The sequence below is a fragment of the Drosophila pseudoobscura genome, chromosome X (genome assembly GCF_009870125.1).
Source record: "Drosophila pseudoobscura strain MV-25-SWS-2005 chromosome X, UCI_Dpse_MV25, whole genome shotgun sequence".
NCBI lineage: Eukaryota > Metazoa > Arthropoda > Insecta > Diptera > Drosophilidae > Drosophila > Drosophila pseudoobscura.
This window is the reverse complement of record NC_046683.1, coordinates 53,104,345-53,226,240: the sequence shown is the minus strand read 5'-3', so window position 1 is coordinate 53,226,240 and position 121,896 is coordinate 53,104,345. Positions and strand designations below refer to the sequence as shown.

Sequence of the window (121,896 nt, the reverse complement as noted above, 5' to 3'; positions counted from 1 at the left end):
ACATCCATTTCCTCACGATTTTCGCAAAAAATCATGATGGTTACATCATTAAATTTGCAAAAAATCGGCCTCATTTTCGTAGCCGAGATTTTGATGCCGTTCGACAGGCTGGATCCCCACGGTCCTGGCAAAGTAGGTCCTGCACCGATCTGGCGCCATATATCTGAGATATAGCCTTCCGAAGATGTGGATGTGGATGTGCAAATCATTCGAATATTTGTTTTTTCTGTACGCTATATCTCAGCCATACGGCAGCCGATCGGAGCGTGGCATGGCTCTGCGTGATCGGGAGAGTCCTGCCAATCGATTGGCACCAGAAAAAAGGACATCCATTTCCTCACGATTTTCGCAAAAAATCATGATGGTTACATCATTAAATTTGCAAAAAATCGGCCTCATTTTCGTAGTCGAGATTTTGGTGCCGAACGACAGTCTGGATCCCCACGATCCTGGGAAAGTGGGTCCTGCTCCGATCTGGCGCCATATATCTGAGATATAGCCTTCCGAAGATGTGGATGTGGATGTGCAAATCATTCGAATATTTGTTTTTTCTGTACGCTATATCTCAGCTATATGGCAGCCGATCGGAGCGTGGCATGGCTCTGCGTGATCGGGAGAGTCCTGCCAATCGACTGCTATCGGGAAAAAGGACATACATTTCCTCACGATTTTAGCAAAAAATCATGATGGTTACATCATTAAATTTGCAAAAAATCGGCCTCAGTTTCGTAGCCGAGATTTTGATGCCGTTCGACAGGCTGGATCCCCACGATCCTGGGAAAGTGGGTCCTGCTCCGATCTGGCGCCATATATCTGAGATATAGCCTTCCGAAGATGTGGATGTGGATGTGCAAATCATTCGAATATTTGTTTTTTCTGTACGCTATATCTCAGCTATATGGCAGCCGATCAGAGCGTGGCATGGCTCTGCGTGATCGGGAGAGTCCTGCCAATCGATTGGCACCAGAAAAAAGGACATCCATTTCCTCACGATTTTCGCAAAAAAATCATGATGGTTACATCATTAAATTTGCAAAAAATCGGCCTCATTTTCGTAGCCGAGATTTTGATGCCGTTCGACAGGCTGGATCCCCACGGTCCTGGCAAAGTAGGTCCTGCACCGATCTGGCGCCATATATCTGAGATATAGCCTTCCGAAGATGTGGATGTGGATGTGCAAATCATTCGAATATTTGTTTTTTCTGTACGCTATATCTCAGCTATATGGCAGCCGATCGGAGCGTGGCATGGCTCTGCGTGATCGGGAGAGTCCTGCCAATCGACTGCTATCGGAAAAAAGGACATCCATTTCCTCACGATTTTCGCAAAAAATCATGATGGTTACATCATTAAATTTGCAAAAAATCGGCCTCATTTTCGTAGCCGAGATTTTGATGCCGTTCGACAGGCTGGATCCCCACGGTCCTGGCAAAGTAGGTCCTGCACCGATCTGGCGCCATATATCTGAGATATAGCCTTCCGAAGATGTGGATGTGCAAATCATTCGAATATTTGTTTTTTCTGTACGCTATATCTCAGCTATATGGCAGCCGATCGGAGCGTGGCATGGCTCTGCGTGATCGGGAGAGTCCTGCCAATCGACTGCTATCGGAAAAAAGGACATCCATTTCCTCACGATTTTCGCAAAAAATCATGATGGTTACATCATTAAATTTGCAAAAAATCGGCCTCATTTTCGTAGTCGAGATTTTGGTGCCGAACGACAGTCTGGATCCCCACGATCCTGGGAAAGTTGGTCCTGCTCCGATCTGGCGCCATATATCTGAGATATAGCCTTCCGAAGATGTGGATGTGCAAATCATTCGAATATTTGTTTTTTCTGTACGCTATATCTCAGCTATATGGCAGCCGATCGGAGCGTGGCATGGCTCTGCGTGATCGGGAGAGTCCTGCCAATCGACTGCTATCGGAAAAAAGGACATCCATTTCCTCACGATTTTCGCAAAAAATCATGATGGTTACATCATTAAATTTGCAAAAAATCGGCCTCATTTTCGTAGCCGAGATTTTGATGCCGTTCGACAGGCTGGATCCCCACGGTCCTGGCAAAGTAGGTCCTGCACCGATCTGGCGCCATATATCTGAGATATAGCCTTCCGAAGATGTGGATGTGCAAATCATTCGAATATTTGTTTTTTCTGTACGCTATATCTCAGCTATATGGCAGCCGATCGGAGCGTGGCATGGCTCTGCGTGATCGGGAGAGTCCTGCCAATCGACTGCTATCGGAAAAAAGGACATCCATTTCCTCACGATTTTCGCAAAAAATCATGATGGTTACATCATTAAATTTGCAAAAAATCGGCCTCATTTTCGTAGTCGAGATTTTGGTGCCGAACGACAGTCTGGATCCCCACGATCCTGGGAAAGTTGGTCCTGCTCCGATCTGGCGCCATATATCTGAGATATAGCCTTCCGAAGATGTGGATGTGCAAATCATTCGAATATTTGTTTTTTCTGTACGCTATATCTCAGCCATACGGCAGCCGATCGGAGCGTGGCATGGCTCTGCGTGATCGGGAGAGTCCTGCCAATCGATTGGCACCAGAAAAAAGGACATCCATTTCCTCACGATTTTCGCAAAAAATCATGATGGTTACATCATTAAATTTGCAAAAAATCGGCCTCATTTTCGTAGCCGAGATTTTGATGCCGTTCGACAGGCTGGATCCCCACGGTCCTGGCAAAGTAGGTCCTGCACCGATCTGGCGCCATATATCTGAGATATAGCCTTCCGAAGATGTGGATGTGCAAATCATTCGAATATTTGTTTTTTCTGTACGCTATATCTCAGCTATATGGCAGCCGATCGGAGCGTGGCATGGCTCTGCGTGATCGGGAGAGTCCTGCCAATCGACTGCTATCGGAAAAAAGGACATCCATTTCCTCACGATTTTCGCAAAAAATCATGATGGTTACATCATTAAATTTGCAAAAAATCGGCCTCATTTTCGTAGCCGAGATTTTGATGCCGTTCGACAGGCTGGATCCCCACGGTCCTGGCAAAGTAGGTCCTGCACCGATCTGGCGCCATATATCTGAGATATAGCCTTCCGAAGATGTGGATATGGATGTGCAAATCATTCGAATATTTGTTTTTTTTTGTACGCTATATCTCAGCTATATGGCAGCCGATCAGAGCGTGGCATGGCTCTGCGTGATCGGGAGAGTCCTGCCAATCGATTGGCACCAGAAAAAAGGACATCCATTTCCTCACGATTTTCGCAAAAAATCATGATGGTTACATCATTAAATTTGCAAAAAATCGGCCTCATTTTCGTAGTCGAGATTTTGGTGCCGAACGACAGTCTGGATCCCCACGATCCTGGGAAAGTTGGTCCTGCTCCGATCTGGCGCCATATATCTGAGATATAGCCTTCCGAAGATGTGGATGTGCAAATCATTCGAATATTTGTTTTTTCTGTACGCTATATCTCAGCCATACGGCAGCCGATCGGAGCGTGGCATGGCTCTGCGTGATCGGGAGAGTCCTGCCAATCGATTGGCACCAGAAAAAAGGACATCCATTTCCTCACGATTTTCGCAAAAAATCATGATGGTTACATCATTAAATTTGCAAAAAATCGGCCTCATTTTCGTAGCCGAGATTTTGATGCCGTTCGACAGGCTGGATCCCCACGGTCCTGGCAAAGTAGGTCCTGCACCGATCTGGCGCCATATATCTGAGATATAGCCTTCCGAAGATGTGGATGTGCAAATCATTCGAATATTTGTTTTTTCTGTACGCTATATCTCAGCTATATGGCAGCCGATCGGAGCGTGGCATGGCTCTGCGTGATCGGGAGAGTCCTGCCAATCGACTGCTATCGGAAAAAAGGACATCCATTTCCTCACGATTTTCGCAAAAAATCATGATGGTTACATCATTAAATTTGCAAAAAATCGGCCTCATTTTCGTAGCCGAGATTTTGATGCCGTTCGACAGGCTGGATCCCCACGGTCCTGGCAAAGTAGGTCCTGCACCGATCTGGCGCCATATATCTGAGATATAGCCTTCCGAAGATGTGGATATGGATGTGCAAATCATTCGAATATTTGTTTTTTTTTGTACGCTATATCTCAGCTATATGGCAGCCGATCAGAGCGTGGCATGGCTCTGCGTGATCGGGAGAGTCCTGCCAATCGATTGGCACCAGAAAAAAGGACATCCATTTCCTCACGATTTTCGCAAAAAATCATGATGGTTACATCATTAAATTTGCAAAAAATCGGCCTCATTTTCGTAGTCGAGATTTTGGTGCCGAACGACAGTCTGGATCCCCACGATCCTGGGAAAGTTGGTCCTGCTCCGATCTGGCGCCATATATCTGAGATATAGCCTTCCGAAGATGTGGATGTGCAAATCATTCGAATATTTGTTTTTTCTGTACGCTATATCTCAGCCATACGGCAGCCGATCGGAGCGTGGCATGGCTCTGCGTGATCGGGAGAGTCCTGCCAATCGATTGGCACCAGAAAAAAGGACATCCATTTCCTCACGATTTTCGCAAAAAATCATGATGGTTACATCATTAAATTTGCAAAAAATCGGCCTCATTTTCGTAGCCGAGATTTTGATGCCGTTCGACAGGCTGGATCCCCACGGTCCTGGCAAAGTAGGTCCTGCACCGATCTGGCGCCATATATCTGAGATATAGCCTTCCGAAGATGTGGATGTGGATGTGCAAATCATTCGAATATTTGTTTTTTCTGTACGCTATATCTCAGCTATATGGCAGCCGATCAGAGCGTGGCATGGCTCTGCGTGATCGGGAGAGTCCTGCCAATCGATTGGCACCAGAAAAAAGGACATCCATTTCCTCACGATTTTCGCAAAAAAATCATGATGGTTACATCATTAAATTTGCAAAAAATCGGCCTCATTTTCGTAGCCGAGATTTTGATGCCGTTCGACAGGCTGGATCCCCACGGTCCTGGCAAAGTAGGTCCTGCACCGATCTGGCGCCATATATCTGAGATATAGCCTTCCGAAGATGTGGATGTGGATGTGCAAATCATTCGAATATTTGTTTTTTCTGTACGCTATATCTCAGCTATATGGCAGCCGATCGGAGCGTGGCATGGCTCTGCGTGATCGGGAGAGTCCTGCCAATCGACTGCTATCGGAAAAAAGGACATCCATTTCCTCACGATTTTCGCAAAAAATCATGATGGTTACATCATTAAATTTGCAAAAAATCGGCCTCATTTTCGTAGCCGAGATTTTGATGCCGTTCGACAGGCTGGATCCCCACGGTCCTGGCAAAGTAGGTCCTGCACCGATCTGGCGCCATATATCTGAGATATAGCCTTCCGAAGATGTGGATGTGGATGTGCAAATCATTCGAATATTTGTTTTTTCTGTACGCTATATCTCAGCTATATGGCAGCCGATCGGAGCGTGGCATGGCTCTGCGTGATCGGGAGAGTCCTGCCAATCGACTGCTATCGGAAAAAAGGACATCCATTTCCTCACGATTTTCGCAAAAAATCATGATGGTTACATCATTAAATTTGCAAAAAATCGGCCTCATTTTCGTAGCCGAGATTTTGATGCCGTTCGACAGGCTGGATCCCCACGGTCCTGGCAAAGTAGGTCCTGCACCGATCTGGCGCCATATATCTGAGATATAGCCTTCCGAAGATGTGGATGTGGATGTGCAAATCATTCGAATATTTGTTTTTTCTGTACGCTATATCTCAGCTATATGGCAGCCGATCGGAGCGTGGCATGGCTCTGCGTGATCGGGAGAGTCCTGCCAATCGACTGCTATCGGAAAAAAGGACATCCATTTCCTCACGATTTTCGCAAAAAATCATGATGGTTACATCATTAAATTTGCAAAAAATCGGCCTCATTTTCGTAGCCGAGATTTTGATGCCGTTCGACAGGCTGGATCCCCACGGTCCTGGCAAAGTAGGTCCTGCACCGATCTGGCGCCATATATCTGAGATATAGCCTTCCGAAGATGTGGATGTGCAAATCATTCGAATATTTGTTTTTTCTGTACGCTATATCTCAGCTATATGGCAGCCGATCGGAGCATGGCATGGCTCTGCGTGATCGGGAGAGTCCTGCCAATCGACTGCTATCGGAAAAAAGGACATCCATTTCCTCACGATTTTCGCAAAAAATCATGATGGTTACATCATTAAATTTGCAAAAAATCGGCCTCATTTTCGTAGCCGAGATTTTGATGCCGTTCGACAGGCTGGATCCCCACGGTCCTGGCAAAGTAGGTCCTGCACCGATCTGGCGCCATATATCTGAGATATAGCCTTCCGAAGATGTGGATGTGCAAATCATTCGAATATTTGTTTTTTCTGTACGCTATATCTCAGCTATATGGCAGCCGATCGGAGCGTGGCATGGCTCTGCGTGATCGGGAGAGTCCTGCCAATCGACTGCTATCGGAAAAAAGGACATCCATTTCCTCACGATTTTCGCAAAAAATCATGATGGTTACATCATTAAATTTGCAAAAAATCGGCCTCATTTTCGTAGCCGAGATTTTGATGCCGTTCGACAGGCTGGATCCCCACGGTCCTGGCAAAGTAGGTCCTGCACCGATCTGGCGCCATATATCTGAGATATAGCCTTCCGAAGATGTGGATGTGGATGTGCAAATCATTCGAATATTTGTTTTTTCTGTACGCTATATCTCAGCTATATGGCAGCCGATCGGAGCGTGGCATGGCTCTGCGTGATCGGGAGAGTCCTGCCAATCGACTGCTATCGGAAAAAAGGACATCCATTTCCTCACGATTTTCGCAAAAAATCATGATGGTTACATCATTAAATTTGCAAAAAATCGGCCTCATTTTCGTAGCCGAGATTTTGATGCCGTTCGACAGGCTGGATCCCCACGGTCCTGGCAAAGTAGGTCCTGCACCGATCTGGCGCCATATATCTGAGATATAGCCTTCCGAAGATGTGGATGTGGATGTGCAAATCATTCGAATATTTGTTTTTTCTGTACGCTATATCTCAGCTATATGGCAGCCGATCAGAGCGTGGCATGGCTCTGCGTGATCGGGAGAGTCCTGCCAATCGATTGGCACCAGAAAAAAGGACATCCATTTCCTCACGATTTTCGCAAAAAAATCATGATGGTTACATCATTAAATTTGCAAAAAATCGGCCTCATTTTCGTAGCCGAGATTTTGATGCCGTTCGACAGGCTGGATCCCCACGGTCCTGGCAAAGTAGGTCCTGCACCGATCTGGCGCCATATATCTGAGATATAGCCTTCCGAAGATGTGGATGTGGATGTGCAAATCATTCGAATATTTGTTTTTTCTGTACGCTATATCTCAGCTATATGGCAGCCGATCGGAGCGTGGCATGGCTCTGCGTGATCGGGAGAGTCCTGCCAATCGACTGCTATCGGAAAAAAGGACATCCATTTCCTCACGATTTTCGCAAAAAATCATGATGGTTACATCATTAAATTTGCAAAAAATCGGCCTCATTTTCGTAGCCGAGATTTTGATGCCGTTCGACAGGCTGGATCCCCACGGTCCTGGCAAAGTAGGTCCTGCACCGATCTGGCGCCATATATCTGAGATATAGCCTTCCGAAGATGTGGATGTGGATGTGCAAATCATTCGAATATTTGTTTTTTCTGTACGCTATATCTCAGCTATATGGCAGCCGATCGGAGCGTGGCATGGCTCTGCGTGATCGGGAGAGTCCTGCCAATCGACTGCTATCGGAAAAAAGGACATCCATTTCCTCACGATTTTCGCAAAAAATCATGATGGTTACATCATTAAATTTGCAAAAAATCGGCCTCATTTTCGTAGCCGAGATTTTGATGCCGTTCGACAGGCTGGATCCCCACGGTCCTGGCAAAGTAGGTCCTGCACCGATCTGGCGCCATATATCTGAGATATAGCCTTCCGAAGATGTGGATGTGGATGTGCAAATCATTCGAATATTTGTTTTTTCTGTACGCTATATCTCAGCTATATGGCAGCCGATCGGAGCGTGGCATGGCTCTGCGTGATCGGGAGAGTCCTGCCAATCGACTGCTATCGGAAAAAAGGACATCCATTTCCTCACGATTTTCGCAAAAAATCATGATGGTTACATCATTAAATTTGCAAAAAATCGGCCTCATTTTCGTAGCCGAGATTTTGATGCCGTTCGACAGGCTGGATCCCCACGGTCCTGGCAAAGTAGGTCCTGCACCGATCTGGCGCCATATATCTGAGATATAGCCTTCCGAAGATGTGGATGTGGATGTGCAAATCATTCGAATATTTGTTTTTTCTGTACGCTATATCTCAGCTATATGGCAGCCGATCGGAGCGTGGCATGGCTCTGCGTGATCGGGAGAGTCCTGCCAATCGACTGCTATCGGAAAAAAGGACATCCATTTCCTCACGATTTTCGCAAAAAATCATGATGGTTACATCATTAAATTTGCAAAAAATCGGCCTCATTTTCGTAGCCGAGATTTTGATGCCGTTCGACAGGCTGGATCCCCACGGTCCTGGCAAAGTAGGTCCTGCACCGATCTGGCGCCATATATCTGAGATATAGCCTTCCGAAGATGTGGATGTGGATGTGCAAATCATTCGAATATTTGTTTTTTCTGTACGCTATATCTCAGCCATACGGCAGCCGATCGGAGCGTGGCATGGCTCTGCGTGATCGGGAGAGTCCTGCCAATCGACTGCTATCGGAAAAAAGGACATCCATTTCCTCACGATTTTCGCAAAAAATCATGATGGTTACATCATTAAATTTGCAAAAAATCGGCCTCATTTTCGTAGCCGAGATTTTGATGCCGTTCGACAGGCTGGATCCCCACGGTCCTGGCAAAGTAGGTCCTGCACCGATCTGGCGCCATATATCTGAGATATAGCCTTCCGAAGATGTGGATGTGGATGTGCAAATCATTCGAATATTTGTTTTTTCTGTACGCTATATCTCAGCTATATGGCAGCCGATCGGAGCGTGGCATGGCTCTGCGTGATCGGGAGAGTCCTGCCAATCGACTGCTATCGGAAAAAAGGACATCCATTTCCTCACGATTTTCGCAAAAAATCATGATGGTTACATCATTAAATTTGCAAAAAATCGGCCTCATTTTCGTAGCCGAGATTTTGATGCCGTTCGACAGGCTGGATCCCCACGGTCCTGGCAAAGTAGGTCCTGCACCGATCTGGCGCCATATATCTGAGATATAGCCTTCCGAAGATGTGGATGTGGATGTGCAAATCATTCGAATATTTGTTTTTTCTGTACGCTATATCTCAGCTATATGGCAGCCGATCGGAGCGTGGCATGGCTCTGCGTGATCGGGAGAGTCCTGCCAATCGACTGCTATCGGAAAAAAGGACATCCATTTCCTCACGATTTTCGCAAAAAATCATGATGGTTACATCATTAAATTTGCAAAAAATCGGCCTCATTTTCGTAGCCGAGATTTTGATGCCGTTCGACAGGCTGGATCCCCACGGTCCTGGCAAAGTAGGTCCTGCACCGATCTGGCGCCATATATCTGAGATATAGCCTTCCGAAGATGTGGATGTGGATGTGCAAATCATTCGAATATTTGTTTTTTCTGTACGCTATATCTCAGCTATATGGCAGCCGATCGGAGCGTGGCATGGCTCTGCGTGATCGGGAGAGTCCTGCCAATCGACTGCTATCGGAAAAAAGGACATCCATTTCCTCACGATTTTCGCAAAAAATCATGATGGTTACATCATTAAATTTGCAAAAAATCGGCCTCATTTTCGTAGCCGAGATTTTGATGCCGTTCGACAGGCTGGATCCCCACGGTCCTGGCAAAGTAGGTCCTGCACCGATCTGGCGCCATATATCTGAGATATAGCCTTCCGAAGATGTGGATGTGGATGTGCAAATCATTCGAATATTTGTTTTTTCTGTACGCTATATCTCAGCTATATGGCAGCCGATCGGAGCGTGGCTTGGCTCTGCGTGATCGGGAGAGTCCTGCCAATCGACTGCTATCGGAAAAAAGGACATCCATTTCCTCACGATTTTCGCAAAAAATCATGATGGTTACATCATTAAATTTGCAAAAAATCGGCCTCATTTTCGTAGCCGAGATTTTGATGCCGTTCGACAGGCTGGATCCCCACGGTCCTGGCAAAGTAGGTCCTGCACCGATCTGGCGCCATATATCTGAGATATAGCCTTCCGAAGATGTGGATGTGGATGTGCAAATCATTCGAATATTTGTTTTTTCTGTACGCTATATCTCAGCCATACGGCAGCCGATCGGAGCGTGGCATGGCTCTGCGTGATCGGGAGAGTCCTGCCAATCGATTGGCACCAGAAAAAAGGACATCCATTTCCTCACGATTTTCGCAAAAAATCATGATGGTTACATCATTAAATTTGCAAAAAATCGGCCTCATTTTCGTAGCCGAGATTTTGATGCCGTTCGACAGGCTGGATCCCCACGGTCCTGGCAAAGTAGGTCCTGCACCGATCTGGCGCCATATATCTGAGATATAGCCTTCCGAAGATGTGGATGTGGATGTGCAAATCATTCGAATATTTGTTTTTTCTGTACGCTATATCTCAGCTATATGGCAGCCGATCGGAGCGTGGCATGGCTCTGCGTGATCGGGAGAGTCCTGCCAATCGACTGCTATCGGAAAAAAGGACATCCATTTCCTCACGATTTTCGCAAAAAATCATGATGGTTACATCATTAAATTTGCAAAAAATCGGCCTCATTTTCGTAGCCGAGATTTTGATGCCGTTCGACAGGCTGGATCCCCACGGTCCTGGCAAAGTAGGTCCTGCACCGATCTGGCGCCATATATCTGAGATATAGCCTTCCGAAGATGTGGATGTGGATGTGCAAATCATTCGAATATTTGTTTTTTCTGTACGCTATATCTCAGCTATATGGCAGCCGATCGGAGCGTGGCATGGCTCTGCGTGATCGGGAGAGTCCTGCCAATCGACTGCTATCGGAAAAAAGGACATCCATTTCCTCACGATTTTCGCAAAAAATCATGATGGTTACATCATTAAATTTGCAAAAAATCGGCCTCATTTTCGTAGCCGAGATTTTGATGCCGTTCGACAGGCTGGATCCCCACGGTCCTGGCAAAGTAGGTCCTGCACCGATCTGGCGCCATATATCTGAGATATAGCCTTCCGAAGATGTGGATATGGATGTGCAAATCATTCGAATATTTGTTTTTTTTGTACGCTATATCTCAGCTATATGGCAGCCGATCAGAGCGTGGCATGGCTCTGCGTGATCGGGAGAGTCCTGCCAATCGATTGGCACCAGAAAAAAGGACATCCATTTCCTCACGATTTTCGCAAAAAAATCATGATGGTTACATCATTAAATTTGCAAAAAATCGGCCTCATTTTCGTAGCCGAGATTTTGATGCCGTTCGACAGGCTGGATCCCCACGGTCCTGGCAAAGTAGGTCCTGCACCGATCTGGCGCCATATATCTGAGATATAGCCTTCCGAAGATGTGGATGTGGCTGTGCAAATCATTCGAATATTTGTTTTTTCTGTACGCTATATCTCAGCTATATGGCAGCCGATCGGAGCGTGGCATGGCTCTGCGTGATCGGGAGAGTCCTGCCAATCGACTGCTATCGGAAAAAAGGACATCCATTTCCTCACGATTTTCGCAAAAAATCATGATGGTTACATCATTAAATTTGCAAAAAATCGGCCTCATTTTCGTAGCCGAGATTTTGATGCCGTTCGACAGGCTGGATCCCCACGGTCCTGGCAAAGTAGGTCCTGCACCGATCTGGCGCCATATATCTGAGATATAGCCTTCCGAAGATGTGGATGTGGATGTGCAAATCATTCGAATATTTGTTTTTTCTGTACGCTATATCTCAGCTATATGGCAGCCGATCAGAGCGTGGCATGGCTCTGCGTGATCGGGAGAGTCCTGCCAATCGATTGGCACCAGAAAAAAGGACATCCATTTCCTCACGATTTTCGCAAAAAATCATGATGGTTACATCATTAAATTTGCAAAAAATCGGCCTCATTTTCGTAGTCGAGATTTTGGTGCCGAACGACAGTCTGGATCCCCACGATCCTGGGAAAGTGGGTCCTGCTCCGATCTGGCGCCTCATTTTCGTAGCCGAGATTTTGATGCCGTTCGACAGGCTGGATCCCCACGGTCCTGGCAAAGTAGGTCCTGCACCGATCTGGCGCCATATATCTGAGATATAGCCTTCCGAAGATGTGGATGTGGATGTGCAAATCATTCGAATATTTGTTTTTTTTGTACGCTATATCTCAGCTATATGGCAGCCGATCAGAGCGTGGCATGGCTCTGCGTGATCGGGAGAGTCCTGCCAATCGATTGGCACCAGAAAAAAGGACATCCATTTCCTCACGATTTTCGCAAAAAAATCATGATGGTTACATCATTAAATTTGCAAAAAATCGGCCTCATTTTCGTAGCCGAGATTTTGATGCCGTTCGACAGGCTGGATCCCCACGGTCCTGGCAAAGTAGGTCCTGCACCGATCTGGCGCCATATATCTGAGATATAGCCTTCCGAAGATGTGGATGTGGATGTGCAAATCATTCGAATATTTGTTTTTTCTGTACGCTATATCTCAGCTATATGGCAGCCGATCGGAGCGTGGCATGGCTCTGCGTGATCGGGAGAGTCCTGCCAATCGACTGCTATCGGAAAAAAGGACATCCATTTCCTCACGATTTTCGCAAAAAATCATGATGGTTACATCATTAAATTTGCAAAAAATCGGCCTCATTTTCGTAGCCGAGATTTTGATGCCGTTCGACAGGCTGGATCCCCACGGTCCTGGCAAAGTAGGTCCTGCACCGATCTGGCGCCATATATCTGAGATATAGCCTTCCGAAGATGTGGATGTGGATGTGCAAATCATTCGAATATTTGTTTTTTTTGTACGCTATATCTCAGCTATATGGCAGCCGATCAGAGCGTGGCATGGCTCTGCGTGATCGGGAGAGTCCTGCCAATCGATTGGCACCAGAAAAAAGGACATCCATTTCCTCTCGATTTTCGCAAAAAATCATGATGGTTACATCATTAAATTTGCAAAAAATCGGCCTCATTTTCGTAGCCGAGATTTTGATGCCGTTCGACAGGCTGGACCCCCACGGTCCTGGCAAAGTAGGTCCTGCACCGATCTGGCGCCATATATCTGAGATATAGCCTTCCGAAGATGTGGATGTGGATGTGCAAATCATTCGAATATTTGTTTTTTCTGTACGCTATATCTCAGCTATATGGCAGCCGATCGGAGCGTGGCATGGCTCTGCGTGATCGGGAGAGTCCTGCCAATCGACTGCTATCGGAAAAAAGGACATCCATTTCCTCACGATTTTCGCAAAAAATCATGATGGTTACATCATTAAATTTGCAAAAAATCGGCCTCATTTTCGTAGTCGAGATTTTGGTGCCGAACGACAGTCTGGATCCCCACGATCCTGGCAAAGTAGGTCCTGCACCGATCTGGCGCCATATATCTGAGATATAGCCTTCCGAAGATGTGGATGTGGATGTGCAAATCATTCGAATATTTGTTTTTTCTGTACGCTATATCTCAGCTATATGGCAGCCGATCGGAGCGTGGCATGGCTCTGCGTGATCGGGAGAGTCCTGCCAATCGACTGCTATCGGAAAAAAGGACATCCATTTCCTCACGATTTTCGCAAAAAATCATGATGGTTACATCATTAAATTTGCAAAAAATCGGCCTCATTTTCGTAGCCGAGATTTTGATGCCGTTCGACAGGCTGGATCCCCACGGTCCTGGCAAAGTAGGTCCTGCACCGATCTGGCGCCATATATCTGAGATATAGCCTTCCGAAGATGTGGATGTGCAAATCATTCGAATATTTGTTTTTTCTGTACGCTATATCTCAGCTATATGGCAGCCGATCGGAGCGTGGCATGGCTCTGCGTGATCGGGAGAGTCCTGCCAATCGACTGCTATCGGAAAAAAGGACATCCATTTCCTCACGATTTTCGCAAAAAATCATGATGGTTACATCATTAAATTTGCAAAAAATCGGCCTCATTTTCGTAGCCGAGATTTTGATGCCGTTCGACAGGCTGGATCCCCACGGTCCTGGCAAAGTAGGTCCTGCACCGATCTGGCGCCATATATCTGAGATATAGCCTTCCGAAGATGTGGATGTGCAAATCATTCGAATATTTGTTTTTTCTGTACGCTATATCTCAGCTATATGGCAGCCGATCGGAGCGTGGCATGGCTCTGCGTGATCGGGAGAGTCCTGCCAATCGACTGCTATCGGAAAAAAGGACATCCATTTCCTCACGATTTTCGCAAAAAATCATGATGGTTACATCATTAAATTTGCAAAAAATCGGCCTCAGTTTCGTAGCCGAGATTTTGATGCCGTTCGACAGGCTGGATCCCCACGATCCTGGGAAAGTGGGTCCTGCTCCGATCTGGCGCCATATATCTGAGATATAGCCTTCCGAAGATTTGGATGTGCAAATCATTCGAATATTTGTTTTTTCTGTACGCTATATCTCAGCTATATGGCAGCCGGTCGGAGCGTGGCATGTCTCTTCGTGATCGGGAATCGCGTTATGCCATTCTGCAACATTGCCGGTTGGGCGGGGTGACCGTTACGGTATATATTATCAATTTCATCAATCTATTAAATTGAATTTTTAAAGGTATTTTTATGAAGGAAGGATTTAGAAACTTCCATACACAGGTTTTTTTAGTTTTCGTTCTCAAATCGTACTTACGTGCAGCATTTATTATAATGCATTTTATATCCTTTCGCTCACTCACTTTCAAACAAAATCTATTTGGCGCTAAAATTTGGTGGGACTTGCTCTCTTTTTTTTTGGGATTTCATATCAATCTGAGAAAAGGTCTTTATTTATTTATTTACGTTTTTAAACCGTATCTTTATATTAAATTAACGGAATAGGGTAAACAATACATCCGTACTCCGTTTGACAAGCTACAAGCTATTCGTCAGTATATTTACGGTGTATATTTAATAAGAGACGGTATATTTTGGTATATTTCTGAGGGAAAAATCCGCGGGTCACACTGAACAGCAGCCGGTGGGGTCAAAAATAACTAAACAAAAGCAACTAGGAGACAAACTCAATCGAAGGAGCCAGTTCCGCTGGCAGCAGGACTAATCATGAGTGGATCCTGGAAACTGGTCCTGCCCATTGGCTTTGTGATGTATTCGCTGCCTCTGTTTCTGCGAGTCAACGGTACTTCAAACTACATAATCGACGAGGAGTTTCATATCCCACAGGGCCTTGCTTTTTGTCGAAAACAGTTTGACGTGGTAAGTACTGGGCAGAAACCAGTCGGCCACGCTCGCACTCATTGACTCACTCTCATTTTCAGTGGGACCCGAAGATAACAACGTTTCCCGGCCTATATCTGATTGCCCTCATCTTGAATCCATTCAACTACTGCACAGTGACGGGCTTACGCCTGCTGAGTCTTATCGGCGCGGGCATCAACATAATGCTGCTCTACAGGATCCGACGTCGAACGTTGGCCGGCACAGGCGGCAATTCCTATGCGGCGCACGAGGCAATAACCCTATCGGTCTTGCCGCCACTATACTTTTTCAGTCACCTGTATTACACGGACACCCTGTCGCTGACCATGGTGCTTATGTTCTACCACTTCTGGCAGCATGAGGCACACTTGCCCGCGGCTGTCTTTGGAGCTGCCAGTGTCCTAATGCGCCAAACGAACATCGTGTGGGTTTGCATGGTCACCGGAATCACTGTGCTGGACACGCTCGTCCAGCAGTGCGCCAAGAGGCGTGCAGTGCCCAGAGGACATATCAGACTCCTAGGAGCAGATGTAAGTAGCACAGAATACATATTTTCGTTTACCAAGTGATCCCTTCCCTTCCAGATGTGGCTGCAGCTGTTGGGCACTCCCCAATTGCTGTTTAGCTGTATATTGAGCATTTTGGCCAAGTGCTGCTTTTACATATCCGTCATACTGCCCTTCGTTGGATTCCTGTGCATCAACGGTTCAATTGTAGTGGGTGACAAGAGCGCCCACGAAGCCTCCCTAAATCTGCCGCAAATCTTCTATTTTGCCATATTTACTGCTGTCTTTGCCGTATCTAACACATTACGCCAGCTTCGTCCCGCGGTGGAGATGCTTCGCCGCAATAGAATCTTCGCCCTTCTGGCTGTGGTCTCAATACTTACGGTAATCCACCTAAACACGGTTGTGCATCCATATCTGTTGGCCGATAACCGTCACTACACTTTCTATGTTTGGAGCCGCCTGTATGGTCGGTTCTGGTGGTTTCGCTATGCCATGGCGCCTGCCTATCTGTTCGCCATGACAGTGCTCTACTGCGGGCTGCGTCACATGCCCGACAGCTTTAAGCTGATGTTTCCCCTCAGCCTCGTGCTGGTTCTGTGCTTCCAGCGGCTCCTCGAGCTACGATATTTTCTGGTGCCCTACATCCTTTTCCGGCTAAACACGCGGCACACACGCAAGGGCTACTCCGAGTGGCTGGAGTTGGGCGCCCATCTGCTCCTGAATGTAGCCACATTTTATGTGTACTTCACCAAAGAGTTCTACTGGCAGGACTACAGCACCCCGCAGAGAATCATTTGGTAAACCCAGACCCGACCTCAGAGCCCGATTCCACCATTCACATATTCTATACCATTCCCGAAATTTCGAAACGATCGCAATGGCGAGCAGACAGATTCACAGCTGCAATATTGCATATGGTTTAAGCATTTATCAAACTTCTGCGTTAGTTTTCTGATGAAAATGCAGCTCCTTGCCATTTTAAATATTGCTTTTTATTCGTTGCATCGCTACTTGAGTAAGAAATTGCTCTACGTTTTCAGTTACAAAAAATGGGGAAGAATTCTACGCATAGGTTTGGTAAATATATAAATATTAAAATGGGGCGTATGCCCCTAAATATTACTTGATAAATACATATGTATATAAAATCTTACAGGCTATTAAATTGGACTCAAAAGATAATACTGACTGCCGAGGCAAACATAAAGAGAATACATGTATCGAAGGGAAAACACTTAGAGCATGCTGAGAAAATCTACCGAAATCTATCTGGTAATGATAATAATAAAGATAATTAATAATGCTGATCAGATTGTTAAGTGCGAAACTAGGCAAGAAATGCTACACTCTACTGCTAATAAACTGAGCGTTACACACACTTTGAGCGCTACAGCTGCGGGCCAAAGACAAGTTGTAATCTTAGTTTGGCCCACAACTGAATGAAAATTCTCCTCCGCGGCTGCGACCCCCTATTCAAAGGCCACCTTGCGGGTGAAGGAGGTGAGCGAGGATATCTCACTGGGGTTGGAGTCGGAGGGCAGGTTGCTGAACTCGATTTCCTCGCTGGCCGCTGAGGCCACGATATTTTCATTCGACTGCGTGGTCTCGTCACTGTGGTGCATTGTGGGCCACTGTTTGTGGCTGGGAGCGTACAGGATGAGCAGGGCAAAAATGTAGATGTTCCACATGCCGTATACGCCGGTCAAGAAGGCCGAAGTCAGCTGAATCTCAACGTCATCATTCCATTTCCACTGGCCCTCGGCCATCTGGCCCATGATAAAGCCGGTCACGGTTAGAGCGGCGCAGAGAAGTGTGGCCAGCATGAGGAATTTGAAGCGGTAGATGAGTCCTGGGTGGATATTTGTCGGTTTTATTTCTATAAGGTCTCCCAAATTAGTGTTACTCACCCTCATAGTGCAGGCGACGCGCCTGTGACATTGACGGCAGCGAAGTGCGCTTGTCACCAATGTTCTTGAAGACCTTCGAGATCATGTAGCACAGAAACAGGAAGTATACGGCCGCCGAAACTCCAGCCAGAAGTATAAAGCTCATGGCCACTTTGGCCCCCAGCGGGGTCGTCCAGATGGAGTAAAATGGATTGCGCAGCTGCACTCCTCGTTCGGAAATGTCAAAGACAAACAGAGAGATGCATCCGACTACGACGGCGGAGAGATGCTTCCAGTAGCGCGACCGAATAGTCGATTTGTTGGAGGAATCTTGGATCAGCATGTGTTCCCCAGCAAATACCAGCCAGAACGAGAGCAACATGGCATAGAAAATGCCCTGGCGAATGTCGCTCAAGAGAAGCATGTAGGGCATCTCAATGGTGAGCGACAGGTACTCCAAGGGCAAATTGAGGAATGTCAGGGCTCCGCCGAGGTAGAGGAGCATGTACTCCAGCAGGGCCGGTGACCTTTGCAGCAGATGAACCCTGCGCCAGAACCAGACCATGATGCCCACCACAAAGGGAAAGAGCAGGGTTTTCAGCATGAGCCAGACGTGGGTGAAGCCACCGTTCTGGTGGATTGCAGTCAGCGTGAGGTCGTGCATGTGCCCAAACTGGAGGTTCATTTGCTTGGGCGTGTCCAGCGGGAAGCGCAGATTCAGTAGATAGAAACTGTGATGCAGGGCCCCAAGCTCAAAAAGAGGTATCATGTCGCAGGTGTAGAGCGTCTCCGAGCTTCCGATATGGGCGGCAACACAATCAAGATAACGATGTTCAACGCCATGCGCGTACAGCTTCCACGCGTGGTCGGGATCCCCCTTGTTCCGGTAGGCCAGGCGCATGTCGATCGTCAACTGTAGCTCCTTGGGGGGTTCGCGCAGCTCCGAGGAGGAGTCATATCCGAATTCCACTTGCAGCACGCCAATGAGGTTCTGTTGCCAGCGCGAGTAGTCCAGCACACGACTGTCGCGCGGTAGGGGCATCTGGAAGACGTGCACGATCTGGTTTGCCAGCTTCATCGAGTCCTGTTCCACTTCCTCGCGGGTAACCTGGGTGCAAGATCCTTCGCCACGCGAGTACAAAAAGAAGCTGGTGTCGTTCTGGCGCGCATGGTTTTCCCTGCACAGCGAGCCAAGCACGTTAGTATGGCCGGCGGGCACGGGCGCGTACAGCCCACCCAGAAGGAAGCACAGCACTTGACACAGCAGCAGGCTGCCCACCAATATGGACAGTTTCCGTCCGCTCAAGTTCTCGAGTATAGTTCCCGACATTCTGACTGGGGCGAAGACTAATGGCGACTCGAGCTAATGAACTGCGCCTCCTCTGCGTACACTACTGGCTAAGGTAAACAATTTGTTGCACGCTAAAAAAAACTTCAAACGCACCGCTGCAACAAACAAAGCGGCGGCGGCGGCGTTCGTATACAGAATAGCGATGGTCGAATAATCGATATTCAGCAGCCAGCAGCAATCGATATTTGACAGCGATGAGAAAACAGCTGTTGCATCTACACAGTGGTTTGTTGATAAACGCCACGCCCCCTCTTTCCACAGAAACTATTAAAATAAAACGAATAAGTGGCAGCAGATGGTCATATGAATAAGATAAGTGGATAGTACACTCAGGTAAAAGGTCTACAACATTGGTTTGTTCGTGGGTGCTGCCTCAGGACGTACTAGCGCACATTCGCTCAAGCGAGCGGAAGGCGAAAGCAAAAGGCTCGATTATTGCTCGCTTTAGGTGCTCTTTGTCTGACCTAACCGCTCCCTCACGTAAAACAATATCATAGAGAACTCTGCTCTCCGTTCTGGTAAATGATCAATTAATGTTCTTGGCGATCCTTTATTAATGCTTCTGTATTTAGCGCATCAACAAAATGCCGCCTAAAAGGAAAATCCGCACTAATGCGCCCCGCGGAAATGGAATTCACGCAAATGGGTATCAAAACTGGGACAATAACGACGACGAAAGACATGTCAGTAGCTTCGCATTAGAGGATAGTCCCAGTTCAGACTTTGAGGTTGTTTTGACTGGGAAAAAACAACGAACTAATGGCGAGCGGGCGAATCCCACAAGGGTGTTGAAGCAGGAGAATTGTGCGGAAAGAGAGCTTCACAATCCTATAGATACTGAGCCGGAAGGTGCCACCGACTTCGATTCAGGCTTGGGACAGTTGATTTCGCTCAACAACATATTGTACAATAATGTATTAAAGGGTAAGCTTTTTGAATTTTTATTTCCCTTCATTCGGGTATCACATTTCCACTTCCACAGAGATGCTAGACCGTCTTAAAAGCATACAAAAAACACAGAAAGCCATGGAGGAATGGCAAAAAGATAGGGACGCGAAGATCTTCGCGAGGCTGGACAAAATTGACAATGAACTGGAGGCTTTGCAGAATGGTACCCTCGCAATAGGAGCAGCCAGTACGGACAGTGGTCAGTGGCCCACAAAAGTAATACCGCTGAACCCATTTACCCTAGTATCCGAACTTGAAGCATTGGAGAAAAGCCTTCAAGACGACGAAATTCTTAAAAGAATGGTAAGACGAAAGGTTTTGATATCTTTTCGTTTTTACAAAACATTATATTTTGTGCACCAGGTCAAGGAATTTGAGAATTTGAATGCCAGCGACTACGAGAAATACATTCGAATGTGTTGGCGTAAAATATTTGTGGACGAGCTGGCCGAGAAATATTGCTGGAGGGGAACCACGACGAAGAAGTGCATTAGGCCCCTCTCCATTACACTGGCTATTCGAAGTGAGAGTTCATTTTAATTGTTAAGTGATTGCTAAATAATTACCCTTGTTCCCTGCTTTTACAGGTGCATCTAGAAAAAAATATCGCGATTTTGATGAATCCGTTTTCGACCGGGCTTCGCAGAAGTTTTTCCAATATGCACACGACCGGCTTGTGAAACTTGCGAACTATGTCACGAAAGCAAAGAAAGTTAATCGTGACGATCCCTTAGCTATCCCAACCTCTGATAATTCTTAAACCCCTCGTAGGCCCAACGACAAGTTGGGGTTGCAATATCAGATCTAAATTTAAGTGTTTTTGAGGTAGATTAAGGCAGCTGCGTAGAGCAGGAAAAGGAATCAAACAGATGTCATGAAAAACTGCATATGTACATACATAGACAACAGGCCCGGACAACCACTGATCTATACGAATCGGGTATATCGCTATACTCTTTGAGTACAAGGTATAAAAAGTCTTGATCAAGAAGAAGGCCTTCTTCTTCAAAAGAACGACATGTGCCGCAGTGCCTCTTTCAAATATTTGTATTAAAGTCCTTTTGAATAATTATAATTGAAAATGAAAGAAAAGAAAATAAAAGACAATTGGATTTTAACGAAATATGCATTTTTAAATTTATGAAAAATATGCAGGCAGAACGCCATAAATTGCTTCCGAACTCCTAGCCGTCCATACACAGTACAGGATGTGGCCAACATATGTCTGGAGCATCGCAGATGGACAATGTAACAACTAAAACTAGTACTAGTACAATGGAACTACTTGTTAAACTGCAGAACATAACACACATACAAAATCGAATTCTAATTTATCCATGGACTGGCTTCTTGCCCACAAAACTCGACGGCTGACGGATCTAAGAGCTGATCCTGATTTTTAACTTATCCTGAACGGCGCAAAACACCGATTCCCAATGTCCCCATCGACTGTCTTTGTTAACATTTTGAATATGGGGTTCTCTTCTTCTTTCACCCACTTTGCGGCGGCCTCTCTGTCCGCTTTGCATTGGCTGACTTACCGTTACTTTTTCTATGTGTGCATTTGAAGGTTTCAGTCGAGGGATGACACCTGCGCCTAGGGATGGACTGTTCCATATCTGCGTGTGTTAATAGATATTAGTTTTATATTATTAATAGATGGGGTAAATACATATACTCTTCCCTCATATAACAAATATTATATATGTACAAGCTGACCTGGAAAATGTTGTTCACCATTTAAATTATCAATATTAATTTCGAAGCTAAGTAAATTCACTCACCACAGCGGAAGACGTCACCGTTTTAGTAAATTCACCGTGGGCTGGCTCATGATGACGCAGCGGGAGCCTACCGCCAGAACCGAAGATCTGGTACCGTCCATAGCAAATTCGTGTGCGGCGTGTTTGTTGTGTGAACTGGCTAGTGACTGAACTGAAACTGGAAAATGTTGCCGGACCGTCGAATCACTTACAGCTGTTCTGCAACAACAATAACAGGTGTTTACGGGCACGAAACCTTTGCGCTTTGAACGCTTTGGAAAAAACATGCAAAAAACTCATGTGAGTACTTTTTATAAAAAAGGGCCGGGAACGCTTCTTTCTGATCCTTCCCATTTTGTCGGCCACTAGCGACTGCAGCAACTACTACAATTGGGCAGCAGGATTCGTATTAGAAGATTTGGGAGACAAAGTCAGGTTCCCCAGAACAGTGAGAGGAGATCATTTCCCATTGGACGGGTGGGCCTGGTCCTGGCCGGTGTCGGCGCCATTGGCTATGATGGAATTGTCAACGACTTTACGTACTGCGGGGCGTCGGTGCGCTTTGTGCGCTCTCTCAAAACAGCCGGACTAATTGCTGCGGACTATATGTGGCTGGACGAGAACGTTGCCGAATACGAGACCAGGCTGAAGGCGCTGCACCAAAAGAGTGCCGAGCGCCTGCTGGAGACGTGTCTGCTCAATGGCGGCCTTTATATAAAGGTGGGCCAGGGCGTTGCGGCCATCAATCACATACTGCCGATCGAGTACACCAGCACACTGTCAAGGCTGCAGGACAGATGCATCCCGACGACAAAAGCCGATGTGCGCAAGGTGTTCCACAAGGACTTTGGCCAGCTGCCCGAGCAAATCTATGAGGAATTCAACTACAAGCCGGTAGCAGCAGCCAGCCTGGCCCAAGTGTTCCAGGCGAAGCTGCCGAGTGGCGAGCACGTGGCCGTTAAGGTGCAGTACAGCGATCTGCAGAAGCGCTTCATCAGCGACCTGGGCACCATCATGTTCCTGCAGGACATTGTCGAGTTCTTCTTCAAGGACTACAACTTCGGCTGGATTTTAAGGGATGTGCGCAAGAATCTGGTCCAGGAGATGAATTTTGTGCAGGAGGGCCGGAATGCCGAGCGCTGTGCCTTCGATATGAAGAAGTTCAACTTTGTTCATGTGCCAAAAGTTTACTGGCCGTACACCAAGACGGTGAGCTCGCTATTTATCCTGTCCGGAATGCTTCGACTAAAGTTTTGTCATTCAGCGCGTTCTCACCCTTGAATGGATGGATGGTTGCAAGATCAGCGACCTTGAGGCAATAGCGGCCCGAAAGCTTAGCGTGCAGGACATCGATGTGAAGCTCTTCAACACGTTTGCCGAGCAAATCTTCTACACCGGCTTTGTGCACGCCGATCCGCATCCCGGCAACAGTGGGTAACAGGGCAGGCTCCAGGCAACAGTCAGTGCTAATTCTATCCACCCTCCCTCATAGTTTTTGTGCGTAGAAATGAAAGCAGTGGGAGAGCCGACATTATTCTGCTGGACCATGGCCTGTACGAGGAGCTGCCGGTCGAGGTGCGTGGCCCGCTCTGTGAGTTCTGGGAGGCCACCGTGTTGCGCAACGAATCGAAGATGCAAGCTGCCGCCGAGAAGATTGGCATCGCTGACTACATGCGCTTCGCCGAGGTGCTCTTCCAGCAGCCCATTCGCATCCGCGGTGGCAGAATCCGAAGCAAATTGTCGGAGGAGGACATCCAGCACATGCAGGAGGTGGCCCGGAAGAATTTTGAATCCATAATGGGCACTCTGAAGGAAATGCCGCGCAGCATGCTGTTTGTTGTATGTTTCTTCTTGAAAATAAGCTCTTTAGCTGTGATTTCTAACCAATTTATGTCGTGCCTAGGTCCGCAACCTGAACACCGTGCGCGCCATTAGCCACCAGCACGGCGATGTGGTGAATCGGCCTCGTGTCATGGCCCGCTACGCCCAGCGTTGTCTCTACATGCAGCGCGGCCGAACGTCGCCGTACCAGTACGTCTGTTGGCTGTTTCGTCGTGTATACTTTGAGTATTGCCTGTGGGAGTCGGCCTTCAGGCTACGGCTTATAAGCATGTACTTCAATGCACTATACCTAGTGGGACGTGCCCCAGCGTCGGCCAGGACGGTTATGCGTAATACGCTGACCCAGCCAGACGGCTCCCCGATCCCAAGCTGAGCCCACGTCATTTTTGAATTATTGAACCTATAAATTAAGCAAGAAAGTGTATTTGTATGTAGGGATTATTGTGTATTAAATAAGGCCTATTGCATAGGCATTGCAGTACTTTAATTATTGGCCCCTTCAAAAGTTCGGGGCGCCATATCTCGGGCAGATGGGGCCAGATAGCCAATTTTGTGTTACTACCGTGTAATAATGGCGTGTGAGCACATAATATATATGTATACTACTGTTCTTCATAATCCGTAAGCCAATTAAATGTCAATCCAAGTTAACACCTCCCGAGCTAGTTAGCAACTGCCCGTCGGAAACTGATATGAAAACCTTCCATCAGACGCTGCTGGGTTGTCCTTCAACACATGGTTGGGCCGGGCTCGCTCTCTGCAGTGGGATTTACTGTCGTTCTGTTCAGGTGTGCATGTCAGGGTCTGCACTTTAATGAATCGCAGGCGACATGCCCAAGGCTATAACCGAGCAGCCCCCCAGTTATTTGGCCACTTTCACTTCCATTTAGGCCCTCCCAGAAATTCAACAAATCAATCGTATCGCCATAAAAGAAGTCTAAAGTGCTGTCTAAATTTAAAATTTCTCAGCCGAGAATAATGCGGTGGCCAGTGAAATGTTTTCGGTGCTTTTCATGGGAGTCCCCCCGGTGTTAACACGGGCACACGTGTTCCTGCCTCAAAATGGGCGTCAACTACATATTTCCGGTTGTGTGGAGCGCTCTGACAAGCTTCAACATGCCAAATTCCTGCAAAATATATTGCACATACGAGTATGGGCAGGGCCAAGCCCATTCCCATTCCCAGTCCCAGTAGCAGTCTCTGAGCTTCTCCGTAACACTTTCACTTCTTGTGCCACATACTATTGCATCGGGTTTCGTGTGCCGCACACAAAACTAAATTCAATTCAATTTCATTTAAAGTTACTTTCGTTGACTGACAGACAAGCGAACGACCCTCCAAAGCTAATCCTGGGCCCAGCACAGTGGGCCAAAATCGGGCAACACCATGCAGAAGTCTCCTATGGCATCCCCAAGCCTGGCGCCAGGCGTCTGGGCAAATTCAGTATGTGTGGTGCCCACTGTCAGGTGGCCACTGGCATTGCCGTGAGTCCTGGCTGACTGCTGGCTTTTGTTTCGTTGCGCATACGCCTCGTGCGCCCACGACTAAATATGAAATTAAAAATCCATTCTGAAGTGTGAAATAGCTTAAAAGCAGCTGTCTGCCATGCCCATTCCCAGTGCCAACGTTCTCTCAGGCTCAACCCGATGCGGAGCCAAGTCCAGACAGGGCACAGAACTGTGCCTCGCGAGAAATCATTCGCCAACGAGTCGCAGAGTGGAGCAAAGGTCTCTAGCGGAAACAGAAATCATCCAGCGGAACACGACATCCAATTAGAAATGAACAAGGAGTTCATCACCCAGGGTGGTTTGCCCATAACATCCGAATTGGCAACGGTAGGCAACGCCTCTTTCGTCGGCGATACGGTGATGATGTCTGTCCTGTCCCATTTAGGATCTGCGCAATCTGATCTTTGGCACTGCCGCCATCCCCATGCGTGCCGAGTGGCTGCAGACGTCCTTTGTCTTTGGAGCGCCCAAGGAGGAGCTTGCATACGGCCTTCGATCGCCCCGAAACGCCACCCGTGGCCTGCTGTCCGTCGTCCAAGGATTCGTTCTCAAGTATTTGCTCTTCGCCCGCAAGACCAGCCGTGTGGCTGCCCTCACCGAGTGCGTGTTCGAATCCCCCTCTGGAATCCACAGAGCTCAGCTCATCCCCATTCGCATTCGCATGTGTGTTCTTCCAGCCCGCTCCTGGCCAACGCCGAGATGCAGAGGGAGGCCCTCTTCTGTGCCCTGGTAGAGATACTCCGAACCATTTCGGACAAGGGAAAGGTGACCATGGTACTGCCGTCAGAGGACGAGGTCTTTGTGGATCACAGTGCCAGCTACTTCCACGACTCGGTAACCGAGAAGGTGAGTTCCCCCGTCCCGTCCCCCTATTTCATGATGGAAGCCCTTCGATGGGAAAGAGATTTCCTTGAAAAGAACACAGGTAGAAAGTGCATTCCCAATTCGTTGCAGCTCTATGTCTTTACCCTGTCGCCCAACGAGGAGCTAGAGCATTTTATGAAGCGGAATTTCAAATACGTAAGACCCAGAATTTGCACAATTGAATTATACGTTTCTCTGATCGAAAAGTATCCCTCTAACCCGCTTCAAAGTTTTCAGAGGAAGAGACCCCTGGCACTCTGCTGTTTCTTTATAGCGCCGTCCTCACGCGATCCATGGGAAAGTAAGATTTCAGCTTGATCCAGTGTCCGCATATACCCGTCATGTATCCATATATCCTCTGTATCAGATGCATTCTGTAGACCCTTATCATTTGCTATTCGGCGGTGAATACTTTTCCAATCGTTGCAGAGTGCGCACGGACCTGGACTCCTCGAAATCCTCGCCCCTCACAATGAGCAACCACGAGGAGGGCTCTCTGATGATTGTCACCTTGTTGCTGACGGGACGTGCCACGCCCTACATACACAACGGCGTCGTCAATGTGGGCGATGAAAGTAGCTATGTGTGTAACGTAACCCGAAGAAGAAGATATAGATCCAGATAGGCCCCATCAAAGGTATTGAGTTTCGTGTTTGTTTTCAGGCGGTTCCGCAGTACGGAGTGCTCAAACGATGTATGATCGGTCTGCTGCTGTGGGACATCGAGTCCTCTAGCGTAAGTACGGACTTAATGCTCTTATTTTTGTTCTCTAAAACTGTGGCGATCCGCGTTATATCTATATTTGAAACTTTCTTACTGTGAATACAGGCAGCGGTTAATCAATCCCGACAGCCGGGCTCACGGCTCAAGACGCCCAACTATCCCATCTGGGTAACGAGCTGCACAGGCCACTACGGTGTGGTGTTCAACCGGAATCCGGACCTGCTGCGCAACTACCACGCGGAGTCGCGCTTCGATGTGAACTACTATAGCTGTTCGGGGCATCAGATACAGATGACCATCGACAATCGCACGTACAATGAGCAGGCATTGGTCATGTTGGAGCGGCAACCAATCACACCGGAGGGTACCTCGATGGCGGGAAAGCCAGCCGGAAAGGATGGAGAAGCGAGCGCTGCTGCTGCTCCGACTCCGGGTGGAGGTGCTCCTGCCGGTGGCGGTGTGGGTGCCGCTAGCGGCGGCGGTGTTGGTGGTGCTGCTAGTGGCGCTAGCGGTAGTAGCGATGTGGTCGCCAAGGAGGAGTCAACGCTCAACACGCCGTTGCAGCGTTTGATTCGTACCAAGTGGGAAGAGGCAACTATAAGCTTTCACGTGCAGCCATCGATGTTGAGTTATCTTTTTAGTACCACACAGTAGAGTGCACTCCGGATCGAGTCGATCGGAACTAGGAATCGGTCACACCCGATACCCGAGAAGCTGTAGGATCAGCCCGACTCCTTTCAAACCCCGCAAGTGATCTTATCTTAAATGTGAATTTTGCAACCGCTTTCTCTTCGATTGATTCGAAGCTCTCCCGTTTGAATAAGATCCCTGCAAGTCTTGTTGTCCGCATGTAAGCTTGGTATGTTGTCTCTTGATCTATGATATAAATCGACTTTCTTGGCGAATGACCAATGCACATAAGGTTTGTTTCTTAAGTTCCAAGTAGTCACAATAGATAATATTTTTCTTATCTCAAACTCTACTCTACTCTACTCTACGTAGAACCTAGATGTGTTTAAAAAAAGTTACAAAGTACATATTAAGAAGTTTCCGATTCAATATTTTACTATTTGCAAATTGTTAAAGGAACGAACCCGAAAAGAAGGGTAGGATCTACTATAATACATAAAAATAGTGACCAGATTAGTGCCATTTAATGTAAGCTTTTAGATGATGCACTGTCCTCTCTTATCTGTAGTACTCTTACGATTATCCCGCACTCTTCATAGTAGAATCCTACTGTTGCTGTGCATCCGACGAAAATTCAGAATTGGTACTTTAAAAGATACAAAAAAAAAGTATATCTGAGAGCAGAGATTCGAACCAGTTTCGAAGTGCCCAAACAGCGATGGTAAATACACGTAAAATATTGCAAGTATCTGATCGAATGCGAACCAGCCATGGCATATGTCTGAACAGTTGAGAAAACTTTCAGCAAATGGGAAATGCTGGGACGAGGCCTCTCTTTACGCGAAGAGCGACTGCAGGAACTCTAAACCAGTTGATTGATGCTGCCGCCTGGAGCCACTAGTCGATAGATAACTCTTATATATAGTAGATCGCCAACACGCTTCGATTACTCCAGTTGCACTTTCCAGTTTATAAGAATACGACATATATATGTATCTTTGTTTCGAAATAAATTCCATGTATAGATTCTCGAACCATTCCATCAGTTTGTTCTCATTGTGTGTAGAAATATGTATTGTATTAATAAAAACAAGAGATGGGGGAATCATGTATGTACTTTGAAAATGGTTTAGAAAATTGATAAATTTATTGAAAGTTATTTTGCTTAAAAAATGATTGAAGTTCTGTCAGGTTTAAACATTTTATGTTGTAATGTACTTGAATAAGAGAATAGCTTTAGACGTACTCGTGTACTATTTCTGTATCGTTTAGTATTCTGGGGAAGATTCTGAGATATCTTGAAGAGGTTTGGTTTTACATTATATATCAATCAATATATACTCGTACTCGTAGTCGTACTCGTACTCGTACTCGTAGTTTAAATAGTATATTAGTATTTTGTTGTAAGATTTTTTGTAAGTACCTAACTAATTGCTTTGCTGCTTATCGTATTCCGTATTCCGTTGTATAAATTGTATAAATTTTATAATACCATTTGTCATAGTTTCCTTAGCTCCATAGCTCCCGTACAATATCGGGACTTGTAAAAATTTGGTTACAACTTTTTGGTGAATATATTATTTACACGTAGGCGTATTTCAGTGCAGTTCATAACTTGAATATAGTACAATACAAATGTATTTATCTTTATCTTTGTAAACTTAACTTATCATTATCAAATACTTAGATGCTTAGGGATAGTGCGAAAGTGTTGCATTTGGAAACCTAGAATTCGAAACTACTCGTACAACAGATCCTTAGGCCTACAGAGAGAGAGATAGGTATAGAGATAGAGTGTTTGTGTGTTGAAAGGACAAAATTCAACAAACAAAGTGTGCATAATTTCTACAGGAATTGGAATTGCTTTTGCTTTGCTTTGCTTTGCCTTGCCAAAACTTTTGAGTCATTGAATCCCATTAGCATATAGTAAACTGTTTGCTGTACTTCCCGCCGCCGCATCGACTGGCATGCAGCTCTGCACGCGATTCGGAGGTTCACCCAGAGCTCGGTATGCTTTGGGGCCAGTCCGTGCCTTGAGTTACGGGTAGGATAGTCGCAGTGGTAGTATCTGTGCCACCCGGCTCGTGTCTGCCTGCAGAACATACTGTGTCAACATGAATTATTGAAATGGCTGCGGCCCACATTTGAGCTGCTTTTTGGGTAGTGTTCCTTAGGAGCATTCCGGGAAATAAGTTTCTAGTTGACACCTTGTCCCCATTTAACATTTACCATTTACTATTTACCAATAGTTGTTGTGGTTGGGGAGGAGGCCTTGACCTCGTGCATTGGTTGTCTCTTGGGTATGAGTGAAAACGTTGATGGAATTGAATGCACAATTTGTGGGGTATCTTCTTGTAGCTTTAGGAACATCCGATCCAATTCGTTGTGGCCGAGAAATCTGATAAATTTCCACTTAAACCAAAACAAAAGTATTGCTTAAACTTAAATCAAGATTGGCGAATATTTACAAAAAGTATTAGTAGTAGTAGTCGAGGACGATACGATATGATTTAGAGTAGAGTAGAGTACTTAAGGTGTGATTACAAATATACGTACTCGTATGCATGTAGTAGGAGCCGTGTCTAGTGTCTAGTGTCTGGTGTCTGGGGTCAAACAAAGCCTGGCTGTATCGTAGGAGAGTGCGCGCTTAGAGCTAGCTATCGTATCGTATGATTATGGTAATAATGTACACCTACTGGATCTACTGATCTGATCAATTCTGATTGGTTCACAGTCCACATAAAAGCGTGGAATCGGGACTTTAACACAAGGTTGTACCTGTACAACTGGTCAAGTCCATGGACACTTTGTGAGCTCACTCGCTTTCCTAAACGGACCCCCTGCGCGGGTTTATCTATATCTATCTATATCTAACTACAGTCTGACGTCCTTACGGACGCACCAGCAGCTTGTCTATGTGCACCAGATTGGTGTTGCTGTAGCGCGTCTTGTTCAACGCCTGTGCGGGGGGATTCTTCTTGGTCTGCGTGTGCCAGGTGAGGATCTGTAGAGCACATAGAGAGCATGATTAGTTCGATCATTAATTCAGAATGCAGGCAGGCAGGAGACACTCACATCTCGGCACTCGTCGGCCAGCAGATCTATTTCGTCGTTATCCAACGGCGCGAGACTCCGCAGGAAGCCATCCTCTTCATAGCCCGGCTTGAAGGGCATCTGCGCGTGGGGTCGCTGCCTCAGGAACTTGATGTTCACCGCGAATCCGGCCATGTCCACGGGGTACTTCCGTCCCCCTATCCAGCCATCGTAGTAGCCGTCTAGCTTCCCGTTCCGTATAATGGGGCTGCTGACGCCCGTTTTGGTCACGAGCCCCACGGGCCACATGCCCACCTTGCTGATGTACCGCATCTGTGGAGGAGGCGGAGGAGGAGGAGGAGGAGGAGGAGGAGGACAAGCCCAGTCGTCAGTACTTAATGGAGTACGGCCCCTTAATGTCGATAGCATACCTGCTCGAATATGCTAATGTCATAGGTATTATCATCGTCGGCAAAGTAGAGCACGCCCTCGGTGGCATGTTGTCGCAGATACTCGAGGCCCCGATTCCTGTTGGAGACGCCGCGCGGCTTGGCCTTTTTCGTCTGCTTGTACTTCTCGGGCATGGGTGCTGCGAGTGGAATGGGATGGGCATCGGGAACTCGTAAATATCACTCGAATGGGGTGTGGACATGACACCGGACGACAATACTCACCCACCATGTACTCGTACGGCACCCCGATGCGGTCCAGGGTGTGCGCCACCAGTGGGTTCGTCTTGTTCGCATCCTCGATGACCAGCCACAGCAGATTGGCCACGTGCTTCAGCGTGTATCCGAGGCGCGTCAGTTCCGCCAGCTGCTCGGGCCTCCGGTAGGTGGGCGTGATTATGTACAGGGGCGGCTGCGGGGTCAAGTGTTTAAGGATAGGATTATCTACGGCCGTACTCTCAAGTGGTAAAGGTGGTGGCAGTGTGTGTGTGTGTGTGTGTGTGTACATTGCACTTGTGCTGGTTGGTGGGTGGCAAAGTGGTTCGTTAGGTGGGGTGTGGTGATGCGTAACGCGGCGTGAGTTTCTTTTTATGAGCAATTATGCAAATTAATTTACAGGCGAACGGATCGGCTTGGACCACATCCGCCCCCATTCGCAGAGGGGGCTGCGTGTCTAGACCGCATTCTCAAGCCCCACAGCACCAGTAACCGACATACTGGCATAATAGTACACCCCATTTTCATTTTCATTTCCATTTCTATTTCTACTTCCATTTCAATTTTCATTTCCATTTCCAGATGGTATTGTACTGTATTGTATGCATGTAACCGAATGGCCCATTGAACGACTGACGTTGAAAATAAATAAACCGCCGCACTACTTTGCAAATTGTCCATTCCCTGACACTCATACGCGCACTCGCAATGGCAGTCGCAGTGGCGGTCGCAGAGGAAAATGCGGGTGGAAGCAGCATTCAAATTCAAATTTACTTTGCAAAATAAACCCAGATATTTAAATAAAGAAAAGAGATAGATTGGAACGGGTTGGGATGGGAGGTGGAGGCGGAGGCAGAGCTGGAGGGATCATGTGTCCATGGCAGCATGCAAAAATCCACTAAGTTGGATGGATTATGGGCTGAGCTGAACAGCAAGATCTCCTCCGGTTGCACGAGGTAGATAAGATGCCACCCGCTGCTCAACACTGAGCTGCGTTGCACAACACTGCACTGCATTGATTAGCACTATACTGGACTGCAAACTATTAAGCTACTGAATAAAGACAACAACTTCCCCTGCGCTCTCTCGCAGAGTGGCTTAGCAGTGAAAGGGTGACCCCAACCTTCCTTCCCAGCCGATGGGCCCAAGCTCTGACATTGAGTGTAGGGCACACGCAGGGGCAGTGGCAGCTGCATTGCTGTTAGTGGATCCAACTACTACTAAATGACAGAAACCAACAAATGCGCGTGAATCTTTTCAATTGGCTTGCATTTTGCATGAATCTAGAAACTAGATCACCAGCCACCCACCCACCAGAGCCTTTCAATGCTAGTCAAATGTTCTATAAACATAGTATATATATATATATATATACCATTTGTTGCTGTTGCTGTTACTGTCGGCGGTTTCGGTTTCTCCCCCTCTCCCTCTGTATCTCTATCTCTATCTGTATTTGTATCTGCATTTTGAGCAATTTTCAAATTAGACTCATGCAAAATGCTGAATGGAAGTCTTTTTGTTTGCACATCGTTTTGAAAAGGATGTGGAACAGAAAAGGGAGCGGGGAATGGTTGGTTCGCGGTGGCTGGTTGCTGGTTAATTCCAGTATAATGCATGTGATTAACCCAGAAATCGTGATACTGATAGCTGCCAACCAATTTGCACATCGTGTGGCCAACAAAAGTTGGTTAGACAAACATCAGCAGTACAGCGATACAGCAATACAGCAATTGCTGTGATGGCAATCTATATCTATGCCTATTTATGGTCCTAATGGCACTATAATTAACATGCAGCGAGTGGCTCCGCTTGGTGTCTGGCAAATATGGAATGCATTTGTCAACTAATTTGTGTTTGTGCAAATTATACTGTCGGCTTGCTTAACCGACTTTCAAGTGCCGCAAACGCCTTGTTTCCGATTGTGGCTTTAATAATTTCCCGTAAGGCATTTCCATTCGAACCAAAATTGAAGCTTGTTTGCCATTCAGCTTTGGTTTATGGCCAAGTCAACAGCCCGCTCTAATTTGTTGTTCAATTTAGGTGCATATGTATACAGTGTAATGACAACCTCGTGCCACGCACTTGTGACGACCAGCGATGCAAGCCACAAAAACCAATCAAGGAAATTGTTAAAGTTAGTTCAGAGTACGAAAAGAACATAAAAACAAAAAAAGCCACCACACAAGCCACCAGTTCTATCATAATTAGCAATCAAACCGACGAGTACTCGTGTTTGCACGGAGAGAAGCGAAAGTTATTCGAGTATGTACACAGAGGGGATGCACTTCTCCAAATTAAACAAAAACGAACAAAAAATATACAAAGTGGATGCTGTTGGGGGGCAAAAACACTGTGGATAGATCGTTAAAATACTTATTCTATATGGAAGGTATGCCACACCAAAGCATCAATCAGTTATGGCTAGGATTTCGATCTTTCGCTCAACGGAAAAGCATTAAAAGTGGATGGAAAAAGGAAGACTTCGTGCTTTGGTTGTGACATCCACATTCCGTGCAGTGCTACGAGGGGTACAAACAGAAAAACTAAAGCTACGGATACAGGTACAAGTACGGCTACGGCTACGGCTACGATTACGATTACGTCAATATATTTACGGGCTCTGAAGCGGCAACGAATGTTGGTCGAATTTTATGGGCAGCGTCCAGCTGGGACTGGGACATGGATGTGGATGCTGGACCTTTTTTGGCGATCGGATTGGCTCTTGTTGTGGTTGTTGTTGTAACTGTTGCTGGGGGAGTGGTTGATGTGGTTGTTGTTGTTGCTGCTGCAGTCTTATGGGCGGCGGCGCCACCCGCTGATGCCGATGCCGATGCCAATGACGATGCTTGTGTGGGTCGGGTGGCAGCTAATGAAACCGTTCGGATGGACCCAGAGGATGATCCCTGTCCCACCTGTCCTGCATTGCTTACTGTTGCTGTTGTTGTTGTTGTTGAAGACACTGTCGTTGTTGTTGTTGTTGTTGTTGCATTGGCCATTAGCAGGGACATGGGTGACCACAAATATGAGGCGATATATGACGATGATGATGATTTCTCTTGATGCTAAAGTTACGTTTTGTTTGCGATTAGATTACGGATGGGAGATCAAGTGGAAATAGAACAAGAAATAGAACATAAAGGAAACAATTACAGACAAATATAGATAGTTGATTAGAGAACAAACATACATACGAGCACATACATAGGATTGATAGCAACTAGCTAATCACAAGAGACGGAAACTAACCTAGCCCAACTGAACAGAAACCCCCAATCGGTAACAACAATCACAAGATATAACTACAAACACTAACATATGTATGTGTTCGAAAATCCAAGTTCTCTAACTTTCACCCATTAAAATGAAGATAGACGGAACAACAGCAAAGGCACGTAGTAGATCTATTACTGTACGGCTTTGATGGGCACACCTGTCACACTATCATCTATGTCCCCCTTTCAATACCACGCCCCTGGACTGCGCTCCCTATCGCTGGCGTAAACGATTTGTGTAATCCCTTTGGAGCCCTTTCAAACATCCATTCATCAAAGATAACATGTTTATCTTCGACCAGCTCCTGGCATTGGCTATCAATCTTGCCTCCTCCTGCCTGTCCGATACGTTGGTTTATCTAATAACTGTTATATTAATGATGTCCCACATCTCGTAGCAGTGGGCGGTGGACGGTGGGCGGTGGACGGTGGGTGGTGACGACTGTTGTACAACACAGTGTGCGAGTGGGAGAGAAGTGTGCTTAGAACTCGCTCTAGCTAATTAACAAACGGTATCTAATTACACACATACATACATACATATGGACAGACACAAACAGACATACATACATATGCAGAATAACAATGTATAACAGATAACGAAATGGAAACAAAACAAAACGAAGAACGAGCGAGGGCCGGCGGCGACAACTGCAATCAACGGTTCCTTGAGCCCGTATGACACTTACTGGAAATTTCTACAGTTTTCTTATGGAAACGGCAGTGGGCGAGAGAGAGATATGTGATATGCTCTCTCGGTCTGCTTTGCAGATCCATCCACTGCTTGGAGCTGCCTTGTAAGGCGAATACCCACTTCTAAGAGCTTCAGATGGATAAAATCAATGTCTTTTATGGATGGATCGCTTTGGAAACTCCCAGTAAATGTCCTCCCAGAGAGCCTTTCAATCTGGGCCTTGACTAAAGGCTCTATTTGGTAGTTTGGCTTACCTTTCCGACTTCGCTGGGCGCGAAGGGTTCCCGGGACATGTGATACTGATACAGCACCATGTAGATGCAGGTCGTGGCTATGAATATGGTCAGGTACATTTTAACAGATTTTCCCAGCGTCATCTTGCTGCCGCTGCCACTGCCGCTGCCGCTCCCCATGCTGTTGATGCCGCTGGTGCTTGAGCCAATGCTGATGTAGGCACCGCCGCCCTTCATTCCACAATAAAGTACTCGTCGTTTACGGACAATACTAGGGCATATAGTGGGTGGACCCTGCTCCCTTCTATGGGGTTCTCTCTGGTTGCTGCTGCTGCTGTGGTTGTTGTTGTCGTTCTGCTGCTTTCTTCCGTGTGGGTCGTCGCTTTACTCTTCTTTGGTGTTTTGATTTCATTCGTTTCGTTTTTGCCGTTGCTTTCGAATGTTATTTTCCGCTGATTTCTCTGTATATTCTACTGTGTGCTCTGGCTCTGGCTCTGGCACTGGTTCTGGCTCTCTCTCCTCTTTATTTGCTTTGTGTGCGGTTTTTCTTTTTCGGGTTTTTTATTTCACTCGATTTCTGATTGTTTTACGCAGTGAAGGCGAAGCGGGGGGCGTGGACGGGACGGGACGGGACGGACGTCGATAGGGCCCCGACGTCTACGCAACGAAGTCTGAAAGTTTTTAATACCAAATGGTATTTTATTTACTTTTTAAGGCCTTGTACTTACATTTCACGGGTGCGATTAGTGGCATTGGGAAACTGCAATTAAAACCAAGAAAAAAAGATTATTCCACTTTAGACGCCGATGGTATTCGATTTATTAACAGATTTCACTCGATTTACTTCATTTCTATTTTACTACACGCCCAAACAATATTTCCATATGGATTTCATATATCTATACCATCTTTATATACTGCTTTTGGGATGCTATAATGGTATATCTCTACAAACAGATGCTAGTGTTTCCATGGCCGTTCTTCAGATAAAACATAAGACAAAAAGCAAACGAAATTATGTGCGAATGTGTGGTCAATATTTCATTTTTCTTTCGCTCTTGAGAGGGAAGTCATTTTTGCCATTAATTAAATTAAATATTTAAATATTTAAAATCCATTCTGCGAAAGCGAAATGTTCAGCACTCAACGAAATACATACATACATACATACATATATGTATAAACCAGCTTTTCTTTGCAGTAATTTGTTCTTTTTTGGGAACTGCAATTAATTATGCCTTCGAAGGCCATTACAGAAAGAGACCTTGATAAGAACAAACCTGCACAAAAGAGAGAGAGAGAGAGAGAGAGGGAGGGAGAGAGTAGTATGGTATACTATTTCCTACATTGATGGGATCTTTGAGCTCTGTTGTGGCATCCATAATTTTGAAAATAAAAGGGTTCTAATATTCCCTTAGCTAAGGGACATACTGGCCTATGCGTGGCCCCGTTGAGGGCCTAACCCAATCTAATATTCCGAAAACGATATGGAAACTAAGTCTATTTTGGATCGCCATTGCCTGATAGTTGGATTAACGAGAGGTTCCATTTATTTGTCCTCCTTATATTTAGTTCTTTAAGTTATGTATTGAAGGATTGGCAGAGAAGGTAGCTCGCTATTCTTTCCACTTGAATGCTATCGAGACACATATGACTCTCTTTAGCTCAGCAATCAACTGTTAATAGCTCGGTTATCTATTATCTATGTATATATGTCTTTTATCAGACAATTATTGATGTCTTATAAGCCAATTCTGCACACACGATAAACCGTTTCCCATTCGAGCCATAAAATGGTTGGATAACGAGTGCAAGGTGCAACAAAAATTCGAAACTTTTTCAAATTTCGATCTATTTATAGGCCCAAGCAATTTAGCCACCATTTGGACAAGCTCTTTGTGTGCACCAACAGGTGCTAGATCTCATACTGATCATCAAATAAAGATGAAAGAAGATCAATCCAGGGCTGGACCCACGCAAATAATATGTTAATCGATTCGGGAAATTGAATTTCTCATGGGATTGCATGTAGGCCCCGGGCCTGCACGTTGCACGCTAATCGCTTGCCCTTAAAGCAACGACCTCCTAACCACTTTGATTACACTTTCCACTTTCCTTTCCCCATTGTAATTTCCACAAAGTTGTTAACAACCGCCCGGGGGCAGGTGCGCCGCAGGTGGGACTGGGACTGGAGCTGGAGCTGGGGCGCAGCGGATGTACTCGTACGAGCCATTATGTGGCGGGGGCGGGAGGCGGGAGGCGGGGGGCGGCTTTCGGGGAGAGGGTTCTTACGATTCTTACAGACATTTCCAATTATGATGGGGCGCGGTTCTCGCGTGTTTTTAGCATTTTAAAAGCCATTTTCGCCCCGGTTCTGTTGGCCGTTCGCTGTTGCTGCCTGTTTTTGTTTGTGTGTTTTGATATGAAAGTTCAATGGCCAATTTGAAATGTGCTGCGCTCTGCATGATTCCCCCCGCACAAAAGTTGGGCGCCGTTTTGTTTCACCTTGTTTTCGTCCCTCAATCTGCCCCCCCAATCTGCATGCAATTAAACTTGCACCCACAGTCACTCCACTCCCTCCCCTGTTTTCCCCTTTGTTTAAGTAATAGTTATTGATTTGAAGGGTAGTACATAAATGTGCATACAGATCTTTCAATTAACTTTTCAGTAGGCTGCAGAGTGGATTCTCGAGCTGGCTGGCTGGCTGGCAATCGGGAGCAAGGACAAGCCCACCTACTAATCCACTTGTACTACCGCAGAACTCCTTTGAGGCTCTGCTTTTCCCATGAACAAACAAATGCCATTCTTGGAAGCATTGCAGCTGTCTGTAGGGTCGATGTTGCACTTTCTAACGAGCGGAATTTTATCAGTTTCAATTATCATTTGTTGATTAGATACTCCCTTATCGTTTTTTATGTAAAAGTCCAGTAGCAGTAATGTAGTTTCAGAGCATTGATTAGTAATATTACGTCTCTCCACCCACCAGAGAGTGCTCTCTCTTGTGTTTTAATTTATTTAAGATTATCAACCGAGCAGAAGATTCTCTAAAATGCTATAATCCATTTTATTTGAATACCATTTCTGTGGTCCGTCAGTGATTTGGCAGGACGTCTCTCTCTCTTTCTTTCCCCCTCTCTCTCTCTCTCTCTCTCTCTCTCGCAAATCTCGAAATGCAATTATCAACAAAATGCTGCAAATCCCTTTATGCCCCCAGGCACCGATTCACAGCCAGGGCTGTTCTTGGTTTTGGTTTGGGTTTCAGTTTTAATGGAAAAGAGAATGGGGGACTGCGGGGCTGTGGGGCTGTGGGGCTGTGGGGCTGCGAGGCTGTGGGGCTGCGAGGCTGTGGGGCTGTGGGGTGTTGTGGCCAGTCGGCTGAAAATGGGAAATCATGTTTTCCGAGCATCAAAGCGGCATGGCAGAGTTTACAAATGAAAAATCTCTGGGACGAACAATTTAATGTCAGAATTTAACCCATTTACATGACAATTCCTGTCGTCCTGTCGTCCTGTCGCCCTGTAGCCGACTCCTTCCCCACAAATAAACCGAAAACAGAAAAGGAAACAAAAGGCATCCCAGACAGACAGGCAAAGAGGGAGGGAGGGAGAGAGGGAGAGGGAGAGAGACAAATAGACAGGAAGAGGAAGAGGGAAATAGGGGGCGGAATGGGGGGTGCAGAGAGAGAGGGGGGGAGAGTGTAAGTGTAAAGCAAAATACCACACAAGTGGGTGCCAAGTGCTGACAGAAACGAATCCCACCACGGATGGGGATGGCGGCTGGCGGATAGCGGCCATAGAATGGAAATGGTACATTCCGGCCATGGCCAGGGCCACAAGGGAGCAGCGTCGGCGCCCAGTGCCCGGCGCCCGGCGCCATGGAGCTGCACTCGAGCACCCACCCGGATGCCATTTTCGAGCGGTGCCATCGCAATGCGTCCTTGAACGGACGTGTCCCCCCACCCACCCACGCACAGTGGGCTGTGGGCTGTGGGGCAGGCACCGTGGGACACACAGATATGTGAGCATTACGTAATGGCAGATCCGATCCAGAGACACTCGCATTTGTCACGTATCGCTGTATGGCATGGCTCCTCTCCTCTGCTCTGCTCTCCTCTAAAATATTCCGATTAACATTTCAGCAGCAGCCTTTCTTATGCAGAGCCATAGTACAAGCCACTTGAAGATTAAGCATTAAACATTAAAGAAAATATATTATTTAATGCACGTAGTGCATGTCTTACTGCTATCTCTTTTCCCGCTGAGAGTGCGAGGAGAGAGGCGCCGATCACCAGAGAAACGAAAGAGAGAGAGATAGAAAGAGACACAGGAGATGGGCAAACGATGGATCTGAAACGATATTCCATATAGAAATCCCTACTAGCCCTCTCTGCTTTTCTTTGTGGGTTTTCTTTGGCTTAGAACCGCTTTGGACCACTGTCCCCATTCGATATTAACTGTCGAAACACGCTATAAACTACAGCTGCAGCTGGGGTGCCGGATGACTCGTTTTGTGGCAAGACCAGGGGCATTTAAGAGCCGCTTTTGCAATATCTAGTTGTATTTTATTGCATTTCAATTTCAGTTTCAGTTTATTTCGGCCATAATCCCGACGGCATCCAAATGAAGGCGTCCCACTGTGAGAGCCATCAAAATGACGCCCCCTCCCTGTGCTCCTTTCAGCGTGTGACAGGGGCTGTGGCTGTGGCGCTGTGTGCGTGTGTGTGGGGCAAAAACAATTGCATAATGTTGTGGGGGCACGTGCACTGTGGCAGAGTGCAGAGAAATGGCAAAAGTGAAACCGAGTTCTTTCCATTTTGATTTGTGTTGGCAGCAGAAGCAGCAGCAGCAGCATCTCTCTTGGAACTTGACACATCGGCATCGAGGCATTACCCCACCGAATGGCATTTGTCTAAATGCAGGCAGGACTTCCAGGGGATCCCGGGGAGCCCAGGGCCACCCACACGAGCATATATCAAATTTAATGGATTAACGAACCTTTTCAGCGGGTAGCGGGGGCAGCGGGGGCACCGGGGGCAGCGGGGCGGCAGAAGCGTTGCCTGAAATGCCTTTATGGTCATGTGAATTATCGTGCATAGCGCCACATACGACTCGTGCGAGGCACCTCTCAAACGCCATCAATGGGTACGTGCTGGCAATACTTGAGAGAGCATGGCCAATGGTTCTTTTTATATTCAGAGTGGAGTTCTTCGGCGGAGCTCCTCGTGCCTGATGAAGTGGCAAAGTAAGTGCATCTACGAGTATGCACTATATTAATGTCCCTGCGATGCCGGCCACGCGTCCTGCCAGGCACTGCACTGAGGCCACTCGATCCCGAGGCAGCATATTTGATTCGAGATTTAAAGTTTAAGAATGCATTTTCCGAGATTGGGAATAAAACCGTTTGGGCAATTGTCTATTTCTATTGTTAATCGATCCAACACAATGCATAGCCTAAGTCCATTTCTACAGTGAATAAACGTTCTTCCTTAAACGATAAATGGCTTCTTGGCGTTCGATTTATTTCGATAAAAGCCACTCAATCCAGGGGTTTGGTCCATTAATGAAGTGAATGGAAAACCTCACACTATCCGAGAGTCGCACTTCACTGCTACATGTCTGCCCGACGTTCAGAGAACATCCCCGACAATGGTTCCACTCAATCGATTAGAAGCGCTTTTGGTCTAATTAACAAGCAAATGTTACGGTCGATTGTTAGACCTCAGAGATAAATAAATACACATGTATGTACATATGTATGTACGACTGACTTTTTAACAAATATCGTATACTTCTTGTGTGGCTTTAGATAAGCGGTCGATGGTTTTTTGCACTGAACAAAAGTCTAATCTATTGCACTGTTATAAAAGGCATTATCAGAGAATAGATCCTGAGATATGGTATGTATGATCTGTTTATGTTCCGACTCAGATTTGAACACAATTCTCAGGGGAAAAGCACTCTGCATGTTAGCTCCTGCTGTGATTTCGAACAACTGAACGATGGAGCCAATGACGTATGGGGTATTACCTTATAGCCCATTACATACATAAGGAAAAACGTAGCTACCTATTGCACCCATAAACAAAGTCAAAGAAGATAACATTTATCAATTCGTATTCGTATCTGTGTCTATATCCGACGAATCCACTGTGATATGTCCTAACAAAAGGCCGTATAAAAAGCAACTTTACAGCAAATCCATAAAATTTATGACAACAAATTAGTGTGCTTTGACTAATGGTCTGCCTATGGGATGGGGTTGTACGGGAATGGAAATGGGAATGAAAATGGGAAAGGGATTGGGCTTTCGGAATGGAATTGGTCAAGGCTATTAGGCTAATGCCAACGACTAGAACAGTGGGTAGGCTCTCGCACTTTTGTGTGGGAAGTTTTTGAAGTAGGATATTCCCAGAAGAAGATTCAGCTTCATTTCTGTATTCCCTTCACTACTTTGCTGCCAACCAGAACTGGTAGAGCTCTGGGCAAACATCGACACAAGGTGTTTGCCGCTCTGTAATATTTGCCAATAAAACTTGATGACAGTGCGACGACAGCTGTTCAAATGCATCCACAACCAGAAGCAAATTGTCTGTAAAGTTCGGATTAACCTTCAGATACGAGTGGGCCGTTCCGGCTGTTCCATTCCACTGTGCACAACATTAGAGGGCACGGAGAGCTGATGAATGGCATGGAATATCCGAGTTCTCGGCCCCAGCGGGAACTATCAATCGCTAGCGTCATCAATCGAACTCACGCAACCAGCAGGACGCCCCAGTCCCCCTTCGGGGACTTCGCGGGGGCGGGGCAACTGTTGCGTGGCACTCCCTCCGTTCGTTTTGGGCAGCGCAACAGTTGAGAGATTAAAAGTTAAAGTTCTGACCCGAATATTCCTTCGCCTGGGCGAGGGGGAGGGGGAGCCGCTATCGCAACATTTCGACTGAATCACTCCCGCGCTTTGTTCCTTCTTTTTGGCCCCGTCACTAATTTATTTTCCAATATCAATTAATAAGCAGTTCCGTCAACTTCTCCACTTTATGGGGTTTCGGCACGTGAGGAAGCTCTGATTTTTGATAATTGATAATCATATGTCAAATGTCACATGTCACATTTCTTGGGGAATACAGCACCAGTCGTGAGGAAATGGGAAACTCGTGGCAGGTAAACGCCTCAAAACGATCGAGTTTACTGTAACTTCTGAACGTGTTGTTGGATCATCGGACACATGTACAGGGTGCGCCATGTAAACATCGAATAACTGTAAGAGAAAACAACCGATTTGCAAAGAGAACTTGAATCCTTGAACAGGATATACACAATAGATATAGCGATGATTTCGGCCTTGAGCTATTCAATGGCATTGAGGCTTGCTGCCCCACAAAGAACGCCCCCGGAGGCCTCAAATCTGGGAAGATCTGCGTTCAGACCTTTTTCACGCGCCTCGACGATATGCACACGATATGAAGGACTACTTCAGCGGGTTGTTTCGATGTGGAGCGATCCATAGCTCAAATTGAAATGAATTCACGTCAATCGCTTCACAAACGCCATAAAAGATGCCGCACCCTGTGCCCATATGATATTGCACCATTATTTATGATATTATATTCACTCTAGCTATTATGTCATCTAGTGTGTATGTACAAAGAGATTGTTTTGGTTTCATTCGTATTCAGCTATTGACTGTAGGGATATTATCTCTATCGAATCAAAATAGACCATCCGAAACCATTCATACTCTTGAGACAGCTTCTTCTCTAACATTTCAAAAGTAATGACTGTTTCACATTGATCAAATGATGCGAAAGACGTTGATTCTGTGGACAAGTTTCCCATAAGCGACTGCCATTGGGACTGTGAGTAATACTGCTTTGCTCAACGATGTTCCATTCCTAGTATTCTTCTTTCTATGTAAGTATATTGTATATGTATGTTCCTTAAGATCAAATGCTCACTGAAGGGCCTCCTGACCTATCTTTATCTCGAAAAACTCCACTGGACACTGGGCTACAAATTACTGACTACAAAACCCCTACTCCACATTGCTCTCTCCACAGAATATTGTCTTCTATTTTTTATTTTTAAAAAAATAGTTCAGCAGAAGGAGAGGGGCTACCATTTGGGGGACCACTCGATATAATTAATTTCTCTAAAAGCAGATTATGTTGAAAAGTGAACCAAGTATTTATTTCCATTTCAGTAATTGGCCTCTCCAACCTACCGCCAGTTCTATCCGGGGTGTGCTGTCACCCAAAATTGATGGTAAATGTCGCCGAGTACTTAACCTACAATTTCTTTTGCTGATAAAAGCAAAAAAAAAACCGAAAAAACAGCCCACTGGTATGCAGATAAAACATAAATAAAGATACATACACACATCTGCACGATACCATTTACGTACATGCTGATGGAATACATTTTTACTATTTTTGTATATATTTTATATGCATGTTTTTCTGTAGCCTGTGGCCTATGGCCTATCGCCTGTACGACTGGGATTATGGCTTTGGCTTTGGGCGTGTGATAACCAAATACATATGTATTTATCATGGTTTTACGACTACACTTCTCCCACATACCATATAGTAGATACTCGAACGCGAAGTGATTTCATTGTGCGTCTCCGTTTCGTTTCATTTCATTTCGTTTCGTTTCGTTCCGCTTTGCTCTTTTGATATTCCGCTTTGGCTCTGCCTAGGAAATTCTTCGTTTAGTCACTGGGGGGGGGCCCCTCCCGAAGAAACGGAAACGGTACCCGAACCCACTAAAAGGCATGCTCCAACATTTACGATTATCACTTCGGAATGTGGGGATTGGGGGAGTGGGGAATGCCAGAGATCCGGTTCCATTCATCCAATCAGTCATTCACTTATGTCTGTAACTCGAAAATTATGAGATCGGCGTAGGGAATTTCTTTAGTACCACCTGTTTCTAAAAAGAAAAGCAAGGACTAACCAGTAAGAAAGCTGCAAAGCCACACTGGGAAAGAGAAAGAGATGGAGAGCGAGTTTGTCGATGTTCTGCTGGATTACTTCCTTAACTTAGTTATTCGAAAACTCTCACTGATCGATTACGGATCATAAATTTATTCTAACAAAATTATACTACTTCATTCATTGCCAAAAATCTTCTTATAAGTAACCACCTAAACTAGGCCCCTCTTTTGACTTCGTTATATTCAATATCTGACAATCCCAAGGCTCATCTTATGAGAAACCTTTGGAGAAAGGACTTTTCTCTATTCATTTCCTTATCTCATTTTAGTACGCCTCATCTGATGTCCACTGCAATAGTAAAACTTCTCTATCTACTCGGATATGGATTCTGTCCTTTCTCTTGGAAACAAATTAAAGATCTCCCCTACCCATCACAAATTGAATTGAGAACCCTTAACTTTTCTTCCTTCCCATTTCTGCTCTCAAAAAGAAGTATGTCAAAAGAAAATATGGATTCGAATCGGGAAAGTGCTTGTCTAAAGCATTATCAAATTGAGTTCCGCAAAAAAATCCATCCGCATTCAAATGGCCCAAAGGAGAATGCACAAAAACATTGTTTTCATTTCATTTTTGATCAAATTGAGATTGAGATTGGACCGGACGACGAGCAGGACAAAGTTCATGGCTGGCTGGTAGCCAAAGGGAGCGGGAAAGTGAAAAAATGCTTGAAAAATTGCCAATTTAATTACAAGAAAAATCCCTTAAACCGAAACAGACTCCAAGGAAAACAGTAAAACGAAGTACGACACAAGGCAAGGCAGGGAAATGGCAAAGAAAACTAAAAGTACAGTCTGAGCAGTCGAGGGCCTGAAGATTGAATGAACCTAACGGATAAGTCGGAAAAACCGAATGAAACAAAAAGGTACAGGCCGTGAAGATTGCAGAATGTTAGGGGTACAGTCTGAAAAACGGTACAGCCTGTACACCTGAAGGAACGAAATGAGATGAAACGAAACGAAGCGAAGGGAGTTCAAGTGTTGGGGTGCAGGGCGGGTAGCAGCTTAAATTGCATTTCCTTGGGGAATTCCCTTCCTAGAGGGGGGTATGGAATGCCAACAGCTGATGGGGAATCGGCTCTCCGTTCTGCGAATGTCCCAAGCAAAACAGAACCCCCAAAAAACGCATTCTCTTTTGGCACTGGCCGGGGCGCTGCGGAGCGTGGCGGGGCACATGGGTTTTCGCCGAAAGAAAAAGTAGCCAGCCAGGCGCCGGCCCGGCACTTGGCGCCGGCTTGCCTGGGATCACATCACTGCAATGACGACCCGACCCACAAAAAAAAGCCCAGAAGCACATAGAAAACTCGGCAAAACTTTCTTTTGCTTGAAGATTACCTTCTAATCGTAGGCTAGCCGGGTATATAGGTCTTTGCAGAAGTGCTTGGCTATTGTCCTTTTTTCATCAAAATCGGAGAGTGAAAAAACTCTGATGGAAAAACATCATTTTGGGAGTTCTGTGGCCAGTGCGTGTCTGGTGGACTATAAGGACTATAAATCCTGGTAGCGGGGTATCCTAATGGTCGGCATACCGCCCTCGACTGCTGGCATTCCTTACAGTTTTCTTTGGGGCAGAGCCGCAGACAAAACTTGCCATTCCTTGGCCACAAATTCAATTTACGTTCATTTGTGAAAATATTGTTTGCTGTCCTACGGCCCTGTGCTTCTCCGTAAACTCTCTGCTTTCTATTTCCCATTCGCCTATCCACACACCACACCACACACACTCCAGTGCTCGTTCTCGTCCTCGGCCTCGTACTGGCAGACAGTTGGCATTTTTAATTTGCACTGCCGTTCGAAATTGCTTTTGAAATGGCATTTTAAAAATTTAATTGCCAGGCTCCCTCTCTGCCTCGCATCCCCCTCTGCCCTCGCTTCCCACTCTTCTGCCCATCGCCGCCCCACTGCTCCTTGAAGGAGGAATGCCCCGCGGCAGCGAGTCTGAGGAGTGTCCATTAAGGCAACTGCCAGTGCTGCCCCAAGTTGCAAGTCAGCAGCTGTGTAGCGACGTTCTCGTTTCCGTTTCTGTGTCATGTTTGTCAAATTGACTGAAGACCCCCTTCATTCCTTCATTCCCGGCCATTCCTCGGGCCTCCTTGATGTCCTGCCGCGGTCCTGTCTGCGTCTGTTTACGCAGTTGTTGGTTACCTCTCGCTGACGCTGCCCGAATGCCCTCCCTCTCCTCATCTCTCTGAAAAGGAGGAGTCAGAGAAGACGAAGTGGGTCCATGACCATCTCATTTCCGAGGGTTTCCCAATAAAGATGACGGTAACTGTTCAGAGGAAATGCAACTAAAACGGAATTCAATTGACATTTTCTATCGATACAGGATGAAGGATGGAATCCCTAGAGCCCAGCCCATTATTTGGGGATCTTCCAAGACAGTTCCATTAGCAGCATTCCCATCCCACCTTTCCCGTTTTCGCATTCCAGGCGAATGGTCCCCATAGCCGTTCGTTTATGGGATATTTGTATAATCTCTTGGGACTCCATTCCGATCTTTGGAGTCCGGACTACTTATCTAATGTCTGTCGTAGCTGTCTTTAGTTTTGGCCAGCTTGCACATTTTCCCAAGAAAAACTGTCAAACTTTTCCACATTTTCCTTCCAGCCTTCCGGTCTGCCATTTGAAAGTTACGCAGTCTGACAGGCGCTGACGCAGCCCAGGGATGCTTGAGTTGCGTTTCAGAATCAGATCCCGTGGCAGCATCAAAGTGGCAGAGCAGAAATCACTGCAAATGGCGTTGGACATTTCACTGACAGATTCTGTGCCGCTTTGTGGCATGTTGAACCAACCACTTGACGCGGCGGCTGACAGCCACAGGAGAAGTGGACGCTTCCAAGGCTAAAAAATAATATTCCCAATTGCAATTATGGCCGCAAGTGATTGATATGGAAGCGCATCCAATTAGCGACGGTTCAAAAGATGAATGATAGCTGATTACACTGAGAAAAACAAACATTTAAATATGATGTACACTGCTCAAACACCCCTCGCCATTGCTAACGACCTCAACGGAATTGATTGATATGTGCCTTAGCTCGTGAAACCCATCTAGATTCAGGTGATTCATGACTCATTCAGGTTATACCCACAAGGCATTTGGGATTAAAATTCAATAATTTTGAACGGGAAATGTCCAATAGATAACGCTTGATAAATGGCTTTCAGAAGGAGAAGGTAGGGAAGGGACGGAAAAACCCATTAGGGATCTATATTCATAGATCTATCAATATTCTGCTGAACAAACCTAAGACCTGTGGCTTGCCACGTAGCTCCAAAAACCCTGCCTCTGTCTCTCTCTGTTGGCCCAGAGACCCCCTTAAATATTGAAACCTTTTAAAGCGGCATACCATGCCATATGGTCCGTTGTAAAGCGACTGTACACGGCTCCTGTGTCGCCTTAATTATGCACACGAGTACTCACGTTGCTCCACCGCTGTGCTCTGTCTTTGGAAAAGGGGCTTACAAAATAAACCCTTTTAAATACCAAGGAGAACGCAACGGAATCCTAATTGTCATAATCACGGAGCAGCGCATCGCAGAGACACTCGAATGTCCTTTGCGGCGTCAAAAATTAAAACGTGACACAAATTACTCGCTCGAGTTTCAGGCTGTGGCCTGGGGGCTGGGAGCTGGGGGGCTGTGCCCCTCCTCAAATGCCATTAACCAGTAGAGCAGCAGCTGGCCCTCTCAAAGGGAGGGCCGGGCCTTGTTTTGACAGCCGCACTGCGCCTGTCCCGAGGGGGCTAGGCTCTTTCTCCGTCCTGTCTCCGTCTCCGCCTCCGTCTGGGTCTACGCGACGATGGATGTAATTCCCCATGTGAGTACGGTTCGTCCCACTCTCCACTCCCCAATCCTTAGCCGCACCTCGGGGAGCCTTTGTTAATCATTTTTTTTCTCTCCTCTTTTTTTCGCAGATTTCGCACGCACGCACATGTCCTGCGTGAAAGGCGGGACTTTCAGGGGGACTTTGGGACCCGGGCACTGGGCCACATCCCCATCATTTGCATATGTATACTATATATGTACCTATGTGGCTCGGACGGGGCTGCACCTGCCCCGGGGGCAAGCTCTGCTGCTTTCTTTTATGATGATTGCCGGAATGTAAATTTGATTTAGGACCCTCTGTGTGTGCACATAACGAGGTCCCAGGTCCCAGGTCCCAGGACCTAGGGTCACTTTAAGCGACAGATTCCGAGTGTCTGTCTGTCCGTCTGTCTTTGGGGCCACATCAAATTGATGAAAGGCAGGAAACTGATTTCATTTGAATAATAAATACTGGATTATCGGATGGTAAGCTAATTCCAACTTTTAGGATCATTAAATACTCGTATATTCCCACATAATTGACTTAACCACTGAATAAATATTCCAAATACATATTAAATGAAATATTTACCTACGAGTGGCTGCTGTGTTTATGCCGTACCTACTATATATGGACATATGGTATGCTCACAGATTCGAGAAGTCGAAAGAAAATTAGCTTCCACCATATGTTGGGGACCACCATATGGAGTAGGGGGCATGGGGCACGGGGCACGGGGCATGGGGCATGGGTATGGAACTTTCACACTTGCTTAGACCTCCCTATTCCCTAAATGGCCTTCCAGCCCTTCCTCCGCCCACTTTTCTTCGCATTCGCTTTTTTCACAAGCCAACGCGCGCCATTAGCAGCTGCTTGGGACCGTGTTCCTCTCTCCGGGCGAGTGGCGACGGATAAGGAACACCAGGCGCCCGCCCGTTTACCCGTTTGCCCGTTTGCCCGTTCGCTAATAGAAAACGGCAATCAAACTGGAAGTAAACTTTACTTTCCGACCCGACGCTCGGATGCCCTAGCGAAGTCCTTGGCAAAAGAGATTAACAGATCGACTCCTTGTTTGAATCTGTTCCAGAATATTTGAGTAAGGGTAGCCCTCTAGTCCACGTTGCCAAACGCTGATCGAAGCTATCATACCCACTACCCTCACCAATACCCAAGCATACGAGGAGTAGGGCAAAAGGCACACTGCACACTGTACTCACCTCAAGTCACGGGCACTTCAGCTTGTTAGCGACGCGGAAGGACACGGCACGGCGGAAACGCCAAGATCTCTCCAATCACATCCGAGTGGGGTCTGCGGTGGCGGCGGCTCATCAAAGAGGAGGACGAATGCTGGCTGCCAGACACTTTCGGTTTTATTGCCGGCTAAATTCAGAGTTGGCAATGAATTGGATTGTTCTGCCGGCAGGCAGCCAGGCAGCAGGCAGCAGGCAGTCTGGTTGGGTTTTCTTTTAAAGAGAAAATTGAACAGCATGAGAGAAACTCGCCCTCGTTAATGTTGTTGCTTTTGCCCTAACGGTTGCCAGCGCAACTTCTGGAAGCAACAAAAAACTTGGCCAACAGGAACAACAAGGACAGCAGCAACGTCAGGTGTGAGATGTCAGCCGCCCCCAAACGCGCACTCACTCACTCGCTAAGCCACACACACAAGAGCACACACACATATGTAAGTGTGTACGCCCACACAAGGAGTCGGAAAGTGTAAATAGAGTAATAAAAAGAATGTAGGGAAATGAAACAGGAAAAGGAAGGTGTGCTCGCACAAGGTGGGCCCAGTTGCATACAGCAGCCAGGGCCAGCGCCAGTGGCATACCTTGCTTGCAAAACACCTTGCACGCGGCCAAAGGAAGGAAGGCAAAAGAGAACGAGGAACAGGAACTAAGAGCGTTGCTCGTTAGTGAGTGCGAGAGAGAGCCTGTGCGGAGAACCAACAACAAACTTTCGCCTTTTTGTTTATTTCACACACACACACACATGCACGCACACAAAAAAAAACCTAGAGTCACAGACACTTTTCCAGGATGCGGCGTTTTAAAATCCCTCAAAAATTTGCATTTCCGCATTTTATTTATTTGATAATTTTTTGTTTTTCCAGCGCCACGATAAGAGAAACTGTGTTTTTATCTTTGTGGGTGGTTTTTTCTTCGTTTTCTAGCTATTTTTAACACGCACTTGCGTTATCCAGGCGCAGGCAGGCCAGAGAGACCAACTGTAAATCAACCGCGCAACGAAGCCCGCACCGACTCTAGGAAAAACGCGAATGGCCAGACGAAACGAAACGGAAACAAGAAGCCGCTGCTGCGACGGCCAGCGACGGCGACAGCGACAGCGACGCCACAAAGCTCACAGCGAATGGCCAGACAGAGACGGAGACAGAGAGAGCACGGCCGATTGCAAGTTCTGCTTGTGCATATGGGGCCATGAGGCCATGGGGGCCTCTGTTGGCGACGCCCCAGCTGTTCTAACAGCGCTCTGTTCAGTTCTCGCTCTCTCTGCGCCTGTTAACCCGGCACTGTGTAAGGCGCAGTGGCGTGCAAGACTCGAAATAACGGTTCTTAAACAGATAAGAGCGGATGCATTTGCTCGCACAGTGGTCGTGGAGAGATTAGAACTTCGACGAGTCTGAAATGGAAATAAAATAAACATAAATTACAAGCTAGAAAAAATGTCTACAATTTCAAATAATCAACGCAGGTAATAACTTATCCAACGTCTCATTTTGTATGGGAGGATTTAATGGAAAAAGAAAACCATTGTTCCATTAGTACTCTGCATTACCATATTTGTGGATAAATACCGATCTGTGAGGATATACTTAAAAGGTTCTTTCTTGTTTCTTTTATCGGGTTTTGCAAAGAAAATCATTCTTTAAAACACACCAATACCAATTAGAAAACTATACATATGTGCTGTAACATTGCCATATGAACTGTTGTTCGAAAGTTATTTTTACGTGTTTCATTTGGAAAATTTCATATTAAAACTGTGCTGCTATTAATTTTTAAATTTAAATATTTCTTCAACGAATTTGTTCATATGTATGTATGAATATATGTACATATTTCAATGTTCTGCTGCAGCTATTGGTTTTAAAATTGTGATAAAAATAATACAATGGTTGAGAGCTGAAAATGTGAGCAAATTTGCAATAATGTAATGTAAGAGGAGTCCAGAATGTTAAAGATCTGGATAGATAAGTATTTATATCAATCGAAGCGAAGTGTAAACCTTTTAATTATTGCATTTATTTGATTGCAGACTTGAACACGTTGAATACGTTATAAAAAAACTTACATTTAACTTAGGTATTAAACAGATTCTTTTTAGGGACTCTAAAGCTATCGGTCTCAAAGTAGTCGGGTATGTAAAATCTTCAAAAAATTCAGACTGGCCGAAAACCCCCCACTTCTTGTTCTGGGACTTTAACTAGATTCGATCGGGTTCTGTTCGATCTTAGGATACACAATTCTTTGGAGTGGCCGATATGGCAGTCATGATGCATATAGTAACCATTAAATGTCCATTCGAATCTCTTATTTGGTATTTCCGCCCATCCACGTCTACGGATCGATGAAGGAGATCATGATGTAGCGTGTGCCTTTGGTCACCAGCAGTCCCTCGTGGTAGTGGGTCAGTCGGCCAGGGTGCATCAGCATCCAGCCCTTCTTTGTCTCCGTTACGGAGCAGTTGTAGCGCAAGAAGCGGCACCCGCCTCCCTCGTAGTCGGTGTCCACCTGGTTCATGGCAATGTTGATGGTGTAGGTCGAGGCGTCGTGGTGGGGCCGCAGCGAGGGCTGCTCGTCGGGCCGGTAGCGCACCATGAAGTTCATCAGCGCGCGAGGAGGCTGTGGGTGGGTTTAACATTAGCAATCCGATCTCTCGGGATCTATCCATGAACTCACGTTATGATAATAGCCGGTGAAGACGCGCTCCTGCAGGGGTCGCACAAACAGCTCCAGGAACTTCAGGTACAGCACCTCGAGGCCCACCTGCTTCATGTGAATGTCGCGCGTGGGCACTGCCTCGTAGCCGCCCTCCAGACGATTGTCATTGTTGCTGCCATCAGACCAGGTGCCGTGGTTCTCCATAATGGCCACCAGATCATCGCAAAAGGCGTCCGTCACGATCGCCATCCAGTACACATCCGGACACGGCTGCTCAATCACCGTGCTGGCGTTCAGCTGCTCCGAGTAGTTCGGATGGATGTACTTCTCGGTCCAGTCGTACCGATTGCTGAACAGCGTGTAGAAGTCGGGACGTGCCACCTTGGTGTCGAAGTTATCGGCATTGACCAAGTGTCCGAAGTAGCGTTGATTGCTAATGAACATGAATACACCCTGAAAGACAAAGCCGGAACTTGGATTAGTATGTGAATTAAGGCCCCATCTAAAGCACCCAGCAAAAAGTGGATAGGAAAACGTTCAGCAGATAAGAGAACATCGGACTATCAATTGTGGGACAAAGAATGGGAAGTGTCTGTATACCAATAGGATCTTATATGTGACAAAAGGAAATACCAATCAGTAGGAATAAAGTACTTACCGCTTTTCGTAGCGACTCGCACATGGCCATATCGGCGTCGTATTCGCTGTGCTGGAAGCTGAGGACGTCGAAAACGCTGCTCCTCACCAGATAGATGCTCGTCACATGGGGCACGTTGAATATGCCGCTGTCGGAGAAGTGGAGAAGAATGGAGAGAACGAGAACTGATGAATAACCAGCCAAAAACACGGCGAGCCAGTGACAACACTCATTGCGCAGTGGATTCGCAACAAAGTTGCGAAATGGAAAGTGGCGTCGCACCCAACAGATCTGATCCCCCCATTTACTGCCCGTAATTCAATCAAAAGTGCCCGCATCCACGCTGAAGAACAGAGGGGGAAGACGACCCACGATGGGATGGGAGTGGAGTGGATAACGTGCCGTGCAGATGCAGAGCGCAGTATCAAAACAACATTCCCCGTTGACGATCGCCGATCGGAATCACGCGGCTCGACAATGACCAGTCTCTGTGGCCTCTGGAGCTGGAAGCTCAAGCAATCGTCTCTCCTCGGCCTCGGCCTCTGCCTCCTGCTGCTGATCAGCGATCTTGGCCGCGTGACAGCCCAAAGTGAGTGATCCACTAGCATACATATCCCCCTATCCACTGGGTTCTCAGCTGTCTAGTAACTCCTGTTTCCCAGGAAGCACGGGCGGCAGGAATGTTCTGCGACGCAACTACACGGGCAAGAAGCCCGTGGTCATCCAGCACCTCTCCCAGGATGCCGTCAGCTACTACGATCATGAGAATGTGAGTGACGACGTTCGCCAGAGGTTGTACAGATATCATACGTATATTCTGTGTGTTGCAGGGTGCCAAGATAATAAAGTCCTCGCACTTCGAGCTGGACTACACGCTGGGACGCAAGATCACCTTCTTCTGCATGGCCCAAGGTGAGTAGAGTGGGGTTTGCTGCTCCCTGGAAGGGTTTATAGAGGCGCGTATCTTTTCCAGGCAATCCACGGCCCACCATCACCTGGTTCAAGGATGGAGCTGAGCTCTACCAGCATCGCTTCTTTCAGGTAAGACTTCTTTCGAACACTTAGAGATCACTCAATTGACACTCTGCTGGGTCTGCTTTAGGTGCACGAGTCTCACATAGAGACGGATATTATCAAAAGTAAAATGGAAATAGATCCCACTACGCAGATGGATGCGGGTAAGTAGTCATGGCAGTATGGAACAAGGTCTATACCCACCATATCATCTCTCTTTCCGTCCATCTTTCAGGCTACTACGAATGCCAGGCGGATAACATCTATGCCATCGATCGTCGGGGCTTTCGCACGGACTATGTAATGGTTAACTTTTAGCACCGTAAAGCAGTAAAATGAAATCTAAACTTTGAATCCAGTTGAATCCAGCTAAAGTTAATAAACAAACAAAACAAAAAATGTATAAAAATACTTTTTTGCGTCTCATTTCATGGAAATTTAAATTCTATTCGTTCACGACCTTATGCCTCATGTGCCTCATGTGCCTCTCTGTGTTTGCCTCTGTCTCCGGCTCTGTAAGGGCGCATCTGTATGCGTGGCCGACAAATTGGCTCAATTACCTAATTCAAATGATTTTTTTGCATTTATTTTATTAAAATGTGTGAAAGCAAAGCCCACACTGAGAGGCCCACAACAGTGGCTTTGAAATGTCACCCCACAGGTGCACAGTGGGCCGAAGACTGGCAATAATTGTAGAAGGCAAGGCCCGAAAAAAAACCTTCATATTTAGCAACAGAATTAGGCATAAGGAAAGCATAGTCGAAACATCTTTTCCATTTCATTTCCCTTTCAATGGACCCTTCCCCACTGTGCCATTGTCCGAATTCCAGCGAAAAATATCAGGAAAAGGGGTGACAAGAGCTTCCCATTTGCAAACGAGCGCCCAAATCAAATCAAGCGATGAAATTGAGTGTGGAATATGGAAGTGCAGAGATGAGGAACCATATCCCGGGCCAAGTCCAAAAAGATTGGAGAGCGCAGATTCCACTACTGCACAGTCCACGGATTATATGGCGACGCCAATTGTGGCAAATTACGTGGGGCAGGCAGATCGAGGCATCGAGACATCGAGGCATCGACCAGGGCCCACAGCAGAGTGGATCAGTCGCCGAGCAGACGAGATTCGCACAGCACCGTCGGGCGGAGCCATCGGAGGAGTCACAGAGCACACACCGCACACCACACATCGCACCACTCATAGCACCACACGCACAATGCAGGTCAAATGCCTGATCATCTGCCTCGGCCTGGGCCTGCTCATGCTGGGCACTGGTCCCGTGTGCGAGGCGCGGCGTGCCCGTGGTCGCGGACGCACCAAGTCTAGGGTCCAGATCGGCCTGCCCATCACGGGCAAGTACCGCGATCCCGAGTCCGATCAGTACTACAACAACAATAACGTGAGTTGAGTGACAGTAGTTGAATGAAAGAAGATCACGAATCGAATCTGCGGTTTCCTGCAGGGAGCCAAGATCTTGCAGGCCTCACACTTTGATCTGGAGTACGTGCTGGGCCACAAGATCGCCTTCCTGTGCGTGGCCAAGGGCAATCCGCGGCCACACATCACCTGGTACAAGGACGGGGCCGAGATCTACCAGCACCTCTACATGCACGTCCACGAGTGGACCATCGGCGATGACAGGGTAAAGTCCAAGATCGAAATCGACCCGGCCACACAGATGGACGCAGGCCTCTACGAGTGCACCGCCGACAACATGTACTCCATCGATCGGCGCAGCTTCAAAACAGATTTCTCCATTGCCTTCGACTGATCGACGGCCGGAACCGGCCGAATCAGTTCGGGGCGTGGCTCCCTAGGCTTAAGCAATAAAATCGATGCACATAGCATACAAGATGTAAACCCTAGCGTTTTTTTTTTGTTTATACTTACATCAGATCCCGCTTGACAATGTCCACGTAGTCGTGCGACCTCGCATAGAAGCCGCCCTCCGAGAGTGCGCCCCAGAAGTTGCTCCACAGCTCGTGGTATTTGGCGAACAGCGGCGCCACAAATTGCCTGCAAAAGAGGGGTCATCATTATATTTCGGTGTTCAATCGTTCAGCCGTTCAACCGTTCAGCCGTGACCTACTTGTTCAGTTTGAGCAGTTCGCGTAGCACTTCGCCATCATCGATATGGGCATCTCCATCGATGAAGAAGATGTAGTCGCTTTTGCGGAGCTTGGCTTGGTCGCTGGAATAGAGAATAAATCATCGTAAATATTGAACTATTCTTGGGTTGAGGCAAAGAATGTGAATGAATATGCCCTAACTCTTGGATAATTATGTGACTGTTCAGAGTCTATAGTCTATAGTCTATAAACATCAGAAATTATAATTTAAATGTTCTCTAAAAGAGTCAAAAAGACTAGTCGAAACAATAGAAGCTTTCGTATATTTTCCCTAGGAAGCACCGCTTGTAAGAACGTCTATGTCTGAATACTAATGTCAAGGAAGCTCTCTCAGATCTTAAGACATTCCCACATCTGCTGAGTGAATGCAGCCTTCTTTATCTTTAGGAAGAATCAATCCTTCAAAGAGCTAAAGTATATCCATTCAAGCAGTTCGAGTACCATCCCGTAAGAGTAATTTCTGGTTCCCTTTAGCACTTACAAGGCCAATTGCCTGCCTTGACGCTCGTCCAGATTGTCCGTGGAGAGAGTGTACTTGGCACTGGCGTATTTCTCGCCATGCTTGTTCACAAACGACTTGATGTCCGCGTCGTGGAGCTCCACATTGCTGTAGATCAGCAAATGGAGGTTCTGCTTGGGGTAGTTGATCTTCTCGATGCCCTCGAGGAATTGGTCAAAGAAGGGCACGGCCATGGGGACAATCACAGATAGGGAGATCACGGGCAGATGTTGTTCCTGGAGGAAAATTCAAAGCTGGATTAAATCTACTCTGTTCAGGAGATGTCTGGCACTTACATCCAGTTCCAGGAGATACTCCTGGCAAACAGTGCAGATGCCGTTGAATGTTTTGGCCAGATAGTTGCCGTAGGCATTCAGATCGACCTTGCTCAGTCCGTTGCCATGGACAATGGCGGGCGTGGTCAGAAAGTTCACGTTCTGCAGGATGCCCTGGTTGCTCTCGATGTCCACCTTCAGCTTGACGTCGTTCTTGGCGCCGTGCAGGTTTTGGAACAGGCGTGACTGCGTGTCCAGCTTCATGCCCAGCTTGGCCCGCCTAGCCTCGTCCAGGAACACCTTGGTGTAGTACAGCTGGTCATCGTCCATGTCGTCGATGGCCTCCTCCAGCAGGGCGTTCACCTGCGGGGCGTAGCCAATGAAGGCCCCCGAGTTGAGGAAGCGCGAGGCATTGCCCTCCACCTCGGGGTACGCATCGGTCAGGCTACTGTCCGGCCAGCAGAACTTCTCTGCGGAGAAGAGCAGCTTGGCCTTCGACTCCTTGAACAACTCTACAATCTCCTCCAGCTTGGCGGTGATGATCACATCATAGCTATGGAAAATAAGGGATTGATTCTGGTTTCTGCATAGCTCTTTGTTACCTTCTTACCTGTCTGTGAAGAGTACGATTGTGTCTTGTTCATCCTTCAGGGGTGCAACAGCTTTGCGAAGGAGATTGACTTTGAAACCGCCTCCGGGATGCTGCATATCACCGCCCTTCCAGTGCTCGCCCAGGCCCAAGGTTGTGACCTGTTGGTACACAAATCTTTTAATTGGATTCACTATCTTCTTAGACGAGAAATATTTCTCTAATTTTGTTGAATGTGATTTGGATCCGGTTCTTAATTGATAGCAAGATCTTTTATAGATAACCCCGGATCATCTTGGTGTTTTCTCGTACTGGTATGTGGTTCATTTCCTTATTTAATTGATTTTTAAAGGCTTTAGAATCTGTAACCTTTATAATCTTAGCAAAGACTGATATATCATAGAACTCCCTTGGAAACCATTGGCTTTGAAAGGTATTTAAAGGCTTTAAAGGAGACAATGTTGCTCGAAATGTTGAACATACCAGAACAAAAACATATAAGAAAGAAGCAAAGGAATAAATGGAAGCACATACAAAACATGAAACCCCAACTTGAATGCCCCAACTCCGATCCCCATTCATTCTGCAATCGCTTGGGGCTCACACAGTTCTCCGAATACATAACGAAATCCAAGACAAAGGGGAATGGGGGATGGGGGTGAGGGGGCCATGGGACCATCAGGATCGGGCTAATCAGCAGATTTTCGTATTCGTATTCCCTTCGAAATACCGAAACATTCAGAGGGCGGCCTGACAAAATCGGGCAAAACAAAACCACCATCAGAAACTGTCAACGTTTAGAGGGAGCAAATCCCTGATAAGCAGAAGTCAAACCCCCTCTGTATGTGGAAGACGATTGGAAGAAAGTTCTAGAAACCGAATAGAGACGAATCTCTGTTCTAATAACCCCCGGCAACTGCAATGGGACTACGTGATTAATGCCCGCAATCGGGCCCGCAAGCATGAGAATCCGAATAGGAATACGAATCCGAGACCGAATTGGAATCGGAATTGGAATAGGAATAGGAATTTAAACATGTGTGCACTTGATGTTGCCGGTGCCCCACAAGTCCAGCCAATCTCTGGGGTACACATCAGATGCCACGCCGGATGCTTGGCCGCATATAGTGTACATATGTGCCCCATAACTCGTACATAAAACAATACAAAGTTATGAAAGTGTGCCACAGGCCGACAACCGGCGATTCTTCGAGATCTTTGGAAGACCACACAGCACAGCACAGCACAGACCCGAACCCGACCCCTTATCTGTCACATATGTATATGTATGTACCATGTACATACATATATAGTATAGTTTGTGGTTTTAAGACAAGTTTTTATGAACAACAGATTCTCCAGACAGACGTCAAATTAGAAATTCATCAATAAAAACAATCAGCTCTCATTTGCATGCGAAAGAATTGGTCGCAGAATAAATTTTGGTTTATGCTTTCGATTCCTATGATATTCTAAGGAAATTTACGAGATTTATAAAGAATTATTGGTCATGTTTAAGATAGTACTACTCGTGCTGAGGAAAACCTATTGATAATTCCCTCATGAAAGTCTTCATGATCCCTATGTCCTCTGGCAATACACTTTTTATTTGTATTAAATAGGATTTTCTTGGTCTACGAGAATTTCCACCAATTGAAAAGTCAGCTCGTAATGATTTATACAAGGAGAAATACACAAATTTCTGATGGAACTGCTTCTTTAAACAGTTCTAAAATAAGAAACTGCTCTATAAACAACCCCTTGATCCACCCCATAAACATACTTTATGGACTAACTGTGCGTCGCATTTGTTAATCTGTCGATTCTTTTCTTTCTTCTGGCACTCATAACGGTTCTTGCGAAACCGCAAAGCCGATGCCAAGATTTTAGATATCGAGTGCAAATGAAACTAGACCTGGGACTAATGTGGTCCAATCTACATAGATGCTAAAAGTAGTGTCTTAAAATATACAGAAATATCTCACCTTAACGTCGTAAATGCGTGCAGAACGGATATAGCGGGCATAGCCATCGGTGGGTTCAGTGGCCACCGTGAATACTTCGACCTTATCTGCGGGATTGAGAGAAGATTATGTGGATTAGTGGATTGGCTTCATCGAATTGTATCTGAGGGATCTAAGGCGAAGCACACAAGTAAGATATTGGTTTGACGAGTCTTTTTGATCGTTTTGGCTGATTAACTGGTTTATTTTGCTTAATCAACGGGTTGAACGCGTTTGAAACAAGAGAATAATGAATTGAGATTCATTAGAATCTGCTTTTTCGGTACCGATCCGCATATGTGGATGCTCCTGCCATGCAATTCCAGTGTGAACGGCCCCATACATCAGACGGAACGAAAACCAGAACAAGTGGTCGCTATAGCGACCTAAAGATACCTCTGCTTTACAGAAATGTCTGCCCAGGACTAGTCCAATGTCTTCGTAATTAAGAAAATGTAGAATTTCTTTACATTCGCGGCCTAAAGGAACCCTTAATCTGCCCCACGGTATTACGGCAGATCCTGTGACTCTGCGATTGAATGCCCATCCAATATACCCTTCTGCTGTACAAGTACAGGGTGCTGGCAGCAGGATGGAATGCAGGAAGGCGGGGCATGAGAACATAAACAAAACCACAGTGAGCGATGGGGATGGAGGAAGTCAGTCGCCTTTGCATACAATATAATTTTCCATGTTGACTAATTCGAGAGATGCTCTCACTCATTGCAGTGCAGTAGAAACAAACCATTCAAATTGGACTCTGCTGCAGCGACGTCGGCAGCAGCATCTGCCGCTGCGCCTGCATCTGCGTGGGCTCCTTGCGACGCCAGAAGCAAAAACAATACGGGCAGCGCTCCAAAGCGCAACAACAATGTGCGCTCTTGTTGTTTTTGCATTCTGCTTGATTTTACGGTTCTGTTCACACACACAGAAAAAAAAGAAACTCACACACACGCGTGGAATAAATTTGTTAGGCACTTTAGACAGTAGGGATATGAAGCACTTTGCGTTATAATTGTTGCATTTTCTGTTGCTTCAAGTGCACTAGATTTCAAGTGGAACAACTTTTTGAATCGAGCCGAACCCAAGAACCCCAAAAAGACGAATGCATGGACCCAAAGCGTCCCACTAGCAGGGATCCGACGCCCGCATCACAGCTGACGCGTCAGTGTTGCAAAGCGAGCCAGCGATAGGTCGATAGGCATGGAAGAAACTTCGAGTAAGTTTTGTTTGTTTGGCGCGCACTTTAAATTTATTAATAAATTCAGTGCCTGTCGACCTATATATATATATAGTTACATGGGTGAGAATACACATAATGCTATTGTACATATATTAGTAAATTTATATTTACAATTAACTGAGCGACAAAAGAAAGAACAGTGTGGTAGGGGAGTTTCTCGAGTGTACCGTGAAAGTCGTGTCCGTTCATTATTTTAGCTTGCCATCGCGCCAGAAATTGAGCATATATATATGTATATTGTCTCATTTGAACAGGTTGTATCAAAAATAAATGGCATAACCCAACAACAAAAAAACACTAAAGCCAAATATGTAATCGTCTTCGTTCCTAGAGAGGTGGTATCAGTTACGATGCAATTGGGGCCCAAACTCGGGTCCCACTGCCTACAGCATGCCGAAGCCCTTGGAGTAGTTGATTGCCTTCAGCAGGCGCTCCTCCAGCTTCACCTTGCTGCTGTACTCCGGCAGCAGCAGGACATTGAAGCAGGTGTGCGAAGTGGGCAGCCGATCGCTGTCCGGCCCGTGACGCGTGATCAGCAGGCGCAGACACTTGAGCCCCCCGACGGGCACCCGGGCCGATCCTGTGGCGAATTCGAGCAGCTTGCGCTTCGACTCGTGCGGCATGGCATGCACAATCTTCCAAAAGTCCTTGATTATCGGCGTCTCGTACGAGTAGCCGCCCTCGTACTCCGTGGAGTGCTCCAACTCCACAAAGTCGAATTCCTGCAAAGCCCAAAGAAAAGCTTTTAGCACCATTTGCTGCTCGTTGAGAATTTGTTAGCCTAGGGTACTCACGCGACTGCCGCAGACCAGCATCTCGATCTCCTCGGGACGGAAGAGCAGCTTCAGCGGCGACTCGTCGGTGACCATCTCGAAGCCCTTGCGGAAGGAGTTGAACTGCTGCTGAATATTCTTGTTCAGCAGAAAGTCGGCGTACAGGTCCACAAACAGCTGCTTGTTGTGCTGCCCGACGAGTACCACGTCGCCGTGCGGCACCAGCTCGTGCTCGACCATCTCACCGAACACATTGCTGTAGCTTATCTTGAACGTCTGATCGAAGACGTCCTCCATGTTCTCGCCCTCAAAGTCGAGCAACGACTTGAGGCTCGAGTACAGCATGGGACTGTAATCGCGCAGATCGCAGAAGGTACCGCGATAGCCCAATAGCTTGCGGTAGACCACCATCGGGAAGTTCACAGCCAGAATCACGTTGTTGTAGATGGCCAATCCGATGATGATACCAATCAGAGTGAATTGTGCCCCATTCTCGAAGGGTGTGGCATTGAACCTTTGGAACGAGGGACGAGGAAACATGAGAGAGGGGCCACATGAATAGCAGGGGGCCTGGCACTCACCACATGTTGTTGGTCTCCTCCTGCTGCAAAAACATGCCGAATGCCGGATTGAAAATCTCCTCAACGATCAATTGAAAGAACTCTTTGGATACGCCGCCCTCGTCGATGCCCTGCTCGCCGACAAACTCCACGACCAGCTGCTTCTTGAGATCCTTTGGATTGCTCATGGCCACCAGTTCCAGCTGCAAGAAAAACCCCACAGTGCCACCTGATAGATTATGGATCTTTCAGTAGGGTTCTCCGAGCCGTTTGCTTACCCCCACAAGCGCATCGTTTATTAGCTGATCGCGTCGCACGGTCAACTTGAGATCCGGCCGGTGGATGGCATCCGGCCCGTCCTGGCCAAAGTTGTTGATGAGCGAATAGAGCGTGGAGTAACGCTCGCTGTACATCCGCATCCGGCTGTCGTAGTACAGGGCGTCCACCTTGGTGGCGGGCGTCAGGATGAATGCGTACAGCATGAAGGAGAAGTAGTTGCTGGAGCTGGAGCCCACCTCGCTCTCCATGACCAGCGACTTGTACGAGAGGTAGTCGTGGTGCATCTGGATGTTCTCGCTGAGCGCCTCATTATAGAACTCCTCGAGAGGCACCAGCGGATTGCGGCAGTCGATGGCCGACACCTTCAGCATATTCTCCATCTGGTCCTCGGCGAACTTGGGCACGTGGGGATGCCCCACCTGGTTATACAGAAAGAGGTCTTCCTCGGGGGGCACACCGTCCTCAGTACTGTCCTCTTCAATCTCCGCCTGTTCCTCCAGCGACATCCGACAGGAGGGACGCTCCAGTTCGCTGGCCAGAATGTTGGCATAAAACACAATCTGCGGATGGAAGCGTGGCATGAGCAATGGGAAACCTTTTGCGCGGGGCGGGGCGGTGGTTACCTTCAAAACTTTGGTCACGCAAATTATGTGCTCGTTTTCGCGCATTGCCTCCTCGTCTAGCAGGACCTGGAGGGTGATCTGCTGCTGGCAGGAGGAGACCAGTGTATGCAGCTGGTCCGCGCAATGCGCCGCCCATATCCGGGCCAGACGTACCTGCGCCTTGACGGACATGGAGGAAGCTGCCAGACACAGCTTGGGCAGCACCCGATCCAGGTAGTCCATGTTTTTGGCTGCGTGCAGAGTAGCGAAAAGGGCAAAATAGCATATCAATGGAAGTCCTCCACCGATAAGTGGCTTGGGGGGCTGCTACTCACTGTTGGTGGCCAGGTCAAAGCATATGACCAGACAGTGGATGACCTTCTCCCAGTCTGGGGTGTACCGCCGCATGTAATGGATCCAGTCCGCCAGCTGGATGACGCTGCTGGTGAGCTTGTCGATGACAGTTCGCGATTTGGAGGCAAACAAGAGTTGCTGCACGCGTCGCAGTCCTTCAAAGTCCACCAGAGTGTCGCTACTCAGCGATAGATCCTTCAGCTGTGCGTTCGACGTTGACTTGGGAGCCGGCTCCATGGGCACATCCTCATCATCGGCATCCTCCGGCCCAGCATCATCGTCATTGTCTCCGTCCACGTCTGACACTGCTTCGGCTTCTGTGTCCGTACCTGCCACGGCCTCCATTGCGCCTGCTTGCTGAGTGCTGTCCTCGTCTTTGTCGTGCTCTCCCTCCAGTGTACGCAGCTGCTCCTTGTTCAGGGGCTCTGGAGGCTTGGCCAAGAAGATCGGCACGCTAGCTGCCGGTGTCTCCTCTTCTTCCGTGTCCGGAGTGCGCACAAAGCTCCTGCTCAGTCGTTCCACGCACGAGAAGACATCCCCGACGGCCTGGTAGAGCTTGTCATAGCTGTCCGTCTTCACACACTCCTCGTAAAGGGATATCAGACAGCTGGCCTCCAGAGATTTGACTTCCGAAAGATTTTCTGTTGTGCACTCTCCAGAGGAGGAGGAGGTGGAGGTGGAAGAGGCGGGGGCAGGTGCTGGTTCAGGCGCAGGTGCTGGAGCCACCAGTTCGGGCTGCTCCATTCGTGGCAATGCTGTCGCTATGGGACTTGGACTTGGACCGGGAACTGAAACCGATGTTGGACCCGGAGAACTTTGCGACTGGGCGCTGGTTGTTGTTGTGGTGCTGGCGGAGGTGATGGTGCTGGTGGAGCTGTTGCTACTGCTGCTGCTGCTGCTGCTACTGCTGCTGCTTTCGTTGGGGGAAAGCATATCGATATCATGAGGGCTGTCGGGTGAGGGACGGATTAGGCGAAATAAGCGAATGAATGTGAGGATCCTACCTGATGGCTACTGGAGCGACCCGCTCCGGTTGCGGCTCGAGTTCGGCTTGCGGTGGCGGTTGCAGTTGCGCAGGATTCACGCACAGCCGGGCATCCTGTGAGAATAGCTGTAGTGCGCGGGCCGCCACCTCGTTGGGCGTCATGGGTGCCACCCTTCCGCTGGACGCGCAGTTGATGTTGGTGCACTGCTCATTGCCACATCCGGACTGCAGCTGGTGGAAATAGCGCTGAATGAGGGTGCGCACAGTCGAGCGTTTCATCTCCGGTGTGGCCTGCCCACCGGGTGCCGTCGAGGTCGACGTCGATGCACTGCAGACGACAGAGGAAATCGAACAGTGAAATGGTTTCGGGGTCTGGGATCTGGCATTATGCATGGGCGCACAGCACCGAACTCACCTTGAGACGCCTGGCAACGGAGACGCAGACGGCGACGGTGACGGTGGCGGCGACGGTGCTGACGAAGTTTGCCGCGCCATCGGTTGATGGTCGCGTTCCTCCCCACTGTCGCTCATTCTACGACTGTTTCCAACCGTTCCACAATGCTACACTCCCGCCCGGACTCGACGACACGGTTCTGCGAACTCTTTGGGTTGCGTGCTGCCTGCTGCCTGTGACCAAGCCGTCTCCTTTGTGTGCTAAAATGCGATGCGAATTATGCACAAAAAAGGGTGCAAAAAAATCGATGTTGATGTCCCTATCGTTCTCTCCCTGCTCTGCTCGAATTATTGTTTGCTATGACCTCTTTCCCGACGCGGTGCCTCTGCTTACAGGGCATTGGAAAATTATCTTTTGTCGTTCTATTCACAATTTTCTCTTTTTACAAAATATTTTAAAATTTTTACTTTTAGCACTAGACAGAAGTGTGTTTATAAGTCGCAAGCCAGGCCGAAATTGAAAATCATCAACGACAAGTATTTCACAACACTCTTTGACACTAACAATATTGTTAAAGTACATACATATGTGATGTGCCAGTTTTTAAAACGTAAACGTACCAACACAATTTGAAGTGAGATCTCCCAGGTTCCTTCGGCAAGCTTATTCAAAAACTATCATAATGTCTACAAAATTTAAAGTAAATTAGCTCTGAATTCATAAAGAGCATGCAACGCATATGCCAAAAAAAAAAAATGAGTACGCATACACTCAATTACGCTGGGCCCTCTAATCAAAAAGGATATCTCATGAGAACTCTCAGCCAAAACTGAGAGCTCCCAGAGTCGAAGACCGTTCGTTGCATGAGTGCAAGTGCTGCAAAACGCACGATACGGTTTATTGATATCGCCGCCAAGTCTATCGTTTTTTCAAAAATGCTTGGGGATCGTTTGAAAGTAAGAAAATAAAAGGAAATAGTTACATATATTTTTGTAAGCAAAGTAGGATGTGGAGAGAGTTTTTGTCAACTTATAAAATCATTGGAGCTCATGATTTCTGATTCAACAAATATATGGTTCGAAAACCCAAATTATTCGAGTTCAACGTATTCCATTTTTTCGTGAAAAAAATCAATAGCAAATAATAATAAGTATAATTCACACCAATGCCCTGAGGCTATAATAACAACAAAAGGTATTTTAAATTCGCATTCTTCTATACAGATATCGCCAGTTATTACTTGACCTATCGCCAGTGCTGGAAAACTCCAAAGTCAGACGGTTTTTATCAGCTGTCGCTTTTCCTCTTCTTCCAAATAAAAAAAAATATATAATAAAATACAACGCAACGGATTGCAAGGAAAACGATAAAACGAGGAAAAGATTAGAGCAGTGCCGAGAATTGTAAAGTGTATACGATGGAATGAGTTAGTCCAGGACCAAGAGCAAACCGAATCCAGCGGCTGGCAACAAGATGACGGAGAAAGACGAGATGGCTAACGGCGGCAGCAACAGCAACTGCCAGGCCCAACTGCAGCTCTGCGTGCGTGGAAATGTGTCATGGCAGCAGCTGCCCGTGCACCTGCGGTCGGTACTGCACAACAATCAGCGCGACTACGAGAAGTTCGTTTTCAACTACAGCCTGAAGAACCAGCTGCGCTTTCGGGGAAACCTGGCCTCCAAGGTGTTCCGCCAGGAGCAGCGCTACTACGAGCTGCTCATCCAAAAGAACATCAACGGGCTCGGCGTCTTCCCCTACCACCTGGCGGACATTGTGACCAAGGGACTGCGCGTCACGCCCTTCAACTACTATCTGGACGTGCTCAGCCAGCTGCTGCGCAGCGACAAGAGCTACGACACGCTGCCCAACTTCACGGCGGCCGACTGTCTTCGGGTCCTGGGCATTGGCCGCAATGAGTATCTGGGCCTGATTAGCGATCTGAAGACACACACCACGCGCACTCTGCTCTTCAGCGCCAAGCCGAATCCGCAGGACTTCTTGCCGCGCTTCCCCGTGCAGGTGCACGTCGAGCCCTGGTGGCGCCTAGACATCGGCTACGTCCTGGAGACGGACATTCGCTTTGTGTCCTCTCCGGAGCGCAGCTTGCTCGATGACCTCATCGATTTCGGTGCCCAGCCGGCGGGCAAATGTGACTACCATGTGGTGCACAGTCTCTACCGCAAGGGTCTGATATATCTGGACGTGCCCATTTGCGGGGAGGATCGCATCTCCATTCCTCCCCTGCGGAATTTCGTGATGAACCGCGTTAGCGGCGATTACTTTGAGAATCTGCTGTACAAGATCTTCGTGAGCGCCGACGAGCACATGACCATCGCCGAGCTTGCCCACATGCTGCAGTTGGATCTGGACTGCGTGAAGCAGGCGATTTCGTTCATTTGTCGCCTGGGATTCGCCCATCGCAAACGCGATTCTGGACAGGACCAAAACCAGCAGTCCAACCATCCCAGCTGGGAGGGCTACAACCTGCAGCAGGTGCCAGAGACGCCCCAGATCACGCCACTCAACTACAACCTGCACGCCGGCAGCTTCGACTTTGACCAGCAGCAGCAGCCGCAGCAGAGCCCCAAGTCCCCCAAGACGCCAAAGGCAGCGACACAGCCTCAAGAAAAGGACAAGGACAGCAGCTCGATTGGCTACCTCTCCTCGGATGGGAACACGAGCGACTTTAGCTTTGCCAATCTGAACACCACTCCCACGGGGACTGGCCCAAACGCCAACAACAGCGACGAGCAGGATGTCAGCTCCGAGCTGGAGGATGTAAGCGAGCGCACCACAACCATTAATTCCAAGATGCCAATGGCAGCAGGTACGGCGGCGGCGGCAACGATGGCTCCTAAAAGTGGCAAGCGCGTGGGTTTCCTGTTCGACTCGACGCTCACCGCATTCCTGATGATGGGCAATCTGTCGCCGGGGCTGAAGAACCACGCCGTGACCATGTTCGAGGTAGGAAAACTGTGCGAGGAGAGCATGGACAGCTTTCTGACGGAGCTGGAGCAGGTCTCGCTGCTGGACGCCGAAGGAGAGGGCGATGTGTCGAGATACTTTGCACATGCCGTGATCCTCAGGTCAACAATCTGCTCGCTGCGACATCTGGTGCCCGGCGGTCTGGACCTGTTGCGGCTGGAGTGCCTCGAGGGGCTTGACAGGCAGACCCGCGATCGTGTACTGGAGAAGAAGTACAAATTTATCATCTCGGCCTCGCCGCTGACCGCTTCATTGAGCCACACCTTCAGCATTCCGTTCTTTGGACAATTCCTGCGCAGCTCGGATGTGGCGCCCATGTGGTGCAAGCTGTTCTTCAACCATATCACAGGTGCGGCAAATGCAATAACTCCCCCACTGGCTTTATTCTATATATTTTCTTACATTTATTAACAGGCTATGGTCCTCCCAGTTTGCTGCTGTGTCGCGGCACTGTGCTGAAGACCCTGCCACGCCTCTTTCTGGGCTATGGCAAGCTACTGGTGAACATTCTACACTCAGACTCGTACGTCCTCAACTCGGAGAGCTTCCGCAATCTGAACGAGCAGTTGAAGAACGGCTGTGTGCTGCTCCAGGGCTATGGGATCCGCTGTCCTGGCACCCTTCACTACGAATCGTTTCCATTCCAGCCCACTGATGGGCGCCAAGTTAAGTGGGCGGCCCATAGGGCCATCCAGAAGCTGAACGCCCTACTGGACCTGCGCCAGCAATGCGGCTACATCACATTCCTGAACACGGGCGTGCCCGATCTCGGCTGCGAGGAGTACGAACTGCAGGTGAGACTCAAGCCACCGCAGCGCAAACGCTCCTCGCTACCAGCCAGCAACAAGCTCATCAACCAAGTGCCAACCAGTGAGGCGACGACACCCGCCACAGAGCTGACCAGCTACCAGCTCAAGAGTCCCGACGAGAACCACTTTGCGGCCACACCCGAGCATGGACCGGCCAATGAGTTTACGTCGCCTGACTGCAGCCAAGTGCTGGCCAGCGAGCTGGCCAAGTGCAGCCAACCATCGCGTCATGCCAGTCGCGCCGACCTGCTCTCGCAGAGCTCCGTGGAGATACCCATTGCTATGGAGGACGGATCCGGGGAGCCAGAGGCCTCCACAGAGGAGTGGACCCTGCTGGACGTCAATTTCGGTGTCCCGCTCTTCGATGTGGACACCAACACAAGAATTTGCGAGCATCTAGTGCATGGCCTGTGCAGCGACTCCAATCTGGAGGTACTGTCCAACTCCGCCGAGCAGACGCGGGCACTTTTCCTCGAATTTGTGCGACAGTGTCTGTATTTTGAGGAGGATTCTTCGACGCCGGAGCAGCTGCTTCAGCCGCTCCAGGCGGCCAGGCCACTGCCCCATCCGCGCATCAATCTGGCATTCGAGAACGGACACGTATGCTATTGGAACGGGCGTTAAATTAGTGTATCCCCCCAACACAGCCCCCAGTACATGTCCAGTCCAGCTTTTAAAGAGTATTCTGTGTACTTTCCAAGTTAGTTATCAGTTCAGTTTCTGTACAGTTCCAAGAAGAGACGCGATAAAGCGCGATAAAGCTTTTACACAAACCCAAAAACACACACACACACACATCCCAGATATATATATTTATGTATACGTATATACCGACTATATATCCGATAATACAGTATGCTACCCATCAACCAAGCTCGGCATTAGTCAGCGTCAAACCCAATACGCCAGAAGGTTTTCGTTAGTTTTTTTTATTATGTATTATTATTAGCTCTGTAAGTTCAGTTCGGGGAGACAACAAGATTGGCAATATGCCTTCAGAGGCATTGAATCCTGATACCAACATACATACACACGAATGTATGCATGCATGCATATATAAAATGCATAACTATATATAAATATATATGTATATGTAATTGTGTCTGAATAAATGCAATTTTAAAACCAAAAACTCATCACCTTTTCCTCTACACAGTCTTAGTTGCACTGAAAGATATGCTCAATCAATATTTGTCTTTACTAAATTTGAAACTCATTTTTTTTATGTAAACCAAACGGAAAAATATTCTTGTATTACTGCTTAGTTCGGGCGATATTTCCAGCTTGCATAAGCTGCTTGCCACGAATCGGTATCTAATGCCATTTCGTGTTAATAATTTGTTTCTTGTAATAAATAATTAAGACGGGCCTTAATGGGATTAATAGATTTGAATTGCGCGCGCATAGTGTGACCATTGTGCGATCGATCGTCGTAATATCATAAAACTCGAGTTCCCGAGCGCAAGAGCAGTGTTACCAGATTAGCTTTTTCACATCAGATCTAGCTGTTTCCAAGTGAAGTAGCGGGAAACAATTTAAAACAGCGAGCAGCAAGAATTCTAAATTTTTAGGTTAGGGATGGGAAACGAATCGACTTTAATATACTCATATTATCTTTGAATACCAAGAATAAAAATAAGAAGTATCAATGAATTGTTATAGTCTTTTATATCAGATGATAGGATTTCAACTTGTTTTTAGTCAGGTTAGCTTAAATTTTCCAAAAAATACTGGCAACACTGGAGAGCGCAAGAGAACGACAATGACACTGAGACTCTCTTTCTGATTGGCACAACAAAAATCCAAAACTTGCAATTCCTGGCGTCGCGTTTCGCGCTTTTCCAGCAAGTAAATTCTTTTTGTAATTTAAAATATTGTGCAAAAGTGTAGTTCGACACGGGCGACGGGTCTGGCAAGAAAAAAACGAATCAGTTGCAGCTAAAAAAAGGGAAAAATATTCAGTGAAAAAGTCAACAATGAACAAGTGCACACAGGGGCGTAAAAAGAAAAAAATTCACGGGCCAGCAAATGCCAATACAAAATAAATTTGTGTGTGGTGGAGGAGGCAAAAACGGAGGCGAGAAAGAGCGAGGAGCGCGCGCATTCTCTCTCGTACGTGTGCTGTGCTCTCTCTCTTATCATTTGGGCGGCAATTGTTCTTGCTTCTGCCCACACTTAAATTTTTTTTTTGTTATTTTCAACATTTCATATTTTAGACAATTTTTTTTTTGTATTACACCTGTTCTCAAGTGGCAAAAAAGAGCGTGTACAAGTGTTTCAATTATAAATAGCGTAAGCGACGCCAGCCCAAGGCCACCACCTGTCGAGTGCATTGTTTACTCGAGCGTGAATTGGCCGTATCCATTCGTTTGCATAAGTCATGCTGATTTGATCGTGAATATTCATTCGATCTGTGAATCCTATTCGTCTTGCAACTACCAGTGGCTTAATTATCTTCTATAAGATGGAAGTTTCTGGCCAAAACAATCAATGCTGCTTCGTGAGAGCGCACAGTAAGAGAGAGAGAGAGAGAGCACCAAAGAGAGTGATTTGTGCTGCCAGACTGTTAAATTTAGTTGCAGTCTTGAATTCCTTCATTTCCCATTACTCCTATATTTAATATAAATGCGTAAGCGTCGTTTTTATTATTGTTTATTTGCGCCAAATATTGGATTTGTAATTTCAGCCCGTATTTTATGGTATCGTTATGTGCGGTTTTCTTTTATTTATAATGCATGCACGCGATATTTAAAAATGAACCAAACAGCTGTTTGCTGTTCGCTCTCTGTAACCATTGTCGCGTGCTCTCGCTCCCTCTCGCTTGTCTCTCCCTCTCACCATCTCTCTCTGCACTTTTGGCCATCACACGCACACACACTGGCACAGCCCCAGCGACGTTTTGTTGTCTGTGACTCTTTCTGACGCCGTTTCTTTTCAGTCCTAACTGTATTAGCGTGAGTAAGCTTTTGGCCGGACAGACGAGCGCGTGTCTAGTAGAATCGGGAATCGGAAAATTCAGAAGTGAGAAACAGAGATAAAGCCAAAAGTTCATTATCAAATGCAACAGAACGAGCGGGACAAAGAAGAAGGGAAAAGAAGAGTGAAAATTAAAAGTGAAAAAAGTCCGAGCGGACGCTGCCCTTGAATTCGTGCGTGTGTGTGTGTGTATGGGTGTGTTCGAGTTGTTTTTTTTTTGTATTTTTGCGTGCGTGCCTTTGCTTCCAAAATTGTTCAATGTAAAAATAAACATTCGATTAGGTTTTTAAAACAAAAGCAACCTTGAAAAGGCACCCAAGAAGCATCGACGAGCGGGCAGCGCTCTTTCAGCTTTTGCTTTCGACACGGCCGCGGCTATTTTCGTGTGAAAGAAATGCCTGCCCTGCCGCCTGAATCGCCTAAATCGCCTGAATAGCCTGAATAGTTTTCCCAAGTGTCCAATCGGAAAAGTATTCGCAGAACAATTGGAAACACTCGCGCTCGTGTGCGCCTTCCTTAACCTGAAACTCGTTAATTTTCCGAAGCGGTTGCATCCTGTGTAGAATCGTATTCTTGAATTTATGTAACCTTCATCTCCTGTCCTGCCCTTTACTATCCACAAGGCAAAAACAACGTTCAGGAATTCGCAGGAGCACCCCTCACGCACAAAAATTTGGTCGCAGCGGTGGTGGTGGCAGCATGGAGTAGAAGAGGCACGCCACGCACGCCACAAAGGAGCAGGAGCAGGAGCAGCCCGGAAGGCGGCGCAGGAATGAAGCGCTTATGAATTAACTAATTAAAAAGAGAAAGCCGGCGTAAATAGGCGTTAGCCCGTCATACAATCCGTTAGAGAAAACCAGATACATTGTCTCCTGAAATAGCATCGATAGACACGGCTCCGTGGCTCAGAATGACATCATACGCAAATGACACAACGACGACCACAACCACAGCAGCAGCAGCGGCGGCTGCCGCAGCGACTGGAGCAGGAAATGCAGCAGCAACGGCAGCAGCCGGCGCAACCCAGGCGGGCGTAGGAGGCGTGGCTGGTGCAGTTGAATCATCGAAAGTCAAGGCCAAGAGCGGGGATACCCTGCGCATTGGCCGTGGTGGGAGATACAGCGACGAGGACGGCAACAGCTCTGATGGTCGGGAGAAGACCGACACCACGCCCGAGAACATCAAGAAGATAGCCGAGATCATGGACCAGACTGCGGATAAGGTTGTCTCTGGGCCGGCCACGCCCCAGACGCAGCCTCCGCCTCCGCATTCGCATTCGCATCCGCCCCTATCGCCCCGCCATCAGCTGCTGAGTCAGGTGAATCCGGGCTCTGTGGGCCTGGGCGCTGCCATCGATGAGTCAAGCGGCAAGTTCTGTCTTGGCAAGCCGCCGCCATCGCCGGCCGAAAAAGGTGAGCAAAATGGAAGAAGCAGCAGCAACAACAACAAAAACAACAACATTAACCACTTTGACAATTGGCTAATTTGCACATGTTGTTGTTGCTTTTTTTTAAAGTTAATTTGAATTTTTAATGAAGTTATTTTTTGTGCGAGGGGCGAGTCTTTGGCCACGGCTAAGCACAAATATTTATTGCAATAGTCATGCCTGCCGCCACACACAGACACACAAACACACACACACACGCACCTTGATTGTGTGTGCACAGTGGGACAAATTCTCGTTTCTGTTTGCGGGAAAGTGGAATGGGATCAACAGCCTTCGCAGCGCGGAGGCAAGTGACATCAGCTGTGCTGTGCGATTTTTTTTGTTAATGAGAATTTATGGCAATTTGCGACAGAAGCAAGGAGTCGTCCAATAAGCCTGCGTACAAGTACAGTGAAAGCTCGCCTGAGGGGCGATGGGTGAAAATAAATTCCATATATTGTGGGAGTACTCTTCTGGTTTTCGCCTTAAACAGCTTTCACTGTCTTTCGCACCAAATGGAATATGGAAACAAGACGTATAGAATGGGAATGAGAATAAAGAGTGAATAATCTCCAAAAGAAATCTGGTATAAAATAAAGATTTCAAAGTATTGGAAGAGTGGGAGAATAATTGTTAAGGATTCAGATTTTCCAAATGTTGAAGCAATCCTGAGGACAATCTATAAAGAAGCTCATTCTAAACTTCTCCAAAAATGGGTGTTCTCCATAGGTTTTCTAATCTGCTGAGATTCACTTGTTCTGTTTTTGTTGATGAGATCATTGAGCTCTGTTCCAAATCTATTTCTCTTTGGGTGGTTTTCTGGACTGTTATTTCCCTGTTCTGTAAAAAGTCAACGAGCAAATGTCCCAAAAACAGAGATCCTTTAAAAGGCAACGCTGCAATAAAGAAACGAAAATTTCCCCACTCGAACGCAGCACCAGGGCCTGTTAAGGTAAACAATTTCCATAATTTGGTTAAAAATATAAACGAAAACAATTTCAATATTCAGCAGATTGCCCGTGGAGCTGTGGAAACAATTGTGTCTAGGAGATTGCCAGCCTGTTCTTTGTTTCCAACTAAATATTTGTGTGTTAATATTTATAAGCCCGACACAGACAACATTCAATGGTGTCTGTATCTCAATAACCTCCAATCGATCACCGATCACCGGCCACCGGCCACCGTCTGTGGGTCTGTGGCTGCCGCGCTGAGTCATCCCCATCGAGCGACAGCCCCGCTCCCCGCAAAAGTCTTGTTTTTGGCGAATGAATTGCGTGCATGGAATATGTGGAATGAAAATGTTGTGTGTGAGATAATGGCCCGGCGACTGCTGAAATTGTGTAAGATTTGGCAAAGCTCAAAGCCCAACAAAACTGATAGCAGCAGCAACAACAAAACGCCAGATGTGAAATGCCACATTTATGAGAAACAAATTGGAGCACCCACCTTGTGAAGGAAGGTGGTGATCTGGGACTGGGACTGGGACGGGACTGGGACTGTGTGCTGCCTTGAAGTACGTGTACCGCTGACAATGGGGCCAAAAAGTGAGCCAAAGTGGATTATGTCATGCGGGGAACATATGATTCATTCAGCCGAAAAGGGGGACTATCTATGGGTGCCTTTGTTCTTTTGGGGAAACGGTCAAATGGCTGTCGCTTTGTTATGGATATTTCCTTTCAAATGTCTTATTCCTTTTGCGAAAATGATCAGCTATGATCGGCTGTCGACTGGTTGTTTGGTTGGTTTCCAAACTGTTTTATCTTTTTATTATTCCCCGATTGCCCGATGGCAAAGTACAACAATTGATAAACCCAAACCATATGGCTTTAGATATACTCTATATGATGTTTATGTTTTCCCTGTACCTCTCTTTACCTATCAGATCCGAATCTTTATAAATGTGAAACATTAATTCTTGGCAAGCCTCCAAAGGGGGGCCCTCCGCTGTGGCCTTGTTCCCAAATTGATCGTGTTTAGGCCTGCTTAATTGGTTGATCAAAATTTGGGTGTTTCTTGTCAGGGGAATGTCTTGGGAAATTTGCAGAAATATTTCAAGAATTTCGTTAACGTAAGGTGTCATAAAAAGTGCCACAAAATATATATAAAATGTAGAACTTTCTATATTTATTTGGACTAAAAGTTGTGTGGGATAATATCGATATTCCACATTTAGATGTCTCTGTCAGAAGACTGTGGAAGATCTCATTGAACCACTTCCCATCAAAATTCTCGTTCAACTCTCGAGCACTCAAAGAGGATCTCAAGTGTATAATGAAACACCCCACACACGCACACACACGCACACACAGAGCGGCACACAATACCGTCATCAGGCCAGACAATCATCGATAACAATAATCACGACAAACGACCGCGAGTCCGATGACCTCATTCAGAGATGACAGATGATGATGCCGATCGGCGGACGGACGCTTTCTCCGCTCAAAAGATATTAATATCCATATTCCCAATAACATTTATTTAAATGTGAAAAGTGAATTCATTAGGCGATTGTTTTTCGAACAGTGCCACAAAAAGTGGAACTAAAAACCGAAGCAAAATCTTTATGATTGAATAGTCGCGCATGACGTAAGACGCGCACCAATGCAATTAGCAAACCCAATTAGAAACCAATTGGAGCGACCATGCTGCTGGCCTGCCCCTTCGATTAGCAGCGTGTGAAATCGTTATCGATCGTCGCCGCGATTACCGCAGAGCTGCATTCGAAAATCCCACCATAAAAACAAGCGATGGAAAAGGCGGCGGGCGGTCGGACGGTATCCACTGATCGACTTTCCAAAACGGCAACAAAACAGCTAAACGAAAAAACCAAAAGAAAAAAAGAAAAAAAAAATACGTATTGCACTGTAACTACGTTTTGTTTTATTTATTGCAAAAAAGTAAAAGCGATACACAAACCCCAACAAAAGACTCGGAACGGGCCACTACGCGGCAATGGCCAACAGCAATAATAATAATAATAATAGCACTCGCAGTAATACTCGACATTTGTGCCAACAGTTTTCAATTGTTGGTTGGTCGGACGGAGAGTAGGAGAGAGGCAGAGGCAGAGGCAGAGGCAGAGGACAGTCTATAGAGAGGAGAGGGCAACGATAACTCGACTGCAGAGACATTTTATGGCCATGCACAGTGGGCAGCGTAATTACCGTTAGTCGGTACACGCATTGCGGTCTATTGTCTATCGGTGATCGCTCGTTCAGCACTGTACATTCGAGTGTTTCCTGCCCAATTAGTAGATTGCAAATTTAGTGATCTAACAAGCGCATAATGAACGCCGTTCTACTTTGAATCTAGAAACCAAGCCAAAACGAATCCAAGTAATCGTTGTAATCGAATAATGGAGGTTCGTTGAACCGATTCCATGCGATTACAGATGTCTCCTGCAGTAATATCCCTCTGATTGGATATGAAAAGATTGGATCACTCAAGATCATTATGGATAATCTGTTACCCCTTTCCAAAAAGCTGGTTTGGTATCTGAGAATTATAAGGAAATATTCAAGAATTTGGCTTAGATTAGAGGAAGCCCAAGCGGAAGACCTAAAGGGAAAATAATAATAAGTAATATTACTCAAATGGTCGAATGCACATCAATCAAGAGCTAAAGTTCAAGTGTAACTAATTAATTTTAAATATTTTAAACATCGGAGAATCTTTGCTGAAGGTACAATTATTTTAATGATTTAATATGTGTTTTTAGAAACACGAAAACAAAATGAAAATGGGGTTTATTAGAAGGATAATTGTATGCCATTAAGGTTTGAATATGATTTTTGGGTAGCGCTCGTATCGGATGGGGTTTAAAGCCAGCAAAACTTCGGAAGTTCTACAGCCGTATGATGTTCTGTTCAATCCCTCAGAATGTGTGTTAAAATAAATAGATAATTAATATATCAACACTTGAGAATACTTTTGTTACTCCCCAGTAAAGCGTAATAATAATTGCGATATTATCACCTTGGCTGTACGCTTTGTTGGCCATCTACTTGGCCCATATTTGGGTTACCCTGATTATTGGCAACAAATTAACGGCGATAATTATGGTTCGCCCAAATATGGTTATTGATTATTCGTGACCAGAAACTACAGAGACACAGATACAGATACAGACGGAAGCACACACAGACGAATGTTGTGGATATTTTGAAATCTATTGTTGGATCGGACATCTTGCAAATACAATTCGTGGCGTACCAAAAACTGTTTCAAACGAAACGGAAGCCACCTGCAAAGCGGAGCCAAAGTCTGGCAGAGCGTGAAACTTTTGTTTCGACTGGGTTACCGGACCCCGCACACACCCTTACCCGTACCCTTACCCGTACCTGTACCTTCCCCCGAAACGTACAAGTCGAAACCTACAATTGACCGAAATCAGCGAACTCTAACCTTCACTTGGGTGGGGGGGGAAGGCCCTACATATGTACGTGGACGGACACCCTGCCATAGATCACGATTCCGAGTGGCGGCCCCCTAGACGGACGGTTGGGCTTCCTCGATTCTCTCTATAGAGGCAGGCGGCGGCATAGAGAGTGTGTGCCACTTGGCGTGGCAAAACCTGAAAGCAAATTGTTTGATTTTCTTCTTTGCTTCTGCTTTTGCCGCGGAAATGTATAGAAATTTACGGAACGGAAGCAGTGGGGGATCGTCGGGGCCTGCGGGTGGGCGGGCTGCTACTTTCGGGGCCCTACAATCGGATGAACTTGAGCCCGAAAGCGATGTCCATCCGGGCTCCCATAAAGAGAGCGGGCCAAATTAAAGCGGGCCTTAAATGGCGCTCATTTCATTAGAAAATATAACATTTAATTGGATCTGTTCTTTAAAGGAAGACATGCACATATAGGGCAAGGGCTTATTTCCCTTAAAACTAGTTCAAACTTGGGATAATATATACTAGTAGCCCTTGGCTGTTAAAAGTGCTATAGTTTCCACAATCTGCACTGAACATCGCTCGTTTGTGGCAGAGATTTAAAGAAAGGCATTGTCTGAAGGGCTTTCAGCTTTTATAATGATCGGATATTGTTGAACAGGTGTTACTCCAAACTGAAGGGGCTCCTAGGGTGCATCTCCACTTCTAACTCCCTTCTAGTGGGCGCCCAACACCCTCAATTGATCAGAACCGTTCCTGGGCGGTATCTTTCTCTGTTGCTTGCCACTTTATGTTGCATGGAGTTCACTTTAATTTACTCTTGCCGCTTAGTTTCGTTTTCACCGCTCTTAAATGGTAATAATAATAACTGTGAATAAATGCTAATTAAATTGTTTGTCTGCTTCTGCTTCTGATTCCGATTCCGATTCTTCTCTCTCCGTTGCAGCGGCGGCAGCACAGACCAGAGCGAGCCACCAGAAGCATCAGATCGGGCACGCTCGCTCCAACAACAGCAACAGCAACGACAGCAGCAGCAGAGTGTGCGCCGGCGAGGCAGAGGAGGAAGACAACTCGACCGAATCGAACTCAACGACGACTGCCACGAAGCAGGCCCTGGCCTTCACCATCGACCACTTTGAGGCCTCGGAGAACGATGCTGCGGCACAGGCGGCCCGCTACAAGACCATGATGGAGCGCTTCCAGAACCGACACAAGCGTGGCGCCTCCATGTCCAAGCTGGAGACGGAGAATGCCACCACCACGACCGGGACGAACAGCGGCGGCGGCAGCGGCAGGCACTCGCAGAGGAGCAGCCTGGACGCCGGCAGCAGTATGGCCGACGACATGTCCACGCCCACCTCCGAGCAGGCGCCGCAGGTGAGGCTCCGAGTGCGCGAGAGGAGTGCCTCCCGGGTGCGAGACGCCTCCAAGCGGCACAGCTGGTCGCCACGTAGCTCGGGCACTACAGCCCCAGAGCCAACGGCCACGAGTCGTCCAGCTAGCAAATCGAAGCTGCCACCGCCGGCCTCTGCCAAGGGAGCCGCCAACCAGGTGGCCAACCGCACCGCCAACCAGTTCACGCCCCGCTCCACCGCCATGCAGCTGGCCCTCAGGCATGTGGAGATGCTGTGCCCGCAGCCACCGCTGGCCGATGGCAAGCCCCTCTCGGAGGACGCCGTCAGCGAGGCGGGCACCTACACGCTGGACGGCGACAACTACACGGAGGAGCAGAAGGATCTCATGAACATCGACCGCAATGCCGCAGCGGCGGCAGCCAAAGCCGCAGCCGCAGTAGCAGCAGCAGAAGCAGCAGCAGGAGCCGCGGCGGGAGTAAAGATGCGCCCGAAGCAGCTGCCGGTTAAGTCGAATCGAGGCAGCAATGTGCTGGAGGTGAACTTTTACCACGAGACGCCGCTGCAGGAGCACCCGCCGCAGCACCAGCAGCAGCAGCCACAGAAGAGCAGCACGGGTGCCTATCTCGATCAGCTGAAGAGTCGTGTGCTGCGCCAGCAGGCGCCCCTGTCGCCACCCACTCCGCCCTCGCCGGCGGCCGATGTGGGCTGCTTCACCAGCGTCACCACCAGCGGAGTGCTGGCCAAGCAGCGGGCCCTGGACACGCATCCCAACAAGCTGACGCGCCACAGCCACAGCCACAGCCTGTCCACGTCACAGATCGACAGCTCCGAGTACGTGAGCAACGAGGCCAAGCTGCGCCACACCCAGGCCCTGTCCGGCTCCGCCACGGATCGGCAGAAGGCCGAGTACCGCCTCAATGTGTTCACCACCAGCACCACCCAGCAGCAGGCACCCCATCAGAAACAGCAGCATCACCAGCTGCCGGAGACGCCGCCCACGCCCACACAGAGCTCGGACACGGCCCTGATGCAGACCGCGCAGACGAAGCAGGACTGGATCCAGGAGTGGGCGCGCAACGCACGGGCACGCAGTCTCGCGCAGGATGTGAGCGGCACGAGTGCCAGTCGACGCCAACAGCAGGCCCAGGCCCAGGCCCAGGCACAGGTGAGCCATCATCAGGGGGAGTATCAATGGGGCTTATCCCCCCCAGTCTTTTTCTGATTAATCGTCTCGAAGAACTCATTTAATTTGCTAATTTTTGGTCAGATTTTAATGAGTGAGTCGTCTTTAGCGAGGGCTCAGATTTAAATTAATTTGGCTTACCTCTGACATTGATTAAGTGAGATCCGCGAACGTAAATCTGAAATTCTAGATTGCGATGTTAAGATCTAGAATCGGAAAGAAATCTGGTCTGGTGTTCTGTGTAAATAAGGGGAGTGATTCATTTTCAATGAATATACGGCAATCATTGTTTTTTAATGTAATTATCTTTAGTAATGAATGAGGATTAGTTATCGAAATCATCAGATTCTATTCTATTGAAACTAAATCGTTTCTTAACTAAATTTGAACTAGTAGAATCTTTTCTACACAGAATGTTTCTTTCCCGCATTCATCATATATACAACACAACTGTATTTAAATGCAGCCCTTTCAAGAATTTCAGTCCACAGTATTAGAATCTGTTCTGGAATCTCTAATTTTGAATAGTTTTCGGAATTTCTTGGCCTTCTCCCACGTTTTCTACATGAAATGTAAAAACGAAGACATTCTTAGCAGAGACACGAACCCATGCACATTCTCATGTAAAAAGCGTGTAACATTTTCATTGGCAGCCCCGTAGCACCATTTTAGCATCCAATGGATAGTCCTGACGTGCATGAAAATCCTCTCAAATCAGACAGTCATTTAAAAAAAAGTCATTTAATACTTGGGAAGAACAAATATATGCAACTTTGAGTCGAATGCTTCGCCATGGACATATGTAGTTGGGATGTAGATAAGTTCTAGGGAAAATGGCAGCTACATTTTAATTTAATTCTTCTTTTCGGGTTAATATCTCCGTTTTTTATACGTTTAAAATGGCACGGCATGCCTCTTTGTCAGGCCAAGAATATCCCTAGTTTATGGGGATCAATCTGTGACAAATATCTAAAGCAAATCACCTGAAATGGACATGGAAGAGGAGCAGTACCTCAGTTCTCACCTAATAAACGCTTTCGTACCGCTCTCTCTACCCGAAACAGCAACTGATGACACGCAGCTACAACTGCTCGGACACTGGCGGAGATTCGCTCACCGACGACAGCCTCAGCCTGTACAACCAGCAGCGACAGTATGCGGCCGCCGCCAAGCTTAATCGCAGTCTAGCGGAGCGCTACCGGCTGCTGGGCGACTGCGACTACGCCAGCGATCCGGCGTTGTGCAGTCACGGGGGCGGAGGAGGACTGGGGCCGGGGCAGGCGGTGGAGCCGCCGTATAAGCCGCCCAAGAGCCCCAGCAAGATACCCTCGCCGCTGCACACGCTGGGACGTGGGCGCAGTGCCAGCCGGTCGCGGCCGCAGACCGATGCCTATCTGGAGCAGACGGCGGCGGCCATCAGCAACCTGCAGCAGTCGCTGTCGCGCAGGAGCTCCGTAAAGTCGCCGGCACAGAGCAGTCCGCAGCACAGCCTGGAGGCAGGGGCGGGCGGTGGCTACCGGAGATCGCCGCTGCACCGGGCGCTCATGACCAGCAGCATCAACGAGGCGCAGCTGCAGCTGCTGACGAGCGGAGAGTACCTCCTGAAGCAGCTGCGGCGCCGCAAGAACTCTCTGGACGATGTGGAGCACGTCGAGCACTTGTACCGGCACGAGCACGCGTACGAGAAGTCGCCGCCTGAGGCGGCTGCCCCGTTGTCGCCGCTGCGTCGATCGAGCAGCTTCCAGCAGCAGCAGGGGCAAGGGCAGCATCCGGTGCGGCAGGCCCGACCCAACTTCCAGAACCTGTACACGCCGCCCGCGGCCCGTCACGCCCACGCCCTGAGCATGGTCCAGCAGCTGAAGAAGTCGGCGAGCAGCAACAACTTCGACCAGGCCTACAGCGACTACGACAACGAGCTGCAGTACTACATCAACGACGAGGACGAGTTGGGCACCACCGGCGCCTACTACTCCAGCAACGAGGAGGACGAGGTGGAGGAGTCCCAGGGCTCGGTGCCGCTCACCAACACGCGGATGAACAAGGCCCTGCTCATGCGCATCGAACGGAGCAAGCAGCGGGTGGCGGGCACCGGACAGACCCAAGCCAAGCCCTCCTCAGCGCCGGCTGGCAAGCTGAGCACTGCCCAGGCAGGGGCAGGCCTCGTGGCATGCCCCAACACGCCCGAACTGCCGCGACGCGGCATCAGGAGTGCCTCGCGGGCGGCTCCCGGCTCTGGGCCCAAGACCCGCCAGTCGATGCCGCGCGAGACGAGCTTGAGTCGATTGGCCCAGCAGGTGCCCAGCTCCCTGGCCAACGCCAAGAAGCAGCTGCTGCAGACGGCCAACGCCAGCGTGGCTGCCGGTGCCAGGGAACAGCGAGTGCAGCCCAAGTATATGGACATTTCCAAGTACAAGCCGGCGCAGTCGAACAGCTTTCTGCGGAAGAACGACGCCAAGAGCACGCTGAAGCCGTCGGACCAGATGAAGCGCAGTCCCAGTGCCAGCTCCATGGGCCTGAGCCGGGGCGAGGGCACCCGTGCCAGCAATCGCAGTGTGCGGAGCACCGTCTCCGCCATGAACTCCAGTACCACGTCCCTGGGCGGCAGCAATTCCGGTAACCGGGCCTCTTCCGCTGCCCGACGAGATGCCTCAGGTTAGTGGATTCTTTTTGCACACAAATTGCCCACAATTTCAATAATACAATACAATAATGCTTGAATCTTTCAGTTAACAAGCAAAAGGAGGCCGAGATGGCCATGTGGAAGCGTCGTTCGACATACGACCCCATGAAGGCGGCAGCCGAGGATCGTCGCAGGAAGGAGGAAGCGCGTCGTGCCCAGAACCAGACGCAGAGTCAGCAACAGATGAACGACGAGGCCGATGAAGTGCCTTTCGAGAGGTAATTTAGATGGTCCGCCAAGTGGCAAGGCGTCCAAGGGTTTCGTTTCCCCCGATTCCCACTCTAAAATATATCATATCTGTAGGTGATTCGAATGTGTTAAATCCCCAACTCGTTTGTTCTTAGTCCAACCCCTCCCCGAATACCAGAGTGTTTTGTTCTTACCAAGAGGTGTTTTTTTTTTGTGATATAAGAACAAGGAATGAATACTCCAATTAGAATTTGTTTATAAGAGAATCCAGGCACAATCGTTTACTAGTTAACGTCAGGAATGAGATTTGTCTTAGTTCATTATAGACTTTTGGTGTGAGAAATATTACCTAGCGAAGAAATAGCAAAGAGTTTATACTAGTAAAAGCAAACTTCTAGAACAGTTCCTTTTTTATTCTATTATCCTATATTCTCTGCAATTAAGGAACCCCTTTAAAAGGTATCAATGCACATGCATTCATGTTTTTGTGTCTTCAGATAACCGTTTTTTATCAACGGTACTCAAAGAATTTGGGGATATATTAGTTTTGTGATGGATGTGAATGTGCATAGATGTCTAGATCTCAGAGACCATTAGAGCTAGAGCATTAAAGAGTTTGTAATATGGCACTTTTACATGTGTAAATCTGGGTCATACACCCTTTTAAAGAAAACTGAAAACACAGTCATAGAGAAAGACCATATCTACCAGATTGGATCATTATTATAGCCAGAATGAATAATTCAACTCATTCTCTCTCTATCTCTTTCTCTCTCTCACTCTACCCCGTGCGCCCTCTGGCGGAGGTGAACAAGATAGCCATACAGCTGCTGGTGGAAAGAGAGAGAGAGACAGATATAGCGGAAAAATGGCAACAAATAAAATATTTTCAAATTCGAATAAAATTGGACAATATGTATTGGGTGAAAAGGGGATATACGAAGTGTAATTCTCTCTGTTTTTACCCTATCTCATGAAAAGTTCGAACCAAATTGAAATAGTTCCTGTTTGGGAACAGCGATACCAAAAGACAAAGAGAGAGAGAGAGAGAAAGAATTAAATATAAAATATATAGTATAGGTTACATAAATCATAAGTGTATAAGAGTATAAGAATAAAAGTATAAAACTCGAGCCGCGGCCCCTGCCGCGTTACTGAATTTTATGTTAGAAAGGAGAGGGCTTCAGGTCCTAAGAAACAGTCTCATGTTTTACTAGTAAAAGTTACTAGTTAATCTAGTTATACTTGTAAAAAGCGTCTCAAGTCGCTCTTTTTGTAATCTCTTAATCCTTTCCTACATTTTTGAACAGATCAATACTATTTTCAATTGAAGAATTCCCTTAAAAGGTATCAAGGCATATGCCATTAACGTGTTTCCTATGAAGATATATGTAGCTTGGAATAATAGTTTTGCTCAGACCATTCAAGAATAATCTAGACAGCTCTTGAACATCGGGTTTCTCTCATTTAGATCCCACTCAAATGTCAATTGTGGCAAATACTTTCCATACTATATTTTAGCTGCTTAGATATCACTCATCGTACAATATGTAGTACTCCTCCCAGAAGGAGGGTTTCAGATGCCTAGATTCATAATTATTTATTCTCTCAATACATTACGTTTCCCTCTAGTAAATATGTTAGCTTTAAGCAGACTCTGTTGAACTTTCTCGATTTGATTTGTGATTTGTAACATTATTTATTTTGGTTCTTTTACCATTAGCCTAAGGTTGTGGGTAATATCGCGGCTAGAGGTAAAGGTGCGTTTCGGCCATAGCCACTCAAGTCACTTAATACGTATAGCTATCCATATAATCCTAAAACTACTACTCTACATATATCTCTCATGAACCACCCTTCTTAGCTTAGATACTTATGATTTCGTTTTGTGCCTTTGGTTTAATCTCAGTAATCGCCACGGAGCGCACAAGCAGCGAGCGCTGTATCTGTATCTGAAATCTAAGATCTGTATTTGTATCTGTAACACCGCTCTAATAGGAACTAAGTCGTAAATGAAGCAACATTCTGTAATTATTGTTTCGCTAATTGATTTCTTTCTCTTTTAATTTCTGTACACCCAACACTCGACACCTACAACGAATCGAATCGAATCGAATCGGTAGACCATCACGCTCTCACTATCGCCGTGGACAGTTATGACCTGCGGAGGGCGTGCTAGTTACCGACTTCTGAGACACCAACCAAAAGAACACAGACCACAACCAAACCAAACATTCAATCAGCTATCTTTCCACCAACAAACCAAGCCAAAAAGAAAAACCAAATACTTTCCACTACCAACACATGCCACATGATCTAACACCCACACACACACGCGGTGCAAGAGCAGAAGCAGAAGAAGAAGCAACAGCAGCAGTCGCAGCCGCAGCCGCAGCAGCCTGAGAGCCACAGCAGATTGGGACACTAGAGGCAGTTCTAGTGCTAGACACAGTCCGCACCAAATCGAATCGAATCGAATCAAATCGAACAACGATCTATCTATCTATCTCGTGGTATACACCAAGTACGATTTTCCCATGCAGCATGCAACATGCTACATGCTACATGCAACATGCAACGACAGCAACAGCAACAACGACAACGACCCCGAGAAGCCGCGCTGCCAGCCATGGGCTGCCAATGTAATAGAGAAGTCACTCAGAACAACTGTTGTATAAATACTGTTCGACTTTTATGCATAAATATCCATCATTTTGTTGCTGTTTGCAATTGTGTTGTGCAATTATCTCTCGACCAGTTTGTTCAGTTCGTTCGTACGTTCGTCAGTTCGTTAGTTTCTTTGTCTTGTGCGCGCGGCTTTCATTTGATTATCTTTTTTTTTTTCGTTTTTGTTTTTGGCTGAGCAACCGAATCGCAAAGTGCTCTTGAAGATCGAAAAGCAATAACCAAACTGCATCAGCTCTAACTTTACATAAATGCATCATGAAAAGCTTCCATTAATATCTCATGGTTTGAACTCTGATTGGCCTGCAGAATAATGGATTGAAGGGGGGACACTTCTGAAACTATTCGAAATTTGTTCAAATTCAAATCATTCAGTTCCCAAAGCGATCTTCCCTCTGCAACTCTTCTAACTATCTAACCAGCCAACCAGCCAACTAGCCACATACGAATGTGTATAGTACATATAGTTTGTTCCCTAATAATACTAAAAATTTGTTGTTTGTTAATTGCTCAAAACTTGTACAAATGTTTGTCCTGTTTGTAACTTAACCGATATCACATCTACCACACACACCCCTAACAAGCTAACACTCAAAGCCATAAGCCATAAGCCATAAGCCATAAACCAGCCAGTAGACCAAGCTAACAACACATACTCACTCAACCAACCAGCATACCCCACCCACATACTAGACAAAGATTAAACGCTTTCTTTAGACCTCTCCCCAGAGGTAAACCCACCCGATGATCGAGTAAATACACATAACACCCATCCAAATTGTTTGCATTTCCAACTATATATATACATTTAGAGAAGCTATACTACAGTAATATCTGTTGAATGAGATGGAAATACTAATCGCAGCTCTTTGTGTTCGACAGTGTGCTGCGCCCAAACAACAATATGACTATCACGGGCGGGGGCCACGGCTACAGTCCCCGAAACTCTGTGGAAAACGACGCCTGGACGCTTGGTGAGTCCTCAGAGTATGGCGAATATGTGGACGACTACGATGAGAACGACGAGGCGGAGGCAGAGGCAGAGGCAGACGAGGAGCACGACTATGTGGGCCAGGAGTCCGATGACGTGTTCGAGAGGGAGTCTGCCGAAACTGCGGCCCAGGGCAGTGCCGAATAGGCCGCAAGAACAACAACATCAACAGCAAAAAGAACAAGAACACAAAGCGAAACCAGCAACAGTGATACATAGATTCGATATATACATAACTATATATACATATATATGTACAACATATTGTATTTCTTAGAGATCGATGGAACCTTCTCTGAGTTGGATCATACTGCAAATACTAGATCCTTCATTCTGCCCATTCGATTTATTTGTACTTTGAATGGCGCGAGTATCATCGAATAACCAAATAAACAGAATATGCTTAGCGATAGAAAGTTAATGCTGTCCAAAAATGCCATAAACAGAAATGCTTGTTCAAAAGAAGAAATTGTTCAAAATCTAAACAGGAAACCGTATTAATTGTAAAAGAACAACAGCATAGATTATAGCCAATCGATTCCGTTTCCGATAACAAATTCAAGTCTCTTCAGTCTTCAATTTTGCTTATGGTGCAATACACACACTCTATGAAGGAAAACTAATACTCAGAAGTGGCCCGGCCCAGCTATTGTCAGCGGTTCGCGACCAAGTGCTACACAAATATTTGTATTATAAGAATTGCTGATCCCCCATCGGGACAACGGACCACAAGGAATTGAATTAATTTGTAATTTGTGCTAAGATCAGTTCTCTCTTCGACCGGTTATATGCTAACAAGAAAATTCAAGGAATTAGTTCATTTTGTCGTAGGATTTTGTAGTTACTCATGAACTCATGTCTGTAGGTTTTTTGATACACTTATGTACGAGCATGTATGTATGGTATGTGCGAACAGAACACGCAATGGAAGGTAGCTTACATAACTAGTTATGATACGATCTAGTTTTATATATGAACATGCAATGGAAACACTAGTTGTACTACATACTACATATATTGTATGTGTATGCAGAGATCTGCATAGTATATTTACGGAGCATATGTGGTATTTGCTTTTAAACTAACTAAAACTAAATTGTTTAAGTTTTTTTTTTTATTGTTTTCGAAACTGCAAAACAGAATTAGCATAGCAGTCAACCAGTGGTGTCGGTGTCCATATATATTCGCAACTGCTCGTGGCCTTTTATCTGGAGTCGTTTGGGTGGGATAGCAAAATAGATTTTAACCGAATAGAACTGAAGGAATTATAAGTTATAATACGGTCCATGGAATATCGTTTAAAGATAGTTTAAAAAATCCAGCACTCAACAGATAATGTCCTGCCATTCGGAATGTCCATTGATGGGGTTTCCCGAGCAGTTGCCCGATTTTAAAACACACATCTATTATTTACTATTTTAAAGAAAATTTAATTTTAACACAAGGAAAAGTAAAACTGATCAACAGCCGTCTATAACATTTTTAAAATTTGTATATTTTAAGTATTTAAACAATGATGAACGAATTGTTTACCGTATTGTGTCCTATTTCTTGTTATTTGATTTCGCGAATATTTTTAGATAAACAAAAATAAACGAATGAAAAATACTATACACATTTGCCAAATACAGTTTTGTTTGAATGGAAATTATTGGGAAAGATCAATGAATTTCGCAGTTCTACGAGGGTTCTAGGTTACTGTGTGGCCTTCAAAAAGCTGAATAAATGAATGTATAGATGAGATATTGTTGTGCTCTATTCGTATCGTATCGACAGGATAAATATCATAAAAGTCTGGAGTAGACACCCTTGGAATTCCGTTGATATGCCTTTTGGTCACAGTTAATCCAAAACTAACAGATCCTTGAGGGTAAGATCAATCCTAGACTCTCTTTCTTGCACCTTCAATGCCTGGCAATAATCCATATCTCTGAGCAATAGAGCCCCCTCCCAACTTAGTTCAAGGCTAAAAGTGTAACAATTCCGTAAATCCGTGAATACTCGTACTCGTAAAAGTATGAATGTATTTTGGCTGAAAGTAAACAAATTACGAAAGTGGAATTTGTAAAATGCAAACTCTCAGATAAACAATATTTGAATTTTAATTACAGAACAAAAACGAAGCAAAATTTCGTTTATATGTATGGGGCGTGGGGGAATGTCCGTCTGGAGAGGGGAGTGGGTGCTCTGCTGCTTGGTGGTGGCTTGGTGGCTGTAGGATAAAAAGGAAACGTCAATTAGATTTTGTGTAACATCGAAAGCACAACAAAAACAAACCAAACAAGTGGAAAGAATGATGCAATGGGAGGGGAGGAGGATACTCTACACCTACAGATACTCTGTACTCATTTGTATATATGATTAATAGATATATTGTATCTATTGTTCCTCTATAATTCATTGAGGGATCTACTAGTGATATTCCCATTTTCTATTCTCATATGGATCCTACGCTAAAGCCTTAAATACCCCCATATCTGAGGGGTAGCAAGTGTGAATAACAAGAATTTCCCCGACTCTTGGTGTGAGTGTAATGCAGAGACTGGACGGCCCCATGATGGATGAGATATATGGAGGAGTGGGAGAGAGGCAGGGAGCGGAGGAGGCCAGCAAATAGCACAATAAAATGAAGCAAAACTAATTAAATTATATAAAATATAAATGAAAACAACGAGCTCCAGCGCTAAGGCAAAACAAATAAAACACCCCATAAATATTTATCAAAGTAGAAACAAAACGAAACAATTTCATGCTGAAAAAAGCAGTTTCGAACCCCAGAAATAATCAAATTAAACATTTTGCAATACAACTAGTAAATATTCAAATAAATTCGTATGCATTGGGGAAATGCTTAGCTGAAAACGAATTTGAATAAATGTTTGCGTACGTGGTACGGCATTGATGGCTCTATCAATTAGTAGTATTATTTAAATGGATTTAATCGGATATCGCACGTTTAGAATGTATGATTGGAAAAACTATCGTTTCAACAATGCAATCCTACCATAGCTATTCTGCAAATAGTACATAAAATCGGTAAAGAAGCGCTCTCGCTCTAACCATTTGATCCATCGTCTTGGGCCGTTACATAAGGAACAATTCTGAACGAAAAGACAAAAACGGGAGACCAAGGAAAATAATACATAAGTATACGATAACTTGCACTTTAAATTTTTTTTTCCGATCTGATTTCTTCTCACTCGATTATTCTCCCAAATAAGGAATTACCAAAGAATATTCCAATTTCCCACTCTCTCTTAAGCTCTTAGGCAAAAGGAGATCATGTGATCCTCATCGTGAGGATTATGTCAGCATGTACATACCAGTAACGCTTCTCTGGAGAGCTTATCAGATATTTCGTAGTCTTCCCTTTTATTTTATGTATTTCTTTATTTGTGAGAGAAAAAAAAGAACAAAGAATTATTGAGAAATTGCTAAAGAGATGGCCAAACAAATGCTTATTAATTATTATGATTGTTATTAACCTTTGCGTTGTTTATGGATTAACACGTCTGGTTTTCTGGCTACCTCCCATTCCCCGATTCCAGCAATCCCCCCCATTTTGATTCCCATTCCCATTTCCATTACCATTCCGATTCGGATTCTGATGCGGATTCTGATTATGAAGTGCCCCTGAGTGCCTGCCCCGCAATATCCGACGGTATCTCTCTCCATTCTGTTCTTGAGAGGGGCATCGTTTTTATATAGAAATGTTTGGGGTCTTTGTCTGTTTGGGCTTAGTCCGGCACTTAAAAGCGGTTTATTTATGGGCTTTTAGCATTTAGCATCCGATCGGTGCACGGAATAGCAGGATTTGTGATACCCGTACGCCGAGTCGATGGCATGGCCATAAACAAATAATGCCTAATGTGCATTAACTCATAAACAATGCAAATCATTATTTACGAAAAGTGATTGAAGGCATCGCAAAGCTCTTGGAATTTATTCACCACATTGCTGGTACTTGAGGCCACTTGGACTTGAGGCCCATCATGATATATGGCATTATGTCCATCCCATCTCCCATCGCCCATCCCCCATCCACCATGTATTTTCCTCTCGCTATTTTCGTGTTGCGTCAATGAAGACTTTTCAGCTTTTCAATTGCCATTCGACTTCGAGTACCCAAAACATTTGTCATCTGCCGCTGGTAATTATCAGCATTGCCTCTATATCATCCCTTTATGGGCGAGGGTATAAGCCCAATGTACAAATACCCATCTGTCCTGTCCTTCACATATCGCAGTAATTTACTTTGTAGTGAGTTAAGGGAATTCCATCGAATCATTCGGAGGGGTATGCTTATAGTGTTACAAAAAGCCTCTTTGAAATATATCAATTAATTGGTCAAAGCGGGGTTCTGCTTGTCGAAATTCAAGGGCATACAGTCCCGCCTCCTATTGGATTTGGCAACACTGCTTCTGTCAACAGCTATCTGCCAGTTGCATGCTGTCAAAATTTGGAGATGCTGCGTCATTTAGTTTGTGTTTGACAGCCACGAGTGACTATTTCTGGTTTCCAAGCCTGAAGAAATGGATCGGCGGAATGAGATTTGATGCCAACGATGAGGTTTCCAACAAAAAAAAGATGCATATTTCTTCGACAGGGATACAAATTGTAATTGTAAAAACGTTGGAACATGCTGAACAATAAAATGATTGTTTATCCAAAAACCTGTGTTTCATTCATAAAGTCACGGGCTTATTGTATAGCTACGTGGCTCCTAGCTGTTTGCACTTTTCTTCTTTCCCTTTTCTTGGCAGGAAGTTGACCAACGGAAAGCCTATGTGGCTCCAAATTTGTTGTATTTTCTATGGAAACTATAAAGTATATTCCATACTTATTGGTCTGGATAGAGACGCTTAAAGTTATAATACAAGCTGGGATTGAGGACATCGTACATGGGATGCCGCATGATGATGCGCCTGAAATGCCAAAGCTCGACCAAAAGTGCCAGAATCGATGCCACGTACCCAATCCCCAGGGCCACAAAGGAGCTCCAGAACTTGTTGAGATTCATGAGAGCTTCCTGCTGGGCAGGTGCCTCGGCCGGCAGCCGTTTGACCGCATCCTTAAGCCATTTGGATATCAGACCTGCAAAAGAAGAGTAGATTGGGGGTCAAGGAGCCACTTGATCGGAGGAGTATCTGGAGAGGACATACCGCCCTCCATCATGTGCTGCAGGGAGCTGTCCACGCGCTGCTTCATGGCGGAGTTTTTTTCCATGGCCAGCACGACAGGCATGTAAACGACGCACTCCCTCATGATGTGCAGGGCAGATCCCACGCCTCCGGACTCGTCCCCCACGCGCATATATCGCAAATAGAACTCGTTGTCGTAGTAGGAGCACTCTCCCTTGGCAATGCGAGCGGTCTGCAAATCAATAACACAGATAGAGATACAAAGAAAGGTTTTCCCATTCAAGACTTTGATCGTAGGGTGATCTCATATGAGCGATTCTATATGTGATATTTATAATATATTTGGTATTGTTTGTGTCATTTCTAAAGTGATTTGTAGGCTCAAAAGACTCAAAACTTTCCCGTATCTGATTATCGCAGAGATAAGATATGATAGTAGCTGTTATTTGGAACTGGCTGAAACTGGTTTTTGTTTTTTACCAAGCTGAAGACCAAATACGATAGATAGTGCGGGGTCTGGGGTCTTTGGGAAGGCTCAAAGGTGACACGCTTTGTATTGGAGTTGTCAAATTAAATCAAGATCTTATCTGATTGATTATTTCTTGTTGGGTTCCATTCACTCGAATCTTTCTGCTTACCAGATGATCGTTGTTCTCAAGGACATCCATCTTGGCGCCCACCTTCTGGGCCACTTCATCGGTGGCATCCAGAAAGAACTGTCTGTTCTCGGCCGACCCAGCCTTGAGTGGTATCCCAGAACGCAGCAGATCTTCCAGCGTGTCGATGGTTACCCTTTCCGCCGGGTTGGCCAGGATAGCGGTGAAGCTGGCGCGATACGTGGCCACCAGGAGGATGCAGTAGATCCAGTACCAGCCTGTAAGGACCCGCAGCGGCCAGTTGCGTGGCATGCGCGGCAGGGACACGTACAGCAGCATGCTGTACGTGAGGAGAAAGCAGGTGGCATAGTCGTCGAAGAGATCGCGGTGCTTGCCCACACCCAGCGGCGGACGATAGCGGCTGAGGGCCACGCGGAAGCTCAGCCGTCGATAGGTGCTTGGGTCCGGGGGCTCTAGACGACCTCCGCGGCTCCTGCGGCAGCATCGGGAGAAGCCCCTATAGTCGCTGCCCGTGAGGATGGCGTTCAAGAAGCTTATCGCATAGAAAACAGTCCCCACAACGAACAGGGAGAGCAATACCCCGGCCCACATGCCCCCGCTGAAGGGCAGTATGAAGGTCTGCCAGGAGTTGTCCATCGAGGACTCGGGCGTGAGGAAGGTCAGACACTCGAAATTATGCGGCTGACTGAGCTCCACCAGTCGCAGGTAGACCTCGAACAGGTGCAGATCCCCAATGGCAAACCGGGCGCTGTGCAGAGCCTGTGTGCAGGACAACATTCCGGAGTGAAATCCGCTTAGGCAGTGGAGATTGAGGTCGGCTTACCAGTTCCTCGATAAGCTTGGAGTCTATGTGGGTCTTGTTCTCCCCAAACGCATCGTCCTGTTCCCAATCCGTGGCCTCGCTACCGTTCGCCTGATAGTACACTGGCTGGAATTTCAGGGCCTGGCCCAAAGCATGCATGATTTCCACCTCAACGCCCTGGTAGCTGTTCGTTGTGTTCGACCACTGGACCATGGGCACATGCTCGACAACGGCCACTGGCAGTGCGGCACCTGGAAATGCGAATGGGATATGCTCGTAATATGGCTTACGTTGGAGGAAAATTCCGTACCCATTAGATCACTTGTATTGTCCACAAACAGAATGCTTCCGTTGATGCGTTTACCCAGCTCCCAAAGGGCGAGATTTTTCAGAGCCAAAACGCCGCTCAAAATTCCCGGAAAGGCCACAGTGGAGATTTGGAATCTGCAAGAGGGGGATCCAATCAACCAATCGGAGCATATATTAGACCCACCTGTTATCCAGCTGCCGCTTAAGGAAGACACTGCTCACAAAGACGGTCCACAGGTGGAGCATGTCCGGGGAGAAGAGCCGCGAGTCGTGCAGCAGGAGGAACTTCCCCTGCATGTTGAGGGCCCGGTTGTCGTAGACGAACCTGAGGAGTCCCTGCACCTGCCAGCCATTGAGAATGGTGATCACGTGCAGATCGCAGTCTCTGGCCTTGATGGCACGCAGCACGAGCTCCAGTTCGCCGGGCAGCCGACGGAGATCCTCGCTGGCATTCACCCGCACCACATAGAAGGGGACCAGCCGGCGACCCACGGCCTCGAAGAAGCTCCGATCGTAGATGGGATAGTGAAGGTCGTCGGTGATGACACCGAAGCATCTCTTCACGTTTGCCGCCCACAGAATCTTCTGCAGCAGCTCCTTCAGATCTGCCTGATAGAAATCCAGCGGCAGCAGGTGACGCGACAGTCCTGTCCAGCCTTTAGCCAGTGTCAGAGACACATGTGCCACCAGGAGCCCCAGGAGCCAGAGCCAGCGCATCCTTTCACATGCAGACACACACTGGGTACCGGCACGGTTCTCGGTTCTGACAGTTCGTTAACCTGCTTTTAGGGACATGGACATGGACATGGACACGGGCCGGGCTGTTCATTCCGTATGCAGATCTAATTAAACTTTCCCGAACTCTGGGCTCTGGGGTCGCCCCCAACTGTCAGTCAGTCGTCGGTCGGGTTGGCTGACCTGCTTTACTAACATTTAAACTTTCGACTGAGTTAGGTAATCTAATTAGGGTTTTCTGGCTGGCCTCCTGGTCATCTGGAAGGGGGAAGTGTTTGGCCAACTCACGTGTTCAAGGTTGCTCGGAGTTCCAGTCGCTTGGAACACTCCTCCTAAAATTTCCTGAGATTTTATGCTTCTTATGGATCGTTAGCCGAGGCATGGGATATCCCCATTGGCAACATTTTCCTTGAGCACTATGTAGAGACGAGATCTACCATCTACCATTCGAAATTATTGTTTTGGTGACCCCGAGCTCGAACATTTTGTATATCCCTTTCAGACTGTGAAGAATGGAGTCTGCATTTGGAATTTGAATAAGACCGATGTCTATTGATTGTTCTTTTGAACATCTGAAAGGGCTAACATATCGTAGCCATAAAAGCCACAACCTTCTTTAAATATGTACATACCTAACCATAAGAAAGTAAATGTTTGGTACTTTCCTTAACTACAAACCACAACAGTCCTGACCGAACCCAACCTACCTGCTGATCCGATGCGATCCGCTCCAGCCTTATCCGAACTGCCAATGTCTTATCTAACCTCTTACCTCATTCTCATTCCACTAAAACAAACAGAGCCTTATCGTACCGTACCGTATCGCAATTGAACCTACACTCGTCTATGCTTATCCATTCCAGCCAAAGAAATGCAGCCCATAGTTGACTGCAGATCAGAATAAGACATACATATGCATTAATTTAATCACACTTAATGCCCCTCGAAGATCTACATACATCGAAAGTAGTCGTTAGTGCTGCGATCCGATCTTGTCACTAATTCGACGACTGTCGACTTCCCCTTTTGTCCGACTGCAGGCAATTGGATCGAGCTAATTTATCATAAGACCATAACTAATTTGTCTGTCCGTCTTCATTAGGAAAGAAGACAGACCCAGAGCAGGCCAGACCATACCAGAGCAGGCCAGATCCCACAGCCAGTTGTGGTGGTCGCGAAATCAGTAAATTGCGATCATCCGCATGGGGCTGACGACGGTGACTGAGTCAAGGCCCAGACGCTAATGATAATGTGGACGACGTGTCACCGGGCATCAGTCAAGCAAACCGATTAAACCAGCAACCGGCAACCAGAAGCCACATTCAAATACCCATTAATGTCGGCTTAAGTCGACTCCGAGTCCGAGTCCGAGTCGAGTCCGAATGCAAAGTGCTGTCTCCTCCTCCATCCTCATTCAACTCAACAATCAACCTACGGATGTGGATAGGTGGATGGATGGTAAGGTCTTATGCGTTGGTGTTCAGAATGAGATACACAGAGTGAGCGAGAGAGAGAGAGAGAGAGAGAGAGTCGGGGACTGAAGCTGGGACCGAGACCGAGACTGAGGCCGAAACGGAGACCACTCTTCTGCTCTTTATTGTCGTGTAATTAACTTTTTCCGAATCGTCCGGATTTGGAATTGTTTGCACATAATTGCAATTTAATTATTTCTCTCTCTCTCTCTCTTTTACCTTTTTGTGTTTTTGTGTTTTTATGGATTTATGTTGGTCGCGCGGTCGTCTGGCCATTAGTTGCAAGGTACAGGTAATACGTATAACACCCGTCCCGTCCCGTTCCGTCCCCGTCCCCGAAAGCAAAGCCAAAACCGAACCGATCTGAGCCCCGCAGGTAGCCCAGAAATCGATTTCCATCGCCATCCCACCGCTTCCCATGTCCAAGTGTCAGCCGGTGCCGGTGCCGGTGCCGATGCCGATGCCGGGTCTGTCCTCTTAACGAGTGCATTGCATGCGATGGGAACGAGCCGGGGTCTATAGAGAGTTAGCTGAGGTGCTTTTGCTGGTCCAATGGACCTTTTATGGCCCAGATTCACTTGGTCCACGACGATCCGGTGCCGATGGCCAATACAACACATCCCAAGCGCAAACCCAAACCCAAAAACCAACAACCAGCAACCAACAACAGCGGCGAGCCCCTCTGCCAGTTATGGCCAGGTCTCTTTGTCGCTGCCTGTTTGCATTGACACATTTTCTATTTTTGTTTTCCCTCGGAGATTTTCTCAGCATGGATTTATGGGTTCCTTGAGGTTTCCACCAACGACACACACATGTCCTTCTGCTCCTCGACTCCTAGCATTAGATATGCTTCTGTTCTAATTTCCTCACAATATTTTATGCGAATTTTGCAGTTTATTGTCTACGGCTTTGGCTTAGAGTGTGAAAATGTAGCAGTCCCTGTCCTGTCCTGTCCTGCCCCGTCCGAGTGTGAGCGTGTGCGTGTGCGTGTGCCCTGGGAAATAATTCAACAGTTTTCCCACCTTCTGCTTATCGGCAAGTTTGCTACGGCAACAGTTTTTCCCCCCTGATTTATGGCCCCAGCTGTGGGTTCGGGTTCGGGTTGGGTCTTCGTCCTCATCCTCATACTCATCCTCGGACTGGGACTCGGACTCGGACTCCATCGCATCGCTCTCTGTGCGGATGTGTGAAGCTTTTGCAGTTACTTACAGCTTACAGATGGGGAAAAATGTAATATATTTGCAAGTCTATCCAAAGTTTTTGGCTCCTCTCTTGCCCGATTAGTTCATTGACAAAAGTTCGGTTCACACGCTCCCAGCCAGAAGATATTTATCTCACTCGATTCCTGATTAGTGAATCAATATGAACCTGTTTAATATGCAAATCGAATTTTGCCAACTTCATATAAATGCGTATATTTATTCAATTTACGATATAATGCATGGGGAATCGCCTGTTAATTTATGGATTGTCCCCCCTGCAATCTATAATTGGATATTATCAAACCAAATATACGATACTCGCATGTGTGTGTGCCAGAGTGTGTGTGTGTGTGTGTTTGTAAGCCTCTTAAAATATTAAAATTCATTCTAAGTATATTGTTGGGCGTAGATTTTCACAAATTAATGCCCATCAAATGAGATTAAGTTGAATAACGTTTCCGTTTCTGATTCCTCCCCACGAAATGGTGGCATCTTAAGAAACACGTAATTAGTCCACTTAATAAGGAAGTCTGTAAAGATCAAAGTCCACAGACCAAAAAGTGGGTGTGAAATTATTACATAGAACGGGGGAAAATACATACATATATCAAAATTAATGTACGAGTGCTTAAGAGAGTGAATTATTGGTGGGGAATTCTTTAAAATTGGATTTATACAATTCATTCTACGCCCCAGCGCTACAAGTTTCGACTTATTTGTATTGCGCTAGTCACATTACATTTTTAATTCAATTTAATACTCGTTGTTGTTATCCATAAATTTTTTTTTCTTTTTTTTCTCTAAGAAATATGCAGTAGACAGCAGTAAAAATCGAATTTAGATTTAATTTTTTGTTTTTAATTTGTTTCATTTTTTGATTTGCTTCTTTTATACTAAAAATTAGTATTTTTTAAGATATTGCCATTATAAATACTAGCTGGTTGGGAATTAAAGTTCTCCTTTCTGCAGTAAATTCTTACAGCTCAATTCTGAAACATATTAAGTTATTCTAACTATCTGATTTATGCACAAGGAACCCACTGTCTTACGATATGCGTATGTACCGCACTGTGCATTGATATTTAGGCAAACCTTACTAGTTTCTTGAATACATGATATGGGAGCACAAGCGCGATATGAATAGCCTTCAGATTCGGGCATACACGTACATTATATGCATATACTTCTACTTGTATATATGTATGCAAGTACATAGTATGTATAGAAAACCCATTCTAATCAAAGTGTATGTGGCGGATGGCTGCATTATCTGACCGGTCCATTGACTATTTGAACTAATTTCATTATCTTAATGAGAACGTTATTAAATTATTCACGTTTACAAAAGCGCCGGACTCGATGCGAGCACGTTGTCCCAATATCAATGACTAATCTACGAATCTATGCACGGGGCCACACATGGGCATATACAATACTCGTATACGTACTATCCCTACTCCGTAATAGTAATATATGTACATACATATGTGTATGTGTATCTCCCACAACTCTGTATGGTCGCTCACTGTGTATCTGTATTTGTATCTGTCGTGTGGGTATCTGTGTGTGCTCCATTGAATAAAACTTAATCAGCATTTAATTAAATGCACAGAGAATCGGCCAAAAGGGGTTGGCTGTCGCATGTGTGGGGGGGTAGGGGGTAGGGGCTTGGTCGATGGAGGGACGATTGCCGGAGGGAGCGAAATAAAAAGCGATTTCGTTGATTATGTAAATCAATTGAGCAGCGAGATAAAAACGCGTATTTTCCCCTCCTTCCTTCCTCCTTCCTCCTCTCCCTCACCCACTCCTCCTCCAGTTTCTCGCTTCTTTTTTTTTGCTGATAAATCGAAATCGTTCTTTGGCATTATTCTGTTTTCTTTTGCCCCTTCTTTGGGTCTTTCTTTTTTCCGTTTTTTTTCTCCCCTTTTTCCCCACATTGTTTTTTTTCTTTTTTTTTTTTTTTTGCTCGCGGCTTTGCTGGTAACGGCTTTTATATAATCACTTTGCCAGTTGCTGTTTGCCTATCATTTTATTTTATTTTATTTCACTTTTCCGATACACTCATTATTATTTCCCAATGTGTGTGTGCCTGTGTGTGTGTGAAAATCATGACAGCCCGAGCCTCTTTTTCATGCCCTTGCCGAAGGAAGGGTATCATTGATATTAACAGTCATATGGTATACAATTTTATTTTGACCTTTTGTTAAGAATATTCAATGCAAAGTTTTGGATCGTCTTCGTGGTCCAATTGGTTGGTGGCAGGGGGCTAGTATATTCCCCCTATATCATATAGATCGCACAGGAGTGTTTTTATAACAACTTCTGGTATTATTCGCTCTTTAGATATTGGATTCCCATCGACTATTAAACGATAATCTTTCAGTTTTAAAAATACAGCTTTCATTACTTTCACCCATTCTTTATTTCTTGGGATTTGCTCAAAAGGCCTTACATAAATATTATTTCACAAGCTCGTTAAATTTGTTCAATAAAAACCATCTGCCATTGTTTTTAGAACGAATTTGATCTCTAGTTAATATCTAATGGATTCTGATGAATTTCTCAGTGTATTACCAACTTCACTTTCGAGCTCTTGTTCTGTTTCTGTTTCTCTTGCTTTTTGTATTTATAGAACAATAATGGAAACTAGAAAAGCGCTTTGATTTGCAAAATTGAGACAAGTAATTTCATGCGCTCTGTGGAGTCCAGATGGATATGTACATGCAAATATACATACATATATACAGATTAAGTGCTCCATTGAGCAGATTGTCCACTGCTAGGGGTACTATTTCATTCGAACCGTGCAAATTAAACTGTTTGAACAGATCTGATATTGGGTATTGGATAGCCATGAACATGTTTTGTGTTTACATAGGGAAATTTCTATAAAAATCTACTCTACTAACATACCTATAGGAACCATGCAAAAAAAACAAAAGGCAATCAATATAGATTTCCATTTACTTTGTCCCGATATTATTTTCTAATTTAACCATAATTTCATTAACGAATGAAACGTTATCCCAGAATGGAATATATACATATAATACATCTGAAACGAATAGAAGATATGTACCTAAGTACATTATCTGAATTGGTTTTCCCATACTTGGAACAGATAGAAGGATCCACGCCACCCTCTTGGCCGATTAAAGAGGAAGTCAAAATACTCCTATAATTTGTATAATTTGTTTAAGTGGTGAAATTATTATAAACGCTACGGTTATCTATATAGCATCTGTAATGTGAAAGCCAGAATTAGCAATACCCATTAAAAATTCATACGCTGGAGAGTACAATATTTCGCACTGAAACTGAAAGTTGAGTCACGGAGTCAGCTGTTGTTCAGTGGCAAGGCTCCCATGGGCTGTGGGGCTCAGAGGTTCGTTCGGTCTCTTACGTAAATGGATTTCTCCCTTTGAATAGCTCTCTCTCTCTCTCTCTCCTCGTCTCCATCTGCATTGCTGACGGCCTGGCGGGGCTGACGTGTCCCTCAACACGAGCCCCACGGCTGATGAAATACTCAAGACGGCAAGAGCGAACGACCCATCCATCTGTGGGTTGAGTAATGCGAATCGGGTTGCCATGGGCTTAGTTCTGGACGACTGATGCAATCCGGGACCGATCGGGCCAGTGTTCTGCGACCATTCAGCGACTTCCACTTCCTGCCCCGAAACGGAGGCTCGGCGTGAGGCGTGACACACTTTCCAGACCAGCGGCACTATCAGTCGCTATCAGTATCGTGTTTGCCCAATGATCTAATCGGGGCCCAAACGAAGAGTCAGTCTTTGTTCGCGAAGGTTGCGAAACTGGGCAGACGCTTTGTCTACGCGGTCTGGGACATGTCGGCTGGGTGGTGGGTCCTATGGGGGCTATGGAGCCACGCCATTTCAGCGTATCTGAAGTGCAAAATGTTGGCGATAAAACACGCGACCTTGCCCATTCCACACCTCACACACACACACACACACACACACCGAAGACAAAGGGCCATAAAACTAGGAGTCGGGGGGAGAGAAGAGAGTGCTATATAGGAACGTGACGCATATTTTCCCTAGCACCGTTGAATATTGATTTAATATTCTTCTGATATACACACAGGTACACCTATCCAGCGCTCCTACACTTCTTTATACACACACGTTTGTATTTGAATATGTACACGAAATCAGTCAGACGATTCGTCGTCGTTGGAGCTTGTTGCTTGGACCTAGATAAGTTTTCTCTGAGGGGGGGCTGGCGGCAGAGGAGGAGGAGGAGGAGGAGGAGGAGTAGGTGGAGGAGCAATGAGGGCAAATATTTGTTGCGAAAACTGTTGACTGATATTCAGACAATCGCAAATTGCAGTGTTATCGCTATCGCTATCGTATTTAACATCTGGTAGACAAATAGGCGACAAAACAACGACCTCAACCACACCCCCCTCCCACCACAAAAGAAATACGACTCCTTAACAGACAGTGGGTTGACAAAGGGACTGAATGCTTAGAAGGATCTACAAAGGCACGACATATTTCATATGTACATAGGCATCATCTTGGGTACAATCCTCTTCGATCGACAAGGAACTCCTTTGTTTTTCGTTAGCCATAAGTATTGTTGGTATTTTGAGAAGGATTTTTTTTCATAGGCCAATTTGTTTGTTTAGTTACTATAAGATTTAAATGGCTATTTACCTCAAGAGTTTGTGATACTTTTGATTTTCGTTTCCTTGTTTTCTCTTGGAAGGAAAATCCATGACCATACCATCTTTAATATCTCAACTTTACATCTTACTGAAATTACTGAAAATTCATAAAGCTTTTGCTGAAGCAAAGCCAGGTGGCTGACACATTTCTCAACAGATTGTATAGAGTATCCTCAGATAACCAGCATTTCACCATTTCAGTAGGAAGGAAAAAAACTCCACAGCAGAATATCGTATATCTAGCCATATTCCCATATTTACAGATCATTCGATATGGTGTTGATATTTCATAACAATAATAAAAAAGGTTTAAACAAGCGTTCTTCGTCCACTGTGGAGTTACGTTTCAGTTGAGGGAAATATGTTTATGGCTGCTTTCGACGTGATCATGTTTATGTTTATATAAATACGTAAGCATTGGAATATTCCATGCAGAAAGTTCTCGAACATTAAAGGGAACTTAATCTTCTACCCAGAACCGAAACCATATCGGTTTCCCTGCTCTTATGATAAATGTATATGCCCTAGCACTTGGTTGCTATGTGAGTGCACTTCCAGAGGGAAAAATTGGAAAAACCCGACAAACAATTCATTGTGGAAAATTTGCGGATCATTTGGGTTGAGAGGACGACTCAGGTATGGGCCTGGAAAACTGAACCTGATGAGGGACTCGAACTCGGACCCGGACCCGGACTCGGCGTCAGGTAGAGGCACAGATGGACGGAGACGACACTTCTGGCTGATGAAATCAATTTGGGAAATCAAGCTATCTGCACGGTCTGCATAAATTACGGCCATCCACAGCTCGAGCAGACCCCGGCGAACGGGGTCTGACACTCGATAGGTTGTCGAGATGTGGTTGTTGGTACAGTTGTTGTTGCTGGAATGCTAAATCTATTCAATAGACTCAATTTTGTTTAATTGATTTAGTACGACATGACCCGGGAAGCGAAATGATGTGCTCTGTCGAGCTCAGAGCTATTTTTAGTCGATGGGTTCGAAGTTCGAGCCGACGACTCCCTCAATTTGGTTGTGTCCGGGACCTCTCGGAGGGAGTCAACAGCCAGAGCAGAGCAGGGTCTCGAGTCTTCTGTCTAGTCGTGGACGAAACGAAGCTGACCTTCGTCTTGGATGTCGCACACGCAATTTTAAGGGTGATTAGCGTTCAGATGTTGGGCACATGGTACGATATACTACTCGTACCTTCCCTTACCACTCTCTCAGTCTCAGTCTCAGTCCCACTCCCATTCCCATCGAAAGTCGAGAGCTGATTCCGAACTAGTGCTAGACCAGGAGCAGGGACAGAGACGGAGACGGAGACAGGGACAGGGACAGGGCCTGGGTTGAGTGCTAAATTGATAAATTGCCTTGATTGGAAAGGAAGTTGTATGTTGGCTCGGGGTTGCTATTGTTTTCCCTCGTTTTTCAGCGTTTTTTTTACGGTGTCCATTTCCCTTTTGGCATATTACCGTACCGTACCGTACCGTACGACTCCAGCTGAGATTTTTGTTCTGAGTTCTGAACTGTCCATTAAAGAGTCGAGTGCCTATTATGTGCATCCCTAATTGTGGAGAGGGAGGGGTCGTGGATCTTGGCAAGGGGTTACGGAACGCTTTCTTTTCTGTTCTTTAGATGAATGCTCTGAGAACTAGAGACATGGATATCCTCTGACATTAGCATTCACTTAAAGGGTGTACGTGTCACTGTTGTCCGAGCTGGAAGCAGAAATCTTCCTATGACATCATTAATATATGTACATACGTATTATTAATTGAAGTGCATAATACTTATACATTTGATAAGACTTTGAACATAGAGTTCTTTATTTATGGGTGGTTCACCTGTCATCTAGAATTAGTCACATTCCCCTTATCAGAGTCGATCATTCGAGCACTCTTATGACTATTATCAGTGCTATCTTTGTCCAATAAGAAGTGACAGAGTCACACCATCTTAGAGGTCACAGATCTTTCTTTCAGATCGAGCTTTCACTGTACTTGCAATGGTTTCGAATCGCCTGATGTTTATTCTTTCCATACCCATCTCTTTTTCTCTCTCTCGCTCTCTTTCACACGCACTAACCATCGCTTTTCAGCTGTTCTGTGCTTCTCTTTTCAGCTGGATCTCATATGACAGGTTTGTCACAATCAGCCTCCAGTCCAGTCCAGTCCCATCCATCCAGCAGTACACACATGTACATATATACATGTATGCACATACATAAGTACATATGTATGTATGTAGCATTTATGTACCTATTGCTGTACTCGTTCTGTTGCTCTATCTCCACATATTGTATCAAATTTTGCATAGTTTTCCCGTGAAGCTAATCCATGGTAAGCGGTGGGGGGGGAGCAGCCAGCCAGCATAGCAGCGAAAAATGATAGGGGGAGTGTAGGTGCAGATAGGTGGAAAGAGGAGTGCTGCCTCCCAGAACACATGTACGGAGGTACATATGTCCAGTAATTTCATCATTTCTACGTTTTCTCCAATTTCATGAATCTTTACATAGTCGAAACGCGAGGAGAAGAAATAGAAATAGTGAGAGGGGGTGAAAGGGGGAGAGAGGGAGAAGCAGAACGACTGAAAGAGAGAGAAAAGAACCCGTTGCCAGGCAGAAAATGAACTATTGATGGAAAAAAAAGCTGACGGCGAATGCAACACACAAGCACAAGATACAAAAGATACATGGCATGACTTTGTAGCTGATACAAAATACATACGTACATACATACATACATACACACATGTGCATGCGAGGGTTCCATGCATAGATATGTATGTACGCGTGTGTGTGTCTGTGCAGAATAAAACAGATGATTGCCCATAAGCAAAACGAACAACAGAAACAACAAGAGAGGGGGACGGCAGGCTTAGAATGCCGAGGCTTTTGATACCCTTGCATACCGATTGTTATACGATATAAATATGTGCCTATATTATGTACATACGTAAATGTATACAAGCACATACTCTTAAACGATTGGGTTACGTTACGTTTGTTTGAAATGCATACCCAACTTCTAACTCCTAACATGTGGTCAAAGTCATGATACCGTCTGAGAAGGGTATACCATCAGCGGCAGCGGCAGCAGCAGCTCAAAACTTTGCATTGACTGCGGGCAGAGAAAGGCCGGCCGGGCTGGCTCTCTCTCTGTCTCTCTCACTGGCGATGCTTGCAGCAAAGCAACAAAAAAACAAATAAATAAATAAGCAAGCTAAAAGAAAAAGGAAAAGAAAGAGAAAAACAACAAGCAAACAGCAACGCAACACACACTCTCTCACACACACAATACCACACACAGAAACTGAGGCACAAATGGAAAACAGATGAAACGTTGACGAGGAAGCAACGTTGCCGTTGAGCAACTCGTTCCCAGGCAGCTCGTCTGGCCCAGTGTGTGAAAATCGGCAACAGTGCACTGTGTGCAGGCAGGCAATAAGAAAACGACAAAGTCAGCAGAGGCAGAGGCACACACAGAGGCAAAAGCAGCAGCGGCAGCGGCAGCAGCACCAGCACCAGCAGCGCAGCAACAAAACCTAAGGCATAAAACATGCATACACACTTATGTATATACACACACAACTTATATGTAACCATTCATATACGTATGTATGGGTGCCTTTTGGGGGGCGCGAAACGAGTTGGAAAATCAAGATACTGCGTTTGGAGCAGCAGAGACAGAGCAGAGGTAAAACAGAGCGCTGGAGTAGAGCCCAAGCAAAGCAGAGCTAGACGAAGCAGAGCAACCAACTCTTGCAGCGTCCGCCGCTGCTGATTTTGTATACACAATGCAAATACACACACATGCATGTTGCAGGGGGGGTGCAGTGGAGCCACGGAAAACATATGATGAGCGAAACAGCTGCAAACTCAGCAGCGAAGCTGGCAGAGAAGCGGCAGCAGTAAAGTACTGGACCCCGAATTGCAGCAGCCAGAAAGAGACAGGTAGCTAGCATATGAGCGATTGAGTGGGAGAGAACCAAAAACCAGCTGAGTGAGAGGGCGCTGCAAGCACTGTCAAAAGGCTCGAAGAAGTGTGGGTGCGGGAGAGGGAAGAGCACTGTCAGCTGTGTGAGAGAGATTGAGTGCAGCAGGTCCAAGAAACGGTGAAAACTGAATGAAAATGTTCGCTAAACTTAATAATTGATTAAATATCCAATCGAGTTGGAAATTTTAGCTATAATATAAAGTTTTAATCATATTCGAACAGTTTTTACCCGCTTCCCAGCCAAGAGGCAGTCTGTAGAAGCAGGAGAGAGTCAGCTGTCGGCGAAAAGAGAACAAGAAAACCAACAGCTGTTTGAGTGAACACCAAAAGAGGGAGAGCGAATAAGCAGTAAACCAGTTATTTCATTTTGAGTGGAGAGCAAATTAGTCAAGAGAGCACATCCACAGTGAGTGAGAATTGCCAACAATATTTAAGAGAAACGAAAGCTCTTGAGTGGAAACCGAAAGCAATTAAATTCTTGAGTGTACCAAAGAGAAACTAGTCAATTTAAGACTTTGCTCTTATTCGAAACTACTCAAACCTAAACGAAGAATTGGAAAACAATTTCCATGAAAATTTCAATGAAAAATAAAGATTTATGGTAATGAAGGAGGAGGAAAATGCCTCAAAAAAGTTTAAATTGTCTAAAAAATGCAAAATAGACGGACATTTGATGTTTTATTTTCTAGTAATTTCAGTTACTTTTTCCAAGAACAAAGTTAGGTTGCTCAAAGTTTTCCTCGACTTATTTTGCATAAATCAATTATGAATCTGTCAGATACTTTTCCGCCCACATCTCAATTCAATTGAAGTCCAATTTATCCTCCAATTTCCAACATTTCGCCAAAGAAAAATCATGTCGTTTGCTCGCTCGCTGCGATTCCACTCAAAAATTGAGCCGGTCACGTCCGTCGCTGCTGCAAGGGAAACGGCGGCCGCCAGATGGAGGCAGGCATGCCATTTCTCGCTTTTATTTTTTATTAACAAAAAATAATTTCTGTCTTTAGTTGGGGATACTTTTGGGTAAAAGATTTCAAGGAACTTTTATGGGGTATATCACTTCCTGTTAGCTGTGACTCTCAAAAGTACTCGAAAGAAGTTTCTCTTCTGCTTTGAGCTGCTGCAAAGGAAACTTTGTCCGCTAGATGGCCCCAGGCATGCCGTTTTTACTTCTCTCTGATGGAAAAATGATTATTTTGCTTCGTTTTGAAGGCACTACGTTGGGGATCCTATGAGAGGACATTTGGGGGACAAGGCATGCTTTTGATGAAGGAAAATCTCTACCTATCTCCAGATACCAAAAGGCTAGAACACCGCTCGAAGATCTAATAGCTATACATTCACACTCTTTCCTTTTGTTGCCAGGCAGGCTCTGCCGCGATGACCTCATATCTCTGAGCGAATCGTGTCCATAATTATCGCCCCCAATCGAATGAGTTTCGCTTTTCAATTGATGCATTCGATTCGCCCCTTATCGCAGTGGATCGATCAAACGGCTTTATCACATTAGCTTATCGCCGTTTCGCTTCCGGCGCTTTCCCCGTTTTCCCATTTTCTTGATATTACAGATAGATTTCGAGGGATTCACACTACTCGCAGGGCAGTGTATCTGTATCTGCATCTGTGCCTGTATCTTCAATGTATCTGCGTGCAATGAACTCCCCGAATTGTGCTCGTCATAGTTTTGTGGTTTTTTTTTGAGAATTCTGCGAAAGTCGATCTCTTTTTGGGTCGGATAAATGGATAATTTGCTCGCAATTTAGTGTTTTGCAGGCTGCTGCCATGCCACACAGTAACTTGCCGCACACACCTGCCGCCCCTCTGGCACCGCCGGCACCGCTGGCACCACTCAACCAGTTCTGGGAAACATTTTGGCAATGGTTTTCCCCCCAACTTGTTCTTGTTAATTTTCTTTGGTTCTGCACACGTCTTGTGATTTTCTTCTGATTTTTCCCTGCCACCTTTCACTTTTCCGTTTTTTTAATGAAAATTTATGCATGTGTGCGAGTGTGTGTCTGTGTGCCGGGGTGAAAATGTGTTGTGTTTAGTAAAAAACTAATTTAAATTTACAAATTGCCTTCAGAGGGGGGCAGCAACAGCAACAGCAGCAGCAGCAGCCGCACGCCAAAAGCCAAAAGCCCAGGCATAAACTTTGGGGAAATGGCTTTCCCGGAAAAGCAGACACAACGGAGAATGTTGAGGGCCCAACAGCAAAGGTAAACTTCTTCCTGGGTGTTTTTCTTTTCGTTTCATACACACATACTCGTACACATACATACATATGTGAGCCCCATCGAAACATCGACAAAATCATAAAGAAAATCCAATTCAGGCCCAAAATTGATTGATTTACTCTGAAAAATTCAGAATTCTGAAAAATTATTATATACGTAAGTTAGTTTTTCTCCCGGCGAAATGATTTCGATTTAATATACGTTTCCTTTCTTCGCGCACGAAACTGAAACGAAACTTTCTATTATCTTTGATATAGAATCAAATATAAACAAGTGCATATACATGTCTACTATAGACGATCTATAAAATTTGGCTGTTCATTAACCTCTGTGTTGCCACATGAATCACAATTCTTTGTGGTTTATTTTTGCCACTCTTTGGGCTATTTCTTGATTCCGTAGTCGATTCAGATTCTGATTCTGATTCCGATTCCGATTCCTGTTTCTAATCAAGTGGGGGCCACGCCCCATTAGAGCATTGAATCTGAATCGCAAAGGGGCTGTGTCGCATTTCAAAGATTGCGAAATGCTTGGGATTGCTCAGGTTATCAAAGCAAGCGTTTCGCAATATTCGAAAAGAGCCAAAGAAGAGGCAAAGTCAAGGGGCAGGGCACGGGCACTGGCACGGGCATGGGCACGGGTATGGGCACGTCAGCAACAAAGAGAAGTTCTCGTTTCAATTCATTTATTATCTGACAAAACACATCTACATAAAGCTAATGTGGCACGAAAGATATCCTACACACAGGCAACACACACACGCAAACACACAAATCCACACACATCGCACAGATAGAGATACGGATTCGTGCTTCAAGGAATTTCATTTCAATCTGAAAGAAATTTGATTTTATTTATACGCAAGTATTTGTGGCAGCCATCGAGAGCAAGTCGGACTTTGAGTTTCGGCTGTTTGCGTGTGTGGGAGCGGGTGTGTGTGTGTGGGAGCGGGTGTGTGTGTGTGCTTGGGTATCCATGAGATACATTTCAATCTTTCGTTTTCAATCTACATCTACGTGAAGCAGCAACATCTCTGGTCAGCAAACAATGGCGTTGGAGAAACGACAAAGATGAACATGAAGATGGCATAACCCGAACCGAGGAAGGGAAAATGCATTCAATTGAAAGGAAAGGACACAGTCCGGGATCATGATATGAATATGAAATTTTCTGTACAACCCCCTCACCGCACTCCTCAGAAAATTTTCACTTGCTGATGAAATTCATAAGAACAGGTCGTCCCCTGCCTAAAACATACGATATTATACAATCCGAGAGCGAGCATAACTTATAAAATTATTATGAAATTCGTCATTTACTTTTATCCGAATCGTCCGACTATATGTATATACCAAATGTTCACCAAATATTTATACATTTCAGGGGCAGAACAAGTATAGAACTTAAGGGAAATATTCTTTGAAACACCAAACAGTCTCAGAATAAACGAAAGACTGAGTTTCACTTGATCTTCTGATTGTTGGATATATTTTCTTTAATATTTCAGATGAAAGAATACATAATATTCGGGTAAATTGTCCTTGGATTTCACCAGAATATGAAAACTGAAACCAAGACCTGAACCGAACCTGTTTTATCGCCAAGAAAGAACTCAAACAAGCACTCAATACAAATAGGGTACGAAAGGTATCCGTCCGTAAATGCCGTCCGGCAATACTCAAATAAAATGTCTGAAAAACTCAATTGAAATTTTCTTTTATTAATATTTTGTAATAAATGTTCATCATGAAATTCATCTTTATTTGTATTTATTTGGGAACTTTTTCATTCTTTGTCAGTCCTTAAGGAATACATCAAATGCTGCTCCCCATCCCTCACTCCACCACGGCACCACAGAAATGTTCAATTAGATTTTCCCAATCGCATCCGAAAGATACACAAAGATGAACTTCGATTGGAGTTGCCGCAAAAACACGAATCGGTGCGTGAACGACCCACAACTTTGTGAATTACTTGGCAAGCAAAGAGGGGGTGGGGAAATTTGCATTTGGCTTGGTTTAAACCAAACAAAACTCTGATTGTTGCACGAGTGCGAGTGCGAGTGCGAGTATCTGTGGGATTGCAGATACATTTGTATCTGGCCTGGCAACAGAGCCTCGAGCTGGGGCTGCAACTTGCAACGCAATGGCTGCTGTTGCCCCATTAGCCGGGAGTCGAATTTTGTGGCAGACTGCAGTGGAAAATTTTAGTGCTCCTTGCAGCAGCAGCAGCAGCAGCAGCAGCAGCAGCAGCGGTGGCAGCGACGACGACGACGACGATGACGACTGAGGCAGCGCAGTAATGTGGAACGCTGCATGAAGGGATGGTGCGATGAGAGCGGGCCAGGGGAAGGGGCAGGGTTACTTTGGTTTGCTGTTGTTGTTGCTGACGCTTCCTGGCGGTGGCGGCCGGAGAGAACGTTTTCATCATCCTTTTTCGAAACACGCTCAACCGGCGCAAAAGTCACGTATGCACGGCCAACACACACAGCAGCACGTCGAAGAGTGAGCAGCGACAGCGACGCCGGCCGGGTTGTAGGTGCGCACTGCGCATGAGCGACCCAGCAACAGTAACAGCGAGCAGAGAAGAGCACTGAGTACTGAGCACTGAGCACTGAGCACTGAGCATTGAGCACTCATTGAGTTGAGGGTAGTGAAACAGCTGACGTTGTTGCTAGGTTACAAGAGAGCGACAAGAGTGAGTGCGACGGCGAGAGCCGCCTGTGTAAAAAGCATACGACTTACATCAGCCATTTGCTTGCTTCTGCCATGCCATGCCATGCCATGCCTCCCCTCTACCTGCGCAGAGAACCAACAACAGCGGAATCGGCAGCAGCAGCAGCAGCAACAGCAACACTGAGTGAGAGAGAGCCTCTGAGCCAGCGGCAGCGGGCAGCGACGTCGACAGAGCCCGACGAGGGCTATATAAACGAGCCGCTGCCACTGTGGGTCTCATAGTAGCTTCGACGGCCGAAAATTGAAAACCAAGTTGAGACACTGCTGAGAGACAGACAGTGGCCAGAGCAGCAGTCCGACCAGAAACTCACGAAGAATTCTATAAAGCAACAGCAAGAACATGTACTTGTAGCAAACAGATTTCTGAACACTATAAATAATTAATAATATTTGCCATCAACAAATGCAACGGACCAACGCCATTAAAGTGATACAACCACAAATCAAGTTTAAATAATTAATAAAACAACAAAAGTGCTGTGATTCCACTACAAAACAACAAAAAAAGCTAATCTAAACCAACAACCACACCACACACTGCAGCAGCAACAAATTGAAGCAATCAGCGGCAGCAGCAACAACAACAGCAAATTGTGATAAATTTATTAAGGAAAAAGCAAGAAAAACAAACATTTTTTTTATTTGTTAAAAGAACAAAACGTTTCAAGTGATAGAAAAGCTAAGCAGAAGAAATACCGTCGGCGAAACACATCCACCAACAGAGGAAATTTTTGGAGAAGAGGCGAACGATTTTGATACGATTTTTCAACCGATTCGATTCGATTCGATTTCCTTCGAAAAACCACAAACACCATACACACTCGACCCCAAATGAAAATGGAGGTTATTCCCGTTCAATCCATCTACGGCGGTGTGCTGGGCTCAAACAAAACTAGAGGTAAGTGTACAGGAGAGAACTTCTCCCTGATAGAGAATAGAAAAGAAAAGAAAGAAAGTTCTGGAACCATCCGGAAGAAGTGTGCGAAAAGGCAGACCAAAAAAAGTGTTGCTTAGAATACAAATATGTTTTTTAATTTTCAAAATAGTAGAGTAGAGTGCCTTTTGCCGTTGAATCGACCTCTCTGTTGTCTTCCTTATGCTATAGCCCTGAATGTGGCATCAGTAAATAATTTCGAAAATAATTACACAAAAAAATGCATAAAAAATCAATTTGCAATTACAACAGAAAAAATGTCATAAAAAAGAGGCAGCAGCAATCATGTTAAATTGTTCAACAAAATTAAGTAAAACAAAAGGCAGACAGACGGACAGTGGGACAGGGAGACAGGGAGAGGGAGAGGGAGTGAAACAACAGCAACATGGTCACGTAGGCAGAGAAGCAACAATAAAAAGTGATTTTTCGTTTGGGCTCTTGCCCCCTCCGCTGACAGTCGGTTTTTGTGTGTTCCGCTTTTGTCTTGCCGTTCGCTAGCGGTTGTTGCCAAGCGGCTTTCCGCTGTCCGCTGTTCCGCTGTTTCCCTTTGATGCTCCTCTGCCCCAGCGCCACAGCCAACCGCACCGCACCGCACCCCGCCCTCTGGCGCACTCTTTGCGTTTGTTTAAACAATCGTGTACTCATCAGCATCTCCTCTTTCCATTGTTCTTCCAGATTGGACCAGCACCCTGACACCGCCCGCGTCCGCCAGTGTGGCCATTGACGCTGCCGTGAACGCTGCCCCGCTCAAGACCAAGGGCTCCTCCGCCCGCGGCGCCGATGCCCCCAACTACAGTATTAAGCACAAGCAGGCGCCCACCAGCCATGCCCACAACTACAGCAAGAAGACGAAGCCCAGCAGTGGCGGCTACTACTACGCCGGCGAGGTGCAGCCCGAGGAAGAGGAGGAGCAGGTGGCCCCCGCCGACCTGGACATGCGTGAAGTGTCGCATCTGTCGCTGCGGTTCCTGGACGAGCTGCGGGCGGCCAAGTCTCGCCACCTCACCTGCACGGAGGTGTCGCTGCCCTGCGACCTCGTGCCCAGCATTGCGGCCGACATTGTCCGGGTGTCGGAGAAGGAGCCTTGCGGCACCCGCGGCTGCACCATCTACATCGAGTTCGAGGACGAGCCGAAAAACTCGCGCCGCATCGCCTCCCTCAAGCTGGACCCCGAGACGGTCTCCACCTTCGAGGTGTACGTGACGCTGCGCCAGGACCACCGCGGCTGGGCCTCGCTGCTCCCGCAGTTCATGAAGAGCCTGGCACGCACGATCACGATCAGCCCCGAGTACACGATCACCAAGAACAAGCTGTACTCGGCCGAGGGGCCGGGGGCCAGGCGCAGCTACAGCTTCGGCAGCAGCCAAAGCCGAGCCATCGCCACGCCAACTGTGTAGGCGAGAAAGGGTGAGAGAAAGCGCCCAACACCCCTGTGATGTCAAGAGAGAGAGAGAGAGAGATAGAGAACGAGAGGAGTAGTTTGTTGCGATCTGCAACGCGACGACGAAGCAAGTATTCGAAGCCACCCCACCTACACACACACACACACTCACACACACACACCCCCCCAAACACCCACAAACACACACACACACTCATACTAATACTAGAGCGAGAGCAGGAGAGAGCCTCTCTCTGCGACTCAATTTGTAATTGTGACTCTCACCACCATTTACTTAGATGCGTAGTGCTATAATAACTAGACTTTTAAGTTGTTTCTCCTTTTTCACCAACGAAGAAAGAAAAGAAAACAAAAAGAAAAGCAAAGCAAACGCAGATGCAGATGCAAATGCAAAAGAAAAAGCAGAAGCAAAAGCAAAAGCGAAACGAGAAGAAAACCCAACATGAAATTCAAAGATGGCAGCCTCACCCCCCAGGGGGCGGGCCCGTCGACAACTCATGAATATGTGATACTGTTTAAGATGCTAAGAGCTCCCCAGCCAGGGCCAGGGCCCTTCCAGGCTCCTGGCCCGGGGACGTTGATAATACACACCTACACACCCACGAACCACACCACAACACCACACCACACACATACAACACACTTACACACCCATACAGAACAGATTTTTGAAGATTGTATGCTATATAGACCGTACGATTGTAATAAACCACAAAAAAACATACACAACACACAAAAACCAACAAACAAACAAAAACTTGATCTTGCTAAATTTAAAATTTAACTTTAAAAATGCTGAGCAATCAGTGGAGGATTTTAGAGAGGAGGAGTTTTAGTTAGACGCAGCTTGCTGCAATAAAATTTTTAAATTATTAATTAATCTTAATTAAAACCAACAAATTTTAGGATTTTAACAAATTTTTACATATATTATTAAATGTATAGCGCGTACCCCCATCAAAAACAAAAAAAATAATAAAAAGGTAAACCCACACAAAAAAAAATAAAACAAAAATCATCTAAAATAAAATGTAGCGTGTAACAAATGTAAGGCAAAAAATATCTCAGTAAATGTGAAAGCGTAAAAAATTTGTAAAATTTTTTGTCTGTGTAAAAACTCCAATTGCGATATAAAAAAAAGAAGAAGGAAAACCCTAAATGTAGCAGCGAAAGATAAAGGAAAAATTCGAAAAGTTAAATGTAAAACTAAATGCGATATAATTTTAAAAAATTACAAAACGATAACTTAATGTTCTCACAGATACACGACCCAAACACACACACACACATACACCGATACACATCCAAAAACACTCACACACGAAAGTATCTATTACCCGCAAAAAGTATCTATCAAAGCGAAAAAAAACTATTTATTACCGAAAGATGGAAAAAGAGAGACAGAGAGAGAGAGAGAGAGAAGCCCGCAAAATACGAAAATACATGTATTAATTTTTTTTTATCATTAAAAAGCATAAAAGCAAAAACAAAACGTATATTGTATCTAATGTTAAGTTTTTTTTTATTGCATAAAGCAACAAATAATTGTGAGAAATTTGTAACCAAAACAAAAAACCAACAAAAAACAAAAAACCAACAAAACGCAAAAACATTTTGTGCAAAAAAAATCAACATTCAACACGTACAGAGAGAAAAACAAAGGCAAAAAACAAAAAAATTACAAAAAATAAAGCATATAATTTTTCCTGCGCTAGCGGAAAATAATTGTGGAAAAAATTAAAACAAAACGGCTTTCTTTTCTGCAACAAGAGCTGGGCGGCAGGAGGGGCACGGGGCACGGGCGGAGCTGCGCTCAGCTGAGCGGCGGGGGCTTGTAGCGGGTGCAACTTTCTTTCAGCGGCGCGGCGCAACGCAACCAGTGAAAATCGACAACGTCGCTTGCCGCACAACACAACCCGTCCACGGCCATGGCAACTTTGTTGCGCTGGGTGCTGCCGCTGCTGCCACTGCTGCCACTGCTGCTGCAACAATCGCTGGGCCGCGATCTGCAGGGGGAAGACAATTGGGCAACCAGTTTGGGCTAGGCCCACAACCCGTTGTTTCCCGGGGGTACACATACAATACGTATACGTTGGAGTACTCTGAACTTGGCTGAAGTGCGGCAACGTTGCAGCCACAGCAGCAGCAGCAGCGGCAGCATCAGCCCAAAACAGGCTGTGGTGCCACGCAAAGAGGCAGAGTGGAGGGATCCTCGAGAAGAGGGTTGCCTGTTATTTGCCACAAAGATCTGTATACTGAAAGCTAGCTTTGCCTTGACTTCCCATAGACTAGGAGGAACTAACTGCTTATAGCTATTGTCAAATGGGTTCACAAAGGGAGGATCTAGAGTGTCAAGAGCAGACCTATAATATGACCCGTAAAACTATTCTATTTTCATATTTAATATTGGGATAATCTTCAGTACTCAAGAGAGGGTAAGAGTTCAAGGATTTCCATACCATACCGAAAAAGACAACTCAGAAGTCCATACCTTCAGTTTAGGAAATCGTTCAGAATACTTACGATTAAGTTCCCATAGATGCTGCCAACCATTTCTTTCAATCTTTGTGGGACAGATGTTCTCGGATATACTATGCCTATTTAGATGGTGCACAATGTTTAAATGACAATCTATCATCCCCCAAATTGTAATCGTTTCAAGGTTACCTCACAGCAAAAGCCATCAACCATTTCGGCGCATAACCCAAGCTGTCTGGGGGGCAACTACAGACCTCAAACACTTTCGGGACTCGTCGTCATATTCCGTCATGTCCGAGAATAGACGGCGGAGAAAGGGTGCAAGTGAACTTAAAAATCGTTGACAGAACATTTGAATATACATATATATTTACGAGTACGTGTACGAGTACATGTACGAGTGCCAGTGCCAGTGCCAGTGGCAGTGCCAGTATCTGCTCTCTGTGACTCTTTGTGCGGAATCTTGTTTGGTCGGAGACCGGACCGAACTATGGGACAATCAGATCCAATTAGATGCGAAAATAGAATTCAATTGTCACGTCATAAAAGATTTAATTAAATCAATTTCACGTCACAATCGTTTTGCATATTTTTGGGGACATTTCGTTTTATTTTCAGTTTTATGCCGCTCATTTTGGTTCCTTTTTCCTTTTTTCAATTTTTTTTTTTTTTTGCTCTACTCTTATATTTTTATACGTATTTTGAACTTTTTGTTGTTTTGAAATTTTGTGTCGCATTCAAGGCGATTTGATGATGTTGATGATGATGCCTCTGACGCGTCTGTCGCTGATAATTTCCTTGACTTTGTAATTTATAGATGTTTTCATTAATATTTTAGAACACAGAGAGGGGGAAGGGGTGGGGAGTGTGTGGCCAGGATGCGGGGAAGTGATCACTATATACGTACGTATCTGATAGTTTCGCATCAACAAGAAAACACGTTTCGATAATGACCAACACGCGTTCCGTTCCGTTCTGTTCCATTCCGCCCAGATCCAGATGTAGCCGATGCGTATTTTCCCATAGTTTTCCCATGGCATCCAACGAAACAGAACTCCGGCGGAACATCTGCATGGTATTCCCCGGCATTTTTGCTCGAGACCAGACTCCGGTTTTTCGCCAGACTGAAAGCCAAAGCCAAAGCCAGAGACTCAAAAGAGTCTTACCAAATATTTGCGATATTATTTAACCTGTTGTTTGCTCCGGCGGCCCCCATTCCCATTACCATTCCCATACGGGCATTGTTTTGCTTTCTATTTCTATTATTTCGATTGCTCTTTCCCTGTTTTCCTTTCGCGTTCCATTAGAAGGCAAATACTATACCGAATAAATAGATTGGGTGTGTCATTTCTGTCAACAATTTGCTGCATATTTTCAAATGCGGAATTTCTGTTATTGAGGAACAGAAATACATACATATACATATATTAAGAGGAACCAAACGGAACAGAACGAAAAGGCAAAAACAACGCCGCCACAGACAAAAAAAAAACCAAAAAAAAAATTTCGCCAAATATTGTGTCAAGTCCTCTGGTCTTAATTTTCAAACAATCCCGCTCTATTCAGACGTTCGTTCCCTGACAGTTGTCGAGCCAATTAATTTCAGTTTCAGTTTTTTGGGTATTTCTTCTGCCCCATGGAAAGTCTCCAGCTCTTCGGCACGTGTGGGGTCGGGTCCAAAGCAAACCGAAGCAGAGCTAAGTAAAGCCCTTCCCATATACAGATTCGATATAATCGTATTTGCGCAGCGAATCTCTTGGCCACTCTTGTCACTTGGCTGGTGGGTCTGTTTTTTTTTTTTTCTGTTGTTGTTTTTGTCGTGGGTGGGGACCTGTTTTCGATGTTCTAATTTGCGTTTGGGGCACGTGGCGGAGGCAGACCACTCAATCGCTGTGTGGGGAATATGTATGTTTTTTAGCAGCAAGCACACAGCGAATTCTACACAGTTTAGTGCTCTGAAAATTGAAAAATGCTTTCCCCAAAAGTGACATCTCACTTAATCTGTTCGCTTGTTTGCTGATACCCTTGATTTGGTTCTGGCATGGTTAAGCCAGAAACTTTTGGAATCATAATTCATTCTATTTCCTACTTAATCGTTGACCCACAGCCTGACCAAACTAAACTTTTGCTAACCTGCTAGCCCGGGAAGCACTCTATCCCTCTGGCCCTGCCGGATCGCTTCATCCGTCTTCTCGCATTACTAAGCCACGTATTGCAGCCGCCTACGGACTGTCTGGGCTCCCATATTATAATGCCATCAGTGCCATTGTGGTTGATTGTTCCCTGCTGTTGCTTGTCCCGCCACTCAAAGTGTCATTATTCCCACAGTAAAAACTTGACCCACCCCCAGCCACAGCCCCTGGCAGCGGGCAGCAGGCACCAGGCACCAGGCAACAGGGAGCAGGCAGGAGGCCCACAAAAGAATACTCAATTGTCATGATTCTTGACAATTTGTCTATGGGTAATCACAGCAACCAATTCATACCATTCATAGGGCCATACGTCTATACATCCATGCATCTATCTATCTATCTATCTATCTATCTGTTCTTTGACAGTTTCTATGACCTTCAAATCTTTTCAATTCGTTTCGCCCTCTTCTCTGCACTTCGCTCTGCAAGATTCTTTTGAGGGGACTCTGACTCTGCCTCTGTCTCTGCCTCTGGCTGTGCCTGTGTCTGTGCCTCTGGCCCTCCTTCTGTCTATCTTTTGTTGTAAGCAAACCACAAATAGATCGTACAATATATTATTTCGATTGGACATGGTCTTTCCCCTGCTCCTCCTCCTCCTCCTTTCTCCTTTCTCCTGCTTTCTATTTCTCTATCTCCTCCGACTTCTTCGCTGTCTTTCCCCCGACTATTCCAAGTTGTTAGAGAATGTTTCAGAGGAAGAAATCTTTCTTTGGTCTGAGTTCAATGAGCAAGTTGTTCTCACCCCAGATACTCGTACTTGTCTATGGATGGTATGTAATGGATGTACCTACGTATGAACAGTAGATGCTCGATAGCTACGAGGCATCTATATTCGAAATTCTTGGTTATTAGAAGGACTACCTATGTAGTCTTCTGCATTATCTATCTTCCTAACTGAACGAACATCCCTCTGATCTGAATCACGTTGGTTCACCGAAGAAAGACCATCCTGGCGATAGGAACCCTTCCCCACAAAAGAAACTCTTCCATATAACCTTGAACCGAATCGCATTTCTAATTATCGAGCGTTCACTGTATCTGTGTGTGTGTGTGTGTGATTGTGTGTGCGATTGCATTACGAATTTTTGTTTTTCAACTTGTCGTCTCTTTCTGTGGCTGTGTTTTTTGCCCTATGCATGTATGTATGTATCTGTATCTCTGACTCAATTGTTGGTATCGCTGTAGATTTGGTTGTTTTTGTTTTTTTTTTTTAACTGATAAGCAACACCATTGCGGATGGCCTGCCTGCCTCTGTTAGTTGTTGCTGTGGTTGTTGTCGGTGTTACCAACGGAGCCAAGCCAAGCCGCCAAGCAGCCAAGCAGCCATCGGCTGTGACAAACAAATGACGAGACGATGGATGAAGACGGCAACGAAACGAAAGCGGAAATGAGAAACTGAACAACAGCGAAGGCAAAAACGAAAAGCGAAAAAGGAAAAAAAAAAATAAATGTCAACAGTAATTGTAGCAGACCCAAGGTTTTCACAATATGAATGATAGCTACACCTGATACATACATACATATTTACATCATACATATATGTATGTATGTACGTATGTATGTATATGTGTTTGTTTGTACACTTTCCCATTTTTACCTGGCGTGGCAACAATGAGACGGGTATAACAAAAGAAGCAGCAGCGGACGAGCAGCGACTGCAACAACAACAATTCCATACCATTTCCAAATTTGTTGTAGTACTTTGTGCCAACAATTTGAGGTAACTGTAAATTTTGCTATGAAACGCAAAGCTGGTTGCTACGAAACTCAAAGGGTGGATGATATGCAAACTAAACTGCACGGACTGCATTCGAAACAGATGTCGGAGGTGACAGAGCAGGCTGCTTGCCATGTGGCTCAAAGCTGCCAGCTATGGACTGCAGGTGATTGAGATGCAACCTGCTATTAAAGGCAAGCACATATAAGAAATCCAAGCTGAGTGCCATGCAACTTGAAGATGGTCACCATTGAAATCAAAGGTGTATGCCATGAAACTCTATGCCGTACATACAGGCATAACAAAGAGCAAAAGGTTTCGGAAATCGAAGGAACAACAAAAGTTACATATACAACAACAGCAACAACAACAACAACAACAACAACAACAACAATAGTTACACCAACAACAAAAACAAACAGCGTCCGTGTACTTAAATCAAACAACAAAAGAAAAGGAAAGAAAAACAGAAACAACGAAGTGCAAAAAAAAAAACGTGTGACTCATCGACAAGTCGGTGCATGTTCCATGTTCCGAGCATAGTGTCGTACTCGAATAACAGGGTATATCAGTGTGTGTGTGTGTGTTGCTAGGGGCTCGATTCAGAGCAGCAGCAGAGGAGCAGCAGAGCAGCAGCAGCAGCAGCAGCAACGACAATGGGCCTCGTGAACATAAAGCAACAACATGGAACAATGGGCCACATGTGCAGAAATTGTTTAGCATAGAAACAAAAGATAAACCATGAAGCAAGTGTAGCACAAAAGGAGAAGGTAATAACAGTTGAGAGCCAAGAAGAGGAGAGTACGAGTGAGGGAGGGAGAGAGGGAGGGCCAGATAAGCAGGATGACGGTGTTTGTGTGTGTGTGTGTGTGTGTGTGAAGGGGAGGGGAATAAGAGGCAAAGTCATCGGGAATACTCCGGTGATTATCAGATTAGAGCCAGAGAAATATCCGTAATCCCCTCAGAGGCCATTCCAGCGTTGGCTAAATAAACTAATTTCGAGGGAAACAGTACGAAATCGTATCCGACAGATACATATGAATGGGCTTGAAGTGGCGGCCCACAGGCAGTTATTATGCGAATATTCAGGCAATAAAAAATGTAAATTTTTTGCTCAACTTATCTGCGCGTATTATAGGTAGCCGCCTGCCTCTGCCGCTGCCTCTGCCGCTGCCTCTGCCTCTGCCACCATCCAAAGAGTCAGAGCCAGAGCTAAAGATACGAGATCCTAGATACGAGATATGCACTCAAGTACATGCCCGAGGGCCTAAGGGGGCCAAGAGCTCAACGCTAATTAAATAATAGTAGTACGGCATTTGTTGTTGCTGCTGTTTCTGTGTATCTGCGAGATACGCTACGCTTTTATCTGGCAGCACAAAAGAAATGCCCAAATTAAATGCGAATTTATGGTATTCTTCATCTCGTGCTGTGTTGTTTTTTTGTTTTTTGTTGGATTTTTTCCTAGTGCTTGGCAGATTTCTGCTTCCATATATGGAAGAGAGAAACTTAACGGTCGTGAAAGCAACAAAAAAAAGAAAAAAACCAAACAATATACAATGATAATTCCTACTTTTGTGTGCAGCAAATGAGGAATATCTATTTTTGTGTGGGCCAGAGATAAGTCGCATCTAAATATATAGTCATATATAGAAAATGGTGGATTTATACTGGGAGAGAGCGAGCTCTGTAATTAATTATGTATTTACACACAAGAACAAATATTGAAACGAGAGATAATCCGCCTAGGAACCCGGGATTGTATCTCTGAACAGGTTCCTTTGTGTGTGGATACTCGTACTCGTATATATTTGCTCTTACGAAGCATTGACTCTGTTGAGGTTGAGGTCATCCCCGCACAATGTTCGTTTATGAACAGAAAACGTTATATGGGAATCCGGTACAAGGATTCCAGCACCCAAATACGATGATTTTTCGATCTAGTTAGCTTTGATTTCACAGTTTCCGACATTTCACAACTGTCGAACCTTCGAATTTTCAACACAAGTGAAATGATGTCGGAAATAGTGGGAAAGAGCAGTTCTTCCGGGTCCTTAACGCCGACAAATCGTCGTCCAGTCCTCTCCACGATGGAGCTATTGGGAAGATGCAAGCGACTGCTGGCGCTCAAGGAGAATCAAACCAGCAACGATTTGTGTGAGATCAAGGAGCGCTTGTTGGTCGCCATTTCCAACCCATCTCTGACCCGCATCGATTCGCTGGCAAGCTTTAAAGAAAGCCCCATTCCGTCACGGCTGAGCTCCTGTAGCGTAAGCTCCAGCAGCTCGAGCAGTTTGTCTTTGGTAACTGGCATTTCCGGATCATCGCCGGACGCGCAGAACTATCGCACACACATGCTATGGGACTACGTCAAGGTGCAGGATGGGTGCAGAGTGCAGCCAGAGCTGGCCACTCTGCCAGTGGAAATACAGCAGCCCGTCATACTCAAGGAGCTGATCCAATGTCTGGTCGGTGTCCGAGGCATCTACATTCAGCCCCTGCCGCCAGATGAGAACGATGGCGATACTTATTTTACCATCGACAGTCAGCTGGACAAAAGTGTCACGGAGGTGGTGCAGAGCATCCTGCCTCTGGCCACGTACTTCATGGGCATCCAGAGGATCATGGCGGCCGGCGATGGCCACGGACAGGTGCTCAACGCTCTCAATTGTGCCCTCCAAGATCTGACCAGCGATTTCTACATGCTGATCTCGAAGGCGGACGAGGAGATGAAGCGCCAGCAGATGACGATACAAATGCTCCACTACTACCTGCAGCCCACTATGTGGGTGATGGAGGAAATCTGGAAGGTGATGCGGAATATTCAACTGAATAAATGCCAGGGGGCCGAAGTGCTGAACCATCTGTACGGACGTATAAGCCTGCTGGAGGGCAACAATGCGGTCCAGCAGATGATGATCAATCTGACGAATACGGCAGCCCGGCCGTACATGCAGAAGCTGCAGCTGTGGATCCACAAGGGACAGCTGGTGGAAGACAGCAATGAGTTCCTGGTGCAGGACAACGGCACAGGACGCCTGTACACGCCCGCTAGCTACTCGAACGACTATTGGGAGAAACGCTACACCGTGTGCCGAGACGGGGTCACCACATTCTTGAAGAAGCACACGAACATGATTCTGGCCACCGGCAAGTACCTGAACGTGATCCGGCTGTGCGGCAAGGGGACGCTGCCCATCCAGGAGGTGAAACTGGACGAGCAGCTGCAGCCGACCAGTGGCGGTCGGATCGAGAAGGTGATCAACGAGGCGTACTTCTTTGCAG

General features: G+C 46.1%; 15 protein-coding genes and 3 long non-coding RNA genes across 29 annotated transcripts in view; 11 read left to right on the top strand and 7 right to left on the bottom strand.

The window, feature by feature from the left end:
- The first annotated feature begins 15,067 nt into the window (after positions 1 to 15,067).
- Positions 15,068 to 17,162, top strand: Alg10 (alpha-1,2-glucosyltransferase Alg10). 2 transcript variants are annotated; one of them, XR_004470063.1, is made up of 4 exons: positions 15,068 to 15,343; positions 15,406 to 15,876; positions 15,931 to 16,932; positions 17,012 to 17,082. XR_004470063.1 is itself a non-coding variant. In XM_033383233.1 (3 exons), the coding sequence occupies exons 1-3, from the start codon at positions 15,191 to 15,193 to the stop codon at positions 16,654 to 16,656; spliced, it is 1,350 nt and encodes a 449-aa protein (XP_033239124.1). In that variant the 5' UTR covers positions 15,068 to 15,190; the 3' UTR covers positions 16,657 to 17,162. The 2 variants fall into 2 exon arrangements, 1 of the variants encoding a protein (XP_033239124.1); XM_033383233.1 differs by having other exon boundaries at positions 15,931 to 17,162.
- wls (Wnt ligand secretion mediator) lies at positions 16,826 to 19,239 on the bottom strand. The gene is made up of 2 exons (XM_001353900.4): positions 17,763 to 19,239; positions 16,826 to 17,704 (listed from the first exon to the last, which is right to left on the bottom strand). The coding sequence occupies exons 1-2, from the start codon at positions 19,069 to 19,071 to the stop codon at positions 17,325 to 17,327; spliced, it is 1,689 nt and encodes a 562-aa protein (XP_001353936.2). The 5' UTR covers positions 19,072 to 19,239; the 3' UTR covers positions 16,826 to 17,324.
- Positions 19,240 to 19,280: 41 nt separating this feature from the next.
- On the top strand, positions 19,281 to 21,163 carry LOC26532800 (uncharacterized). Its single transcript, XM_015187848.2, has 5 exons — positions 19,281 to 19,610; positions 19,665 to 20,016; positions 20,075 to 20,343; positions 20,404 to 20,563; positions 20,628 to 21,163. The coding sequence occupies exons 2-5, from the start codon at positions 19,677 to 19,679 to the stop codon at positions 20,798 to 20,800; spliced, it is 942 nt and encodes a 313-aa protein (XP_015043334.2). The 5' UTR covers positions 19,281 to 19,610; positions 19,665 to 19,676; the 3' UTR covers positions 20,801 to 21,163.
- LOC26533713 (uncharacterized) lies at positions 21,148 to 21,948 on the bottom strand. The gene is made up of 2 exons (XR_004470068.1): positions 21,825 to 21,948; positions 21,148 to 21,759 (listed from the first exon to the last, which is right to left on the bottom strand). It is a non-coding gene; the product is annotated as an uncharacterized lncRNA (long non-coding RNA).
- Adck5 (aarF domain containing kinase 5) lies at positions 21,759 to 24,132 on the top strand. Its single transcript, XM_001353899.4, has 5 exons — positions 21,759 to 22,103; positions 22,173 to 23,012; positions 23,068 to 23,233; positions 23,296 to 23,642; positions 23,707 to 24,132. Exons 1-5 carry the CDS (start codon positions 22,089 to 22,091, stop codon positions 24,016 to 24,018), a joined length of 1,680 nt encoding a protein of 559 aa, XP_001353935.3. The 5' UTR covers positions 21,759 to 22,088; the 3' UTR covers positions 24,019 to 24,132.
- Positions 24,133 to 25,237: 1,105 nt separating this feature from the next.
- LOC4813145 (inactive ubiquitin carboxyl-terminal hydrolase MINDY-4B) lies at positions 25,238 to 28,482 on the top strand. The gene is made up of 8 exons (XM_001353898.4): positions 25,238 to 25,480; positions 25,539 to 25,753; positions 25,831 to 25,999; positions 26,108 to 26,173; positions 26,248 to 26,318; positions 26,447 to 26,600; positions 26,681 to 26,752; positions 26,846 to 28,482. Exons 1-8 carry the CDS (start codon positions 25,292 to 25,294, stop codon positions 27,392 to 27,394), a joined length of 1,485 nt encoding a protein of 494 aa, XP_001353934.3. The 5' UTR covers positions 25,238 to 25,291; the 3' UTR covers positions 27,395 to 28,482.
- A 75-nt stretch (positions 28,483 to 28,557) lies between these two features.
- Positions 28,558 to 50,467, bottom strand: GlcAT-P (Glucuronyltransferase P). Of its 3 annotated transcripts, XM_015187846.2 has the most exons (9): positions 50,251 to 50,467; positions 49,281 to 49,526; positions 35,996 to 36,027; positions 35,289 to 35,938; positions 33,684 to 34,130; positions 31,078 to 31,264; positions 30,835 to 30,992; positions 30,446 to 30,736; positions 28,558 to 30,374 (listed from the first exon to the last, which is right to left on the bottom strand). In XM_015187846.2, the coding sequence occupies exons 4-9, from the start codon at positions 35,502 to 35,504 to the stop codon at positions 30,261 to 30,263; spliced, it is 1,413 nt and encodes a 470-aa protein (XP_015043332.2). In that variant the 5' UTR covers positions 35,505 to 35,938; positions 35,996 to 36,027; positions 49,281 to 49,526; positions 50,251 to 50,467; the 3' UTR covers positions 28,558 to 30,260. The 3 variants fall into 3 exon arrangements, with proteins under 3 accessions (XP_015043332.2, XP_001353933.3, XP_015043331.2); XM_001353897.4 differs by lacking the exon at positions 49,281 to 49,526; XM_015187845.2 differs by lacking the exon at positions 33,684 to 34,130 and having other exon boundaries at positions 50,251 to 50,444.
- LOC117184655 (uncharacterized) lies at positions 41,043 to 41,382 on the top strand. Its single transcript, XR_004470065.1, has 2 exons — positions 41,043 to 41,163; positions 41,214 to 41,382. It is a non-coding gene; the product is annotated as an uncharacterized lncRNA (long non-coding RNA).
- An 834-nt stretch (positions 50,468 to 51,301) lies between the features above and the next one.
- Plod (procollagen lysyl hydroxylase) lies at positions 51,302 to 60,283 on the bottom strand. The gene is made up of 10 exons (XM_001353894.4): positions 59,852 to 60,283; positions 59,089 to 59,174; positions 57,125 to 57,264; positions 56,536 to 57,067; positions 56,222 to 56,475; positions 55,701 to 55,802; positions 55,502 to 55,627; positions 52,621 to 52,747; positions 51,981 to 52,415; positions 51,302 to 51,923 (listed from the first exon to the last, which is right to left on the bottom strand). The coding sequence occupies exons 1-10, from the start codon at positions 60,000 to 60,002 to the stop codon at positions 51,639 to 51,641; spliced, it is 2,238 nt and encodes a 745-aa protein (XP_001353930.4). The 5' UTR covers positions 60,003 to 60,283; the 3' UTR covers positions 51,302 to 51,638.
- LOC4813042 (contactin-4) lies at positions 52,854 to 54,024 on the top strand. The gene is made up of 6 exons (XM_001353896.4): positions 52,854 to 53,188; positions 53,262 to 53,368; positions 53,430 to 53,511; positions 53,573 to 53,640; positions 53,702 to 53,777; positions 53,849 to 54,024. The coding sequence occupies exons 1-6, from the start codon at positions 52,978 to 52,980 to the stop codon at positions 53,929 to 53,931; spliced, it is 627 nt and encodes a 208-aa protein (XP_001353932.3). The 5' UTR covers positions 52,854 to 52,977; the 3' UTR covers positions 53,932 to 54,024.
- On the top strand, positions 54,698 to 55,471 carry nkt (noktochor). The gene is made up of 2 exons (XM_001353895.4): positions 54,698 to 55,010; positions 55,074 to 55,471. The coding sequence occupies exons 1-2, from the start codon at positions 54,828 to 54,830 to the stop codon at positions 55,380 to 55,382; spliced, it is 492 nt and encodes a 163-aa protein (XP_001353931.2). The 5' UTR covers positions 54,698 to 54,827; the 3' UTR covers positions 55,383 to 55,471.
- A 139-nt stretch (positions 60,284 to 60,422) lies between the features above and the next one.
- Positions 60,423 to 64,856, bottom strand: Ube3a (ubiquitin protein ligase E3A). Of its 2 annotated transcripts, none has more exons than XM_001353893.4 (8): positions 64,318 to 64,856; positions 63,922 to 64,230; positions 62,899 to 63,866; positions 62,585 to 62,814; positions 61,961 to 62,521; positions 61,704 to 61,885; positions 61,144 to 61,636; positions 60,423 to 61,071 (listed from the first exon to the last, which is right to left on the bottom strand). In XM_001353893.4, the coding sequence occupies exons 1-8, from the start codon at positions 64,431 to 64,433 to the stop codon at positions 60,733 to 60,735; spliced, it is 3,198 nt and encodes a 1,065-aa protein (XP_001353929.4). In that variant the 5' UTR covers positions 64,434 to 64,856; the 3' UTR covers positions 60,423 to 60,732. The 2 variants fall into 2 exon arrangements, with proteins under 2 accessions (XP_001353929.4, XP_015043330.2); XM_015187844.2 differs by having other exon boundaries at positions 62,899 to 63,827.
- Positions 64,857 to 65,298: 442 nt separating this feature from the next.
- On the top strand, positions 65,299 to 68,991 carry LOC4813201 (protein FAM91A1). 2 transcript variants are annotated; one of them, XM_001353892.4, is made up of 3 exons: positions 65,299 to 65,446; positions 65,520 to 67,630; positions 67,696 to 68,991. In XM_001353892.4, exons 2-3 carry the CDS (start codon positions 65,770 to 65,772, stop codon positions 68,712 to 68,714), a joined length of 2,880 nt encoding a protein of 959 aa, XP_001353928.3. In that variant the 5' UTR covers positions 65,299 to 65,446; positions 65,520 to 65,769; the 3' UTR covers positions 68,715 to 68,991. The 2 variants fall into 2 exon arrangements, with proteins under 2 accessions (XP_001353928.3, XP_033239112.1); XM_033383221.1 differs by having other exon boundaries at positions 65,326 to 65,490; positions 65,552 to 67,630.
- Positions 68,992 to 69,819: 828 nt separating this feature from the next.
- On the top strand, positions 69,820 to 86,567 carry LOC4813758 (uncharacterized). Of its 7 annotated transcripts, none has more exons than XM_033383217.1 (6): positions 69,820 to 69,938; positions 71,690 to 72,478; positions 77,826 to 79,393; positions 80,482 to 82,069; positions 82,144 to 82,315; positions 85,854 to 86,567. In XM_033383217.1, exons 2-6 carry the CDS (start codon positions 71,977 to 71,979, stop codon positions 86,107 to 86,109), a joined length of 4,086 nt encoding a protein of 1,361 aa, XP_033239108.1. In that variant the 5' UTR covers positions 69,820 to 69,938; positions 71,690 to 71,976; the 3' UTR covers positions 86,110 to 86,567. The 7 variants fall into 7 exon arrangements, with proteins under 7 accessions (XP_033239108.1, XP_033239104.1, XP_033239109.1 ...); XM_033383213.1 differs by having other exon boundaries at positions 77,826 to 79,399; XM_033383218.1 differs by lacking the exon at positions 85,854 to 86,567 and adding an exon at positions 84,410 to 84,810 and having other exon boundaries at positions 77,826 to 79,399.
- A 508-nt stretch (positions 86,568 to 87,075) lies between these two features.
- On the bottom strand, positions 87,076 to 88,548 carry LOC26534345 (uncharacterized). The gene is made up of 2 exons (XR_001453223.2): positions 88,072 to 88,548; positions 87,076 to 87,994 (listed from the first exon to the last, which is right to left on the bottom strand). It is a non-coding gene; the product is annotated as an uncharacterized lncRNA (long non-coding RNA).
- A 2,095-nt stretch (positions 88,549 to 90,643) lies between these two features.
- Ir68a (Ionotropic receptor 68a) lies at positions 90,644 to 95,358 on the bottom strand. Its single transcript, XM_033383869.1, has 7 exons — positions 94,526 to 95,358; positions 93,016 to 94,454; positions 92,833 to 92,966; positions 92,544 to 92,773; positions 91,742 to 92,479; positions 91,125 to 91,335; positions 90,644 to 91,056 (listed from the first exon to the last, which is right to left on the bottom strand). Exons 2-7 carry the CDS (start codon positions 93,546 to 93,548, stop codon positions 90,803 to 90,805), a joined length of 2,100 nt encoding a protein of 699 aa, XP_033239760.1. The 5' UTR covers positions 93,549 to 94,454; positions 94,526 to 95,358; the 3' UTR covers positions 90,644 to 90,802.
- A 15,088-nt stretch (positions 95,359 to 110,446) lies between these two features.
- Positions 110,447 to 113,588, top strand: scyl (scylla). Its single transcript, XM_001353889.4, has 2 exons — positions 110,447 to 110,789; positions 111,501 to 113,588. The coding sequence occupies exons 1-2, from the start codon at positions 110,723 to 110,725 to the stop codon at positions 112,220 to 112,222; spliced, it is 789 nt and encodes a 262-aa protein (XP_001353925.4). The 5' UTR covers positions 110,447 to 110,722; the 3' UTR covers positions 112,223 to 113,588.
- Positions 113,589 to 120,577: 6,989 nt separating this feature from the next.
- LOC6900775 (gamma-tubulin complex component 2 homolog) overlaps positions 120,578 to 121,896 on the top strand; it is a 2,418-nt gene continuing 1,099 nt past the window's right edge. The window contains exon 1 of the mRNA XM_002135098.3: positions 120,578 to 121,896. This exon is cut by the window's right edge and continues 1,099 nt beyond it. Coding sequence (XP_002135134.2) covers positions 120,624 to 121,896 — 1,273 coding nt within the window. The 5' untranslated portion in view covers positions 120,578 to 120,623.

Excerpts from the sequence above, each read along its gene's own strand:
- Alg10 (XM_033383233.1), top strand. The coding sequence starts at position 15,191 with ATGAGTGGATCCTGGAAACTGGTCCTGCCCATTGGCTTTGTGATGTAT. Across the intron at positions 15,344-15,405 it reads GTCGAAAACAGTTTGACGTG|TGGGACCCGAAGATAACAAC; the intron begins GTAAGTACTGGG and ends TCTCATTTTCAG. Across the intron at positions 15,877-15,930 it reads TCAGACTCCTAGGAGCAGAT|ATGTGGCTGCAGCTGTTGGG; the intron begins GTAAGTAGCACA and ends CTTCCCTTCCAG.
- wls (XM_001353900.4), bottom strand. The coding sequence starts at position 19,071 with ATGTCGGGAACTATACTCGAGAACTTGAGCGGACGGAAACTGTCCATA. Across the intron at positions 17,705-17,762 it reads GCGTCGCCTGCACTATGAGG|GACTCATCTACCGCTTCAAA; the intron begins GTGAGTAACACT and ends ATATCCACCCAG.
- LOC26532800 (XM_015187848.2), top strand. The coding sequence starts at position 19,677 with ATGCCGCCTAAAAGGAAAATCCGCACTAATGCGCCCCGCGGAAATGGA. Across the intron at positions 20,344-20,403 it reads ACGAAATTCTTAAAAGAATG|GTCAAGGAATTTGAGAATTT; the intron begins GTAAGACGAAAG and ends TTTGTGCACCAG. Across the intron at positions 20,564-20,627 it reads CATTACACTGGCTATTCGAA|GTGCATCTAGAAAAAAATAT; the intron begins GTGAGAGTTCAT and ends CTGCTTTTACAG.
- Adck5 (XM_001353899.4), top strand. Across the intron at positions 23,234-23,295 it reads CGATCCGCATCCCGGCAACA|TTTTTGTGCGTAGAAATGAA; the intron begins GTGGGTAACAGG and ends CCTCCCTCATAG. Across the intron at positions 23,643-23,706 it reads CGCGCAGCATGCTGTTTGTT|GTCCGCAACCTGAACACCGT; the intron begins GTATGTTTCTTC and ends TGTCGTGCCTAG.
- LOC4813145 (XM_001353898.4), top strand. The coding sequence starts at position 25,292 with ATGCGGAGCCAAGTCCAGACAGGGCACAGAACTGTGCCTCGCGAGAAA. Across the intron at positions 25,481-25,538 it reads TAACATCCGAATTGGCAACG|GATCTGCGCAATCTGATCTT; the intron begins GTAGGCAACGCC and ends TGTCCCATTTAG. Across the intron at positions 26,174-26,247 it reads TGAAGCGGAATTTCAAATAC|TTTTCAGAGGAAGAGACCCC; the intron begins GTAAGACCCAGA and ends CCCGCTTCAAAG.
- GlcAT-P (XM_015187846.2), bottom strand. The coding sequence starts at position 35,504 with ATGAAGGGCGGCGGTGCCTACATCAGCATTGGCTCAAGCACCAGCGGC. Across the intron at positions 34,131-35,288 it reads CGCCCAGCGAAGTCGGAAAG|CATCAAGAGAAATCATCATC; the intron begins GTAAGCCAAACT and ends ACGTAACTTTAG. Across the intron at positions 30,737-30,834 it reads ACATTAGCATATTCGAGCAG|ATGCGGTACATCAGCAAGGT; the intron begins GTATGCTATCGA and ends CCTCCTCCACAG.
- LOC4813042 (XM_001353896.4), top strand. The coding sequence starts at position 52,978 with ATGGGAGTGGAGTGGATAACGTGCCGTGCAGATGCAGAGCGCAGTATC. Across the intron at positions 53,369-53,429 it reads GCTACTACGATCATGAGAAT|GGTGCCAAGATAATAAAGTC; the intron begins GTGAGTGACGAC and ends TGTGTGTTGCAG. Across the intron at positions 53,641-53,701 it reads ACCAGCATCGCTTCTTTCAG|GTGCACGAGTCTCACATAGA; the intron begins GTAAGACTTCTT and ends GGTCTGCTTTAG.
- nkt (XM_001353895.4), top strand. The coding sequence starts at position 54,828 with ATGCAGGTCAAATGCCTGATCATCTGCCTCGGCCTGGGCCTGCTCATG. Across the intron at positions 55,011-55,073 it reads AGTACTACAACAACAATAAC|GGAGCCAAGATCTTGCAGGC; the intron begins GTGAGTTGAGTG and ends GGTTTCCTGCAG.
- Plod (XM_001353894.4), bottom strand. The coding sequence starts at position 60,002 with ATGCAAAAACAACAAGAGCGCACATTGTTGTTGCGCTTTGGAGCGCTG. Across the intron at positions 57,068-57,124 it reads ATCGTACTCTTCACAGACAG|CTATGATGTGATCATCACCG; the intron begins GTAAGAAGGTAA and ends TATTTTCCATAG. Across the intron at positions 55,803-56,221 it reads CAAGGCAGGCAATTGGCCTT|CGACCAAGCCAAGCTCCGCA; the intron begins GTAAGTGCTAAA and ends TCTCTATTCCAG.
- Ube3a (XM_001353893.4), bottom strand. The coding sequence starts at position 64,433 with ATGAGCGACAGTGGGGAGGAACGCGACCATCAACCGATGGCGCGGCAA. Across the intron at positions 64,231-64,317 it reads CCGTTGCCAGGCGTCTCAAG|TGCATCGACGTCGACCTCGA; the intron begins GTGAGTTCGGTG and ends TGTCGTCTGCAG. Across the intron at positions 63,867-63,921 it reads GTCGCTCCAGTAGCCATCAG|CCCTCATGATATCGATATGC; the intron begins GTAGGATCCTCA and ends CTCACCCGACAG.
- LOC4813201 (XM_001353892.4), top strand. The coding sequence starts at position 65,770 with ATGACGGAGAAAGACGAGATGGCTAACGGCGGCAGCAACAGCAACTGC. Across the intron at positions 67,631-67,695 it reads GTTCTTCAACCATATCACAG|GCTATGGTCCTCCCAGTTTG; the intron begins GTGCGGCAAATG and ends ATTTATTAACAG.
- LOC4813758 (XM_033383213.1), top strand. The coding sequence starts at position 71,977 with ATGACATCATACGCAAATGACACAACGACGACCACAACCACAGCAGCA. Across the intron at positions 82,070-82,143 it reads TGCCCGACGAGATGCCTCAG|TTAACAAGCAAAAGGAGGCC; the intron begins GTTAGTGGATTC and ends TGAATCTTTCAG. Across the intron at positions 82,316-85,853 it reads GATGAAGTGCCTTTCGAGAG|TGTGCTGCGCCCAAACAACA; the intron begins GTAATTTAGATG and ends TGTGTTCGACAG.
- Ir68a (XM_033383869.1), bottom strand. The coding sequence starts at position 93,548 with ATGCGCTGGCTCTGGCTCCTGGGGCTCCTGGTGGCACATGTGTCTCTG. Across the intron at positions 92,967-93,015 it reads AAGCGGCAGCTGGATAACAG|ATTCCAAATCTCCACTGTGG; the intron begins GTGGGTCTAATA and ends CCCCTCTTGCAG. Across the intron at positions 91,336-91,741 it reads TTGAGAACAACGATCATCTG|ACCGCTCGCATTGCCAAGGG; the intron begins GTAAGCAGAAAG and ends ATTGATTTGCAG.
- scyl (XM_001353889.4), top strand. The coding sequence starts at position 110,723 with ATGAAAATGGAGGTTATTCCCGTTCAATCCATCTACGGCGGTGTGCTG. Across the intron at positions 110,790-111,500 it reads GGGCTCAAACAAAACTAGAG|ATTGGACCAGCACCCTGACA; the intron begins GTAAGTGTACAG and ends TTGTTCTTCCAG.